At 38.9% G+C, this 144,179-nt stretch overlaps 5 protein-coding genes across 8 annotated transcripts; all 5 read left to right on the top strand.

Annotated features, from left to right (window-relative positions):
• Positions 1-187: 187 nt before the first annotated feature.
• Positions 188-1,021, top strand: LOC121467325. Its single transcript, XM_041708714.1, has one exon. The coding sequence runs from the start codon at positions 188-190 to the stop codon at positions 1,019-1,021; it is 834 nt and encodes a 277-aa protein (XP_041564648.1).
• An 81,279-nt stretch (positions 1,022-82,300) lies between these two features.
• On the top strand, positions 82,301-128,547 carry LOC108146787 (monocarboxylate transporter 13). 4 transcript variants are annotated; one of them, XM_041708710.1, is made up of 7 exons: positions 82,301-82,539; positions 82,720-82,794; positions 101,119-101,221; positions 106,482-106,706; positions 106,775-106,901; positions 106,956-107,317; positions 115,803-117,365. In XM_041708710.1, exons 3-7 carry the CDS (start codon positions 101,122-101,124, stop codon positions 115,976-115,978), a joined length of 990 nt encoding a protein of 329 aa, XP_041564644.1. In that variant the 5' UTR covers positions 82,301-82,539; positions 82,720-82,794; positions 101,119-101,121; the 3' UTR covers positions 115,979-117,365. The 4 variants fall into 4 exon arrangements, with proteins under 4 accessions (XP_041564644.1, XP_041564642.1, XP_017128447.2 ...); XM_041708708.1 differs by lacking the exons at positions 106,482-106,706; positions 106,775-106,901; positions 106,956-107,317; positions 115,803-117,365 and adding exons at positions 126,269-126,493; positions 126,562-126,688; positions 126,743-128,547; XM_041708707.1 differs by lacking the exon at positions 115,803-117,365 and having other exon boundaries at positions 82,303-82,539; positions 106,956-108,760.
• Positions 116,353-117,365, top strand: LOC121467320 (monocarboxylate transporter 14-like). The gene has a single exon (XM_041708712.1). The coding sequence runs from the start codon at positions 116,353-116,355 to the stop codon at positions 116,803-116,805; it is 453 nt and encodes a 150-aa protein (XP_041564646.1). The 3' UTR covers positions 116,806-117,365.
• A 1,921-nt stretch (positions 128,548-130,468) lies between the features above and the next one.
• Positions 130,469-143,649, top strand: LOC121467319 (monocarboxylate transporter 13-like; the record flags this gene model as incomplete). The annotated part of the gene is made up of 4 exons (XM_041708711.1): positions 130,469-130,670; positions 130,739-130,865; positions 130,920-132,414; positions 143,361-143,649. Coding segments are annotated over 4 exons (1,833 nt in total), but the record flags the coding sequence as incomplete, so codon positions are not given.
• Positions 135,337-143,649, top strand: LOC108136774 (monocarboxylate transporter 14-like). The gene is given in 8 exon segments (XM_041708713.1): positions 135,337-135,660; positions 135,993-136,357; positions 140,024-140,064; positions 141,717-141,941; positions 142,010-142,136; positions 142,191-142,403; positions 142,405-143,067; positions 143,069-143,649. Coding segments are annotated over 8 exon segments (2,106 nt in total). The 3' UTR covers positions 143,217-143,649.
• Positions 143,650-144,179: the final 530 nt, after the last annotated feature.

Here is a 144,179-nt window from a genome sequence, read left to right as displayed (position 1 = left end):
AAGAGGTGAAGACCACCGCACTGACTACTCATGAGGTCATCTTATTGTCACCGATCGAAGCACTGTCTCAGCGGGTCTCATCCTGGACAAAAATGGTTCGCATTGTAGCTTACTCCCTACGCTTCATCCAAAGGATCAAGGCTATTAAGTCAGGCACGCTGACAAATTGCAAATCACCTTTGAGGAGATGCAGGCTGCTCGCATTCTTTGTCTTCAAGAGGCTCAGAAATGCTTCAAGAATGACTACAATCTACTGATGGAGAACAAGCCACTTCAGGGCCGCTCCCAGCTCATCAAGCTTTCACCGATCATTAGCAAGGATGGCCTTCTTCGAGTTGGTGGACGACTGGACAATTCACAATTACCAGCTGATGTCAAACACCCAATTTTGCTTCCCAAGTCGCACAGTATTACAAGGATGATTTTGGAACATGCGTCAGATCTGCACCCTGGAGTTTCAGCACTTTTTGTCATTATCCGCCAAAAATATTGGGTCTTTGGCGCACGCAACCTCATAAGGAATCTGGTGCACAATTGCATCAAATGTTTTCGCCAACGAAGTCAAACAGCACAACAATTCATGGCCGATCTACCGGGGATTCGCATTGCAGAAGCACTTCCCTTCCAGCACTCATGGTGCGATTACGCTGCACTATTTATTTTCAAGGAAAGAAGAGGGAGAAATCCACGGAAAACTAAGGGCTACATAAGTCTGTTTGTCTGCCTCGTTACATCAGCCATTCCCTTGGAACTGGCCACCGATCTCAGCACAGACACCTTCATAGCATGTCTTCGTCGTTTCATGTCCCTGCGTGGGAAATGTTCTCAAATCTTTAGCGACAACGGGACGAATTTTGTTGGTGCCAAGCGGGCTTTAGATGAAATGCAGCAACTTTTATCTTCACAGGAGCATCGTAATACAGTAGCGCAAACTTTGGCCACCGATGGCATAAAATGGAATTTCATACCTCCACACTCGCCACACTGGGCGGAAAATGGGAGTCAGCGGTACGTTCTGTGAAATTGCACCTTCGACGCGTCGTGGGAAAGACGATCTTGACTTTTGAGCAAATGCAAACTCTAATCGCCCAGATAGCGCGGTTGTATACTCAAGACCGTTGTGCTATACACCTGATGTTCAAACATGAACACGCAGATATACAAATGTATGTTTAGGTATCGGAATTGTAGCCACACCAAAGGTATCACATGTGTGCATACCTAAAACAACTAGGTAAAAAGGTTGTAAAATGACCTCCTGCGAGTGGTCACCACATGTTCAGTGATAAGTGCGATCGGAGTAATTGCTATCTCCTCTATCGTCCTTAGCATGTTTCCCGGAATCGGGGATATACCGATTCCTAAGTCTAAAGATAAGAATAGTTTAAAGTCTCATGTTAGCTATTTAAGTCGAAGATATTCTTAAATAAAACTAGTTTGAAATATCAACTCAACAAAAGAAGGCGTGTTTATTGGACGCTCTTTCATTTTGGTCAATCGAGCCGATCATTGTGATCCTTCGAGACTCAGTAACTTTCCCCCCTGTGGTAAGAGGTTCAGAGTGATCAAGAGATATAACAAAAAAAAAGCACCTCTTAGTAGTAAATAACTAAAGGTAGCTTAGAGATTGACAGTGTCGTGTAGGGCGTGCTTGAGGCCCTTAACATCAGCGATATTGTACGGGAAAATAAATGCAATTAAGCATTTAACGAAAAGTGCCAAAATAAAAACAAAAAACCAGCGACGCAGCACCTTCAGCAGCAACGACAGAGCGGCGACAGGACAAGCGGCGGCGAATTTAGCAGCAACAACAACAACTAAAAATACAGCTGCAACGACCATAGCGGCGATAGGACAAGCGGCGGCGACTTCAGCAGCAACTACAACAACTAAAACGACTACTCTGGCGACGGCAACGGAAGCAGCTAAGTCAATATAAAACAAGAAAGCAAACAAACTTCGGCAAGCCGAAGTTCATATACCCTTGCATCTATTTCAAAAACTAAATATTCTTGAAAACGTTAAAATTATGATTTACTTGCGTGTATGTTTAAAAACATTGAAGCTATAATGATTTGCAGCTTAATTATTCGATAGTTCCTATGGTGGCTATACGATTGTTCCTATCGGAGCTATATGCTATAGTCGTCCGATTTTGAAGAAATTTAAACCGTAATTCTGAAATATTTAACCATTACTATATCTTGAAGAACAAAAAAAAAAATTACAAAACACCAAAGTTATAATTTTTTTATTTATTTTTATGATTGTTCCTATGGGAGCTATATGCTTTAGTCGTCCGATCCGGCTCGTTCCGACTTATATACTACCTGCAATAGAAAGACAACTTTTGGGAAAGTTTCATGCAGATAGCTTTAAAACTGAGAGATTAGTTTGCGTAGAAACGGACGGACAGACGGACAGACGGAATAAAAAATATATGTACTTTATAGGGTCGGAGATGTTTCCTTCACTGCGTTGCAAACTTCTGAATAAAATTATAAAAGGGTATAAAAAAATTTTTTTTATTAACATACATATACATATATCCCTAAAAAAATAATAATTTCAAAATGATGTCGGAAAAAACTATAGATTTGCTAAAGAAGCAGTCCGGAATTATTTTGGAAATAAGACAGTTAGAAACAAAGATAGGGCTAACAGAGCTAGACATAGGACGATCAGAAGAGCTTAAAAACTCCTTATTACAAATCATACTGTTCTTTTAAAGATCGGCGTTGTCGATCATGAATATTTTAATACCAAGCAGTATGACATTATTATGATGGTGTTGGCTCAGATCAAGTTAAGGTTTGAAAAAGAGTCTCAGAATACGTTTCTAAGATAAACAACATGGAAAAAGAGATTAAGTTGCCAGGCACTTCAAGCGCATCCAGGATAGAGCAAACATTTCGAAGTCAGGTAGGCAATTTAAAAGCATATTTAGATAAGACGTCTACTCTCATAGACAATAGTCCAAATTTTCTTACTGTATGGAAAAAAAAAATTGAGTTTTTATGGAATAAAATACAGAACCTAATTGAACAGGTTAATACCTATTTCGAGGGTTCTGTGTTTGATGAAATGATAAGCGATATCGAGTTTGATACGCAAAACATATTAACGGCCATTAAAAATCGACCCAGCGTAGTTAATAGGCATGCTGACGTGTCGATGGTGGTTAAGGCAGAGGAATTACCAACCCTGCCTAAAATACAGATTCCCACATTTTTTGGTGATTCCAAAGAGTGGGATCTGTTTTACGAACTCTTCACAGAGCTAATCCACTCAAGAGAGGATTTAAGTCCATCTCTTAAATTTAACTATCTAAAGTCAGCATTAAAAGGAGAAGCCAGAAGTGTTGTCCCTAATTTATTGCTAGGCGCGGGCGAAAATTACGAAGTCACTTGAGAATTTTAAACCAAACGTTTCGAGAATAAAAGAAAGATATTCTCGGTACATATGAATAGGCTTTTGGATATGTCCAATTTAAATTAAGATTCAGATAGGCAAATTAAAAAGTTCATTGACTCAATAAATGAGTCAATATATATCATAAAATTGAAGGCACAATTGTCCGAAGAGGTGGATGCCATTTTTGCCCACATAATCACATAATAATTTAATAAAGACTCGTTGAATTTATATGAAAGTCATGTCAAAAATACAAAAGACATGCAAGCTCTTTCGGATGTTATGGAATTTTTAGAGCAAAGGCTCAATTCCATATCATCATTGTCACAAGGAGAGAAACCTGTAAAGAAAGTCGTAAATACAACGCATAGTAATAATAGCGAAAATTGTGCGTATTGTAAATTACCGGGACATTATTTAGTCCAGTGCTACAAATTTAAAAGAATGAATCCAGCAGAGAGAAATGACTGGGCAAGAAAAACATAAGAATTTTAAGAGATGCACAAGCGAGCAGCTTTGCTTGACTTGCAACAAACCTCACCATACGTTACTTCATTTTAAAGTTCCAGAAAAAGTGAACACATGTAGAACAAAAGAGTACGTATTATTAGCCAAGCCATAATTGAGGTCAAATCAAGAAATGGAGGCTATGAAAAATTAAGGGCTTTGATTGACAGTGGGTCTCAAAGTACGATAATTTCAGAGAAAGCTTCACAAATTCTCCAATTACCTAAAATTAAAAATTATATGGAGATTAGTGGAGTTTCCTCAGTTAAAACATGCTTTTCAAGGCACAAAGTTAGCTTACAAATGAAAACAAACCAAGAAAATAAAAATAATTTGACAGTAGATGCGATTATTCTTCCAGTACAAGCGGTTAATATTGATACGACAAAGTGGGACAAATACTGACATGCTGATCCCGAATTTTATAAGCCAAGTAGAGACCTAATCATAGGTGCAGATCTAAACGCGCACATTTTTAAAAGAGGAGTTAAAAAAATAGACGGACTCCTAGGTCAGAATACTGAGTTCGGGTGGATAGTGTCGGGCTGCACAAAGTCAAAAGGCAATAACACAATAGTTGCAACTGTAAACGAGTGTACGGATTTGGAAAGGTTTTGGGAATTAGAAGAAGATAGTAAAGATGATTTAGAATTTCAGATATGCGAAGAAAATTTCATAAAAAAAACTAAAAAAGATTCATCAGGTCGATATGTGGTCTCAATGCCTTTTAAAGATGATCAGGTTTTAGGGTATTTAAAAAACCAAGCAATGGCACGGTTTTTAAATTTAGAGAAAAAATAAGTACAGATGAAAATCTAAAACAACAATATTGTTAGTTTATAACTGAATATATAGACTTAGGTCATACGATTGAATATAAGTCTAAAGTTAAATATTACTTGCCGCATCAAGCCGTAATTAGGGATGGGAGCTTAACAACAAAGTTAGGAGTTGTTTTTAATGCGTCTGCAAAAACAACTAATAATAAAAGCCTTAACGACATTATGTGGATTGGACCTCGAGTGCAAAAAGATATTTTCGATATTATTCTAAAATGGCGTAAATGGCAGTATGTAGTTTCAGCAGACATTGAAAAAATGTACCGACAAATTAATATTTCGGAAAAAGATCAAGAATATTTGCATATACTTTGGAGAAATTCCCCCAAAAGCAAAATAAAAGATTTTAAGCTAACCACAGTTACATATGCTACGGCATCAGCTCCGTATTTAGCAACCAGGGTGTTAGCTGAGATAGGAAATCGATGTCAGGGTATGTCAATTAAAGATGTGATTATAAACGATTTCTATATGGATGATTTAATGACTGGATCAGACAGCATTAAAGAGTCCAAGAAATTAGTATGCTTGATTTCAATGGAGCTGGAGAAAGTAGTAATGAATTTAAGAAAATGGATCTCCAATGAGAAAGAAATTATTGATAAAATTGAAAATGCGAGTGAAAATAAAATACTGAGCATAGAGGAAACGGAATCAGTTAAAACTTTGGGTCTTCAATGGGAACCTTTTAAAGATGAGTTTAAATTTGCAGTTAAGTTGAAAAACAATAAAAAAATAAATAAGAGGCTAGTGCTATCAAACCTCGCAAGAATATATGATCCATTAGGATGGTTGTCGCCAGTGACTATAGTGGGAAAATTATTTATGCAAAGGCTTTGGCTAGAAGAAAACGATTGGAATAAAGAATTATCTACTAACGATTTAGCTGAGTGGAATCTGTACGAGAAAAATTTAAAATCAATTAAGCCCAGGTGGTTAAAAACGCAGACTAGCATGGCGGTTCAGCTACACGGGTTCGCTGATGCCTCCGAAAAAGCGTGTGCAGCAGTCGTATATGCAAAAGTAGGAGAATCCGTTACGTTAATAGCAAGCAAAAGTAAAATAAACCCTAAGAATAATAGGAAGACTATCCCTAAGTTAGAACTTTGCGCAGCCCATCTTTTGAGCCTATTGATGAGTAGAACGAAGGAAGCTATTCCTGGCATAACAAGGAGTTTTGCATGGAGTGATTCTACCATTACATTAGCGTGGATACAAAATAAGAACTGCAAAGATAAATTTATTAGACGTAAAACTGACGAAATTTTAAAAGTAAAGGATACAGCATGGAATCATGTAAGATCTGAGGATAACCCAGCAGATATTGCCTCAAGAGGCGTCTGTGCTACGAAATTATAAGATTGTTCGCAGTGGTGGAATGGGCCCAAATGGCTCTCAACACCGGAGGACAACTGGCCAAAGTTACAAATAGATGATGAAGTAAGAGTAAATACGGTGATAGTAAAATCCGAAGACACCATTTCTAAGATGCTGGATAAATATTCAAGTTTTCAAAAGTTGGAACGAGTCGTATCTTGGATATTACGATTTATCGTCATGAAAGTCAAGAAGATGTCATACCCACATTGGCTGATAGTAAATGAATTAAAAAGGGCCCGATTATTAATTATTAAAAAACAGCAGGAACGACATTTTATTGCAGAGATATTATGCCTAGAGCAGAAAAGTAAGGTTATAGGGCTGAATCCGTTCTTAGACAAAGATGGTATTCTAAGGGTAGGTGGTAGGTTGCAAAATAGCAAGTTACGATTTGATGTGAAGCACCCGATAATATTAGATAAATGCCACGTATCACGACTTTTAATTGAAAAAGCTCATAAGGAGACAATGCGTGGTGGAATCAATTTAATTAAAAACCAAATCCAAAGGAAGTATTGGATATTTAGGTTAAGGGATTCTCTGAAGAAAGTATTGAGAGAGTGTGTCACTTGTGCGAGATATAGGCAATGTACAGGTAAACAAATAATGGGTAACCTGCCAAAGTGCAGAGTGAATTAAATTCAGGTATAGACTATGCAGGGCCGTATCACCTAAAATGTTCGAAAAATCGGGGTCAAAAAACGTTTAAAGGTTATATCTCAGTGTTTGTATGCATGGCAACTAAGGCAATTCATTTAGAAGTTGTGAGTGATTTAACTTCTGATGCATTTGTAGCAGCATTACTGGGTAAAATTCAGAAAGAAAAGTAGTTGGTTGTTTAAAGTTTCGATAGGTACTAAAATAAGAGTACAATGTACTGGGTCTCAAATGGAGTTGTCTGAACTGCCTGAGCAAGGAATTTTAAGTATTGTGCCGTATTGTACTGCAAGAACGGATGACAAAATGTTAATAGCCCTTCATAATATTCAATCGGGAAATGAAGAGACACTGTCAATACCATACATAGGAGAGGTTAGTGAAGTTAAATGGATAAATTAAAAAAAGAGATTAAAGAGCTTAAAGAAAATCATCCACAATTAAAGGATTTGCATTTCCATCATATTTCCGGACATGCTGGTCATATATTGTCATTAATAGTTATGGGAATTTTGATAATATACCTTGGAAAAAAATTTTAGGCAAAGATTAGAAGCCATAACTTTCGCAGGCCCGTTGCAAGGAATTTAAAGTTAAATAGTTGTTTGCACAATTGTCAAAAATAAAATATATTGTTAAACTAAACGTAAAGCTTGCCGGTCCTTTGGCCGAAGTATTATAAATTTTATTAATTAAGAAAGAATAAATTAAGCCAATGTTAGAGTTAAGCTATACGAGAATTACATGTCTAAGCTGAAATATATATACACAAAAAGAGCAAGATGAGTTTAAATGAGTTTACAGTCCACTAAATCGTTAACTATTCAACATTAAAAATATATAATTCTTGCCGGCCTTTGGCAGTATGTTCAAACATGAACAGGCAGATATACAAATGTATATTTAGGTAGCGGAATTGTAGCCGCACCAAAGGTATCACATGTGTGCATACCTAAAACAACTAGGTAAAAAGGTTGTAAAATGACCTCCTGCGAGTGGTCACCACATGTTCAGTGATAAGTGCGATCGGAGTAATTGCTATCTCCTCTATCGCCCTTAGCATGTTTCCCGGAATCGGGGATATACCGATTCTTAGGTCTAAGATAAGAATAGTTGTAAGTCTCATGTTAGCTATTTAAGTCGAAGATATTCTTAAATAAAACCAGTTTGAAATATCAACTCAACAAAGGAAGACGTGTTTTATTGGACGCTCTTTCACCTGACACTGACCTCACATACTTGTCGCCAGCCCACTTTCTTATTGGACGCCCATTTACAACTTTTCCAGAGGGTGATCTAACTCTTTTGCCAATCAATCGCATGGACTATTGGCAACATTTGCAATCCATGTATCAAGGATTTAGGAAACGCTGGCACCAGGAATACTTAACATCGCTACAGCAACGTCACAAGTGGAACAGCAAGGAACGCAACATTTCAGTAGACAACGTCGTGCTTGTAAAGGACTCAAATCTTCCACCAGCAGCTTGGCAACTAGCCCGTGTATTAGAATCTCATCCTGGACCAGATGGATTTGTACGCGCCGTGAAACTTAAGACATTCACCGAAGAGATGACTAGACCTATCACCAAGCTAGCAGTATTGCCTAATTCTGAAACCGTGTTTCAGGGCGGCCCGGGATGTTGATGAACGCTTTGCAGCCGTTATTTTGAATTCACAAATTTGTATTCAACTTAAGTTTTGGTATTTTTTAGTGTCATATACCATTTGTGCTGCGCTACACTCTTGAGATTTTTTAGTGATAAGACTACAGCCAAACATGCCGGACACGCAGAAACCGTCTGGTTAAAATAAAAATAATACAGTCCACTCAAACTCGGGAATTAAACGTTTTAATTCATCACCAATGGTGCAGCAACAAAATTAGCAGAACTTTAAAGGCGTTTCCTGAGCAAGGACGCTGTTTACTTTAAATGTTATTACACGACAAATACGAACAGGCAATCTTTCTTATGCCTGATTATTTTTTCTACCACATTGTAAGCTGTTTACTATATGAAATTTGAATTTGTGAATCGATACATCGATAACCTGTAAGGCACGCGATCTGGCAATACTCGCCCCTTCCGCTCTCCTTTATACTGTCATTGTAGATTCCTGATGAGTGAGCCAATGCGACGGACGCAAACAAGCGCAGAAAACCAAGAGCAGCTTATAACATGTTTTTATTTTATCGAAGATATAAGGCCACGGAAAGCAAACGGCTACAAATAATTTGGACTTCCGGAGCTCCAAAAGGCAGCAATTTATCTGACCAAGAAATTTGCCAACATTTTGGCGACCGTGACAGGACGAACACTTGCCATCAGATCATTGACAACCTTCACATCGTTTTTGCAAGGGACCTAACCTCTAATCACAAGACACGCATGCCACCAAATTCCCCTTCACATACAGTTTTGCAGTCATAGTGAAACCCGCAAGTATATGCTGATACGCTGAACTGCAAATCTTTGAGTCGAATTATCGCCAGCTGACTCAAATTCAAACACAAATTAAGTATCTGCACAGCTTAGACGACGAGGAGGTCGGTTGGAAGAAGACTGTATTGCAGCTAAGGTACAAATCATGTTTCTCATTCAGAAAAATCGTTTACCTTTTTCAGCAAACGTCCCAGAGGCAAGTTATTTAAACTCAACATTCGCTCCAGCTCCAGGTCACAGACAACGACTTCCGAAACTACAACTTCCTAGCTTCAACGGGAATTATTCAGGCATTCAAACGATTCTACTCGTCCTACATGATCCTTATCACAAAGATCAGAAAATTGCAACGATCGATAAATTCAATTATCTCTTTAATTGTTTATCAGGTCCTGCTCTAAAAGTTCTGCAATTATTTCAGCTCACTGAGGAGAACTACAAACAAACTTTGTCAAAACTAGAGGCACGCTACGTTAACGATGTGTTGATCTTCCTAGATTGCATTTCCAATCCTTTTAACTTGCTATTGGTTACGCAACCAGATGCAATGACTATACAAAGACTCATCGACAACGCAACTGCTATACGTGGGTCACTCTGCTCTTTAGGATTAGCTGAGGAGATCTTGAATTGCATCATAATTCACATCATTCTTACGATGGTTAACTCCGATACCAAGAGCAAGTACGATAAAAGGCAGAGTTTCGATATACTCTCAACATGAGAAAATTTCTTGTAACATCCTTACTCGGCACTGCCAGTTCCTCGAAAGCCAAGCAACAGGTCAACTGGCCCAGCCCAAGGCGCTCCATCCTGGGAAGCGCTCTTTATCCAAAACCTTCATAATTACAAACTCCGAATATTTACACTGCCATTAAGCTGCACACTACGTCGGCAGCTGCAAGTCCTTTGTGGAGTTTCCGTTGCCACAACGTTTTAAAATTGACAAACGATCAAATGCACGCCTTAATTGTCGGCGAAAGACACACAGGGTTAAGAATTGTGCATCTCGATCACGATGCAAGGTGTAACGCTCGACGAAGTCGAAGCCCCTACAGACACATTAATACCTTTTGATCAGCCAACTACATTCGGTTCGAGTAATTCACATACAACATCGCTCCGAGCCAGCACGGCCAAGACAGGGATACTTTCAACGGCACTTGTTCACGTATACGACAAAACGGTTTAAGTCCACGTCCGACGTGCGCTTTTGAACTCTTGCTCGGAGGTTAACTCCATCACTGAGGAGACAGCAAAGCGGCTCAACCTTGGTAAACAACGGGTCAGCCAAGAAGTTAGCGGTATTTCTGGATCCAGTTAAGGTTCAAAGTTCAACGCCCAATACGAAAAGGAAAGTGAAGCCTCGGCGACAACCTGCCATATCTTATTAATACTGCATCCGGTTGGATAGTCGGTGGCAACCTAAGACCCACGAACCTGTATCCTAAGCAGAGATGTTTCTTTTCCCAATCGGATCCGTAACCCGACACCATGCTTAAGACATTCTGGCAGATGGAAGGCTATTCCCAAAAAAACATCGGAGGAAAGACCTTGCGAAGGGCATTTCTGTAAAAATACTACTTTGCAACACGAGGGAAGAATATAAGTTCGGCTTCCTTTTAGGGGCTCTCCGGATTGCTTGGGAGACTCCTACGAAAACGCCCTAAGGCGATTCAGATCATTAGAACGCAAACTTGATCGCGATATAAGGTAAAACAGGCATATGTGGAATTCATGAACGAGTACATCAATCTCGGGCTCATGTCGCCAATAGAGAACGCGAATAGCAAGAATCCTCATTTTTACATTCCGCAGCACTGCGTCAAAAAAACCCGAGAGCCTTACAACGATGCTCAGGGCCGTATTCGAGGTTAAGACGAGCTTTGGGAAATCATTCAAGATCTTATATTAACCTTCTTATCATTCCGTCTTCACATCGCGAAGATGTATCGCCAGTTCCTTATCGTCAAAAAAGACCGATGCTACCAACGGATTCTCTGGAGATCAGAATCTTTAAAGAATTACAAACGTTCGAGCTGAGAACCTTAACCTATGGCATGTCAGCAACGCCTTATTTGGCAATAAGTGGGCTAATACACATCGCTCATCCTCACGAGAGGTTGTATATGTGGATGATTTGTGATCAGGAACAGACCAGATCACCGATGTAACGACCTGATTTCTATGTATTCTCGCTCGCTACGTTAACGGGCGGCTAGCTCAGAGAGGTTATGGGTTCGTTCCACCAAATTTATATTGGGTGATTGCCTTTGACCAATGAATAACGCAAGAGTTCTGTTGGGATCGTAACTGTCTTTATTCGTCTCCTTGTACAAGCCTCGCGGCTCTTCAGCTGCTGCTGCTCCTCGTCGTCGTCCTCTGCGGCGTCGCTCCTCGTCGCTGTCCTTCGCGGCGTCGCTCCTAAAATTAAAAATTATACGGAGATTAGTGGAGTTTCCTCAGTTAAAACATGCTTTTCAAGGCACAAATTTAGCTTACAAATGAAAACAAACCAAAAAAATAAAAATAATTTGACAGTAGATGCAATTATTCTTCCAAAATTAATGAAGGCACTACCAGTACAAGCGGTTAATATTGATACGACAAAGTGGGACAAATACCGACATGCTGATCCCGAATTTTATAAGCCAAGTAGAGACCTAATCATAGGTGCAGATCTAAACGCGCACATTTTTAAAAGAGGAGTTAAAAAATAGACGGACTCCTAGGTCAGAATACTGAGTTCGGGTGGATAGTGTCGGGCTGCACAAAGTCAAAAGGCAATAACACAATAGTTGCAACTGCAAACGAGTGTACGGATTTGGAAAGGTTTTGGGAATTAGAAGAAGATAGTAAAGATGATTTAGAATTTCAGATATGCGAAGAAAATTTCATAAAAAAAACGAAAAAAGATTCATCAGGTCGATATGTGGTCTCAATGCCTTTTAAAGATGATCAGGTTTTAGGGTATTTAAAAAACCAAGCAATGGAACGGTTTTTAAATTTAGAGAAAAAAATAAGTAAAGATGAAAATCTAAAACAACAATATTGTTAGTTTATAACTGAATATATAGACTTAGGTCATACGATTGATTATAAGTCTAAAGGAAAATATTACTTGCCGCATCAAGCCGTAATTAGGGATGGGAGCTTAACAACAAAGTTAAGAGTTGTTTTTAATGCGTCTGCAAAAACAACTAATAATAAAAGCCTTAAGACATTATGTGGATTGGACCTCGAGTGCAAAAAGATATTTTCGATATTATTCTAAAATGGCGTAAATGGCAGTATGTAGTTTCAGCAGACATTGAAAAAATGTACCGACAAATCAAGATCAAGAATATTTGCATATACTTTGGAGAAATTCCCCCAAAAGCAAAATAAAAGATTTTAAGCTAACCACAGTTACATATGCTACGGCATCAGCTCCGTATTTAGCAACCAGGGTGTTAGCTGAGATAGGAAATCGATGTCAGGATATGTCAATTAAAGATGTGATTATAAACGATTTCTATATGGATGATTTAATGACTGGATCAGACAGCATTAAAGAGTCCAAGAAATTAGTATGCTTGATTTCAATGGAGCTGGAGAAAGTAGTAATGAATTTAAGAAAATGGATCTCCAATGAGAAAGAAATTATTGATAAAATTGAAAATGCGAGTGAAAATAAAGCACTGAGCATAGAGGAAACGGAATCAGTTAAAACTTTGGGTCTTCAATGGGAACCTTTTAAAGATGAGTTTAAATTTGCAGTTAAGTTGAAAAACAATAAAAAAATAAATAAGAGGCTAGTGCTATCAAACCTCGCAAGAATATATGATCCATTAGGATGGTTGTCGCCAGTGACTATAGTGGGAAAATTATTTATGCAAAGGCTTTGGCTAGAAGAAAACGATTGGAATAAAGAATTATCTACTAACGATTAAGCTGAGTGGAATCTGTACGAGAAAAATTTAAAATCATTAGAAGACATTAGGGTTCCCAGGTGGTTAAAAACGCAGACTAGCATGGCGGTTCAGCTACACGGGTTCGCTGATGCTTCCGAAAAAGCGTATGCAGCAGTCGTATATGCAAAAGTAGGAGAATCCGTTACGTTAATAGCAAGCAAAAGTAAAATAAACCCTAAGAATAATAGGAAGACTATCCCTAAGTTAGAACTTTGCGCAGCCCATCTTTTGAGCCTATTGATGAGTAGAACGAAGGAAGCTATTCCTGGCATAACAAGGAGTTTTGCATGGAGTGATTCTACCATTACATTAGCGTGGATACAAAATAAGAACTGCAAAGATAAATTTATTAGACGTAGAACTGACGAAATTTTAAAAGTAAAGGATACAGCATGGAATCATGTAAGATCTGAAGATAACCCAGCAGATATTGCCTCAAGAGGCGTCTGTGCTACGAAATTATAAGATTGTTCGCGGTGGTGGAATGGGCCCAAATGGCTCTCAACACCGGAGGACAACTGGCCAAAGTTACAAATAGATGATGAAGTAAGAGTAAATACGGTGATAGTAAAATCCGAAGACACCATTTCTAAGTTGCTGGATAAATATTCAAGTTTTCAAAAGTTGGAACGAGTCGTAGCTTGGATATTACGATTTATCGTCATGAAAGTCAAGAAGATGTCATACCCACATTGGCTGACAGTAAATGAATTAAAAAGGGCCCGATTATTAATTATTAAAAAATAGCAGGAACGACATTTTATTGCAGAGATATTATGCCTAGAGCAGAAAAGTAAGGTTTCGGGCTGAATCCGTTCTTAGACAAAGATGGTATTCTAAGGGTAGGTGGTAGGTTGCAAAATAGCAAGTTACGATTTGATGTGAAGCGCCCGATAATATTAGATAAATGCCACGTATTACGACTTTTAATTGAAAAGGCTCATAAGGAGACAATGCATGGTGGAATCAATTTAATGAAAAACCAAATCCAAAGGAAGTATTGGATATTTAGGTTAAGGGATTCTCTGAAGAAAGTATTGAGAGAGTTTGTCACTTGTGCGAGATATAGGCAATGTACAGGTAAACAAATAATGGGTAACCTGCCAAAGTGCAGAGTGAATGTAGCATACCCATTTTTAAATTCAGGTATAGACTATGCAGGGCCGTATCACCTAAAATGTTCGAAAAATCGGGGTCAAAAAAAGTTTAAAGGTTATATCTCAGTGTTTGTATGCATGGCAACTAAGGCAATTCATTTAGAAGTTGTGAGTGATTTAACTTCTGATGCATTTGTAGCAGCATTACTGGGTAAAATTGAAAAAGAAAAGTAGTTGGTTGTTTAAAGTTTCGATAGGTACTAAAATAAGAGTACAATGTACTGGGTCTCAAATGGAGTTGTCTGAACTGCCTGAGCAAGGGATTTTAAGTATTGTGCCGTATTGTTCTGCAAGAACGGATGACAAAATGTTAATAGCCCATCATAATATTCAATCGGGAAATGAAGAGACACTGTCAATACCATAAATAGGAGAGGTTAGTGAAGTTCCGAGAATAACGTGGGATCCGTTGAAGCTAAAGTCATTAAATAATACAATTGAAATGGATAAATTAAATAAAGAGATTAAAGAGCTTAAAGAAAATCATCCACAATTAAAGGATTTGCATTTCCATCATATTTCCGGACATGCTGGTCATATATTGTCATTAATAGTTATGGGAATTTTGATAATATACCTTTAGGCAAAGATTAGAAGCCATAACTTTCGCAGGCCCGTTGCAAGGAATTTAAAGTTAAATAGTTGTTTGCACAATTGTCAAAAATAAAATATATTGTTAAACTAAACGTAAAGCTTGCCGGGCCTTTGGCAGAATGTTCATCAGAACACGAAGTATTATAAATTTTATTAATTAAGAAAGAATAAATTAAGCCAATGTTAGAGTTAAGCTATACGAGAATTACATGTCTAAGCTGAAATATATATACACAAAAAGAGCAAGATGAGTTTAAATGAGTTTACAGTCCACTAAATCGTTAACTATTCAACATTAAAAATATATAATTCTTGCCGGCCTTTGGCAGTATGTTCAAACATGAACACGCAGATATACAAATGTATATTTAGGTAGCGGAATTGTAGCCGCACCAAAGGTATCACATGTGTGCATACCTAAAACAACTAGGTAAAAAGGTTGTAAAATGACCTCCTGCGAGTGGTCACCACATGTTCAGTGATAAGTGCGATCGGAGTAATTGCTATCTCCTCTATCGCCCTTAGCATTTTTCCCGGAATCGGGGATATACCGATTCTTAGGTCTAAGATAAGAATAGTTGTAAGTCTCATGTTAGCTATTTAAGTCGAAGATATTCTTAAATAAAGCCAGTTTGAAATATCAACTCAACAAAGGAAGACGTGTTTTATTGGACGCTCTTTCACCTGACACTGACCTCACATACTTGTCGCCAGCCCACTTTCTTATTGGACGCCCATTTACAACTTTTCCAGAGGGTGATCTAACTCTTTTGCCAATCAATCGCATGGACTATTGGCAACATTTGCAATCCATGTATCAAGGATTTTGGAAACGCTGGCACCAGGAATACTTAACATCGCTACAGCAACGTCACAAGTGGAACAGCAAGGAACCTAACATTTCAGTGGACAACGTCGTGCTTGTAAAGGACTCAAATCTTCCACCAGCAGCTTGGCAACTAGCCCGTGTGTTAGAATCTCATCCTGGACCAGATGGATTTGTACGCGCCGTGAAACTTAAGACATTCACCGGAGAGATGACTAGACCTATCACCAAGCTAGCAGTATTGCCTAATTCTGAAACCGTGTTTCAGGGCGGCCCGGGATGTTGATGAACGCTTAGCAGCCGTTATTTTGAATTCACAAATTTGTATTCAACTTAAGTTTTGGTATTTTTTAGTGTCATATACCATTTGTGCTGCGCTACACTCTTGAGATTTTTTAGTGATAAGACTACAGCCAAACATGCCGGACACGCAGAAACCGTCTGGTTAAAATAAAAATAATACAGTCCACTCAAACTCGGGAATTAAACGTTTTAATTCATCACCAATGGTGCAGCAACAAAATTAGCAGAACTTTAAAGGCGTTTCCTGAGCAAGGACGCTGTTTACTTTAAATGTGATTACACGACAAATAAAGGTTTTGATTTAATTGGAGGAGAACAGGCAATCTTTCTTATGCCTGATTATTATTTCTACCACATTGTAAGCTGTTTACTATATGAAATTTGAATTTGTGAATCGATACATCGATAACCTGTAAGGCACGCGATCTGGCAATACTCGCCCCTTCCGCTCTCCTTTACACTGTCATTGTAGATTCCTGATGAGTGAGCGAATGCGACGGACGCAATTAAGCGCAGAAAACCAAGAGCAGCTTATAACATGTTTTTATTTTATCGAAGATATAAGGCCACGGAAAGCATACGGCTACAAATCATTTGGACTTCCGGAGCTCCAAAAGGCAGCAATTAATCTGACCAAGAAATTTGCCAACATTTTGGCGACCGTGACAGGACGAACACTTGCCATCAGATCATTGACAACCTTCACATCGTTTTTGCAAGGGACCTAACCTCTAATCACAAGACACGCATGCCACCAAATTCCCCTCCACATACAGTTTTGCAGTCATAGTGAAACCCGCAAGTATATGCTGATACGCTGAACTGCAGACTGCAAATCTTTGAGTCGAATTATCGCCAGCTGACTCAAATTCAAACACAAATTAAGTATCTGCACAGCTTAGACGACGAGGAGGTCGGTTGGAAGAAGACTGTATTGCAGCTAAGGTACAAATCATGTTTCTCATTCAGAAAAATCGTTTACCTTTTTCAGCAAACGTCCCAGAGGCAAGTTATTTAAACTCAACATTCGCTCCAGCTCCAGGTCACAGACAACGACTTCCGAAACTACAACTTCCTAGCTTCAACGGGAATTATTCAGGCATTCAAACGATTCTACTCGTCCTACATGATCCTTATCACAAAGATCAGAAAATTGCAACAATCGATAAATTCAATTATCTCTTAAATTGTTTATCAGGTCCTGCTCTAAAAGTTCTGCAATTATTTCAGCTCACTGAGGAGAACTACAAACAAACTTTGTCAAAACTAGAGGCACGCTACGTTAACGATGTGTTGATCTTCCTAGTTTGCATTTCCAATCTTTTTAACTTGCTATTGGTTACGCAACCAGATGCAATGACTATACAAAGACTCATCGACAACGCAACTGCCATACGTGGGTCACTCTACTCTTTAGGATTAGCTGAGGAGATCTTGAATTGCATCATAATTCACATTATTCTTACGGTGGTTAACTCCGATACCAAGAGCAAGTACGATAAAAGGCAGAGTTTCGATATACTCTCAACATGAGAAAATTTCTTGTAACATCCTTACTCGGCGCTGCCAGTTCCTCGAAAGCCAAGCAACAGGTCAACTGGCCCAGCCCAAGGCGCTCCATCCTGGGAAGCGCTCTTTATCCAAAACCTTCATAATTACAAACTCCGAATATTTACACTGCCATTAAGCTGCACACTACGTCGGCAGCTGCAAGTCCTTTGTGGAGCTTCCGTTGCCACAACGTTTTAAAATTGACAAACGATCAAATGCACTCCTTAATTGTCGGCGAAAGACACACAGGGTTAAGAATTGTGCATCTCGATCACGATGCAAGGTGTAACGCTCGACGAAGTCGAAGCCCCTACAGACACATCAATACCTTTTGATCAGCCAACTACATCCGGTTCGAGTAATTCACATACAACATCGCTCCGAGCCAGCACGGCCAAGACAGGGATACTTTCAACGGCACTTGTTCACGTATACGACAAAACGGTTTAAGTCCACGTCCGACGTGCGCTTTTGAACTCTTGCTCGGAGGTTAACTCCATCACTGAGGAGACAGCAAAGCGGCTCAACCTTGGTAAACAACGGGTCACCCAAGAAGTTAGCGGTATTTCTGGATCCAGTTAAGGTTCAAAGTTCAACGCCCAATACGAAAAGGAAAGCGAAGCCTCGGCGACAACATGCCATATCTTATTAATACTGCATACGGTTGGATAGTCGGTGGCAACCTAAGACCCACGAACCTGTATCCTAAGCAGAGATGTTTCTTTTCCCAATCGGATCCGTAACCCGACACCATGCTTAAGACATTCTGGCAGATTGAAGGCTATTCCCAAAAAAAAATCGGAGGAAAGACCTTGCGAAGCGCATTTCTGTAAAAATACTACTTTGCAACACGAGGGAAGAATAAAAGTTCGGCTTCCTTTTAGGGGCTCTCCGGATTGCTTGGGAGACTCCTACGAAAACGCCCTAAGGCGATTCAGATCATTAGAACGCAAACTTGATCGCGATATAAGGTAAAACAGGCATATGTGGAATTCATGAACGAGTACATCAATCTCGGGCTCATGTCGCCAATAGAGAACGCGAATAGCAAGAATCCTCATTTTTACATTCCGCAGCACTGCGTCATAAAAACCCGAGAGCCTTACAACGATGCTCAGGGCCGTATTCGAGGTTAAGACGAGCTTTGGGAAATCATTCAACGATCTTTTTATGATTGGCCCAATAACTCAGCAAGATCTTATATTAACCTTCTTATCATTCCGTCTTCACATCGCGAAGATGTATCGCCAGTTCCTTATCGTCAAAAAAGACCGATGCTACCAACGGATTCTCTGGAGATCAGAATCTTTAAAGAATTACAAACGTTCGAGCTGAGAACCTTAACCTATGGCATGTCAGCAACGCCTTATTTGGCAATAAGTGGTCTAATACACATCGCTCATCCTCACGAGAGGTTGTATATGTGGATGATTTGTGATCAGGAACAGACCAGATCACCGATGTAACGACCTGATTTCTATGTATTTTCGCTCGCTACGTTAACGGGCGGCTAGCTCAGAGAGGTTATGGGTTCGTTCCACCAAATTTATATTGGGTGATTGCCTTTGACCAATGAATAACGCAAGAGTTCTGTTGGGATCGTAACTGTCTTTATTCGTCTCCTTGTACAAGCCTCGCGGCTCTTCAGCTGCTGCTGCTCCTCGTCGTCGTCCTCTGCGGCGTCGCTCCTTGTCGCTGTCCTTCGCGGCGTCGCTCCTAAAATTAAAAATTATACGGAGATTAGTGGAGTTTCCTCAGTTAAAACATGCTTTTCAAGGCACAAAGTTAGCTTACAAATGAAAACAAACCAAGAAAATAAAAATAATTTGACAGTAGATGCGATTATTCTTCCAAAATTAATGAAGGCACTACCAGTACAAGCGGTTAATATTGATACGACAAAGTGGGACAAATACCGACATGCTGATCCCGAATTTTATAAGCCAAGTAGAGACCTAATCATAGGTACAGATCTAAACGCGCACATTTTTAAAAGAGGAGTTAAAAAAATAGACGGACTCCTAGGTCAGAATACTGAGTTTGGGTGGATAGTGTCGGGCTGCACAAAGTCAAAAGGCAATAACGCAATAGTTGCAACTGCAAACGAGTGTAGTTGGTTGTTTAAAGTTTCGATAGGTACTAAAATAAGAGTACAATGTACTGGGTCTCAAATGGAGTTGTCTGAACTGCCTGAGCAAGGAATTTTAAGTATTGTGCCGTATTGTACTGCAAGAACGGATGACAAAATGTTAATAGCCCTTCATAATATTCAATCGGGAAATGAAGAGACACTGTCAATACCATACATAGGAGAGGTTAGTGAAGTTAAATGGATAAATTAAAAAAAGAGATTAAAGAGCTTAAAGAAAATCATCCACAATTAAAGGATTTGCATTTCCATCATATTTCCGGACATGCTGGTCATATATTGTCATTAATAGTTATGGGAATTTTGATAATATACCTTGGAAAAAAATTTTAGGCAAAGATTAGAAGCCATAACTTTCGCAGGCCCGTTGCAAGGAATTTAAAGTTAAATAGTTGTTTGCACAATTGTCAAAAATAAAATATATTGTTAAACTAAACGTAAAGCTTGCCGGGCCTTTGGCAGAATATTCATCAGAACACGAAGTATTATAAATTTTATTAATTAAGAAAGAATAAATTAAGCCAATGTTAGAGTTAAGCTATACGAGAATTACATGTCTAAGTTGAAATATATATACACAAAAAGAGCAAGATGAGTTTAAATGAGTTTACAGTCCACTAAATCGTTAACTATTCAACATTAAAAATATATAATTCTTGCCGGCCTTTGGCAGTATGTTCAAACATGAACAGGCAGATATACAAATGTATATTTAGGTAGCGGAATTGTAGCCGCACCAAAGGTATCACATGTGTGCATACCTAAAACAACTAGGTAAAAAGGTTGTAAAATGACCTCCTGCGAGTGGTCACCACATGTTCAGTGATAAGTGCGATCGGAGTAATTGCTATCTCCTCTATCGCCCTTAGCATGTTTCCCGGAATCGGGGATATACCGATTCTTAGGTCTAAGATAAGAATAGTTGTAAGTCTCATGTTAGCTATTTAAGTCGAAGATATTCTTAAATAAAACCAGTTTGAAATATCAACTCAACAAAGGAAGACGTGTTTTATTGGACGCTCTTTCACCTGACACTGACCTCACATACTTGTCGCCAGCCCACTTTCTTATTGGACGCCCATTTACAACTTTTCCAGAGGGTGATCTAACTCTTTTGCCAATCAATCGCATGGACTATTGGCAACATTTGCAATCCATGTATCAAGGATTTAGGAAACGCTGGCACCAGGAATACTTAACATCGCTACAGCAACGTCACAAGTGGAACAGCAAGGAACGCAACATTTCAGTAGACAACGTCGTGCTTGTAAAGGACTCAAATCTTCCACCAGCAGCTTGGCAACTAGCCCGTGTATTAGAATCTCATCCTGGACCAGATGGATTTGTACGCGCCGTGAAACTTAAGACATTCACCGGAGAGATGACTAGACCTATCACCAAGCTAGCAGTATTGCCTAATTCTGAAACCGTGTTTCAGGGCGGCCCGGGATGTTGATGAACGCTTTGCAGCCGTTATTTTGAATTCACAAATTTGTATTCAACTTAAGTTTTGGTATTTTTTAGTGTCATATACCATTTGTGCTGCGCTACACTCTTGAGATTTTTTAGTGATAAGACTACAGCCAAACATGCCGGACACGCAGAAACCGTCTGGTTAAAATAAAAATAATACAGTCCACTCAAACTCGGGAATTAAACGTTTTAATTCATCACCAATGGTGCAGCAACAAAATTAGCAGAACTTTAAAGGCGTTTCCTGAGCAAGGACGCTGTTTACTTTAAATGTTATTACACGACAAATACGAACAGGCAATCTTTCTTATGCCTGATTATTTTTTCTACCACATTGTAAGCTGTTTACTATATGAAATTTGAATTTGTGAATCGATACATCGATAACCTGTAAGGCACGCGATCTGGCAATACTCGCCCCTTCCGCTCTCCTTTATACTGTCATTGTAGATTCCTGATGAGTGAGCCAATGCGACGGACGCAAACAAGCGCAGAAAACCAAGAGCAGCTTATAACATGTTTTTATTTTATCGAAGATATAAGGCCACGGAAAGCAAACGGCTACAAATAATTTGGACTTCCGGAGCTCCAAAAGGCAGCAATTTATCTGACCAAGAAATTTGCCAACATTTTGGCGACCGTGACAGGACGAACACTTGCCATCAGATCATTGACAACCTTCACATCGTTTTTGCAAGGGACCTAACCTCTAATCACAAGACACGCATGCCACCAAATTCCCCTCCACATACAGTTTTGCAGTCATAGTGAAACCCGCAAGTATATGCTGATACGCTGAACTGCAAATCTTTGAGTCGAATTATCGCCAGCTGACTCAAATTCAAACACAAATTAAGTATCTGCACAGCTTAGACGACGAGGAGGTCGGTTGGAAGAAGACTGTATTGCAGCTAAGGTACAAATCATGTTTCTCATTCAGAAAAATCGTTTACCTTTTTCAGCAAACGTCCCAGAGGCAAGTTATTTAAACTCAACATTCGCTCCAGCTCCAGGTCACAGACAACGACTTCCGAAACTACAACTTCCTAGCTTCAACGGGAATTATTCAGGCATTCAAACGATTCTACTCGTCCTACATGATCCTTATCACAAAGATCAGAAAATTGCAACGATCGATAAATTCAATTATCTCTTTAATTGTTTATCAGGTCCTGCTCTAAAAGTTCTGCAATTATTTCAGCTCACTGAGGAGAACTACAAACAAACTTTGTCAAAACTAGAGGCACGCTACGTTAACGATGTGTTGATCTTCCTAGATTGCATTTCCAATCCTTTTAACTTGCTATTGGTTACGCAACCAGATGCAATGACTATACAAAGACTCATCGACAACGCAACTGCTATACGTGGGTCACTCTGCTCTTTAGGATTAGCTGAGGAGATCTTGAATTGCATCATAATTCACATCATTCTTACGATGGTTAACTCCGATACCAAGAGCAAGTACGATAAAAGGCAGAGTTTCGATATACTCTCAACATGAGAAAATTTCTTGTAACATCCTTACTCGGCACTGCCAGTTCCTCGAAAGCCAAGCAACAGGTCAACTGGCCCAGCCCAAGGCGCTCCATCCTGGGAAGCGCTCTTTATCCAAAACCTTCATAATTACAAACTCCGAATATTTACACTGCCATTAAGCTGCACACTACGTCGGCAGCTGCAAGTCCTTTGTGGAGTTTCCGTTGCCACAACGTTTTAAAATTGACAAACGATCAAATGCACGCCTTAATTGTCGGCGAAAGACACACAGGGTTAAGAATTGTGCATCTCGATCACGATGCAAGGTGTAACGCTCGACGAAGTCGAAGCCCCTACAGACACATTAATACCTTTTGATCAGCCAACTACATTCGGTTCGAGTAATTCACATACAACATCGCTCCGAGCCAGCACGGCCAAGACAGGGATACTTTCAACGGCACTTGTTCACGTATACGACAAATCGGTTTAAGTCCACGTCCGACGTGCGCTTTTGAACTCTTGCTCGGAGGTTAACTCCATCACTGAGGAGACAGCAAAGCGGCTCAACCTTGGTAAACAACGGGTCACCCAAGAAGTTAGCGGTATTTCTGGATCCAGTTAAGGTTCAAAGTTCAACGCCCAATACGAGAAGGAAAGCGAAGCCTCGGCGACAACATGCCATATCTTATTATACTGCATACGGTTGGATAGTCGGTGGCAACCTAAGACCCACGAACCTGTATCCTAAGCAGAGATGTTTCTTTTCCCAATCGGATCCGTAACCCGACACCATGCTTAAGACATTCTGGCAGATTGAAGGCTATTCCCAAAAAAACATCGGAGGAAAGACCTTGCGAAGCGCATTTCTGTAAAAATACTACTTTGCAACACGAGGGAAGAATAAAAGTTCGGCTTCCTTTTAGGGGCTCTCCGGATTGCTTGGGAGACTCTTACGAAAGCGCCCTAAGGCGATTCAGATCATTAGAACGCAAACTTGATCGCGATATAAGGTAAATCAGGCATATGTGGAATTCATGAACGAGTACATCAATCTCGGGCTCATGTCGCCAATAGAGAACGCGATTAGCAAGAATCCTCATTTTTACATTCCGCAGCACTGCGTCATAAAAACCCGAGAGCCTTACAACGATGCTCAGGGCCGTATTCGAGGTTAAGACGAGCTTTGGGAAATCATTCAACGATCTTTTAATGATTGGCCCAATAACTCAGCAAGATCTTATATTAACCTTCATATCATTCTGTCTTCACATCGCGAAGATGTATCGCCAGTTCCTTATCGTCAAAAAAGACCGATGCTACCAACGGATTCTCTGGAGATCAGAATCTTAAAGAATTACAAACGTTCGAGCTGAGAACCTTAACCTATGGCATGTCAGCAACGCCTTATTTGGCAATAAGTGGGCTAATACACATCGCTCATCCTCACGAGAGGTTGTATATGCGGATGATTTGTGATCAGGAACAGACCAGATCACCGATGTAACGACCTTTCTATGTATTCTCGCTCGCTACGTTAACGGGCGGCTAGCTCAGAGAGGTTATGGGTTCGTTCCACCAAATTTATATTGGGTGATTGCCTTTGACCAATGAATAACGCAAGAGTTCTGTTGGGATCGTAACTGTCTTTATTCGTCTCCTTGTACAAGCCTCGCGGCTCTTCAGCTGCTGCTGCTCCTCGTCGTCGTCGTCTGCGGCGTCGCTCCTCGTCGCTGTCCTTCGTGGCGTCGCTCCTAAAATTAAAAATTCTACGGAGATTAGTGGAGTTTCCTCAGTTAAAACATGCTTTTCAAGGCACAAAGTTAGCTTACAAATGAAAACAAACCAAGAAAATAAAAATAATTTGACAGTAGATGCGATTATTCTTCCAAAATTAATGAAGGCACTACCAGTACAAGCGGTTAATATTGATACGACAAAGTGCGACAAATACCGACATGCTGATCCCGAATTTTAAAAGCCAAGTAGAGACCTAATCATAGGTGCAGATCTAAACCCGCACATTTTTAAAAGAGGAGTTAAAAAAATAGACGGACTCGTAGGTGGATAATGTCGGGCTGCACAAAGTCAAAACGTAAACGAGTGTACGGATTTGGAAAGGTTTTGGGAATTAGAAGAAGATAGTAAAGATGATTTAGAATTTCAGATATGCGAAGAAAATTTCATAAAAAAAATCTAAAAAGATTCATCAGGTCGATATGTGGTCTCAATGCCTTTAAAAGATGATCAGGTTTTAGGGTATTTAAAAAACCAAGCAATGGCACGGTTTTTAAATTTAGAGAAAAAAATAAGTAAAGATGAAAATCTAAAACAACAATATTGTTAGTTTATATCTGAATATATAGACTTAGGTCATACGATTGAATATAAGTCTAAAGGAAAATATTACTTGCCGCCGTAATTAGGGATGGGAGCTTAACAACAAAGTTAAGAGTTGTTTTTAATGCGTCTGCAAAAACAACTAATAATAAAAGCCTGAAGACATTATGTGGATTGGACCTCGAGTGCAAAAAGATATTTTCGATATTATTCTAAAATGGCGTATATGGCAGTATGTAGTTTCAGCAGACATTGAAAAAATGTACCGACAAATCAAGATCAAGAATATTTGCATATACTTTGGAGAAATTCCCCCAAAAGCAAAATAAAAGATTTTAAGCTAACCACAGTTACATATGCTACGGCATCAGCTCCGTATTTAGCAACCAGGGTGTTAGCTGGATAGGAAATCGATGTCAGGATATGTCAATTAAAGATGTGATTATAAACGATTTCTATATGGATGATTTAATGACTGGATCAGACAGCATTAAAGAGTCCAAGAAATTAGTATGCTTGATTTCTATGAAGCTGGAGAAAGTAGTAATGAATTTAAGAAAATGGATCTCCAATGAGAAAGAAATTATTGATAAAATTGAAAATGCGAGTGAAAATAAAGTACTGAGCATAGAGGAACGGAATCAGTTAAAACTTTGGGTCTTCAATGGGAACCTTTTAAAGATGAGTTTAAATTTGCAGTTAAGTTGAAAAACAATAAAAAAATAAATAAGAGGCTAGTGCTATCAAACCTCGCAAGAATATATGATCCATTAGGATGGTTGTCGCCAGTGACTATAGTGGGAAAATTATTTATGCAAAGGCTTTGGCTAGAAGAAAACGATTGGAATAAAGAATTATCTACTAACGATTTAGCTGAGTGGAATCTGTACGAGAAAAATTTAAAATCAATTAATCCCAGGTGGTTAAAAACGCAGACTAGCATGGCGGTTCAGCTACACGGGTTCGCTGATGCTTCCGAAAAAGCGTATGCAGCAGTCGTATATGCAAAAGTAGGAGAATCCGTTACGTTAATAGCAAGCAAAAGTAAAATAAACCCTAAGAATAATAGGAAGACTATCCCTAAGTTAGAACTTTGCGCAGCCCATCTTTTGAGCCTATTGATGAGTAGAACGAAGGAGTTTTGGCATAACAAGGAGTTTTGCATGGAGTGATTCTACCATTACATTAGCGTGGATACAAAATAAGAACTGCAAAGATAAATTTATTAGACGTAGAACTAACGAAATTTTAAAAGTAAAGGATACAGCATGGAATCATGTAAGATCTGAGGATAACCCAGCAGATATTGCTTCAAGAGGCGTCTGTGCTACGAAATTATAAGATTGTTCGCAGTGGTGGAATGGGCCCAAATGGCTCTCAACACCGGAGGACAACTGGCCAAAGTTACAAATAGATGATGAAGTAAGAGTAAATACGGTGATAGTAAAATCCGAAGACACCATTTCTAAGTTGCTGGATAAATATTCAAGTTTTCAAAAGTTGGAACGAGTCGTAGCTTGGATATTACGATTTATCGTCATGAAAGTCAAGAAGATGTCATACCCACATTGGCTGACAGTAAATGAATTAAAAAGGGCCCGATTATTAATTATTAAAAAACAGCAGGAACGACATTTTATTGCAGAGATATTATGCCTAGAGCAGAAAAGTAAGGTTTAGGGCTGAATCCGTTCTTAGACAAAGATGGTATTCTAAGGGTAGGTGGTAGGTTGCAAAATAGCAAGTTACGATTTGATGTGAAGCACCCGATAATATTAGATAAATGCCACGTATCACGACTTTTAATTGAAAAGGCTCATAAGGAGACAATGCATGGTGGAATCAATTTAATGAAAAACCAAATCCAAAGGAAGTATTGGATATTTAGGTTAAGGGATTCTCTGAAGAAAGTATTGAGAGAGTGTGCCACTTGTGCGAGATATAGGCAATGTACAGGTAAACAAATAATGGGTAACCTGCCAGAGTGAATGTAGCATACCCATTTTTAAATTCAGGTATAGACTATGCAGGGCCGTATCACATAAAATGTTCGAAAAATCGGGGTGAAAACGTTTAAAGGTTATATCTCAGTGTTTGTATGCATGGCAACTAAGGCAATTCATTTAGAAGTTGTGAGTGATTTAACTTCTGATGCATTTGTAGCAGCATTACTGGGTAAAATTGAAAAAGAAAAGTAGTTGGTTGTTTAAAGTTTCGATAGGTACTAAAATAAGAGTACAATGTACTGGGTCTCAAATGGAGTTGTCTGAACTGCCTGAGCAAGGGATTTTAAGTATTGTGCCGTATTGTTCTGCAAGAACGGATGACAAAATGTTAATAGCCCTTCATAATATTCAATCGGGAAATGAAGAGACACTGTCAATACCATACATAGGAGAGGTTAGTGAAGTTCCGAGAATAACGTGGGATCCGTTGAAGCTAACGCCATTAAATAATACAATTGAAATGGATAAATTAAAAAAATAAATTAAAGAGCTTAAAGAAAACCATCCACAATTAAAGGATTTGCATTTCCATCATATTTCCGGACATGCTGGTCATATATTGTCATTAATAGTTATGGGAATTTTGATAATATACCTTGGAAAAAAATGTTTTTTTATGCAAAGATTAGAAGCCATAACTTTCGCAGGCCCGTTGCAAGGAATTTAAAGTTAAATAGTTGTTTGCACAATTGTCAAAAATAAAATATATTGTTAAACTAAACGTAAAGCTTGCCGGGCCTTTGGCAGAATGTTCATCAGAACACGAAGTATTATAAATTTTATTAATTAAGAAAGAATAAATTAAGCCAATGTTAGAGTTAAGCTATACGAGAATTACATGTCTAAGCTGAAATATATATACACAAAAAGAGCAAGATGAGTTTAAATGAGTTTACAGTCCACTAAATCGTTAACTATTCAAAATTAAAAATATATAATTCTTGCCGTCCTTTGGCAGTATGTTCAAACATGAACACGCAGATATACAAATGTATATTTAGGTAGCGGAATTGTAGCCGCACCAAAGGTATCACATGTGTGCATACCTAAACCAACTAGGTAAAAAGGTTGTAAAATTACCTCCTGCGAGTGGTCACCACATGTTCAGTGATAAGTGCGATCGGAGTAATTGCTATCTCCTCTATCGCCCTTAGAATTTTTCCCGGAATCGGGGTTATACCGATTCTTAGGTCTAAAGACAAGAATAGTTGTAAGTCTCATGTTAGCTATTTAAGTCGAAGATATTCTTAAATAAAGCCAGTTTGAAATATCAACTCAACAAAGGAAGACGTGTTTTATTGGACGCTCTTTCACCTGACACTGACCTCACATACTTGTCGCCAGCCCACTTTCTTATTGGACGCCCATTTACAACTTTTCCAGAGGGTGATCTAACTCTTTTGCCAATCAATCGCATGGACTATTGGCAACATTTGCAATCCATGTATCAAGGATTTTGGAAACGCTGGCACCAGGAATACTTAATATCGCTACAGCAACGTCACAAGTGGAACAGCAAGGAACCTAACATTTCAGTGGACAACGTCGTGCTTGTAAAGGACTCAAATCTTCCACCAGCAGCTTGGCAACTAGCCCGTGTGTTAGAATCTCATCCTGGACCAGATGGATTTGTACGCGCCGTGAAACTTAAGACATTCACCGGAGAGATGACTAGACATATCACCAAGCTAGCAGTATTGCCTAATTCTGAAACCGTGTTTCAGGGCGGCCCGGGATGTTGATGAACACTTTGCAGCCGTTATTTTGAATTCACAAATTTGTATTCAACTTAAGTTTTGGTATTTTTTAGTGTCATATACCATTTGTGCTGCGCTACACTCTTGAGATTTTTTAGTGATAAGACTACAGCCAAACATGCCGGACACGCAGAAACCGTCTGGTTAAAATAAAAATAATACAGTCCACTCAAACTCGGGAATTAAACGTTTTAATTCATCACCAATGGTGCAGCAACAAAATTAGCAGAACTTTAAAGGCGTTTCCTGAGCAAGGACGCTGTTTGTGACTACACGACAAAAAAAGGTTTTGATTTAATTGGAGGAGAACAGGCAATCTTTCTTATGCCTGATTATTATTTCTACCACATTGTAAGCTGTTTACTATATGAAATTTGAATTTGTGAATCGATACATCGATAACCTGTAAGGCACGGAAAGCATACGGCTACAAATCATTTGGACTTCCGGAGCTCCAAAAGGCAGCAATTTATCTGACCAAGAAATTTGCCAACATTTTGGCGACCGTGACAGGACGAACACTTGCCATCAGATCATTGACAACCTTCACATCGTTTTTGCAAGGGACCTAACCTCTAATCACAAGACACGCATGCCACCAAATTCCCCTCCACATACAGTTTTGCAGTCATAGTGAAACCCGCAAGTATATGCTGATACGCTGAACTGCAGACTGCAAATCTTTGAGTCGAATTATCGCCAGCTGACTCAAATTCAAACACAAATTTAGTATCTGCACAGCTTAGACGACGAGGAGGTCGGTTGGAAGAAGACTTTATTGCATCTAAGGTACAAATCATGTTTCTCATTCAGAAAAATCGATAACCTTTTTCAGCAAACGTCCCAGAGGCAAGTTGTTTAAACTCAACATTCGCTCCAGCTCCAGGTCACAGACAACAACTTCTGAAACTACAACTTCCTAGCTTCAACGGGAATTATTCAGGCATTCAAACGATTCTACTCGTCCTACATGATCCTTATCACAAAGATCAGAAAATTGCAACGATCGATAAATTTAATTATCTCTTAAATTGTTTATCAGGTCCTGCTCTAAAAGTTCTGCAATTATTCAGTTCAGCTCACTGAGGAGAACTACAAACAAACTTTGTCAAAACTAGAGGCACGCTACGATGTGTTGATCTTCCTAGATTGCATTTCCAATCTTTTTAACTTGCTATTGGTTACGCAACCAGATGCAATGACTATACAAAGACTCATCGACAACGCAACTGCCATACGTGGGTCACTCTACTCTTTAGGATTAGCTGAGGAGATCTTGAATTGCATCATAATTCACATTATTCTTACGATGGTTAACTCCGATACCAAGAGCAAGTACGATAAAAGGCAGAGTTTCGATGTATATCGAAATGAGAGAGTATTCTCATCATGAGAAAATTTCTTGTAACATCCTTACTCGGCGCTGCCAGTTCCTCGAAAGCTAAGCAACAGGTCAACTGGTCCAGCCCAAGGCGCTCCATCCTGGGAAGCGCTCTTTATCCAAAACCATCATAATTACAAACTCCGAATGTTTACACTGCCATTAAGTTGCACACTACGTATGCAGCTGCAAGTCCTTTGTGGAGCTTCCGTTGCCACAACGTTTTAAAATTGACAAACGATCAAATGCACGCCTTAATTGTCGGCGAAAGACACACAGGGTTAAGAATTGTGCATCTCGATCACGATGCAAGGTGTAACGCTCGACGAAGTCGAAGCCCCTACAGATACTTCAATACCTTTTGATCAGCCAACTACATCCGGTTCGAGTAATTCACATACAACATCGCTCCGAGCCAGCACGGCCAAGACAGGGATACTTTCAACGGCACTTGTTCACGTATACGACAAAACGGTTTAAGTCCACGTCCGACGTGCGCTTAAACAACGGGTCACCCAAGTAGTTAGCGGTATTTCTGGATCCAGTTAAGGTTCAAAGTTCAACGCCCAATACGAGAAGGAAAGCGAAGCCTCGGCGACAACATGCCATATCTTATTAATACTGCATACGGTTGGATAGTCGGTGGCAACCTAAGACCCACGAACCTGTATCCTAAGCAGAGATGTTTCTTTTCCCAATCGGATTTGTAACCCGACACCATGCTTAAGACATTCTGGCAGATTGAAGGCTATTCCCAAAAAAACATCGGAGGAAAGACCTTGCGAAGCGCATTTCTGTAAAAATACTACTTTGCAACACGAGGGAAGAATAAAAGTTCGGCTTCCTTTTAGGGGCTCTCCGGATTGCTTGGGAGACTCCTACGAAAACTCCCTAAGGCGATTCAGATCATTAGAACGCAAACTTGATCGCGAAATAAGGTAAAACAGGCATATGTGGAATTCATGAACGAGTACATCAATCTCGGGCTCATGTCGCCAATAGAGAACGCGAATAGCAAGAATCCTCATTTTTACATTCCGCAGCACTGCGTCATAAAAACCCGAGAGCCTTACAACGATGCTCAGGGCCGTATTCGAGGTTAAGACGAGCTTTGGGAAATCATTCAACGATCTTTTTATGATTGGCCCAATAACTCAGAAAGATCTTATATTAACCTTCTTATCATTCCGTCTTCACATCGCGAAGATGTATCGCCAGTTCCTTATCGTCAAAAAAGACCGATGCTACCAACGGATTCTCTGGAGATCAGAATCTTTAAAGAATTACAAACGTTCGAGCTGAGAACCTTAACCTATGGCATGTCAGCAACGCCTTATTTGGCAATAAGTGGGCTAATACACATCGCTCATCCTCACGAGAGGTTGTATATGTGGATGATTTGTGATCAGGAACAGACCAGATCACCGATGTAACGACCTGATTTCTATGTATTCTCGCTCGCTACGTTAACGGGCGGCTAGCTCAGAGAGGTTATGGGTTCGTTCCACCAAATTTATATTGGGTGATTGCCTTTGACCAATGAATAACGCAAGAGTTCTGTTGGTATCGTAACTGTCTTTATTCGTCTCCTTGTACAAGCCTCGCGGCTCTTCAGCTACTGCTGCTCCTCGTCGTCGTCCTCTGCGGCGTTGCTCCTCGTCGCTGTCCTTCGCGGCGTCGCTCCTAAAATTAAAAATTATTCGGAGATTAGTGGAGTTTCCTCAGTTAAAACATGCTTTTCAAGGCACAAAGTTAGCTTACAAATGAAAACAAACCAAGAAAATATAAATAATTTGACAGTAGATGCGATTATTCTTCCAAAATTAATGAAGGCACTACCAGTACAAGCGCTTAATATTGATACGACAAAGTGCGACAAATACCGACATGCTGATCCCGAATTTTATAAGCCAAGTAGAGACCTAATCATAGGTGCAGATCTAAACGCGCACATTTTTAAAAGAGGAGTTGATTTAGAATTTCAGATATGCGAAGAAAATTTCATAAAAAAAAATAAAAAAGATTCATCAGGTCGATATGTGGTCTCAATGCCTTTTAAAGATGATCAGGTTTTAGGGTATTTAAAAAACCAAGCAATGAAACGGTTTTTAAATTTAGAGAAAAAATAAGTAAAGATGAAAATCTAAAACAACAATATTGTTAGTTTATAACTGAATATATAGACTTAGGTCATACGATTGAATATAAGTCTAAAGGAAAATATTACTTGCCGCCGTAATTAGGGATGGGAGCTTAACAACAAAGTTAAGAGTTGTTTTTAATGCGTCTGCAAAAACAACTAATAATAAAAGCCTTAAGACATTATGTGGATTGGACCTCGAGTGCAAAAAGATATTTTCGATATTATTCTAAAATGGCGTATATGGCAGTATGTAGTTTCAGCAGACATTGAAAAAATGTACCGACAAATCAAGATCAAGAATATTTGCATATACTTTGGAGAAATTCCCCCAAAAGCAAAATAAAAGATTTTAAGCTAACCACAGTTACATATGCTACGGCAACAGCTCCGTATTTAGCAACCAGGGTGTTAGCTGGATAGGAAATCGATGTCAGGATATGTCAATTAAAGATGTGATTATAAACGATTTCTATATGGATGATTTAATGACTGGATCAGACAGCATTAAAGAGTCCAAGAAATTAGTATGCTTGATTTCTATGGAGCTGGAGAAAGTAGTAATGAATTTAAGAAAATGGATCTCCAATGAGAAAGAAATTATTGATAAAATTGAAAATGCGAGTGAAAATAAAGTACTGAGCATAGAGGAAAGGGAATCAGTTAAAACTTTGGGTCTTCAATGGGAACCTTTTAAAGATGAGTTTAAATTTGCAGTTAAGTTGAAAAACAATAAAAAAATAAATAAGAGGCTAGTGCTATCAAACCTCGCAAGAATATATGATCCATTAGGATGGTTGTCGCCAGTGACTATAGTGGGAAAATTATTTATGCAAAGGCTTTGGCTAGAAGAAAACGATTGGAATAAAGAATTATCTACTAACGATTTAGCTGAGTGGAATCTGTACGAGAAAAATTTAAAATCAATTAATCCCAGGTGGTTAAAAACGCAGACTAGCATGGCGGTTCAGCTACACGGGTTCGCTGATGCTTCCGAAAAAGCGTATGCAGCAGTCGTATATGCAAAAGTAGGAGAATCCGTTACGTTAATAGCAAGCAAAAGTAAAATAAACCCTAAGAATAATAGGAAGACTATCCCTAAGTTAGAACTTTGCGCAGCCCATCTTTTGAGCCTATTGATGAGTAGAACGAAGGAGTTTTGGCATAACAAGGAGTTTTGCATGGAGTGATTCTACCATTACATTAGCGTGGATACAAAATAAGAACTGCAAAGATAAATTTATTAGACGTAGAACTGACGAAATTTTAAAAGTAAAGGATACAGCATGGAATCATGTAAGATCTGAGGATAACCCAGCAGATATTGCCTCAAGAGGCGTCTGTGCTACGAAATTATAAGATTGTTCACAGTGGTGAAATGGGCCCAAATGGCTCTCAACACCGGAGGACAACTGGCCAAAGTTACAAATAGATGATGAAGTAAGAGTAAATACGGTGATAGTAAAATCCGAAGACACCATTTCTAAGTTGCTGGATAAATATTCAAGTTTTCAAAAGTTGGAACGAGTCGTAGCTTGGATATTACGATTTATCGTCATGAAAGTCAAGAAGATGTCATACCCACATTGGCTGACAGTAAATGAATTAAAAAGGGCCCGATTATTAATTATTAAAAAACAGCAGGAACGACATTTTATTGCAGAGATATTATGCCTAGAGCAGATATTTAGGTTAAGGGATTCTCTGAAGAAAGTATTGAAAGAGTAAGTCACTTGTGCGAGATATAGGCAATGTACAGGTAAACAAATAATGGGTAACCTGCCAAAGTGCAGAGTGAATATAGCATACCCATTTTTAAATTCAGGTATAGACTATGCAGGGCCGTATCACATAAAATGTTCGAAAAATCGGGGTGAAAACGTTTAAAGGTTATATCTCAGTGTTTGTATGCATGGCAACTAAGGCAATTCATTTAGAAGTTGTGAGTGATTTAACTTCTGATGCATTTGTAGCAGCATTACTGGGTAAAATTGAAAAAGAAAAGTAGTTGGTTGTTTAAAGTTTCGATAGGTACTAAAATAAGAGTACAATGTACTGGGTCTCAAATGGAGTTGTCTGAACTGCCTGAGCAAGGGATTTTAAGTATTGTGCCGTATTGTACTGCGAGAACGGATGACAAAATGTTAATAGCCCTTCATAATATTCAATCGGGAAATGAAGAGACACTGTCAATACCATACATAGGAGAGGTTAGTGAAGTTCCGAGAATAACGTGGGATCCGTTGAAGCTAACGCCATTAAATCATACAATTGAAATGGATAAATTAAAAAAAGAAATTAAAGAGCTTAAAGAAAACCATCCACAATTAAAGGATTTGCATTTCCATCATATTTCCGGACATGCTGGTCATATATTGTCATTAATAGTAATGGGAATTTTGATAATATACCTTGGAAAAAAATGTATTTTTAGGCAAAGATTAGAAGCAAGGAATTTAAAGTTAAATAGTTGTTTGCACAATTGTCAAAAATAAAATATATTGTTAAACTAAACGTAAAGCTTGCCGGGCCTTTGGCAGAATATTCATCAGAACACGAAGTATTATAAATTGTATTATTTAAGAAAGAATAAAGTAAGCCAATGTTAGAGTTAAGCTATACGAGAATCACATGTCTAAGCTGAAATATATATACACAAAAAGAGCAAGATGAGTTTAAATGAGTTTACAGTCCACTAAATCGTTAACTATCTAAATTAAAAATATATAATTCTTGCCGGCCTTTGGCAGTATGTTCAAACATGAACATGATCACCAATGGTGCAGAAACAAAATTAGCAGAACTTTAAAGGCGTTTCCTGAGCAAGGACGCTGTTTACTTTAAATGTGATTACACGACAAATAAAGGTTTTGATTTTATAGGAGGAGAACAGGCAATCTTTCTTATGCCTGATTATTATTTCTACCACATTGTAAGCTGTTTACTATATGAAATTTGAATTTGTGAATCGATACATCGATAACCTGTAAGGCACGCGATCTGGCAATACTCGCCCCTTCCGCTTTCCTTTATACTGTCATTGTAGATTCCTGATGAGTGAGCGAATGCGACGGACGCAAATAAACGCAGAAAACCAAGAGCAGCTTATAACATGTTTTTATTTTATCGAAGATATAAGGCCACGGAAAGCATACGGCTACAAATCATTTGGACTTCCGCAGCTCCAAAAGGCAGCAATTTATCTGACCAAGAAATTTGCCAACATTTTGGCGACCGTGACAGGACGAACACTTGCCATCAGATCATTAACAACCTTCACATCGTTTTTGCAAGGGACCAAACCTCTAATCACAAGACACGCATGCCACCAAATTCCCCTCCACATACAGTTTTTCAGTCATAGTGAAACCCGCAAGTATATGCTGATACGCTGAACTGCAGACTGCAAATCTTTGAGTCGAATTATCGCCAGCTGACTCAAATTCAAACACAAATTTAGTATCTGCACAGCTTAGACGACGAGCGCGGTCGGTTAGAAGAGGACTTTATTGCAGCTAAGGTACAAATCATGTTTCTCATTCAGAAAAATCGTTTACCTTTTTCAGCAAACGTCCCAGAGGCAAGTTGTTTAAACCAACATTCGCTCCAGCTCCAGGTCACAGACAACGACTTCCGAAACTACAACTTCCTAGCTTCAACGGGAATTATTCAGGCATTCAAACGATTCTACTCGTCCTACATGATCCTTATCACAAAGATCAGAAAATTGCAACGATCGATAAATTCAATTATCTCTTAAATTGTTTATCAGGTCCTGCTCTAAAAGTTCTGCAATTATTTCAGCTCACTGAGGAGAACTACAAACAAACTTTGTCAAAACTAGAGGCACGCTACGTTAACGATGTGTTGATCTTCCTAGATTGCATTTCCAATCTTTTTAACTTGCTATTGGTTACGCAACCAGATGCAATGACTATACAAAGACTCATCGACAACGCAACTGCTATACGTGGGTCACTCTGCTCTTTAGGATTAGCTGAGGAGATCTTGAATTGCATCATAATTCACATCATTCTTACGATGGTTAACTCCGATACCAAGAGCAAGTACGATAAAAGGCAGAGTTCCGATATACTCTCAACATGAGAAAATTTCTTGTAACATCCTTACTCGGCGCTGCCAGTTCCTCGAAAGCCAAGCAACAGGTCAACTGGCCCAGCCCAAGGCGCTCCATCCTGGGAAGCGCTCTTTATCCAAAACCTTCATAATTACAAACTCCGTATATTTACACTGCCATTAAGCTGCACACTACGTCGGCAGCTGCAAGTCCTTTGTGGAGCTTCCGTTGCCACAACGTTTTAAAATTGACAAACGATCAAATGCACGCCTTAATTGTCGGCGAAAGACACACAGGGTTAAGAATTGTGCATCTCCATCACGATGCAAGGTGTAACGCTCGACGAAGTCGAAGCCCCTACAGACACATCAATACCTTTTGATCAGCCAACTACATCCGGTTCGAGTAATTCACATACAACATCGCTCCGAGCCAGCACGGCCAAGACAGGGATACTTGCAACGGCACTTGTTCACGTATACGACAAAACGGTTTAAGTCCACGTCCGACGTGCGCTTTTGAACTCTTGCTCGGAGGTTAACTCCATCACTGAGGAGACAGCAAAGCGGCTCAACCTTGATAAACAACGGGTCACCCAAGAAGTTAGCGGTATTTCTGGATCCAGTTAAGGTTCAAAGTTCAACGCCCAATACGAGAAGGAAAGCGAAGCCTCGGCGACAACATGCCATATCTTATTATACTGCATACGGTTGGATAGTCGGTGGCAACCTAAGACCCACGAACCTGTATCCTAAGCAGAGATGTTTCTTTTCCCAATCGGATCCGTAACCCGACACCATGCTTAAGACATTCTGGCAGATTGAAGGCTATTCCCAAAAAAACATCGGAGGAAAGACCTTGCGAAGCGCATTTCTGTAAAAATACTACTTTGCAACACGAGGGAAGAATAAAAGTTCGGCTTCCTTTTAGGGGCTCTCCGGATTGCTTGGGAGACTCTTACGAAAGCGCCCTAAGGCGATTCAGATCATTAGAACGCAAACTTGATCGCGATATAAGGTAAATCAGGCATATGTGGAATTCATGAACGAGTACATCAATCTCGGGCTCATGTCGCCAATAGAGAACGCGATTAGCAAGAATCCTCATTTTTACATTCCGCAGCACTGCGTCATAAAAACCCGAGAGCCTTACAACGATGCTCAGGGCCGTATTCGAGGTTAAGACGAGCTTTGGGAAATCATTCAACGATCTTTTAATGATTGGCCCAATAACTCAGCAGGATCTTATATTAACCTTCATATCATTCTGTCTTCACATCGCGAAGATGTATCGCCAGTTCCTTATCGTCAAAAAAGACCGATGCTACCAACGGATTCTCTGGAGATCAGAATCTTAAAGAATTACAAACGTTCGAGCTGAGAACCTTAACCTATGGCATGTCAGCAACGCCTTATTTGGCAATAAGTGGGCTAATACACATCGCTCATCCTCACGAGAGGTTGTATATGCGGATGATTTGTGATCAGGAACAGACCAGATCACCGATGTAACGACCTTTCTATGTATTCTCGCTCGCTACGTTAACGGGCGGCTAGCTCAGAGAGGTTATGGGTTCGTTCCACCAAATTTATATTGGGTGATTGCCTTTGACCAATGAATAACGCAAGAGTTCTGTTGGGATCGTAACTGTCTTTATTCGTCTCCTTGTACAAGCCTCGCGGCTCTTCAGCTGCTGCTGCTCCTCGTCGTCGTCGTCTGCGGCGTCGCTCCTCGTCGCTGTCCTTCGTGGCGTCGCTCCTAAAATTAAAAATTCTACGGAGATTAGTGGAGTTTCCTCAGTTAAAACATGCTTTTCAAGGCACAAAGTTAGCTTACAAATGAAAACAAACCAAGAAAATAAAAATAATTTGACAGTAGATGCGATTATTCTTCCAAAATTAATGAAGGCACTACCAGTACAAGCGGTTAATATTGATACGACAAAGTGCGACAAATACCGACATGCTGATCCCGAATTTTAAAAGCCAAGTAGAGACCTAATCATAGGTGCAGATCTAAACCCGCACATTTTTAAAAGAGGAGTTAAAAAAATAGACGGACTCCTAGGTGGATAATGTCGGGCTGCACAAAGTCAAAACGTAAACGAGTGTACGGATTTGGAAAGGTTTTGGGAATTAGAAGAAGATAGTAAAGATGATTTAGAATTTCAGATATGCGAAGAAAATTTCATAAAAAAAACTAAAAAAGATTCATCAGGTCGATATGTGGTCTCAATGCCTTTAAAAGATGATCAGGTTTTAGGGTATTTAAAAAACCAAGCAATGGCACGGTTTTTAAATTTAGAGAAAAAAATAAGTAAAGATGAAAATCTAAAACAACAATATTGTTAGTTTATATCTGAATATATAGACTTAGGTCATACGATTGAATATAAGTCTAAAGGAAAATATTACTTGCCGCCGTAATTAGGGATGGGAGCTTAACAACAAAGTTAAGAGTTGTTTTTAATGCGTCTGCAAAAACAACTAATAATAAAAGCCTTAAGACATTATGTGGATTGGACCTCGAGTGCAAAAAGATATTTTCGATATTATTCTAAAATGGCGTATATGGCAGTATGTAGTTTCAGCAGACATTGAAAAAATGTACCGACAAATCAAGATCAAGAATATTTGCATATACTTTGGAGAAATTCCCCCAAAAGCAAAATAAAAGATTTTAAGCTAACCACAGTTACATATGCTACGGCATCAGCTCCGTATTTAGCAACCAGGGTGTTAGCTGGATAGGAAATCGATGTCAGGATATGTCAATTAAAGATGTGATTATAAACGATTTCTATATGGATGATTTAATGACTGGATCAGACAGCATTAAAGAGTCCAAGAAATTAGTATGCTTGATTTCTATGAAGCTGGAGAAAGTAGTAATGAATTTAAGAAAATGGATCTCCAATGAGAAAGAAATTATTGATAAAATTGAAAATGCGAGTGAAAATAAAGTACTGAGCATAGAGGAACGGAATCAGTTAAAACTTTGGGTCTTCAATGGGAACCTTTTAAAGATGAGTTTAAATTTGCAGTTAAGTTGAAAAACAATAAAAAAATAAATAAGAGGCTAGTGCTATCAAACCTCGCAAGAATATATGATCCATTAGGATGGTTGTCGCCAGTGACTATAGTGGGAAAATTATTTATGCAAAGGCTTTGGCTAGAAGAAAACGATTGGAATAAAGAATTATCTACTAACGATTAAGCTGAGTGGAATCTGTACGAGAAAAATTTAAAATCATTAGAAGACATTAGGGTTCCCAGGTGGTTAAAAACGCAGACTAGCATGGCAGTTCAGCTGCACGGGTTCGCTGATGCTTCCGAAAAATCGTATGCAGTAGTCGTATATGCAAAAGTAGGAGAATCCGTTACGTTAATAGCAAGCAAAAGTAAAATAAACCCTAAGAAAAATAGGAAGACTATCCCTAAGTTAGAACTTTGCGCAGCCCATCTTTTGAGCCTATTGATGAGTAGAACGAAGGAAGCTATTCCTGGCATAACAAGGAGTTTTGCATGGAGTGATTCTACCATTACATTAGCGTGGATACAAAATAAGAACTGCAAAGATAAATTTATTATAAATTTATTATAAATTATTAGACAGCATGGAATCATGTAAGATCTGAGGATAACCCAGCAGATATTGCCTCAAGAGGCGTCTGTGCTACGAAATTATAAGATTGTTCGCAGTGGTGGAATGGGCCCAAATGGCTCTCAAAACCGGAGGACAACTGGCCAAAGTTACAAATAGATGATGAAGTAAGAGTAAATACGGTGATAGTAAAATCCGAAGACACCATTTCTAAGTTGCTGGATAAATATTCAAGTTTTCAAAAGTTGGAACGAGTCGTAGCTTGGATATTACGATTTATCGTCATGAAAGTCAAGAAGATGTCATACCTACATTGGCTGACAGTAAATGAATTAAAAAGGACCCGATTATTAATTATTAAAAAACAGCAGGAACGACATTTTATTGCAGAGATATTATGCCTAGAGCAGAAAAGGTTATAGGGCTGAATCCGTTCTTAGACAAAGATGGAATTCTAAGGGTAGGCGGTAGGTTGCAAAATAGCAAGTTACGATTTGATGTGAAGCACCCGTAAATATTAGATAAATGCCACGTATCACGACTTTTAATTGAAAAGGCTCATAAGGAGACAATGCATGGTGGAATCAATTTAATGAAAAACCAAATCCAAAGGCAGTATTGGATATTTAGGTTAAGGGATTCTCTGAAGAAAGTATTGAAAGAGTATGTCACTTGTGCGAGATATAGGCAATGTACAGGTAAGCAAATAATGGGTAACCTGCCAGAGTGAATGTAGCATACCCATTTTTAAATACAGGTATAGACTATGCAGGGCCGTATCACCTAAAATGTTCGAAAAATCGGGGTCAAAAAACGTTTAAAGGTTATATCCCAGTGTTTGTATGCATGGCAACTAAGGCAATTCATTTAGAAGTTGTGAGTGATTTAACTTCTGATGCATTTGTAGCAGCATTACTGGGTAAAATTGAAAAAGAAAAGTAGTTGGTTGTTTAAAGTTTCGATAGGTACTAAAATAAGAGAACAATGTACTGGGTCTCAAATGGAGTTGTCTGAACTGCCTGAGCAAAGGATTTTAAGTATTGTGCCGTATTGTACTGCAAGAACGGATGACAAAATGTTAATAGCCCTTCATAATATTCAATCGGGAAATGAAGAGACACTGTCAATACCATACATAGGAGAGGTTAGTGAAGTTCCGAGAATAACGTGGGATCCGTTGAAGCTAACGCCATTAAATCATACAATTGAAATGGATAAATTAAAAAAAGAAATTAAAGAGCTTAAAGAAAACTATCCACAATTAAAGGATTTGCATTTCCATCATATTTCCGGACATGCTGGTCATATATTGTCATTAATAGTTATGGGAATTTTGATAATATACCTTCGAAAAAAATGTTTTTTTAGGCAAAGATTAGAAGCAAGGAACTTAAAGTTAAATAGTTGTTTGCAGAATTGTCAAAAATAAAATATATTGTTAAACTAAACGTAAAGTTTGCCGGGCCTTTGGCAGAATGTTCGTCAGAACACGAAGTATTATAAATTGTATTAATTAAGAAAGAATAAATAAAGCCAATGTTAGAGTTAAGCTATACGAGAATTACATGTCTTAGCTGAAATATATAAACACAAAAAGAGCAAGATGAGTTTAAATGAGTTAACTGTCCACTAAATCGTTAACTATTCAAAATTAAAAATATATAATTCTTGGCGGCCTTTGGCAGTATGTTCAAACATGAACACGCAGATATACAAATGTATATTTAGGTAGCGGAATTGTAGCCGCACCAAAGGTATCACATGTGTGCATACCTAAAACAACTAGGTAAAAAGGTTGTAAAATTACCTCCTGCGAGTGGTCACCACATGTTCAGTGATAAGTGCGATCGGAGTAATTGCTATCTCCTCCATCGCCCTTAGCATGTTTCCCAGAATCGGGTATATACCGATTCTTAGGTCTAAAGATAAGAATAGTTGTAAGTCTCATGTTAGCTATTTAAGTCGAAGATATTCAAATTTGTATTCAACTTAAGTTTTGGTATTTTTTAGTGTCATATACCATTTGTGCTGCGCTACACTCTTGAGATTTTTTGGTGATAAGACTACAGCCAAACATGCCGGACACGCAGAAACCGTCTGGTTAAAATAAAAATAATACAGTCCACTCAAACTCGGGAACTAAACGTTTTAATTCATCACCAATGGTGCAGCAACAAAATTAGCAGAACTTTAAAGGCGTTTCCTGAGCAAGGACGCTGTTTACTTTAAATGTGATTACACGACAAATAAAGGTTTTGATTTTATTGGAGGAGAACAGGCAATCTTTCTTATGCCTGATTATTATTTCTACCACATTGTAAGCTGTTTACTATATGAAATTTGAATTTGTGAATCGATACATCGATAACCTGTAAGGCACGCGATCTGGCAATATTCGCCCCTTCCGCTCTCCTTTATACTGTCATTGTAGATTCCTGATGAGTGAGCGAATGCGACGGACGCAAATAAACGCAGAAAACCAAGAGCAGCTTATAACATGTTTTTATTTTATCGAAGATATAAGGCCACGGAAAGCATACGGCTACAAATCATTTGGACTTCCGGAGCTCCAAAAGGCAGCAATTTATCTGACCAAGAAATTTGCCAACATTTTGGCGACCGTGACAGGACGAACACTTGCCATCAGATCATAGACAACCTTCACATCGTTTTTGCAAGGGACCTAACCTCTAATCACAAGACACGCATGCCACCAAATTTCCGTCCACATACAGTTTTGCAGCCATAGTGAAACCCGCAAGTATATGCTGATACGCTGAACTGCAGACTGCAAATCTTTGAGTCGAATTATCGCCAGCTGACTCAAATTCAAACACAAATTTAGTATCTGAACAGCTTAGACGACGAGCGCGGTCGGTTGGAAGAAGACTTTATTGCATCTAAGGTACAAATCATGTTTCTCATTCAGAAAAATCGATAACCTTTTTCAGCAAACGTCCCAGAGGCAAGTTGTTTAAACTCAACATTCGCTCCAGCTCCAGGTCACAGACAACAACTTCCGAAACTACAACTTCCTAGCTTCAACGGGAATTATTCAGGCATTCAAACGATTCTACTCGTCCTACATGATCCTTATCACAAAGATCAGAAAATTGCAACGATCGATAAATTCAATTATCTCTTAAATTGTTTATCAGGTCCTGCTCTAAAAGTTCTGCAATTATTTCAGCTCACTGAGGAGAACTACAAACAAACTTTGTCAAAACCAGAGGCACGCTACGTTAACGATGTGTTGATCTTCCTAGATTGCATTTCCAATCTTTTTAACTTGCTATTGGTTACGCAACCGGATGCAATGACTATACAAAGACTCATCGACAACGCAACTGCTATACGTGGGTCACTCTGCTCTTTAGGATTAGCAGAGGAGATCTTGAATTGCATCATAATTCACATCATTCTTACGATGGTTAACTCCGATACCAAGAGCAAGTACGATAAAAGGCAGAGTTTCGATATACTCTCAACATGAGAAAATTTCTTGTAACATCCTTACTCGACGCTGCCAGTTCCTCGAAAGCCAAGCAACAGGTCAACTGGTCCAGCCCAAGGCGCTACATCCTGGGAAGCGCTCTTTATCCAAAACCTTCATAATTACAAACTCCGAATATTTACACTGCCATTAAGCTGCACACTACGTCGGCAGCTGCAAGTCCTTTGTGGAGCTTCCGTTGCCACAACGTTTTAAAATTGACAAACGATCAAATGCACGCCTTAATTGTCGGCGAAAGACACACAGGGTTAAGAATTGTGCATCTCGATCACGATGCAAGGTGTAACGCTCGACGAAGTCCAAGCCCCTACAGATACTTCAATACCTTTTGATCAGCCAACTACATCCGGTTCGAGTAATTCACATACAACATCGCTCCGAGCCAGCACGGCCAAGACAGGGATACTTTCAACGGCACTTGTTCACGTATACGACAAAACGGTTTAAGTCCACGTCCGACGTGCGCTTTTGAACTTGATATACAACGGGTCACCCAAGAAGTTAGCGGTATTTCTGGATCCAGTTAAGGTTCAAAGTTCAAGGCCCAATACGAGAAGGAAAGCGAAGCCTCGGCGGCAGCATGCCATATCTTATTAATACTGCATACGGTTGGATAGTCGGTGGCAACCTAAGACCCACGAACCTGTATCCTAAGCAGAGATGTTTCTTTTCCCAATCGGATCCGTAACCCGACACCATGCTTAAGACATTCTGGCAGTTTGAAAGCTATTCCCAAAAAAACATCGGAGGAAAGACCTTGCGAAGCGCATTTCTGTAAAAATACTACTTTGCAACACGAGGGAAGAATAAAAGTTCGGCTTCCTTTTAGGGGCTCTTCGGATTGCTTGGGAGACTCCTACGAAAACGCCCTAAGGCGATTCAGATCATTAGAACGCAAACTTGATCGCGATATAAGGTAAAACAGGCATATGTGGAATTCATGAACGAGTACATCAATCTCGGGCTCATGTCGCCAATAGAGAACGCGAATAGCAAGAATCCTCATTTTTACATTCCGCAGCACTGCGTCATAAAAACCCGAGAGCCTTACAACGATGCTCAGGGCCGTATTCGAGGTTAAGACGAGCTTTGGGAAATCATTCAACGATCTTTTTATGATTGGCCCAATAACTCAGCAAGATCTTATATTAACCTTCTTATAATTCCGTCTTCACATCGCGAAGATGTATCGCCAGTTCCTTATCGTCAAAAAAGACCGATGCTACCAACGGATTCTCTGGAGATCAGAATCTTTAAAAAATTACAAACGTTCGAGCTGAGAACCTTAACTGCCATAGGTTAAGCAACGCTTTATTTGGCAATAAGTGGGCTAATACACATCGCTCATCCTCACGAGAGGTTGTATATGTGGATGATTTGTGATCAGGAACAGTCCAGATCACCGATGTAACGACCTGATTTCTATGTATTCTCGCTCGCTACGTTAACGGGCGGCTAGCTCAGAGAGGTTATGGGTTCGTTCCACCAAATTTATATTGGGTGATTGCCTTTGACCAATGAATAACGCAAGAGTTCTGTTGGGATCGTAACTGTCTTTATTCGTCTCCTTGTACAAGCCTCGCGGCTCTTCAGCTGCTGCTGCTCCTCGTCGTCGTCCTCTGCGGCGTCGCTCCTCGTCGCTGTCCTTCGTGGCGTCGCTCGTAAAATTAAAAATTCTACGGAGATTAGTGGAGTTTCCTCAGTTAAAACATGCTTTTCAAGGCACAAAGTTAGCTTACAAATGAAAACAAACCAAGAAAATAAAAATAATTTGACAGTAGATGCGATTATTCTTCCAAAATTAATGAAGGCACTACCAGTACAAGCGGTTAATATCGATACGACAAAGTGCGACAAATACCGACATGCTGATCCCGAATTTTATAAGCCAAGTAGAGACCTAATCATAGGTGCAGATCTAAACGCGCACATTTTGAAAAGAGGAGTTAAAAAAATAGACGGACTCCTAGGTCAGAATACTGAGTTCCGGTGGATAGTGTCGGGCTGCACAAAGTCAAAACGTAAACGAGTGTACGGATTTGGAAAGGTTTTGGGAATTAGAAGAAGATAGTAAAGATGATTTAGAATTTCAGATATGCGAAGAAAATTTCATAAAAAAAACGAAAAAAGATTCATCAGGTCGATATGTGGTCTCAATGCCTTTTAAAGATGATCAGGTTTTAGGGTATTTAAAAAACCAATCAATGGCACGGTTTTTAAATTTAGAGAAAAAAATAAGTAAAGATGAAAATCTAAAACAACAATATTGTTAGTTTATAACTGAATATATAGACTTAGGTCATACGATTGAATATAAGTCTAAAGGAAAATATTACTTGCCGCCGTAATTAGGGATGGGAGCTTAACAACAAAGTTAGGAGTTGTTTTTAATGCGTCTGCAAAAACAACTAATAATAAAAGCCTTAACGACATTATGTGGATTGGACCTCGAATGCAAAAAGATATTTTCGATATTATTCTAAAATGGCGTAAATGGCAGTATGTAGTTTCAGCAGACATTGAAAAAATGTACCGACAAATTAATATTTCGGAAAAAGATCAATAATATTTGCATATACTTTGGAGAAATTCCCCCAAAAGCAAAATAAAAGATTTTAAGCTAACCACAGTTACATATGCTACGGCGTCAGCTCCGTATTTAGCAACCAGGGTGTTAGCTGAGATAGGAAATCGATGTCAGGATAAGTCAATTAAAGATGTGATTATAAACGATTTCTATATGGATGATTTAATGACTGGATCAGACAGCATTAAAGAGTCCAAGAAATTAGTATGCTTGATTTCAATGGAGCTGGAGAAAGTAGTAATGAATTTAAGAAAATGGATCTCCAATGAGAAAGAAATTATTGATAAAATTGAAAATGCGAGTGAAAATAAAATACTGAGCATAGAGGAAACGGAATCAGTTAAAACTTTGGGTCTTCAATGGGAACCTTTTAAAGATGAGTTTAAATTTGCAGTTAAGTTGAAAAACAATAAAAAAATAAATAAGTGGCTAGTGCTATCAAACCTCGCAAGAATATATGATCCATTAGGATGGTTGTCGCCAGTGACTATAGTGGGAAAATTATTTATGCAAAGGCTTTGGCTAGAAGAAAACGATTGGAATAAAGAATTATCTACTAACGATTTAGCTGAGTGGAATCTGTACGAGAAAAATTTAAAATCATTAGAAGACATTAGGGTTCCCAGGTGGTTAAAAACGCAGACTAGCATGGCAGTTCAGCTACACGGGTTCGCTGATGCCTCCGAAAAATCGTATGCAGCAGTCGTATATGCAAAAGTAGGAGAAGCAAGCAAAAGTAAAATAAACCCTAAGAAAAATAGGAAGACTATCCCTAAGTTAGAACTTTGCGCAGCCCATCTTTTGAGCCTATTGATGAGTAGAACGAAGGAAGCTATTCCTGGCATAACAAGGAGTTTTGCATGGAGTGATTCTACCATTACATTAGCGTGGATACAAAATAAGAACTGCAAAGATAAATTTATTATAAATTTATTATAAATTATTAGACAGCATGGAATCATGTAAGATCTGAGGATAACCCAGCAGATATTGCCTCAAGAGGCGTCTGTGCTACGAAATTATAAGATTGTTCGCAGTGGTGGAATGGGCCCAAATGGCTCTCAACACCGGAGGACAACTAGCCAAAGTTACAAATAGATGATGAAGTAAGAGTAAATACGGTTATAGCAAAATCCGAAGACACCATTTCTAAGTTGCTGGATAAATATTCAAGTTTTCAAAAGTTGGAACGAGTCGTAGCTTGGATATTACGATTTATCGTCATGAAAGTCAAGAAGATGTCATACCTACATTGGCTGACAGTAAATGAATTAAAAAGGGCCCGATTATTAATTATTAAAAAATAGCAGGAACGACATTTCATTGCAGAGATATTATGCTTAGAGGAGAAAAGGTTATAGGGCTGAATCCGTTCTTAGACAAAGATGGTATTCTAAGGGTAGGTGGTAGGTTGCAAAATAGCAAGTTACGATTTGATGTGAAGCACCCGTAAATATTAGATAAATGCCACGTATCACGACTTTTAATTGAAAAGGCTCATAAGGAGACAATGCATGGTGGAATCAATTTAATGAAAAACCAAATCCAAAGGAAGTATTGGATATTTAGGTTAAGGGATTCTCTGAAGAAAGTATTGAAAGAGTATGCCACTTGTGCGAGATATAGGCAATGTACAGGTAAGCAAATAATGGGTAACCTGCCAAAGTGAATGTAGCATACCCATTTTTAAATACAGGTATAGACTATGCAGGGCCGTATCACCTAAAATGTTCGAAAAATCGCTGTCAAAAAACGTTTAAAGGTTATATCCCAGTGTTTGTATGCATGGCAACTAAGACAATTCATTTAGAAGTTGTGAGTGATTTAACTTCTGATGCATTTGTAGCAGCATTACTGGGTAAAATTGAAAAAGAAAAGTAGTTGGTTGTTTAAAGTTTCGATAGGTACTAAAATAAGAGAACAATGTACTGGGTCTCAAATGGAGTTGTCTGAACTGCCTGAGCAAAGGATTTTAAGTATTGTGCCGTATTGTACTGCAAGAACGGATGACAAAATGTTAATAGCCCTTCATAATATTCAATCGGGAAATGAAGAGACACTGTCAATACCATACATAGGAGAGGTTAGTGAAGTTCCGAGAATAACGTGGGATCCGTTGAAGCTAACGCCATTAAATAATACAATTGAAATGGATAAATTAAAAAAATAAATTAAAGAGCTTAAAGAAAACCATCCACAATTAAAGGATTTGCATTTCCATCATATTTCCGGACATGCTGGTCATATATTGTCATTAATAGTTATGGGAATTTTGATAATATACCTTCGAAAAAAATGTTTTTTTAGGCAAAGATTAGAAGCAAGGAATTAAAAGTTAAATAGTTGTTTGCAGAATTGTCAAAAATAAAATATATTGTTAAACTAAACGTAAAGTTTGCCGGGCCTTTGGCAGAATGTTCGTCAGAACACGAAGTATTATAAATTGTATTAATTAAGAAAGAATAAATAAAGCCAATGTTAGAGTTAAGCTATACGAGAATTACATGTCTTAGCTGAAATATATAAACACAAAAAGAGCAAGATGAGTTTAAATGAGTTTACAGTCCACTAAATCGTTAACTATTCAAAATTAAAAATATATAATTCTTGGCGGCCTTTGGCAGTATGTTCAAACATGAACACGCAGATATACAAATGTATATTTAGGTAGCGGAATTGTAGCCGCACCAAAGGTATCACATGTGTGCATACCTAAAACAACTAGGTAAAAAGGTTGTAAAATTACCTCCTGCGAGTGGTCACCACATGTTCAGTGATAAGTGCGATCGGAGTAATTGCTATCTCCTCCATCGCCCTTAGCATGTTTCCCAGAATCGGGTATATACCGATTCTTAGGTCTAAAGATAAGAATAGTTGTAAGTCTCATGTTAGCTATTTAAGTCGAAGATATTCAAATTTGTATTCAACTTAAGTTTTGGTATTTTTTAGTGTCATATACCATTTGTGCTGCGCTACACTCTTGAGATTTTTTAGTGATAAGACTACAGCCAAACATGCCGGACACGCACAAACCGTCTGGTTAAAATAAAAATAATACAGTCCACTCAAACTCGGGAACTAAACGTTTTAATTCATCACCAATGGTGCAGCACCAAAATTAGCAGAACTTTAAAGGCGTTTCCTGAGCAAGGACGCTGTTTACTTAAATGTGATTACACGACAAATAAAGGTTTTGATTTTATTGGAGGAGAACAGGCAATCTTTCTTATGCCTGGTTATTATTTCTACCACATTGTAAGCTGTTTACTATATGAAATTTGAATTTGTGAATCGATACATCGATAACCTGTAAGGCACGCGATCTGGCAATATTCGCCCCTTCCGCTCTCCTTTATACTGTCATTGTAGATTCCTGATGAGTGAGCGAATGCGACGGACGCAAATAAACGCAGAAAACCAAGAGCAGCTTATAACATGTTTTTATTTTATCGAAGATATAAGGCCACGGAAAGCATACGGCTACAAATCATTTGGACTTCCGGAGCTCCAAAAGGCAGCAATTTATCTGACCAAGAAATTTGCCAACATTTTGGCGACCGTGACAGGACGAACACTTGCCATCAGATCATAGACAACCTTCACATCGTTTTTGCAAGGGACCTAACCTCTAATCACAAGACACGCATGCCACCAAATTTCCGTCCACATACAGTTTTGCAGCCATAGTGAAACCCGCAAGTATATGCTGATACGCTGAACTGCAGACTGCAAATCTTTTAGTCGAATTATCGCCAGCTGACTCAAATTCAAACACAAATTTAGTATCTGAACAGCTTAGACGACGAGCGCGGTCGGTTGGAAGAGGACTTTATTGCAGCTAAGGTACAAATCATGTTTCTCATTCAGAAAAATCGTTTACCTTTTTCAGCAAACGTCCCAGAGGCAAGTTGTTTAAGCTCAACATTCGCTCCAGCTCCAGGTCACAGACAACGACTTCCGAAACTACAACTTCCTAGCTTCAACGGGAATTATTCAGGCATTCAAACGATTCTATTCGTCCTACATGATCCTTATCACAAAGATCAGAAAATTGCAACGATCGATAAATTCAATTATCTCTTAAATTGTTTATCAGGTCCTGCTCTAAAAGTTCTGCAATTATTTCAGCTCACTGAGGAGAACTACAAACAAACTTTGTCAAAACTAGAGGCACGCTACGTTAACGATGTGTTGATCTTCCTAGATTGCATTTCCAATCTTTTTAACTTGCTATTGGTTACGCAACCAGATGCAATGACTATACAAAGACTCATCGACAACGAAACTGCTATACGTGGGTCACTCTGCTCTTTAGGATTAGCAGAGGAGATCTTGAATTGCATCATAATTCACATCATTCTTACGATGGTTAACTCCGATACCAAGAGCAAGTACGATAAAAGGCAGAGTTTCGATATACTCTCAACATGAGAAAATTTCTTGTAACATCCTTACTCGGCGCTGCCAGTTCCTCGAAAGCCAAGCAACGGGTCAACTGGTCCAGCCCAAGGCGCTACATCCTGGGAAGCGCTCTTTATCCAAAACCTTCATAATTACAAACTCCGAATATTTACACTGCCATTAAGCTGCACACTACGTCGGCAGCTGCAAGTCCTTTGTGCAGCTTCCGTTGCCACAACGTTTTAAAATTGACAAACGATCAAATGCACGCCTTAATTGTCGGCGACAGACACACAGGGTTAAGAATTGTGCATCTCGATCACGATGCAAGGTGTAACGCTCGACGAAGTCGAAGCCCCTACAGATACTTCAATACCTTTTGATCAGCCAACTACATCCGGTTCGAGTAATTCACATACAACATCGCTCCGAGCCAGCACGGCCAAATCAGGGATACTTTCAACGGCACTTGTTCACGTATACGACAAAACGGTTTAAGTCCACGCTAACTCCATCACTGAGAAGACAGCAAAGCGGCTCAACCTTGATAAACAACGGGTCACCCAAGAAGTTAGCGGTATTTCTGGATCTAGTTAAGGTTCAAAGTTCAACGCCCAATACGAGAAGGAAAGCGAAGCCTCGGCGGCAACATGCCATATCTTATTAATACTGCATACGGTTGGATAGTCGGTGGCAACCTAAGACCCACGAACCTGTATCCTAAGCAGAGATGTTTCTTTTCCCAATCGGATCCGTAACCCGACACCATGCTTAAGACATTGTGGCAGTTTGAAGGCTATTCCCAAAAAAACATCGGAGGAAAGACCTTGCGAAGCGCATTTCTGTAAAAATACTACTTTGCAACACGAGGGAAGAATAAAAGTTCGGCTTCCTTTTAGGGGCTCTCCGGATTGCTTGGGAGATTCCTACGAAAACGCCCTAAGGCGATTCAGATCATTAGAACGCAAACTTGATCGCGATATAAGGTAAATCAGGCATATGTGGAATTCATGAGCGAGTACATCAATCTCGGGCTCATGTCGCCAATAGAGAACGCGAATAGCAAGAATCCTCATTTTTACATTCCGCTCACTGCGTCATAAAAACCGGAGAGCCTTACAACGATGTTCAAGGCCGTATTCGAGGTTAAGACGAGCTTTGGGAAATCATTCAACGATCTTTTAATGATTGGCCCAATAACTCAGCAAGATCTTATATTAACCTTCTTATCATTCCGTCTTCACATCGCGAAGATGTATCGCCAGTTCCTTATCGTCAAAAAAGACCGATGCTACCAACGGATTCTCTGGAGATCAGAATCTTTAAAGAATTACAAACGTTCGAGCTGAGAACCTTAACCTATGGCATGTCAGCAACGCCTTATTTGGCAATAAGTGGGCTAATACACATCGCTCATCCTCACGAGAGGTTGTATATGTGGATGATTTGTGATCAGGAACAGACCAGATCACCGATGTAACGACCTGATTTCTATGTATTCTCGCTCGCTACGTTAACGGGCGGCTAGCTCAGAGAGGTTATGGGTTCGCTCCACCAAATTTATATTGGGTGATTGCCTTTGACCAATGAATAACGCAAGAGTTCTGTTGGTATCGTAACTGTCTTTATTCGTCTCCTTGTACAAGCCTCGCGGCTCTTCAGCTGCTGCTGCTCCTCGTCGTCGTCCTTGCGGCGTCGCTCCTCGTCGCTGTCCTTCGCGGCGTCGCTCCTCGTCGCAGTCCTTCGCGGCGTCGCTCCTCGTTGTCGACTGTGTGCTGGTGTCGGACTCGTGACGGCTCCTTCGAGACTCTGGATGTTATGCGAACCTCACTGTCGGGACCGGCAAGCTGTTTCGCCTAGCAGGTAGAACGCCGTTCTGCCTTTTCGCCTAGCCAACTTTATCGCAGGCTCCCTAAGTTGGTCCGGATTGTGTCGGCAAGGTGTATCGCCTAGCCGGTTGAACTCGGTTCGACCTCTTCGCCCAGCCACCTTTATCGCAGACTCCACGCAAGGACTCCCTGAGCTCGATTTAACCACGACTTAGCACCCGTTGGATCTCAGCGTTGAAGCCTCAGCCTTGTAGACTCTCAGTCGTTCGGCGACTCGACTTTGCGATCTTGATCCCGGTACTCGGCACTTGATTAACTTGCTACTGGTCTCGCGTACACGCACTCGCTTTGATTCTCGCACTATTATAGCCTGCGCTTGCGCCGCCTTTTATAGCCTGTGATGGTCCCGTTATTTCCCTTTTCCAGCTCGCGTGATCGGGTCCAAGGTCCACTGCCGCACCGTTAGTTCACGGTGCGTCCTCGTTGTGCGGGTCCGAAGTCCACCAATTTACCGTTCGACCCTGTTGCCCTTCCCGTGTGAGGGTCCAATGACTCCAAAAATGGTCCTACAGTGGCTGAAAATGCATGCATTCGTGGTCATTCGCATATATCAAACTGGTCAGGCGACTTGGATGCACGTTCCATCTGCAAATAATTCTGCGGACATCGTGTCGCGCGGCTGCCGTGCAGTGGCTAACAGGGCCACCGTTTTTACGTTGTCCAGAGACTAAGTGGCAACAATTAGCTGAGCCATTTCCACCATCGATAGAGCTATGAACCACGGCGTCATTGTGTAGCAAAACAGACAGCGAAAACTCAGAATCTACTTTGAACTTCATCATAAATAATTCGGTATTCCATCTGCGTGTGATTCACATGGCTCCGTTTCCACATAAATTCTCCATAGGAAAAACTGTTATATGTGTTTAAAAAACGCCGAAGTTCCATTCAACTCAAAGGGGAGGAGACCGGGCGCTGAAGCTGCTTCAAAGGCATACCCCGGAAATTCCAAAGGCAGGAGGCACATCGCGAGCCCAAGACCCAACGAGGATGGCCAGAATTTGGTTCTCCAAATAAGCAAGGAGTCGGAGGACTTTCGGGGACAAGGTCGCCCAAACACTGCAGGCAAGCGATGTGGAGAGGACCTGGGCCTCAACAGTGTGATGGAGGCTACCCAGTACCTGAAGCTGGTAGACCCGGATAAGGATGATGCTCAACCTACATAAATATAAGATCGCGTCGTCGGAGCTCCTCGTTGCCCTGGAACAGGGAGCCGTCCACATAGCTCTGGGTCAGGAGCCGGGACTTAAATCCTCAAATTACTACCCACTCTACTCACCACCGGTAAGCAGGAAGAGATCCATCCTAGTGCGGAAAGGTATCCACGCTAATTTGATGTTGATGACCTAATTGTCGTAATGCTAAAGAGCAAGGAGATATGCCTTCTGGTAGCTTCCTGCTATATGGCGCACGACAGACATGCACCACCCGAGGAACTCATAAGCTTGTTAGAAGTTTGGTAAAGGCTAGCCCAAAAGACCAGCAAATTCTCGTGGGCACAGACGCTGTAGAGGAGCTTTGAAATCAACAAAAGAGGTTAGTCACTCTTAGTATTTATACTATCAACTAACCTAGAGATAGCAACCGTAGGTGTGCACTGCACACCTATGTGGCCCTATCTTGTCAAACTTACTAGACCTAACACTCGTAGCGGGACAAAATACTCTGGTATCTGGATGGCGAGTCCTCGATTCTTCTTCTTAAATCATAAGTATATTCTGTTCAACTTTGACTTCAAACACTCTTCAAGGCTAGCAATCTACAGGGAATACAATGAAGAACACAAGAACCTGCTCAAGGAGTACAAGAAAAAAGTACGAAGGGCACAAAGAAAATCGTGGAGAAACTTCTGCACCAGTATCGAGAAAGTCCCAGAAATGGCTAGACTGCGGAAGTTGCTATCGAAGCAACTAACCGTACAGAGTCAGCTTAAAATTGACGAAGAACTGAGGGCAATATAGAAGCCCTAACAGCACTATTGCATGCTCACTTTCAATGATGTTCAGAAGTTCCGGATGCTAATGCACAGCAAGACCTGACAACCTACGAAATAATCCCCCAACTAGTCTCGGGGAGAAATCCAATGGGCTATAGACTTCTTCGCGGGGTTTAAAGCATCTGGACTAGACAGAAAATTTCCAGCTATGCTACAGATGACCAAGGAAGCTAACGCCCCATGTCTTTACACAATCTACTCAGCATGCCTGAGAACGGGCTATATCCCAATCGAATGAAGGACCTAAAGTATCAAGATATGTCTGTAGAAAGGAAAGATTGGACTCAGTAACAACGTGGACAAGACGGACCTTATTCTCTTCACCAAGAGATACAACGTGCCAAAATCAATGGGGTCTGTCACCTGCTCTAATGCCCTGGATGAACATCTCGGTAGTACGTCCTACTTTGCTGTATGGAGTACTTGTATGGTGGCAAGTTACAGAAAAGAAGACATACGACAAGCTTATGGAAAAAACTCAGTGGCAAGCAATGCTCTGCATCACGGAGCGCTGAGGTCAACCCCCACAAAAGCACTCGAAACTATACTCGGAATTGACCCTCTAGATATCCAAGCCAAACTAATCGCAGGTAGGACAGCTCAGCGCCTCAAATTATTGTATACATTAATACCAACAACCTTGCTGAAGCTCTCTAGCAGCTAAAAGACATCATGCCATTTAAGGGTGATCCAGAAACCCTCTACACCTTCATCAGCAGAATGGATTCTGTAATTTCACTATACCCAACTACTGATGTGCGACAACAGAGAATTCTACTTGAAGCCATCGAACGAAACTTGGACGGACATGTAACACGATCACTGGGCCTTTCAAACATCGAAGATTGACCTACCCTTAGATCGGGACTAAATATAGGATATAAACCCCAATCACCGAAATACTGTCGGAAAGTCGACGTCAACTGCTGATTACGAAATTGTATCTGGAAGGTAACCAACCAGATTTTTATTATTGATATACAGGCGACTAAAGATTCCATACTAATCAGGAAATTACCATACAATTATTCACTATTTTGGTTCATCATGATATTACTGATTAATTAGTATTGCACAAAATGAGGGGATTTATGAAGATTTATGAATTTATTTATGATTTATGAATTAAATAAAAATCCAGAAAACCGTAATAAAAATAATAAGAATTATAAATAACAGAAATGCAGTACCCCAATATTAACCAAGTTAACCACAATATTCTCAACCATTCCAACCTAATTTTAATTAACACATGCAATCATTTAGACCCACCTATACACAGCAGATGACCTACAACCAAGCTATGTGGCACATACCAATCGGATCAACCCAACACACGAACACACAACCAATTACTTACGAAAATCCTTTTCCACAACAATCCAGTAAAATTCAAAATCCTCAAAAAGCATATTTTTAAGTAGATACAAACCCGGTAACCCAACGACTAAGACCATCGGACAGTGAGCAAACCAAAATGTCTATTGACGAATTGAGATTTCAAGACGGGCACTATTCCCGATAGATATCCAATACCAAACATGGACGAAATCCTTGGTAAACTAGGAAGATGCCAATATCGACTATCGATTTGGCAAAAGGGATTTCATCAAATGGAAATGAACCCAGAATCAATAACCAAAAGCGGTCATTACGAATACCTCCGAATGCCATTTAGCCTTAGAAATGCACCCGCTACTTTTCAAAGGTGTATGAATAATATCCTTCCACCGTTGCTCAACAAACACTGCTTAGTGATATTATAGTTTTTACTGAACATTTAAATTCATTATAACTAAAATTGGAGAGAACCATCACAGTAAAGTTACTCAACATAGTGCAAAAGAAGATAATAACAACTTTAATTATTTAACCAAAAAACCAATAAACTATTTCAAGAAACCAATAATTTTCATTAAATCCGATAAAAATAACGTAGAGCATTCAACAATATTCGGCAACTGCATTATCACAACTCAATATAGTATAATGACATTCGAAAATGCCAAACAAGTTTTACTTGATCATTTTATTCATAGAAACATTACTATTTATATTGAGGGCGATGAAGACTTTGAAATTATTCAAAGAGCATACGGAGAAATTATTAATACCACCTTCACTAAAGTAATTCTCAGACTCTACCTATTAAAGAATGTTTGTTTGTTAACGCCGAACTCAAAGATATTATACTTCAATCACATGAATAACTTTTACACAAAACACAAAAATGGCTTTTGAAATCACACCCAACCCTGAACTTAACCCTGTCGAGACAAATTTGTTGTAAATTATTTATTCATCTGAGGGAACACAATACATTAGCATATATCCTAAATTCGCTAAACTTGAACAAATTAAAACAACGGATTGGATAGAATGCAGAAACGCTGATGCGCATTTTTAATCAATTAGGAAACCCAAATTACTAAAGCCAGACAGAGATGGAGCTTTTTCCAGTTCGGGCCTAAAACGATGGCTTAAAGCAGAAAGAATTGAATTACAACTCAATACGACAAAAAACGGTGTAGCAGACATCGAAACATTACATGGAAATGAAATGAAAAAATCCGTATAATCAATTCATCCGATAAGCAAGATAGAACCAAGGAATTGCACATACAACCACAAAATTATACTTGGCTCCACTAGACAAACACCTGCCCAAATATTCTTAATGTTAAAGAAAGGAAAATAGATAAATTAAATGAAGATTGACAGGAATTGAACATTGACACTAGATACAGAAAAGTTCCAGTTCAAAAGGGAAAATTTGAAAATCCATTTAAAGCAAATGTAGAAAAAATATTCGAAGACAATTACGAAATGAACAATCGAAATAGGGAAACCCAAACTAAAGATAACTAATGCCGTTAAACTTCCACAGGAACCTTCTGTACCTTGATATTGCTTCTATTATTCATCATGGGCCACACTCAACAACCAACCCAGATTCCGACCTCGGCTATTAATTCTTCTCAAGTATTTCAATGAACATCACTGTCTAACAATTTATTTAACGGAACTCAAAATCTTTACTAATTTCATTTCATACAACGAAAATGGACACCAAATTTTTCGAGCGGCAGGCCCAACGTGCTCTCAGCAGCACCAAAAAGTGCAAATTGTGGAAAGTGTTGTTCTCAAAAATTAGCGGCAAAAAACCTCCTCGCACTCTGTCTGAAAATGTATCCTCGCTTTTCATAAAATTCCCGCGCCTTTCGGCATCAGGCTTATATATTCGTTGCCCTTAGTTATCGGTCAGTGTATCATTCTCCGTTAGCATTTGCCTAGGAAGAGCCGCTGCCGCTATTTCGAGTTATCTATGGTCGTTTTCGTTCTCGATCGCTGCAGCAGTGCAATTTTCGGTCTGCTTAAGCTTGAGCGTTAGCTCCCCTACACTGTCTGCGTGCCGCACATTACTTTCGCAGGGCTTGCATAAAAAATATAAAAACCCTATTTAAATATTTTTTGCTGTACATCTCTCGGTACTTAGCTCACCCACACTGATTTTTTTTAGATTATTTAACAAATAAATTATTTTAATAATAATAAATATTTAACAACTCTTCGATACCAACAAAATAAAAACAAATAAACGCAATGGCAACTAAGGATATAGAAGAGCTTAAACACCAACGAGATGTTTGCATTAAAAGTATTAACCGAACGTATCTCCATTTAAAAGAATTTTGAGTGTCGATTAGAGATTATAAATACGAACATTGAAAATGCTTCACTTTTGCAAAACCGAATAGAAGTGAAAGATACAAAAGATTTATACCGTGGAGAGAGTTGGAGAGTTGGAAGAGGGGGCCGTAATGACAAAGACATTGCTGATTTCGATTTAAAATAAGTGCAAACAAAATAATATCGAGAAATCCGCTCCGCCAGCAAATCGCCCGCCTCAATGCCCCCAACTGTTCCAACTTTTAGCGGAAATTACTCCGAATTTAAAAATTTTATAAGCCTTTTCGAAACTTTCGTATACAAAGACGACACCTTACACAATATTGAAAAATTCAATCATTTAATTTCGTGATTAGGTGGAGACGCATTAGGAACAGTTATTTTTTTTTTTGACAACATATCGACACTGTTTAATTTACAAAAAATTTCCCAGCCTTCAACTACAGCCTTGAGAATCCTCATCGACACGGTCACAGCCTTATATGACTCCTTGCTGGCTATTGGAGATGATAGACGCATTACTGATGCTATTTTAATACGTCTGGTAGTGAGCAAAACAGGAAGTAAAAGAAAATAGGAAGAACAGTTAGATTATACTTCGCTTCCACTTTGGAGCGAATGTGAGGCTGCCCTCAACAGGCGATGGTAGCGGAAGAGGCTTCCAAGCCCAAAACTGTTCAGCAGACCTAATCGAACCTTAAGAAGAATGGAAATAGGAGATTTTCGTTTGTCGCTGCCAGGAACGACTCTGTTGAATGCGTGTATTGCAACTCAGCTGAACATAAGATTGGAAACTGCGCTTCCTTCGCAGCCCTACCAGTTCGATTTCGCTAAAAGAGCACCCTTATGCATTAACTGCTTAAGAAAGGGTCACACGGTCAAAAAATGCAAATCGAACAGATGTAGAGTGTGCAATTCCTCAATTCCTCTTGACGCAAATTATGGGGAATTTGCCAGCAGATAGACTTCGAGCTCTCCGCCCGTTCAATATTTGTGGCGTTGATTTTTGTGGTCCCTTCAGCACAACGTAGCGTATCCGAGGTATGCCGAGGTGTGGTGCGACAACGCCACCAACTTCGTCGGCGCAGATTGCCACATGAGAGAGTTCCGAGCCCGTCTGGAGGAGCAGGGGGGTGGTATCGAAACATGTGCAATTCCTCACATCAGAATCTCGCGATGCCACCCCTTTCTCAGCCCATGCTCATGCAGGAGACTCCATCCACTTCGCATGTTTTGCACGCATCGGATCGAATCTTTCTTGCAACTGCTGTTGTGAGCGTTCAAACCAAAAGTGGCGAGTTTGTATTAGCTAGAGCGTTGCTTGACTCAGGTTCACAAATTGTCGTCCGATTTTTGGATCCTGAAAAATATTTCTAGTTATCATCCGGAGCAAGCGGTGAGCACCAGCGGGTGGAGGGTGCCTTAAAATATTTAGTTGGCAGATCCATTTGTCTTCAAGCCCCAAAAAATAGATATGCTTATCGGCGCTGATACGTTCTTTGAACTTTTATCTATTGGCCAGATAAAGCAGGGGCCTTACAAAAGACACTTCTCGGCTGGATAGTGTCAGGGAGATGTGTCTCTGAAAATAAAGTAAAGTCAGAAAAAATGGTACATCTCAGCTGCCAGGAGGAAGCGTTTTGGCCTGTGGGGGACTTGCTGCCCAAGGCTTAAGTCCATACTCCTGAGTAACAACTCTGTCAACAAAACTTTGAGAAAAATACTCAAAGATTGTCGTCCGGTAGACTTTCGGTTCGTTTGCCGTTCAAATCTGACCCAAATACTCTTGGTTCATCATACGAAGTTGCGAAACGTAGATTTTTGTCGCTAAAAAAGAAAATTGTCAACGGACCCTTCGCTGAAAAAGATGTATCTTGAATGGAATATGTTTCAATGGGCCATATGTCCTCCACCAATGTCAAAATTCCGAATACTTCGCACTATTTCATTCCGCACCAATGCGTTCTACGACCACAAAGTACTTCAACTAAGTTAAGAGTAGATTTCTTTGCACCGAGGCGTACTTCCACACAGGTAGCGTTGAATGATATCTTGCAGATGCATAAGTTCGCCCTTGCGGCCGACGTCAAAAAGATGTATCGCCAAGTCATGGTGGACGAAGCTGACCGAAACTTCCAGCTCATAATATGGAGACGAGATCCTTCCGAGTCCCTGAAAATCTTTAAGTTAAACACCGTTACATGGAACTTCTCCAGCACCTTATTCGGCGATTCGGTGTTTAGTGCGGCTAGGAGAGATGGCGCAAGCAACTCATCCAAAAGCCGCAAAGGTTATTCAGAATGATTTTTATGTTGACGATTTGTTGACTGGCGCCGGATGCGTTGAGGACCTGCAAAGTCTTCGAGACGAAGTTTCTCAGGTCTTGCAAGAGGCAGGCTTTAAATTGGCAAAGTGGTTTTCAAACTGCCCAGAGTTATCCACATCTGATAGCGCTGTAATGCCATTTAGGGCAGACTCAGATGTAACTAAGACCCTTGGCGTGGTTTGGTTACCGGTTAAAGATTACTTTCAACTTCGGTTGGATGACTCTTTCCTGGATCTTCGCGCGACAAAGCGAAATATTTTGTCGGTGACTGTTCGACTTTTCGACCCTCTTGGCCTCTTGTGGCCTTTGGTCACAAAGGCAAAGATGTTGTTGCAGGAACTGTGGCTTCGAAAATTAGATTGGGAAGAGTCGCTACCGATGCAGTTGCTTACTTCGTGGGAGACGTTTTAAGCGACGCTTCTGCAGCTGCCGAAAATTAAGGTATCGCAATTGGTCAACACAGATCCACAAGTCCTGATTCAAATACATGGCTTCGCTGACGCTTTCATGAGAGCGTATGGAGCGTGCATCTACGTTCATACTCAAACTGCTGAAGGTTTGAAAGTGTCTTTATTGACCGCCAAATCGAGCTCTGTGCAGCTCACCTTTTACCAGATCTCTATTATTGTGTCAGACCATTGCTAAATCGTCCTATTGGAATGTTTTCCTGTGGACAGACTCCGAGATCACATTACACTGGATCAAAACCCATCCTCGTCGTTTTTGGTTTTTGTTTCGAACCGGGTTGCAGAAATTCAGGAGTGGTCGTAGAAAGTAATTTGGAGACACGTTCCCACGAAAGTCAACCCAGCAGATATAGTGTCCCGAGGATGTGACGTAGAGGAGCTTACAACGTCCATTTGGTTCGGTGAGCCTTCGTTCTTGCTAGACTCAGAAAATAATTTCGAACTGCCGGATGATGTAATGTCGATTGAGCTACGCAAATCGGCAATAGCTCTTGTAGTCAGCCCAGAGCCAAAATATTTGCTTCAGAGAATAGAGTCCTTTTCGCCGCACCTGAAGCTTCTGAGAGTGTTCGTGTGGGTTTTTTCGTTTTATTCAAAGGTGCAGAAAGGTGTCGAAGCCCTTTGAAAAAAGTATTTCGCTAAGAGAACTGGATTTCGCTTTTAAGAAAATTGTCGAAGTTATCCAATTTCACGAATTCTGGGTCGACATAAGTAAAATTCGGAAAAATAAACCGGTAACAACGAATATTTAAAAGTTAAACCCTTTTCTTCAGGAAAATAAATTAGATTGGTCCTCGAAATTGCTACGAGTTGGGGGTCAGTTATTGAATTCTCCTATCCCGTACGAAGCCAAATTCCCGTTGTTGCTGCCTAAAAGTTCACAGTTCGTCAGATCCTATGTGCCATACCTGCACTTTACGAACTGTCACGCTGGCCCACGAGCTCTCGTAAGTCGTCTGGCTAGTTAATGCTCAAGAAGTCTGCCGACGAACAGTTCGGTCGTGCATGCGCTGCTTTCGCTGCAAGCCGCAACTCTTGACGCAAATTATGGGGAACTTGCCAGCAGATAGACTTCGAGCTCTCCGCCCGTTCAATATTTGGTTCGTTGATTTTTGTGGTCCCTTCAGCACAACGTAGCGTATCCGAGGTATGCCACCGTACAAGTCGTACGTGGCCTTGTTCGTCTGTTTTGCGTCCAAAGACCTAACCACTGATGCGTTCTTCTTGGCATTTCAAAGGTTCGTGAAACGTCGCGGGATTCCGGAGAAGGTGTGGTGCGACAACGCCACCAACTTCGTCGGCACAGATTGCCACTTGAGAGAGTTCCGAGCCCTTCTGGAGGAGCAGGGGGGTGGTATCGAAACATTCGCATCAAAAAAAGGATGCGAGCTTGCGTTCATACGGCTGACTATGGGAGGCAGGCGTAAAGTCAGCAAATCACCTGTTCCTTCGGACGGTAGGCCAAGACCTCTTGTCCGCGGAGGAGCTCGGAACTCTCCTCACCAGCGTGGAGGCCGTGCTCAATTCCAGGCCCCTCGGAGCTCTAAGCAGCGACCCGAACGACGACGAAGCCCTGACCCCCGGTCATCTGCTCATCGGCGGCCCTCTTCTGGCCCCACCATCAGCGGCGCTCCCGGACCAGATCAGCTAGACCTGCTTGCGACGATGGCGAGGTGTCTCGTCTCTCAGGCACAAGTTTTGGCAGCGATGGTCCCGGGATTACATCTCCAGCATCCAGCAGCGGTCCAAGTGGCACCAGGGGGAGCCCAACATCGTAGTGGGAGCGCTCGTCGTCGTCGCCGAAGACAACTTTCCACCACAGCAGTGGAGGATAAGCCGTGTGGTATCGGTGCACGCCGGCGCCGATAACAAGGTTTGCGTGGCGGACGTCAGGACGCAGTAGGGGGTGAGTATCGGCGAGCAGCGCTTTTATTTGAAGCCACTAGTTGTAGGGCAAAAGCGGGAGCCAATAAAGCTTTCGTCTGTTCGCTCTTTGCAAATTCGCCCCGTCTCCCGCCACCTTAGCATAAGTTGGGTTCTAAGAGAAATTATTGCAATATTAAATTTAGTGATCATTTGAACTTCACACAAGTTTCGCGTTTGTTAATACAAATTAGTATTAAATTTTCGATGTTATAATATATTTTTTTATTTCCAGCAAACATTTTATTTTTGTTCACAAATTCAAATCAGTGGTAGCAGTAAAATGCTATACATATTTGCGACTGAAAGATCGAACTCGTGCAATGAGTCCGCGAGCATAAAAATGAGAATAAGAATGAGAGATCAAAAATCCCGAACGCAAACGAAGCGCCGGGGCCTGCTCCTGAGAGCCCGTGGGGCCTGCCGCTTGAGAAATTTAGTGTCCATTTTCGTTGTATGTAATGACCAGTCAATATGTTGTATGGTTAGTGGTGATACCGACGCTGCGCAAGGGCCGAGTATATCACTGCTTGCTGAGTGTTACACTGCTTTGAGTGCGGGATTGGAGCTACGGAGGGACCGAATCTTGTGATATCAGAATGTTTCACTACTTGGTGCGTGGTGCTGGCGCTCTGGAGAGGCCGAGAGTTACACTGCTTGTTGCGAGGTGCTGGCGCCTCTGAATGACCGAGTGTTACACTTCTTTCTGTGTGGGATTGGCGCTGCGGAAGGGTCGAGCGTTACACTGCTTGCTGGTCGTGTATACGCTGTCCGTTTGCGCACTGCTTGCTCCGTCCTGTCTCGTCGTTCGAGCACGTCAGGTTCGTACTGTTCTGGTCTTTGGGAGGAACGATCTACTTGGTTATTCTAGTGAGATGTTGGAATGTAGGGCATCGTTACTTTCGACCTCGCGGGCATCTTAAGTTTCGACCTGCCGTCTATTTCGTATCGTTCCCGAATCGGGAGCCGGAAACGTGACTTCTGGGAGAAACTCACTGAGATGGGCCGAAATTACGGAAACCCCGCCGGGCTCAGTGGTCACGACGGGGCCTGTGTGCGTATTTGCAAATCACACCGGGCGTAAGTCCTCACTATGTCGTAGATCCGACTTACGGATCCACCACCAAGACTATCTACCAGAATACTTACCCGAATATTCCTCCTTGGTGATGTTTCCTCGAAGCTCGTCGGAAAGCGAGTGACTGCCCTAACGCCGGGCCTCTGCTTATATAGGCGCTAATCCCGTTTTCAATATCCTGGTCATTGGACCATGATTGTCGGCGATCGATAGCTCCGTCGAATAATTGTCACCAGGTGTTGATGGCTTTGGCCTCGCGTTTAAATAATGTCAATGTTTGGGTATGAGTTTTACTTAGTGTTAAGAGTTGTTGTGGCGGTGGGCCGTCACACTATTCATCAGCAAAGTAGTCAAAAACGTGCACTCTTTGACATAATACTTATACTTTGACACACTTGATGAAAATGATAGGGTAAAAATTAACGAAAAATATATCTAATTGCAGAAAATTCAATTCAACTTCATAAATTAATTGATTTCGTAAAGTTTGTGAATGAAGGAATGCAGAAACTTATTAACTACGCAAAATAACCGCAATGGTATTGTCACACTTGGTTATGAACTCATGCAATTTATTGCAACTTTCACGTCTTGGACTTTTTAGCCCAAAGTTACTCAATTACGACAAACTAGAATGCATTAACAGCCAAAATATACTTTTAATCAAAACATCAACGTCGATTGACCACAAAAACAACGAATTACTATTTATATCACATATCCCTATTAACCACAAAATCATTAACACCATTAAAATAACTCCTTATCCCGACCGTAATGGGTATTAAGCTATTCAGATCAGCAATCATTTTTTTAAGATGAACATAAAATTTATTATCAAGACAATAAAAAGTTATTAATGAATGCATTAAAAATATAATTGGCGCAAGAGCCCAACTTGTTATTTTATAGCAACTCTCTCAAAAGAAATCATTCAATACGTTGAACCAAATATTATACTTACATGAAATCTAACTAAAAACTACAGCCGTACAAAATTGTTAATAATTAAATGACGATATAAAAATAAATGGAAGACAAAATATGAGAACAGAACAATGTAGAGTTAAAATTGGTAATGTTATTCAAAGCGAAAATTCGTTAAATCCAGTATTTGATTTAATACCATTGTATTCGCCGATTTATGTAACTAGGAAAAAGATTGGAGAACATAATTACGTTTTAAAACTAATTTCATAAAATAATACGACACACACTATTGTAGGACGAGAGCAGACGCTAATTAAGCTTTCGTTCGTTCGCTCTTGCGAATTCGCACCGTCTCTCGCTACCTAAGCATTAGTTAGGTTCTAAGAAAAATTATTGGAACATTAAATTTAGTGATCATTTCAATTCCATCGAAACCACTCCCTTTCGTCGTCGCATTTTCGCTAACTTTTACAAAGTTATAAATCCGCAGTCACACAAGTTTCGCGTTTTGTTAATACAGACTAGTATTCAATTTTCATGGTGATCCGGGCGTGATCGCAGTAGAGTTCCCGATTTTTTACCAATTTTTTCGGTGAAAAACTAGAACAGTTACCAACAAACACACACAATCAAATTATTCGTGTCGGTTCGACTAAAAAATTAACAAGTTTAATCTTCCGAAATAAATTTCGTCGTTGGGTCTTTTCTAGCGTTCCTATTGTTGTTGCCCAAGCCATTTCTTCGTCGCCGGTGTTGCTTTAATTGTTTGATTTGCCTGCTGCCGCTGAAATATGGATTTAAAAAGGAAATTGCAATTGTCGAGTCGGCCAACTAGGTATAGAGTTCTATAACTTGAAATTTAATCTGTTATTAATTGTGTTTTGATCCACCTTTCAACTATTGCATTCGTTTCAACCAAGAAATAAAATTTACTATATATATTTTATATGTATATATTTTTTTTTTTTATTCAGTATTAGCTATTATAAATAAAATTAAATTTAAAATATAATAACTAATTTAGGGAAAGGAGTAACTAGCTACTGTGGCCATCGACTCGACAATTGATAAAACTTTTGTTTGTATTTGAGAATTAACATTTAAAGCTGGTGTATAATTTTACATATGCGTAGGAAAGATAATATTCGATTGGAGTTAGAAGCTGTAAGATCTGATAATAGTTTTGAGGGCGGGGTAAGACCGAATAGGTTTATTCTGATGTTTTGGTAGTGCCCACAGGTATCAAGTAGATGTTTGACTGATAGTTCAGCTCCGCAGTTAGGGCAGTTTAGCCGCCTTTCGCCGTTGAGGATGTGTTTATGCGTGAGATTTGTGTGTCCAGTTTTTAACCGAGTGAGAATGGCGCATTCCCTTCTGTTGATCAAAGTAGGAAACTTGATGTCCTTTTTGCCAGGATTAAACTGTTTGTACCAGTGGTTAAACGACGACCAGTCTTCCAGTTCGATGTTCAGCAATATGTTTTTGATATTTTTCCAGATGTCCTTTTGTACTCCAGGGATGATTGTGTGGCACGGAGCTCGTCCAGCTAGTTTTGCAGCTTTGTCAGCTAACTCGTTCCCATCTATTCCTATATGAGCCGAGACCCATAATAGTTTTATTTTGCTGTTGTTTTTGATACAGAGGTGACGAATTTCTGATAACAGGTTGTTGTTATTGCAAAAGTTTTGGACTCCTTGTAGGGTGGACAGACTATCACTGCAGATGACATATCTTCCCTTAAGTTCGAGAGCATGTTTAATTGCCTGAATAATAGCTACTGCTTCCGCAGTAAAAACGGAGAAGTGGTGAGGTAGCTGACCCCATGAAACAATTAATCCGTGTTGGTCTACCACTGCAAAGCTGGTTGTGGCGTCGGACTTTGAACCATCGGTGTAAACCCATTTCCTATCGGAGTATTTGTGGGTAACTTCTTTAAATAGCTGCTTACTCGTTGTGGTTGATGTCCTTGATTTTTGGAAATCGTGCAGTGTAGTGTCTGTGGCGGTGGCGCGTAATTTCCACGGAGGGGACGGAATGACCTTATTCCAGCGATAAGGCGTTTCTATGTTGTGTCTCTTGATAAAGGTTATACATCTTCGTATCGTGGATTGGATTTTAAATTTCCTTCGATGCTTCGAGGCTACTTCAAAGTCCTTCAGCAGAATAGAGTTGGATGAGCACATGAGTTTTGGTATTAATTTGAAAGTAGTTTGCGTGACTCTGGTTTTAATGTCCCGTAATCCTGCTTCGGCTAGGATGCATTTGGTTGGGGTCGTTGGAAATGCGCCAATGCTACGTCTGACGGCAGCATGATAAGGAGGTAAGAACTTTTTTAAGTTCGATGGCGCGCACCACCCATAAATGACGAGGCCATAATCAATTTTGGACAGCAACAAAGCTCTAGTCGCTTGTATAAGTGTTGTCCGATGAATGAAAGAACGCTTAGATGTTAGGAATTTAATAATGTTTAGTCTATTGATAAGATTGATCCTAAGTTCGTTACAGTGTTGTTTAAATGTGAGTCGTTTATCAATTGTCAGGCCAAGAATTTTAAGAAAATGAACTCGCTCTATATCTATGTTATTGTACGATAATGGTGGGTATGTACAGCGTTGTTTTTTACAAATTTGAAAAAGTTTACATTTATTTACAGCAAGAGTCGCACCGGAGGTGTTTCCCCAGATTTGGATATCTTCAAGGATTTCTTTAATTTTATTATTTAGTGTAGTGGTATCTAACATTTGCTAAAAATTATGGCATCGTCTGCATAAATTGACAGTTTAATTTGCTTATGTCTTAATATTATGTTATTCAAGGATTGGAAGGCGATCATGAACAATACCACAGAGAGTGGCGATCCTTGTGGGATGCCATTGTGGAGAGTATAGAATTTGGATAGAGTGTTGTTAACTCTTACTCGGATAGTACGGTTGATCATGAAAGCCTGCGCTAAGTTGAAGGTCTTTTGACCTACCCCCCACCGGGAAAGTTGATCCAATACTGTATGCACCCCTACGCGATCGAAGGCCCTTTCAAAATCAGTTGCCAAAATGGTAACATGATTTTTGGTAGAAAGGGCGTTCGATGCGTAATGGTGGAGATGCAGAAGAGAATCAAGAGTGCTATGCTGTTGTTTAAAAGCTGTTTGGTGGGGGCTGATAAGTTTCTGTTTCGTAATGAACCACATTAACCTTTTGGCTAACATTTTTTCTAGCGTTTTGCTTAAGCAAGGGAGTAAAGAAATGGGTCTAAAGGATGTTAATTCGTGTGTTGGTTTGTTAGGTTTTAAAATAGGGATAATGATGGCAGATTTCCACACATAAGGGTAGGTACCTCTAGCTAGCATTGCGTTAAACATTTCTAATAGTCGGTATTTAGCTTCGGAGGGTAACTGTTTAAGCATTGGATATGAAATTCGGTCTATACCGGGTGTTTTTCCTTTCGCATACTTCAGGGCATATTCGAGCTCACTAAGAGTGAAATTGGAGTCAAGGTTTGTGGAGGCGGTGGACAGTTTGGTGGGTGTGTATTCCTGAGAAAGAATTTCTTCTTTACGAGTCTTGTATTGGTGTGAGAAGTTGTCGTCCTTGGAGTAGTCCGACCAAAAGTTCGCAAAGGCATCGCTAATATCTTTAGAGTGCTGGAGAACTACGTTGTTATATTTTATCGCTCTGAGGTTATTTGGGAAATTTCCTATTAAGCGATTTAGGTCAGACCAAGTTTTTTTGGTAGAAGATTGAGGACTTATATTAGATGGAAATCTTTCGAAGGATTCCCGCTTTGCTTTTTTGGAATTGTATTTGAATAGAGTATTAGATTTTCTGTAGGAAATCAGGGCAGCGGTGCTCTGAGTTTGTTTGTAGGCATGCCAGAGGAATTGCTTGTGTTGCCTTAGATCTTGCAGAGTTTTGCTCCACCAAGAAACATTTCGTGGATGTAGAGAGGGTTTGGTTTGTGGTATTGCTACATTAGCTGAGGCTTTGATTCCTTTAATTATTTTGGCAGCAAACAGGTTTAAGTCGTTTGTGGCAGGGAAATTAAAGTGAACTTTGCATTTGCTGCGATACAGATCCCAATTGGCTTTATCTATTTTATATTTTGGAGATGGTGGTAAGTTTTTGGGATTAGTTTGAAACTGAATATGTGTCTTTACAGGATAATGATCGCTTCCATATAGAGAGTCTTTTAAGGACCACATACAAAAGGGGAACAGTGATGCGGATGCTAAAGTTAGATGAATAGCCGTGAAAGAGTTGTGAGTGGAATGATGGGTAGCGGAGCCGTCATTGAGGATAGTTAAAGTTGATTTGTAAATGACTTCTTCTATTTGGAGACCTCTAGAGTTCTGCGAGGATGACCCCCACAATGGACTCCAAGCATTAAAATCTCCCACATATAGGATTGGTTTGGAAGTAAGATCTACTCTTTTAAGAATTTCGTTGGCTACTACTAACTGAGAAGGAGGTATATATGTATTAAAAATACAGATATTGGGGTGGGCTAGGATTTCAATACCTAAAGAGCATGTATTGCTGTTGATTGGTATGGGCTTGTGGGGAATACATTTACGAACAAGTATGCCAACACCTTATTTGGCATAGGTATTAGAGCTAATATTATAGAAATATCCAGTAAATTGCTTGGGATAAGCAATATTCGTTAAGTTTACATTTATATGGGTTTCCTGAAGGCAAATAACATCAGGGTTTGTATCGTTTATCAATAGTTGTAGTTCATGATAATTGTTAAAGTAACCATTCATGTTCCATTGTACTATTGTAACGGATAAATAGTGGGAAGAGACGATTGGTGGTATTTGGTTTGGAGCTTTAGGTGGTTTTGGATTGACGAAACTATGAATCACTCATAGTGTCGTCAGAATCATGGGTATTTAGATTATTATTGTGGGAAGTTGATTTTTTATGATTTGAAGATGTTGCTTGGCTGCTACTTTCGTGTTCAGCATGGATCTCTTATAAATATTCGTATGATGCAGGTTATACTTGTTATGTGCAAGTAGAGCGGATCGCTTTGGCTGATTAAGAGTTACGGGGAGAGGGGACTGTTGAATGTGGGAAGAGGGCTGGGGAATGGGGGGAGGGGAATGGAGAATGGGGGAAGGGGAATGGGTTTTTTCGGGGCTTCTTCGGTGGAAGCGTTTTTAATTTTGTCATTTTTATTTTGGTTTGCGTATTCGCTATAATGATGTGATGTTTTGGCTACTGAAGAGTAAGAGGCGGTGTTAACTGTATTATGTGACGTTGTTTTGTATATTGTTTTGGCTTCACGCATTGTGCATTTTCTGACTGTTTTTATTCTGAGTATTTCTCTTTGTTCTTGGTACTTGGGGCATTGTCGAGAAGAGGCCGAATGCTCACCAGCGCAATTGGCACAGCAGATTTTTGTGCATTTGTTTGGGGAATGGGAGGGTTGGGCACATTCGGAGCAGAGCGGGGTGTTTCCGCATTTTTTGGTTGTGTGACCGAGGAGTTGGCAAGACTTGCATCTCATGGGGTTTGGTATGTACTCGCGAAGTTTTACCGAGTGCCAGGAAATTTCGATTTTAGATGGGAGGTTATAGAGTTCGAATGATATTAGGATGACTCCGCTGGGTTTAGACACACCATCGTATGATTTCATAAATTTGTAAACTTCCGTAACTTTTTGTGATTTAAGTTCATCGACGATTTCTTTCTCGGGAATGTCACATAGGTACGGGGCATAAACTGTCCCTTTCACAAAATTGAGGGCCTCGTGGAGTTTACACTGTACTTTGCATATACCGGTTAGCTCGGTAGTGTTTAGAAACTTTTCAGCATCGGCCTGAGATTTTACAGGCATAAGTAAATTGCCGTCTCTGAGGTTCGAAATCGTCACAATGTTTTTGGAGATAATTTTTAAGGCACGGTGGACGGCGAAGCATGAGAATTGAGAAATTGTCTTTTCGGTATTGATGGAGGCGATTGTAATATATCTTGGATTGTCAATTGAGGTAGGTGGAAGTTCGGGGAATGCTATGTCTAGTTTTTGGGGTTGTCTTTTTTTTTTTATGGTGGGCTTATGGCAAGCGGCGCAAACCGATTCTCGGACAGGTTTGGAGGCCCTGGGCCCATGCAGGGGCTTCTTGACTTTATACGTTAATTGATTTTTTATAAACGGTGGTTAGAAGATTATTGCAAAATACGCGATGAAAAGGTGTGAAATATAAGAACCACGTGGGTCCAATAAAAACAGTGACCGTACGGGAACCTCTGTTTGGAAATAAGAGACGTCCGCTCGCGACGAGAGATAGTCGATGACTGATATTATATATATATGTCGGAGAACTAAATTCATCCCCTTGTAAGTCGTCATTGCTGGTGAATTGATCGTTTGGTTCTTGATTGCCTGAACTTAATTCTGGCAAATGCAGCGAGTCTTCGATGCCTTTGTTGCTCATAATTCTCTCTTAAGGACCAAAACACGTGTCGATCTCACGTCACACTACAAACCATAAGAAGAAGAGAGACCAGACCTAGCAACGCATACGAGGCCACACTCGGCCTCAGCTCGCAAACTGAGTCCCCATTCTACCAAAACTAATATCTAGTATATCTAGTATACCAGCACAACCCATGGTCATACCTGTCGAAATGCTGCACTACATACTCTCCGACATATATATAAATTAGTTTGATTCCGTAGCCGGGTGGCTGTCGTCTTCGCAGTCCCGATGCCCTGATGAACGGGTGTCGCTGAATGGCCGTGTATTTTCCGTAGGTGTGGTGCCACCACCTAGGCAGCCAAGAATGGGGTGCCGCCTGCGATCCACGTAGTCTCCGGAAGGGGATGCTGTAAAGGTACTGTGGAGTACCAGAGTGTTGCCAATGAAGGTTAACGTTGAGAGGATGACTGTCCTCCTATGCTTCTGGCCTTAAGCGCAGTAAATCATTACTAAATGATAACGACGAAGGCCGGAGTAAAGTTTTGGAGCAGCAGTTCTTTATTTCAGTAAATTTAAAACGGAACTGAACTTAAGGCTCACAAAGAAAGAGGCTAGTAGCGTCCACTCCAATGGGCAGTGCTTGCCGGCTATGCAGACGCTGTGTCAGCAGTTTGGCCGGAGCGAGGCTTCGGACGATCGGTCATTGCCGTCGCCCGGTTAACTTAGTTAACTACTCCCCCCTCAGGAATGAGGCCGCCCTCGGCCGACCCTATTTGGGCGATCACCTCTCTTAGTTGGACCGCAGTTTTTCTGGCCTGGGATACTCGCCAATAAGTAAGGCCAATACAAATCAATGCGCAGCATATTGCTTCAGCAACTAAAACTATCTGGTGTGATCGATAGTCGTTGATCCTCTTCCCGAAGTTTTCGATGCGTTCCAGATTACGCTCACCCAAACGATGAAGGTAAGGAAGGCTGAGCACGTTGCGCTCCATGGTGATATTCAAGGAAGGAGAGCTGGATACTCCTGGAGCCCTTTTCTGGGCTACGTCATAATTAACGTATCGGGTTTCGTTGATCGTGGTACAATAGTTAAAGGTGATGAGGAAGGTGCCTCTTAAGTGGACGTGAGTGTCATTGTCCACACTCACACGCGCCGGGCGATCTTAGGTGACGGGATGCAAGTTACTTTGCTGGATTTCGCAGTGCGCAGTGCCTCCAGCATGGAGCTCCTGGGTGCACGTTCTTCTTAGCGCCAGCTGACAGAAGGTAACTCCTGGTGTGTGGTGCAATTCTTCACCGCATGGATCTCCCCGTTACATTTCGCTATTACGTTATCCTCTAGTATGGGTACGGTGTCGTGATGCGACACGGGAAAAATAGTTATTTTATTGCAGGCTGATTTGATCATAGGAAATTTAATAATGAAGTGTAAAATGTTAGCGGATTGTAAGATTTTTACGGACGCTACGGGCAAAACATCTTTATTCGCAGTCTTGGTGGGCTCTTCCAACCACACATTCTCCAGGTCTGCATGATCTAATATGCTAGGGCTTACTATGTTGACCTTGGCAAGAGCTACAGCAAGCATAAGATTCTGCAACTCCATTGTCATCATTCCATTTCGAGTTATTGTTTACGTTATTTAGTTGGAATTCGTAAAAATTAATCTTTTCAAAATCTCCTGCATCTGGCGTTCCCGCCACTACCTTCAATGCTGCCCCTAAAAAGTCTAGGCTTCGGGCTACTCTATGGTGAATGCTCAGAGATTCGAGCAGGTCGCTTAGGTGAGCGATGTCAACGCTCAAAAGTTTTTGCATATGCGACTGGGGAAACATGTTGATCATCCCCTCCGTTTCTACTGTAACGCGCCTATATTCAGAGAGGTTTGCCGAATGTTTTACATACGCGAATTCCTCCCAGACTAAGATTCGACCAGCGACAATGGGAATGTACTTAGCTTTAGAGTAGTCCGTGACACGTGCCGATGTTGCGGCAAGAAGGAAAAGCAGGGGAATGAACCTGTAATTTGAATACATTGTAATTGTTTAAACTAATGGGGTAGCCCACCACCAAAGCATACCAGAGCATTTTCAAAAAAGTTTTTCTGACTAAAGCTGGTGCATCTGAGCAGTCAATTTCGGTGAAATTGACATCGGGGCACGATTGGAAATCAATTTTCTCTTCTTTGTTGCCCCCTTTGAGATGGCCGGAGGCCAGACACAGTGATGCTCCCGCCTGTTAAGTAGGTCAAGGCCAATGATAGCATCGAAGGAAGACAAGTCGGGTAAGATGAAGAACGTGGCCTTCAAATTGAAAAGTGATACGAAGCATTTCTTCGTGATTGTGGTGACGCCGTGAATGGAATGAAATCTGAAGGGGGACTCGACCGGGACGCTTTTCAGTCCTTCGTAGGGACGGATGAAATTTTTTGATGCGCCTGTATCTATTAAAAGACTCATGTTTACCCCCGTTACTCTTCGTCTGATGACGGCTAGCAGGGATTTTCCCTAAAAAATTAATAACGTCCGAATCATATTCATGAATGGCGTCGTCATTAATTTCCTGAGCCGCGCTCGAGGCTGTAGCTGTGTACTTATCTTTTGTTTCGCCTGCGCTCTGCGCGACGTGGTTAACCCTTTGTCTTTTAGCGGGGCCTAAACGGCCGGACATAGCTGGCTTCCCATTTTGGTTAGCCTGTGTTTGGGTCGGTTGTCTACATCGAGAAAGGGATGGGTCAACCTCCATTGGTTCCGGCGTGATTTCCCAACGTCCCTCGTTATTTGGAGCGGAGTGCACCTGAGCCTTGTGTTGCTTAGTGAAGTGTGGGTTTTTGCCCGCTCTTCCTTGGGGGTGCGCTTGATAGGAAGCTTGTTGGCGTTCTGACGGCTTTGGAAATTGCTTCTTATCCCTATCCTCCACGCTTTTTGCAAACGATGTTGCGAAAATGTATCTTTCATGATTTGATTCCACTTCTTGAGCCAATGCCAACGCAGTCGGCATGTCTTTCGGCTTTGCCGAGAAGAGGACATCGGAGAGAGTGCGCTTGAGGCCCGAAACAAATACACGGAGCGCGTCATCCCGGAATTTTCCGCATAAGATTCTTGCCGTCGACGCTTCGTACGACATGGTTGCTTTGTTTGTAAGCAAGGTGAGCTTTTTCTCAACCTCGTCATAGTATTGTAGAAGTGTGAGACTTCCCTGTCTAAGGGTACCCATCTCCTGCTCGATGACGTGAATCTGGCGGTTGTCACTGTACGTGAAATCGAGACGGTCTATGATCGCATCGAAATTTAGCACAGTGTCAAATGAGGACAGCACTGCATCGGCAGGGCCTCTTATTTAACTCCTTATTATAACAACCGCCTGGTAGTGGCGTGAGCTGTTTACATAATTTTTAAATATAAAATATGCGGCTACTGCCGCTTGCTGCCAAGAGACGTATGTCTCTTGTGCCCCCGTAAATTCGGGCAGGCATTTAACGGCATCTAGGGGCTCGTTGCATTGAACATCGCCTGTGATGTCGATGGGTGTATAAATTTTGATTGTAGGAACTGCCGTCTGTGCGGGCGCAATTTGCACCGCTGCAACTTGAGCGGCCAACTACCGTATGGTTTGACGCATTTCCTCCTCCCTGCGCCTGGATTCGCCGGTCGCTTCTGCTAGGGCATGGTTAACGGCGGCCTGGATTTCGGCTCTAAGCTGTTCTGGGTCCATAATTCCTACCGAAGGGGTGTGCGGGTGTCCGTATCGGGGTGGAAGTACGCTCTTCACTATCAGACTCTGAGTCGCTAGCGTAACGTTTATTTTCCCTATACTGTAGGAACGGAGAGCTCATATGTGGTAAGGTCACAATGTACTGGTAAGGAAGTGCCTGCTCAAGCTACTTTGCCCATGGTGGCAGTTGGCATGGCAAGGAGTATGCGGGAAGGGAGCCGCCGCCTTAGCAACGATGTATGTGAGCTCGTCGAACTGAGCTGCCGCCTTGTGGGGACTGAGCCTCTGCTACGATAAACAAAGAAGTGAAGAATAACAAAGTGCCAAATAAATGCATACGCCGCTGTATCGGGTTCGCTGCGGTGGAGTGGGGTCAATAAAAAAGAAACTGGACTGCGAGGTTAATACCAAGAATTTTTATTTGAGCAAAGCGATATATAAAAACTGAATTAGATGTCCACAAAAAAAACAAAGAACAATCAGACTGGGTTTATTAATATTCAACTAATTTATGCCCGGTAAGAATTTGAATTGTATGTATTAAATTATAGGAGCCTCGGCTCAGATATTAAAACCTCACAATAAAATAATAATCACCAAAATTTTTATTTTCACAGAAAAAAATAATATGCAAACAACACGCAAATATATAGTAACCATTAATTATATATTCAAATAATATATAAATTATTCGTAATATAATGTCAATCAATTTATGAGAGATTTAATTCTGATATTAATAAGTAGTATTAATAATGGAGCTGCAGATGCTCTCTTGCAGTATAAATGAATTAAATGATACAAATGCAGAGTGGATGTGTGTCTGGTTTAGCTCACTTACATGGTCCCTATATTTTCCGCGATGGGTTTTACAACGTTGAGCGCCAATTAGTTTGATTCCGTAGCCGGGTGGCTGTCGTCTTCGTAGTCCCGATGCCCTGGTGAATGGGTGTCGCTGAATGGCCGTGTATTTTCCGTAGGGGTGGTAGGTGGTGGCAGCCAAGAATGGGGTGCCGCCTACGATCCACGTAGTCTCCGGAAGGGGATGCTATAAAGGTACTGTGGAGTACCAGAGTGTTGCCAATGAAGGTTTACGTTGAGAGGATGACTGTCCTCCTATGCTTCTGGCCTTAAGCGCAGTAAGCGTATTCCTAAATGAAAACGACGAAGGAGTAAAGTTTGGGAGCAGCAGCTCTTTATTTCAGTAAACTCAAAACTGTGAATCGCCTTGACCCATAAACAAGCAAATAAAATACAATTAGTGCAAACTTAATTCCCCCAATTTTCGTCGTAGTGAGCACCAATTTAGGGTATAAATAAAAAGGCTGCAAAAAAGTGCAAATTGTGAAAAGTGTAGTTCTCAAACATTAGCGACAAAAAACCTCCTCCGCACTCTGTCTGAAAATTTATCCTCGCTTTTCATAAAATTCCCGCGCCTTTCGGCATACATAATCGTTGCCCTTAGTTATCGGTCTGTGTTTCATTCTCCGTTAGCATTTCCCTAGGATTAGAGCCGCTAGCCGCGTACACATACACACGCACACCGTATTTCGAGTTATCTTTGGTCGTTTTCGTTCTCGATCGCTGCAGCAGTGCAATTTTCGTTCAGCTTAAACGTTTGTTTCGTTTTTTCGGTACTCTTGAGCTTTAGCGTAAGCCACCCTACAGGGAGTGCTTACGCTCCTGTCGCCGGATTTGTATAAAAAATATAAAAACCCTATTTACATTTTTTTGATGTACTTCTCTCGGCACTTAGCTCCCCTACACTGCGTGCGTTCGGTATATTACTCGTTGGTTTTTTTTTTTTTTAGATTATTTAACAAATAAATAATATTAATAAAAATAAATATTTAACACCACTTCGATACCAACAAAAATAAATACAAATAAACGCAATGGAAACCAAGGATATCGAAGAGTTTAAACACCAACGAGATGTTTGCATGAAAAGTATTAACCGAACGTATCGCCATTAAAAGGATGCTAAGTTTTCTGTGAATCCGGTTGAGCTTGAGAGTCGATAAGAGATTCTAAATACGCACATTGGAAATGCTTTACTTTTTCAAAACCAAATAGAAGTGAAAGATACAAAAGATTTATACCGCGAAGAGTTGAAAGAGAAGGCCGTATTAACAAAGTCATTGTTGATTTCGATTTTAAATAAATGCAAACAAAATAATATCGAGAAATCCGGTCCACCAGAAAATCGCCCGCCTCAATACCGCCTGCCGAGCGTTGCTCTCCCAACTATTAGCGAAAAACACTCCGAATTTAAAAATTTTATCAGCCTTTTCGAAACTTTCGTTGCCATAGACGACACTTTACACGTTATTGAAAAATTCAATCATTTAATTTCGTGTTTAGCTTGAGACGCTTTAGGAATATTAAGACCTTTCAAGTCACTGCGGAAAGTTATTACAAAGCCCTTGCTAGCTTAAGCGGGTGTACGATAATGATTGTCTTATTTTTTTTGACAACATATCGACACTTTTTAAATTGCAAAAAATTTCCCTACCTTCAGCTACAGCCTTGAGATGACAGCCTTGTATGACTCCTTGCTGTCAATTGGGGATGATAGACGCATTACTGATGCTATTTGATGCTTCCACATTGGAGCGAATGTGAGGCGGCCCTGAACAGGTGATACCAACATATGGTAGCGAAAGAGGCTTTCAAGCCCATAATTGTTCAGCAGACCCAATCTAACCATAATTAGAATGGAAATAGGAGTTTTTCGTTTTTCACTGCCAGGAACGACACAGTTCAACGCGTGTGACTCAGCTGAACATCAGATTGGAAACTGCTCTTCCTTCGCAGCCCTTACAGTTCAGCAAATTTTCGAGTTCACTAAAAGAGCACCGTTATGCATTAACTGCTTAAGAAAGGGTCACACGGTCAAAAAATACAAATCGAACAGAGTAGAGTGTGCAGTTCCTCACATCACATGTTGCTACACATATATTCCCCAAACACAAATCTCGCGTTGCGAGAGTGCAGCTTACGCTCATGCAGGAGACTCCATCCAATTCGCCTGTTTTGCATGCGAATGCATCGGATCGAGTCATTCTTGCAACTGCTGTTGTGAGCGTTCAAACCAAAAGTGGCGAGTTTGTATTAGCTAGAGGGTTGCTTGACTCTGGTTCACAAATAAATTTTTTGACCGATGAGCTCGCTCAGATTGCAACATAGTTAAGTCCAAATGGGTGGAAGTATGTGACCGCCCAGTCAGCGTACCATTTCTAGGGTAGCTCTGGGTGGTTTGGCCGGGGGCCCGTTACCTACCGACTGGTCGGTATCTCGTGCTTTAGTTTTGTGCCTCAACTATTCTAAAACTGTTTTAATTATCTAGCTCAACATCTGTCTGGAAGGATTTTATTAGGGAGGAAAATCGGATGTGCAAAATTATAGAGCTATTTCTAAATTGTCTGCAATACCGCATTATTACTTTTTCATTTGCAACACTTGTGTTCCTCGCTAACCTTAAGCTATCACCTTATCAACATGGTTTTGTCAAGCGAAGGTCAACTACCACGAACCCACTTAAAAGATTAAATAATAAAATGCAGACTTATATATAAAGATTTTGGTAAAACTTTTGACTTAAGACGTACAGTGGCTCACAGTTTATTTCAACCAGCACAATTCTTATAATTTTTACAATTTTGTAAATATTTTTAATTTAATTAAGAACAAAACATCAACAAAAAGTAAGGCCACAGCTTATTTCAAACAAGTACTTTGCTGCTGTCTAAATCACCGTTCCTTTTTAATATAACGGCTCTTTTTTTTCTATGCTTTGGTGTTTATATTCGAAGTTCGTGAAATTAGTGGAAGATCACTCACTCATAATTAGTTTGCCATAATGAGGCCGCGTACGACTTTGGATCAGCGAGAACTTGTTCTAAAACATTTAAAAATGGACATTCGCGCAGGAATATTGTTGAGATGGTTGGGCTGAGCGATGGGACAATCCAGAGCATTATCTACCGCTTTGTACTCGAGAATAGAACGCACGATAAGCCAAGAAATGCTCCACATAAAATTTTCAATATGACGGTCGAACGCTTTATTGTCCGGAAAATTCGGGAAAATCAAAAAATATCGTCTCCGAAAATTGCCACTGAAGTAGAAGCAGAAATAGGAAAGACTTGCCACCCAGAAACAATTAGTCGAGTGGTCCGAAACCATGGAAATAATGGCAGAATACCTCGGAAGAAGCCGTTCATCAGCGCTAAGAACATCAATGTCCGATTAAAATTTGCTAAGGAGCACTTGGGAAAGGATTCTGCTTTTTGGAACACCGATATATTTGCTGACGAGTCGAAGTTCAACATTTTTGGCTTAGATGGAGCCACTTATGTGTGGCTTAAGCTTAATATAGAGCTGCAAACAAAAAATTTGAAAGCCACAGTAAAGCACGGCGGAGGAAGTGTTATGCTATGGCGGCGCCAGGAGTTGGAAACTTGGCGTTCATATATACTACAATGGATAAAAATCTTTAACTCGATATTTTGAGGTCCAATTTGCACGATAGCGCGGACAATCTGGCCATTCGTGAAGATTTTCGGTTTTACCAAGATAATGACCCGAAACACAAGTCGGAAATTGTACAAACCTGGCTGGTTTGGAATTGTCCGCATATTGAGCAACCGCCGGCACAGTCACCTGTGGGTGGGCTATTTAAAATGCAAACATCTGTAAACGGAAAATTTCGAACAAATCGGACCTAAAAACGGCATTGGTTGAGGAACGGTCCAAAAAACGGGCCAGAAGTCACCCAAAAGTTGGTCGATTCAATTCCAAAACGTTTAAAAATGGTCATTGACAACAAAAGAGGACGTACAAAATACTAACAAGTTATTAAGTAGCTAGAGTCAATTCATAAACATTAATCTAGCTAACTGGTTGAAATAATAGTTAAATTAAAAATATTTACAAAATTATGAAAATTATATGAAGTTACAAAATAATAAATATAAACATTACAAAAAGATCGTTTATTTAAATTTTGTTCATGTCTTGTTTGGCTTAGCATTTATAGGCTGTTGAAGTTTTTTTTTGGATGCTGGTTGAAATAAGCTGTGACAGTGGCGGATCGAGGGGGTGCGAAAGGGGCAAGCGCCCCGGCCGCCAAATCTAAGAGGCGCTTAATCGAGTCCGACTAGCAATTTATGTTTCGAGAATTCATATTTTCCCGCGGCGCTGCGCATGTAACGCTCCCTATAGAATACAAGTATAAGTGTTTTATGATGTGATCAAAAGGAAAAGGAACGCTCGAAACGTCATAATAAACTTTCTTGCTTAGAGATAGAGAGAGAGAGAGCGAGCAGTATACGTGTTAGGTTATGAGCGCGTTTGTTTACATACTGCACCTCTTATGGGCAGAGATCCTCCCTTCTATTGACAGAATGCAGAAAATGTTCCAAACCAAAGGGATCACCATCTACGAAGCGACAGAATTACTTGAGACATTGTCAGACCACATAAAAGAGTGGAGAGTTAGTCTTTGCGACACAGTCATATTGAAAGCTAAAAAACTGTGTGAAGAAATGGGCGTAACGATTTCGAAGAGGAGAATCAAGTAACGTAAGATGCCAGGTGAACTTGCTGATGACGCTGCTGACTCTACCATTGTCCGTGGCTTCGTGTGAGCGATCATTCAGTAAACTGAAATGTATAAAATCTTTTCTCCGCACAACCATGAATCAAGACAGTCTGTCAAATTTAGCTATACTATCTATCGAAAATGAAGTAGCAGCATCACTCGTCTACAAAGATATTATTGCTGAATTTGAGGCAATCAAGGCCAGAAAAGTTATATTCTAAAAGTAATATTTTTTTGTCTTGCAAAAACACAATTAATAATGTTTTTTCCATTGTAACTGACAAAAGAACCGATATGAAATACAATTCTTCAAACATATAAGCTTTTAATAATTAATAACCTATTTACACTTAAAATACTCCTAATGTTATTCGTACAGCAAATAGGGAGGGGCGGAATTTTTCGCTTTGTCCCGGGCGCCAGCAACCCTAGATCCGCCACTGAGCTGTGAGCCAGTGTACGTCAAATTTTGGCCTGCATGAACCCTTTCGTGTTCTTTGTAAAAATTATAATATATAATCAAATTTGTATTTCAGTCTCTATCCCTGTTTTGCAAACTAAAGTTTAAGCATATTTGTACCGTACCTAGTTGTAGTTTATTTTTTAATACATTTTTCTATATTACGTTATTTGTGTTTTCGAAGTTTCACATTTGTTAAAAATTCCAATCGTTTCCAACAGATGAACTGTGTGGAATGAGGGCATAGGCTGAATTTTTTAATGGGTCCTTCAACTTTTTCGAACTGTTTTATAGCCCAGTCCCACAGAGATCATCCAATAGACACGGCTGGGATATTTGATGGTCGGTGGACTGGTGTTCCCACAGAGCCACCTTCATCCGTCCGTCATCCACTATCCGTCATAAGTCACTGTACCGTGGGCGGAATTTTTGAAGGGAGTCTTTAACTCTATCAAACGGTTTTGGAAGTAATTTTTCCTGCTTCTATTTTATTATAGGATTAGTGGTAAAATGGTTATCTGAAGTTAAAAGTAATGGCTTGTATCTACTCTGCATTAAATTTGCTTCCTAGGGAAGTGTTAACCCCCCAAGCCCGCATTTCTCTTCCGACCATGCCTCTAGTTCACAGAAAAAAAGATGGCCGCCATGTCAATTAAAATCCTGTTGCGCCATTATTGTTGACCCATTCAGACAGAAACCAGCTGATCAAAAACAGCTAATCGACATACTAATACTAAAAAAATCCAAAACGAAGAAGAAGATAGCACAAAATTCATTGTTCCCGCCAATAAAATGGATATTGGGGCAAAACTTAATACAATATGAAAATTCGCCAGTGCAAAGTGTTTCTGAACAGCTGTGGCTCGTCAAAACATAAACAAAGTCAACAGGTCAACCCAAAAATAATAGTAGATTATACGATGGTTGAAGATGGTTGAACTGTTGACTTTGTTTACGTTTTGACGAGCCACAGCTGTTCAGATCAGCTGAAATCGGTACGTGGATATGGATATGCCCTGTGGAAAACGGAGTTACACATTTGTCAAAAATTCCACCCATTTTCCACGGATGGACTATGTGGAAAAATGGCATACCGCCATTATCCGCTGTTATCTTTTTACTGTATCCATCATGTTCCTTTGCCCACAGTTTCACTTTCGATGCTATGGCACCGACGCTAGTTTAACGGACATTACAATAACTAATGGGCAATAATATTGTAATGGTTCAGCTTAATTACAAAGCTTCGGTCACACTGGTTGATGTCTTTCGTTTTTCGCGTTTTGTTTTTGTATATACTTTGAACGGGACACAATTATTGAAAATAAGGCCATGTATATAGTATATTATTGTTAAAGTACGTACCCTATCGAAGCCGAATAAGGATTTTAATAAGATTGGGTGTAAATAACTGAACGCCGATTGTCATGTAACGTTAACAGCGAGCAAGTAAAATACAAATAGAGTAAAACGTTTTTCTTTGGAAATATCAGACACCAAGGTGAGTATACACTATATATATGTGAGATGAAATGAAGATGTCAGTTGGATGAGGCAGATCAGCTGACGCATATTGCCGATACGTGAAACAAACAACGACAAAAACTTTCTCCCGATGTGTCCCAAACCTTGCAAATCTTTGGGTCACCTTAACTCCGATAAGTTTGCTTGTTTTTTTTAGGCATACCCGGGGTTAAGTCATTCTTCACTCTCCCTGTTTTGTTACTACCAAGCCCGGTTCTGTTAAAATAATTAGGTAAGTTTATTTAGCAGGATGCAGATGTTGGTAAACCCAATAATAACTTTTTAATAACGCGGAAAGCAAGCGGAAATCAAATGTTCATATTATAAAGTTTTATTATTATACCTTTGCGGTTTATTTGTGAAAGACGGCTGCTTCGAGAGGCCTCTCAGTAGTTCATCCGATTAACGAAATTATTCACAAATTTCCGATAGTACAGTCCTCAATGTCGACTTCAATCTCGTGCCTTACGACGTCAATCGCCTCAGGATGGTTGGTATAATACTTATTCTTGACGGCACCCGACAAAAAAAAGTCTAGCGACGTCGAATCGCAGTTGAGAGGCCGCAAGTTGATATCGTCTTTTTGGCTGATTATTCGTTCAACTGTAACGTTTGCTGTAAGACACGTATTGCCGTTCTGCTGGAACCACATGTCATCGATATCTTCATCTTTCATTCGGTGGTCACCATTAAAGGTTACAGCGGCTCCCGATTCGTTTTTGAACAAAAACAGGCCAATAATGTCGCCTGACCACATACCGCTTCAAACAGTCACTCGTCTGACGGCAATTGTGCTTTGATGCTCGTCCCCACCAAATGGACTTCAGTTCATTACGCGAACTGAAAACGCATCGGTTGGTTGTAAGCCTTTAGCTGCTGAACCAATAGATTTTGTACGGCTTCAGACCAAGGTCTGTAGTCAAAATTTGTTGCAGGGACGGGAGAGAAATGTCCAACTCCTTCTCACGGTGTCACTCACGCTTTTTCAACCTGCAGCTATTTAATTAAATATATAAATAACTTAAAACAAGAAAAGAAGCAACCCGAAGTATGTATATATACCCTTGCAGCTATTGTAAATAAATATACAACTACATTCCTATATGTACTGATTCCTTAATAAACCTAAAATTTATTAGGCTCTGAAAATCAGATTTCGCACAGCAAGCATTATTTCGGTTTTCCATACCACGAAATGTTTGTATTATAACATGATTATTACCAGCCTTAACCTTCGCAACCTTTTCATTTGATACGGATGGCTCAATAACAGCTGTTGTCTGACATTTGTTACCAATATCCACAACTCCGGGTGTTTATTGTTAGCTCTTGAGTTTTATGAATGGGTTTGGTATACGCCAAACATGTTGGAAATTGTTTTCAAATTTTAAAAATATTTAGCTGAAATTTTGATTCAATGTGTTCAATTTCATGTTCATTTCCTTTAAATTGGACAGACAACTTTTCGATCGTTTTAAAAGTGAGTGCTTTAACAATTTTTACTTTTCCATGTAGTTTTTTTTTATCCCTATAACGTCTAGATTTCGAAGTATCATTATTTTTTCACCTATTTTACTTCTACTGTATCGGCCAAATTAGCAGTTTCCGGAAATTTATTTTATTGTTTAGTTTCTCCAGAGACTTGCTGCTTTATCTTTTTGAATCATGAGCAGTACTTTTATTTATTTCTTTAAATTAGGTAATAGTTTAATTGTTCCAACTTATGCTTTTAAATTTATTCAAATCGGAAAAAATAGTATATAGTTGTCATAGGAACGATCAAATAACTTAGCTGAAAATCATCATACCTTCAATGTTTTTAGATATATACGCATATAAAGTAAATCGAAATTTAATTCCTTTCACGAATATCTAATTTTTGGAATAGCTGCAAAAGTATATAAACTTCGGCTTCGCGAAGCTTGCTTTCTTTCTTGTTTTAATGTAGTTCCTCGAAATAAAGTAATTATTTAATATTTCTGAATTACGATTTTAATGTTATTAAGATCGACTCCTATAAGAACAACAGAAATCAAAATTAACAAAAATTATAACTTTGTGGCCTTAAAATTAAATTAAAATATTTTTATTTATTTGGTGAAGGTTTTTTTATTTCTGAATTAGGTTAAAATTGTATGCAAATCGGACAACGATAGCATATAGCTGCCCTAAGAACGATTGAATAGTTCATCGAAAATTATTATTTTTACTGTTTTTGAACAAGTACGCATAAAATCGAAATGAAGTTGTTTTAAAGAATATTTAATTTCTGCATTAACTGGAATTGTTTATATGCTTGGCATGCCGAAACTAGCTCCCTCTTTTGTTTTCTGTCATTTTCCCCGCCAAACAGGTGATTCATACTTTTCACCGAAATGTCATACTTAGGCATCGTCAGTTGCTTTGAACTGAGAAAGGTCGCCGTTTTTGTTGCTTAATAACTTTCGAAAGCATTTACGCAGAAATTTATATACCAAAAGTTGAGGAATCTCAGGGGCTATTAACGTGAAAAGTTAAACAAAAATCGACTCTTACAAATTTTAAAAATTTACAAATATGTAAAACAAAAATAAAAATTTAATAATTTTTAAACTAATTTATTTTTTTTAATTCTAGAGGTACTGCCCCCTTAACTTTTAAATAACCACAAAATGATTTATAGATGAATTATGCAAAAATAAAAGCAATTGGCAATATGGTTTACTGTAAGTTAGTTTTGCAAACTCTGGGTATAAATATAATAACTACTTTGACCTCGAGATCGTTGAAAAGAAACACAGCGCGATTGTTTCCAAGACGCTTCAATCAAAATTGTCAATTGAAATAAATTTGTTACAATAAAAAACATCAGAGTTTTCAGAATAAGTCTTTGTTGCCTTATTACATCAGATTGTTAGGCTCATTCAATAAAGGGTGAGCAAGACGGACAAGTGCCTAGGGAAGGTTAAAAATACACAATTTGTCAATTATCTAGATAAAGAAAAAAGGTACAAACAAGGTTAAAAAAAAATTACATTTACACAAATGTTTTCCATTTTGTGGTCAATTTGTTCATCACAAAGTTGAGGATGAATTATGATATTTTTTATACGCTCTGGCAATCAAGTCTGGTTGTAGAAAAGCTTGTAAAAATAAACATTTTATATTACCTAAATATCTAACATACCTAATATACATAGCATATTTTTAAGGAAGGTGCGGAAAAATTGTTTTCTAATATTGGAGCTGTTGGGGCCAGTGCAGCAAAAAGCCTGTGTTTATTTCAATCGATTTAAGACGTACACCATCATACTCCGAGGAGTTCAAAAACATCCAATGTTGATATCAAAGGCGTCGCCTTACTTTCTAAGCGCTCGGACGTGCTTAACATTTCGCTATGTTACTTCGCGGCTCAGACGCTATCCGCTGATTCTCTTTGTGCCGTCGCGTTTTTCATACATCTTGCGTAGACCTATCGTCTGAGGTGGCCAAACTTTTATTAAATCCAAACATATTGTGGCAACGTGACATCTTTGGGTAGCGAATGATTTGCATTCTAAAATCGATAATCTGAATGCTAAATTAAATAAAAACAAGAAAGAAAGCAAACTTCGGCAAGCCGAAGTTCATATACCCTTGCAGCTATCGCAAGAATTAAATATTTTTGAAAACATTAAAATTTATGATTTAACATATACGCAATGTTTAAAAACATTGAAGCTATGACGATTTGCAGCTTAATTATTTGATTGTTCTTTTATATATTTTTATTATTTGTATGGGAGCTATATGATATAGTCGTCCGATTTTGATGAAATTTAAACCATAATTCTGAAATATTTAACCATTGCTATATGTCGAAGAACTAAAAAAAAATTAAAAAACAGCAAAGTTATAATTTTTTTTCAATTATTTTTCCGATTGTTCCTATGGGAGCTATATGCTATAGTCGTCCGATTTTGATGAAATTTTAACCATAATTCTGAAATATTTAACCATTGCTTTATGTCGAAAAACAAAACAAAAAATTGAAAAACAGCAAACTTATAATTTTTTTCAATTATTTTTCCGATTGTTCCTATGGGAGCTATATGCTATAGTCGTCCGATTTTGATGAAATTTAAACCATAATTCTGAAATATTTAACCATTGCTATATGTCGAAGAACTAAACAAAAAATTAATAAACAGCAAAGTTATAATTTTTTTTCAATTATTTTTCCGATTGTTCCTATGGGAGCTATATGCTATAGTCGTCCGATCCGGCTCGTTCCGACTTATATACTACCTGCAATAGAAAGACAACTTTTGGGAAAGTTTCATGCAGATAGCTTTAAAACTGAGAGACTAGTTTGCATATAAACGGACGGACAGACGGACGGACAGACGGACATGGCTAGATCGACTCTACTCAAGAATATATATACTTTATAGGGTCGGAAACGTCTCCTTCACCGCGTTGCAAACTTCTGGCTGAAATTATAATACCCTCTGCAAGGGTATAATAAAGCTTATTTTGTTTGGTCAAATAAATAATAGTCGTCACAAAATTTGATATCAGAAATTATTGAAGTTGAATGTGCGAGTATCACTTTCTTCATTTCTCAAGAGGTGGTTTTGTTTGATATAGTTTTTAATATATATGCACATAATTCTAAATTTAAATGTTTTAAATAATATTTAATTTTGGTGTTTAAACTTCGGCTAGCCGAAGTTTTCATGTTTTAAACTTTTTTTAATAAATTGAAATATAACATAATTATTAATTTTTTTACGCTTTTGCTTTTTTACCGCGACAAATGTTTATATTTTATTATACAATAAATAAATAAATAAGAAGCTTTCAAAGATATTACTGAAAAAAAAACGGTAAAAAACGGTTTTAAAAATTTTTTAAACTTTTGGAATAGTTGCAGAGGTATATAAACAAACTAGGACTTGCGGAAGTATGTTTCCTTTCTTTTTAGTAAAGCTTTAAAGTCATGCCAAACGTAGTTGGTTTAATCAAAATTAATACTGAAGAATAGGTTAAAGTTAAAACCACAGTCATTAATACTTTGACTATATTTCAAAACAAAAATTTCTGATATCAAACAAAAACACCTCTTGACGAGGTAAAAAAGTCGTGACGATCGCACCTCCAACATATAAAATAAATGATATCAAATTTGACTAGGTAAATACACTTTTTAAATGTTTCCATTCGTCACGCTCAGATAAAAAATGCCTGTGTAGGCAAAATACCTGGATGAAGCGAATGAAACTTCTTCATTTTCATAATTTTAACTTTTAAATCGGCAGAAATTATTTAAACGTAAAGATCAGCTGGATTGTTTTATTTTAACAATTACATTTGAAGTTGAAATTTTTCCTTATCTGCGTTGCAAATTCTTGAAATTTTTAACCCTCTGCTATAATAAAATAGTTTAAAATGTATCCGTATTTTTATTCTTCGTACTCTTTATCGCCAATATGAAAAACAATAATTAAACAAATTTTTTTATTTATTTATTTTGCCAACGATGAATATCCTTAACTGGCTACTTATATATTTAACATTATTCTTACGAACTTTTATTAAAAAAATAATCAATAAATTTAAATTTAAGATCAGGTTTGTTTGAAAAATAATTGCACTCACACAAGGCTCTATAAAGTGGGTCGTTTTGGGAGTAATTGGTCCAGCGTAAATCCATAATTAAGGAAGCAAAGTCTCGGAGGTGCCTAGCAGGAGCATTAAAAACTACTTTTGAAGGAAGCCATGGACAGTCAATGATTCCAGCCAACAGGTCACGGATGGAACAGAGCGAATTTTAAAAAGTTTTTTTGTATTTATAGTATTTTTTTTATTTATAGTATTTTTTTTATTTATAGTATTTTTTTTATTTATATATAGAACCACTAACCATACAACATATAGACTGGTCATTTCATACGACGCATTTGGACACAAAAATTCGGACCGCGGAAGGTCCACCGCTCTCACAGCAGCAGGTCCATGCACTTCGTGTGCGTTCGGGTTTTTTACTCTCTCATTCTTATTCTCATTTTTATGCTCGCGCACTCATTGCACGAGTTAAGTCGTTCAGTCGCAGAGGCGCTTTTTGAAGAAGGCTGTCCTGCGCTTGAATTCGTCTTTGTATGTATGCGTGATCATGCATTCTCATACACGGGAGCATGTGTGCGTTTATTTCATTTCGGCGCATCAAGAATATTTTGTCTTTTGCCACTTTTCAAACTTGGTACCCTAAGAATATGGGCGTATTTACTATTGGGTTATAATATAAATATTAATATTATATGTTATAATATATTTTTTTAATATTTCAGCATACATTCTATTTTTGTTTACAAATTCAAATCAGTGGTAGCAGTAAAATGTTTTACATATATGTATGTATTCGAATTTATAGAAATCAGTCCACTGAGATGGGAACAGGGCATATCGCAGTCGTGTCACTTGAAACACCGACTGCTCTTCAGTGGTTGAGAAAACTTCAAACTAAATAAATTCTTGTCGATGTTTTGCGAGCGGTTGGTGCCTGCATACCCTACCGACGATTGCTTTTCAGGGGAGCGGGCTTTTAGGACACTTGTTTTAAATGTTATGTTTAGTGATCTTTGATTGATTTATTTTTTAATGATTTGCAGTTTTATTTTAATTGTCTTTAAACAAGTAATAAATAATAAAATACTTTTTATATTTTTGAAAATGTAAATGGAACAAATATAAAAATCCACATTTTTTTAATGATAATAATTTATTTTAATGATTATAATTTTAGATTTTAATTGTACCAATATCTTGAATTTTAACGAATTCTTTAAAGACAATTAAAATAACACTGCGAATCATTAAAAAATAAATCAATCAAAGATCGCTAAACATAACATTTAAAACAAGTGTCCTAAAAGCCCGCTCCCCTGAAAAGCAATCGTCGGTAGGGTATGCAGGCACCAACCGCTCGCAAAACATCGACAAGAATTTATTTAGTTTGAAGTTTTCTCAACCACTGAAGAGCAGTCGGTGTTTCAAGTGACACGACTGCGATATGCCCTGTTCCCATCTCAGTGGACTGATTTCTATAAATTCGAATACATACATATATGTAAAACATTTTACTGCTACCACTGATTTGAATTTGTAAACAAAAATAGAATGTATGCTGAAATATTAAAAAATATATTATAACATATAATATTAATATTTATATTATAACCCAATAGTAAATACGCCCATATTCTTAGGGTACCAAGTTTGAAAAGTGGCAAAAGACAAAATATTCTTGATGCGCCGAAATGAAATAAACGCACACATGCTCCCGTGTATGAGAATGCATGATCACGCATACATACAAAGACGAATTCAAGCGCAGGACAGCCTTCTTCAAAAAGCGCCTCTCTGCGACTGAACGACTGAACTCGTGCAATGAGTGCGCGAGCATAAAAATGAGAATAAGAATGAGAGAGTAAAAAACCCGAACGCACACGAAGTGCATGGACCTGCTGCTGTGAGAGCGGTGGACCTTCCGCGGTCCGAATTTTTGTGTCCAAATGCGTCGTATGAAATGACCAGTCTATATGTTGTATGGTTAGTGATAGAACGTACAAATTTTGAGTAGAGCGCAAGCGTCGTATAGGGATCAGTAAAAAGCGCTGAGTTATTCCTTACAAACATTAAACAAACATTATTCCTAAACATTAAATTTGGAATCAAACATTGTACAAACAGATCTAGGGATTTTTGTTTATCATCTAAGGGCTGATCAGCATTACTGTATGTGGCTATTCGATTTTATACGCAATTAAAGTAGCTAACATAAAAGCATTTATTAGTATTTAGCGGAAGTAAATTTTGGGGGCACCATGAACTCAAGGAATCTAACTGTTTACTTTGTAGCTAGGATGGTTTAGGTAAGATCTTATCCACTTTAAAATTGCTGAGTGTATGCCCAAATGAGAAAGTTTTGCCAACAAGGCACATTGGGGAAGAAGCAAACAGATTTAAAGTTTCAACATCAGAATAAGAAGTTAAATTTCCAAGGTTTTCAAGGGATCTGAAGAAACGTATTTATAATACAAAGAAATGTATTTATAAACTTAAATTCTCGTTTGTGTTGCTAGTTCCTATTCCTATTTAGGTTTTTGGTATCCCAAGGCAGTTTGAATGAATTTTACATACTTCCTTGAGCATTATTTTTAGTTATGTAAACATCTGCAAATAGCACTTAACATATGCTTTACAACCGCTAACAGAGCACAAATCACCGTTTACACTTAAAGACAAGAAAGGAAGCAAACTTCGGCAAGCCGAAGTTCATATACCCTTGCAGCTATTGCAAAAATTAAATATTCTTGAAAACATTAAAGTTATCATTTACTTGCGTATATGCTTAAAAACTTTGAAGCTATGATGATTTGCAGCTCAATTATTCGATTTTATGGCAGCTATATGATATCGTATTCCGATTTTAATAAAATTAAAAGCGTTGTTCTGAACTGTCAATTTATTAATAAGTCCAAAAGAATTAAAAAAAAAATTGGAAAATAAAAAAGTTACATTTAAATTTTTTTTTTTTATATTTTTATTTTTTCCTTGGAAGCTTTATATTATAGTCGTCCGATTTTGATGAAATTTAAACCGTAATTCTTAAACCATTACTTAATGTCGAAGAACTAAAATAAAAAATTAAAAAACAGCAAAGTTATAATTTAAAGACAACTTTTGGGAAAGTTTCATTCAGATAGCTTTAAAACTAAGAGACTAAATTGCGTAGAAACGGACGGACAGACGGACATGGATAGATCGATTCTCCGAGTTATGCTGATCAAGAATATATATACTTTATAGGGTCAGAAATGTCTCCTTCACTGTGTTGCAAACTTCTGACTGAGATTATAATACCCTGCAAGGGTATAAAAAATGGTACCACACAAAACAATTTGAGTATCATTTTTCTAATCAGGGGGAGCACCGAAAATTTGAAAATTAGTTTAATATGATAAATAATCACCCTTTTTAACCGGCAAATCATTACAACTTTATCAGCAAATCATCGCGTTGTCATCAGTAAATAACCACCCATTTTAATAAGCAAATAATATCGCTTCATCAACAAATATTCACCCATTTGAATAACCAAATCAATTATTGGGTGGTTATTACTGATGACAACGAAATGAAAAAAATTCATTGCAAATCATCGCGTTTTTATCGGGAAGAATTACGCAAACTTTTTAATGATTTCATTCATATGCATTCAATATTTTTTAAAACTTAATTTATTTACTTACGTACGCGAGGGTGGACAATTAATTCCACGACACTTACGGGTATCGTGGCAACCTAAATCACAAAAAAACCAAATTAATTAACTAAAATTAAAGCACTTTAAATTTTTGGTAACACTTTTTTGGATTATTAAATACAATTGCATGTGACTGGGGCCTTCCGATCGTTTAAGGTGGCTTTATTTAATTAGTTTAAGAGAACAATTTGAGCAAATATATTTTATATCTGAGATTTGTTTTTGTAAGGAAAGTAGTAATTTTATTTATGTTGTTGTTGGTAGGGTTTGCTAACATGGTAACAGGGTTGTCGTTAAGAAAAATTGCTGATTTGTGTTGGGAAAAGGTAGGGCAAGAGCAAGAGATTATTTCTATATTTATGGGTGCGCTGTTGCAAAACTGGCAGTTACTAGAAAGGAATCTGTCCACCATTTTTCTGTTGTAAATTGTGTGGTTATATTAAATTTAATTTAATATATTTGTTTTGGTATCCCGACGAAATAATACTAATAGCCTGCTTCCATTGGCGCATTAAAACGCATTTAGCCTAATGCGCATTTATTTACACAGGGAATCCCATAAGGCTAAATGGCGCATTTAAAATAAATGCGATTATTAAATGCGATTAAAAACCACACCTTTTTAGAAAAAAACCGGAAAATATCGATGTTTAATGATATTTTGTTCGTGCCACCACTACAACAGCTGTTTTCTATATGCCAGGATGGCGCAATTTTTGATGTCTTTTTAATATAAAATCTATTTTGTAAAAAAATGGCTGAACCCAAGAGTGCACGCTGCAAATTCTGCTCGCAGTACCACAATGCATTACTGCTGGATCTCTGGCATAAAATAACTCCCACATATACTGGGATCCTTGCCTTTTTAGAAACTGTGGTGTTCTCAAACCCGTCATAACAACGCAAATAGCTTCTCTTCCTTGTCGTCCAAGTTGGCAAATGCCTCGGTCGCTTTGTGGATGTCCTGTTGAGCACTACAGAGTTTAATAAACTCACCCAAGTTCATTAATTTTAATTAATTTCTTTTGGATTTGCCAAAATTCAAAATAAACAAACCCAGATCAGCTGTTCGTGCCACTCACATGTCGGAGTAGCATTAGCTAAATGCTAATACGCCAATCAGGCACATTTTAAAAGTCCACTAATGTGGCAATGGAATCAGGCTTTAAGTCTTTTTAGATTCATAAGTCACTTTGTGATTCGTACAATAAAACTTAAATACTAGAAGTACAATTACATTTCATTACGTTACAATAACAATACTAATTTTAACATTTACAGATTAATACATTTAATAGGATTTGGTGACATGAGTGACATAAAAAAAATGAATTGAATTTAAAACAAAATGAGATTAACATTAAAAATAATAAATTCAAATTAAAATAAGAATTATCTTGTGCGATTTAAATAGTTTACTTTTACTTTTAATATTATTTGGGGGGTTATTCCAATAGCGAACAGCCTGTATGAAAAAGTGTTTTTCCGTCATTGCCAATTTTAATCTTTTGCAGACAATGTTGCTTGTTCTAGCTGACGAAGCCAGTTGCACATGTTCAATTAAGTACTGCGGCTTTTTTTTAGTCAGGAGTTTATGCAGAAATAAGAGGGTTTTTAACTTAATCCATGACTCAAAACTTAATTCAAAAATATTATTATTTGCCATATGTATTTCCTGTGGCCATGTGAACGGTCATCCCACGTTAAGGTGGAATTAAGTTCTATTCCCAGATATGTGGCTCGTTTAACAAATTCTATTTCAACATTTTCTACCTCAATCTTTAGAAGACAGCTAAAGTCAATTGATTTTTTATGAATTAGTATGCATTTCGATTTGGATGTATTGTTGTTTAATTTCATTGTTGCTAATTCTAATACACTCACTAATTTGACTTAGGGGACGGGTAACATATAACTGGACATCATCTACATATAGGTGCACATCACAAACAGAAATGCATTTAGGGAGATCATTTACATATAACGAGAAAAGCAGTGAACCTAAAACTGAGCCTTGTGGGACTCCTTGTGTGAGAGGCAGAAACGAAGATTTTAGCGACCCGGAGACGACGGCCTGCACCCTTTTTGTGAGATATGTTCGGATGAGGTTTATTGCACTTGAGGAGAAATTGTACTGTGTGCGAATCTTTGTGCAGAGTATTTCGTTGTTTATCGAGTCAAATGCTTTGCTAAAGTCAAGAAGTGTTAGGAGGGTTACTTTACTGTCATCAATTTTTTAACGAATGTCTTCAGATATCTTTAAAATGGCAGCTGTACAAATTCTGTGCTTTTTGAAACCTGATTTCTTGCAATTTAGAAGATTATTGTTCTCCAGGTGAGTTTGCATTTGCAGGGTAACTAATTGCTTAAAGGACTTTGCAAGGAAAGGCACGATGGAATTTAATCCAAAATTTGATTTTTTCGTTTCGGAACGGCCAAATTTGAGCAATTTTCCAGCAATCAGAAAAAATTGACATTGTAAAAACTGTATTATAAATATGGGTAATATAACAAATTAGTTTTAGAAGCAACATTTTTATAAATTTGGGGCTAACATTATCTAGACCTTATGCATTTGATTTTACTTTAAGTTTACATTCAAGGACATCATAATATCACAGGTTGTTGTTGAGTTCAGGTACAAATTATGTGTAGGAACCTCTGCAAATCTCTTGTTAAGGGCGTCTACATCAAGGTCCGATTTAGCCACTGCAATTTGTTTTCCTATGCCCAGGCTTCTCAAATCCTTTCAAACTTGACCAGGAGTCTTTGCATTGGCGAATTTATTTTTATAAAATCTACGTTTGGAGGAAGAAATCGAGCTTGTGACTAAGTTTCTCAGTTGTTTAAAAATTATGTGCATACTTTTAGTTTTATACCTCTTCCAGCGTTTGTAGGCATTATCCCGCTGGCGAATTTGTCTTTAAAATTCAAAATTAAACCATGGCAGTACGGCAGGATTTTGTTCTTAATGAAACACAGTGTTCAAATAACCTTCGAATGTTGGAGTTAAACAAGAAGTCAAATTTTTGTCCAGTCATAATTGTCAAATTCAGTTAGTAGCTTGCTAATATTATTTGATATATAGTCTCTATAGCTAAAAAATCGTCTTGAATTGTCAGAAATAAAATCAAATGTCATAAATATCAAGTCATGTTTAGAGAACGCTGGCACACACAACTGGTCATAGAGAAGGATTTTTGACGGTTCACTAACAAAGAACAAATCTAACAAAGAGCTACAAGTACTTGTGAAATGCGTAGGTAGTTGGCAGTTTACCAAGCTTAGGTCAAGAGAGTTAAAGTCATTTTGTACACTTTGTTCTCGGATCATGTTGCTGTTAAGATCTCCAGGCAGGATAACGTTTTCGTACGCCACAGATATGTCTGATACGAACTCTAAGAGATCAGTATATTCGGTCATTCGATGGAGTCTATAGATACAACAGATTATGATTTTTGAAACTAGGATCTACGACTTCTTTAAACAAATATTCAACTCTACCTTCGATCGAATTAGATTTAATAAGCTTCGAAGTGTATTTGTTGCTTACAAAAATCGCTACACCACCTGCGTGTTTTAATCTGTCGAACCTATGCAACACATAGCCATCACATTCAAAAGGGACGTCACTGTAACCAAACCATGTTTAAAAAAAAACACACACTGCATCAACATTTGATCCTACAAATAGTTCCCTAAACTCATCCATTTTTCTGACCAAGCTTTGAGCATTTATGTGGACAATCTTCAGACCCACTTTCTGTTTATAGTGAATTCTCAGCAGACTGCTCGCTGTTGAATTATTTGTATTGACCTGGGTATAAGGTAAATTGGGAAACGCACTTATGAATTGAGAAGGCACAAGCTAGATTTGAACGAAGAGATTACCAATAAAAAAAACCTAAATTACTCTTAAAAACTATAAAAATAAAGATGTCAGCTGCATAAGAGATTTTATTGACGAAAGCTATTTTGGGATAATAATATAAAAGTCCTCTCTCGCACTGCACTTCATGTGCCCAATCCCACGGCGCGTTAAAACGGCAGCAAGAGATTTCTGCTTCTTCAAACGCATGGCTTATTTAAATATAAGGAAATTATCTCTCGTGAGCTGCTCATTAACGTAGAGAGCGGCCGGCAATTCAAAGCCCAACAGGTGTTTGCTCAGGTGCTGTTTTGTTGTTGTCGGAAATCAGCCAGTGCGCGAAGAAGTGAAACTTTTCCCTCGAAGTTTCCGACTTTAAGAGCCACTGGGCATTTTCTGTTGGTACATGTTTGTGGTCTTGTACATTTCTCTTGTATGTTTACGTCTGTGTGGTGTTCTTTGCCACAATTGTGGCAATTTTTTTTTTTTTTTTAAGATTTAAGTAAGTGGCTAAATTTAAAACAATTGTTGAATCTTATAGGAAGTGGTATGTATTCTCTAACTGTCGTTCTTTAATAGCCGATTTTGATGTGATCAGGGGGAACGTGGCAATTGAATGTAATTATTACAAGTCCTGTCTCCCTTCTCTTTCTTTAATATTTTCTTAACGTCGCTTACTTGTTACTAGCTCTTTTTGGATTGTGTCTTCATCTATACCTCTTAGGTCGAAAGAATATATGACACCTTTAGTTTAGTTTAGTGAGTAATGAGGAGTTAGTTTCAAGTTTTAATATCGGGTGAAAAGGCTTTTAGCTGCGTTAGTCTGTTGGCTTGTTGGCTATTGAAGTACAATTAAGTAAGATTACTAAGTAAGCCTCTTATATTTTCCATTAATTTATTTTAATCGGACTACTTCTTAGTACCATTGGATCGGTGCCTAAGATCGGTAGCTGTGGTGTAAATAGCAAATCGCAGGCGGTAGCGAACTACGATTCGAGCGCCAAAAGCAGGTTCGCATATTTACGGCAGTTGCGTATTAACCCAGCGTTTCGTAACCCAGCTTTTTGTGAGTCGTTCAAATGATGTTGTCTGGTTTTATAATACAATGCAGTAGTAGGATTTTTATGATAATTAGGATCAAACAGAGATAGCACTGTTTTTAATTTTGTCTTGCCAACAATTCTTCAACGATGTTCAACTCCTCAGAGACAATTTCAGAGAGGTTAATGTTAATGTTAATAACACAAAAAAAGCGTTTTAATTATTAAAAAATTTTGTATGTAACTCTGTTGCTTTGCGAAAGCAATCAGAGCGGTAAACAAAAACACGACCGTTCACTGTGAGAGCGAAATGTTTTCAACAATCTGTAAATGATTTCGTTTACAAAATTTTGGATTGTGTATGAAATCAATACTGCGTGATTCCATTGGCGCAATAAAACTCATTAAGCATAATTTACAGTTACATAGTTTTTAGTTCTTCGACATAAGACAAAATTCCGCATTTAAAATAAATCCAATAAATAAATGCGATTAAAAATCATTCGCCCCGAATGTTTTAATAAAAAATACCGGAAAATACCTATATTTAACGATTTTTCTCAAGTGCCACCACTATAACAGCTGGTTTTTATATGCAAGGATAGCGCAATTTGGTTTTTTGGTTTTTTCGAATATAAAATATATTTTTTAAAAATAACAAAAGAATAGCAAGCGCAGCAAATCCTGGTCGCAGTACTACAATGCAATACTGCTGGATCTCTGACAGGAAAACTCCCACATATACGAAGATCTGTGCTCTTTTGTTGAAATTGTGGTAGTCTTCTTAGCAAACCCGTCAAGCAACATATCACCTTCCCTTCCTTGTCGTCCAAGTTGGCAAATGCCCCGATAGCATTGTGGATGCTTCTGCTGAGCATTAAAGAGCGAAGATATAAAATTTCATTAAAAGGGTATTATATAAAAAGTGAGGTATTTTTCAAAATTTCGTAATATTTAAACTAAAAAAATATTTAACCCTGATACTTTTGTTTACTTATTTGCCACAAAGTATCCGTAAAAAAATTGGCGACAAATAAAAAATGTGACTATTAAATGGTGTTCGGTTTGTAAAATAATGACATTTTATCGGGTCAATCCACAGTACGCCACGTAGACGTTGGTGGTCGTGAGTTGATTAGAATTAGACATATTGATGGCCTATGTTACCTTTTGGAAACTTAAGTTTTCTGACCAAATTACTTCCATGGTAATTAAAGCTAGGGAATTGCTTGGATTTATAAAAAGAGGTCACAAAGAGGTGTAACCATATATATTAGTAAAAATTAAAAGTGCAAGTTTATATGTAAGCATCCCGCTAACAGCCCGATAAAATATTTGTTCCTGGGATGCATATACCACGATATTACTTATAGCGGCATGATGAATTGTTATCAGATATATTGTTTAACTATGTGGACATAGAATTGGCAGGTGACCCCAATAAGACATGAAATCATTAGATTTGAAATTAGTTGTCTTTGTTGGGAGTATTTTATTGCGGTGACATCAATAATATATTTATAACTTTTAAAGTATATCATAAAAATGTTTCAAAGAGAAAACGAGAAAGAACGCTAACTTCGGCAAGCCGAAGTTCATATACCCTTGCAGCTATTGCAATAATTAAATACTTTTAAAAACATTAAAATTATTATTAATTTGCGTATATGTTAAAAAACATTGAAGCTATGATGATTTGCAGCTCAATTATTAGATGGTTATATTATATATTTTTATTATTTCTATGGGAGCTATGGGTTATAGTCGTCCGATTTTGATGAAATTTAAACCGTAATTCTGAAATAATTACCCAATACTATATGTCGAAGAATTAAGAAAAAATTAAAAAACAGCTAAGTTATAAATTTTTTTTTTCATTTTTTTTTCATTTTTTTTTCCGATTGTTCCTATGGGAGCTATATGATATAGTGGTCCGATTTTGATGAAATTTAAACCGTAATTCTGAAATAATTAACCATTAACATTTCAGAGAATTAAAAAAAAAAAAAATGAAAAACAGCAAAGTTAAAATTTTTTTTTTCCGATTGTTCCTATGGGTGCTATATGATATAGTCGTCCGATTTTGATGTAATTCTAAAATATTTAACCATTACTATATGTCGAAAAACTAAAAAAAAATTAGAAAACGCAAAGCTATAATTTTATTTTATTTATTTTTTCGATTGTTCCTTTGGGAGCTATATGCTATAGTCGTCCGATCCGGCTCGTTCCGGCTTATATACTACCTGCAATAGAAAAACAACTTTTGAGAAAGTTTCATGCAGATAGCTTTAAAACTGAGAGACTAGTTTGCGTAGAAACGGACGGACAGACGGACGGACGGACAGACGGACATGGCTAGATCAACTCTGCTAGTGCTATATATACTTTATAGGGTCGGAAATGTCTCCTTCACTGCGTTGCAAACTTCTGACTGAAATTATAATACCCTCCGCAAGGGTATAATAATCATAAATAAGCCGGTGACCGTGAATCTTTATAGGTGCCCTGAAAAAAGTGGTTTTGCAGTGTACATCATAACTCGTGACAGGATTATTTGTTTTTCGAGTTAATCAAAAACATTTTTTTATTGTTATTATTTGTTGAATAATGTGAAGAAGTAGTGTTCAAAATTTCAAAAGGATCGGTAAGTGTAGATTTTGAGTTCTGAAGTTCACGAACTCCAAAAAAAAAGAAGTTTTCGGATAAAACGACTTTTCGTACGTGAAAATAGGAAATAAACTATCAATAAAAGAACATTAATTTTTATACTTACATAGAGTCGTTAGTGCCAGCTCCACAGTGAAACAGAATATCCAATGCATCTTTTTTAAAAGAAATAGCAGCTGCTTTCTAATAGGGACTCCGCGCAGGTACACACAAAAAAAAAGTTAAAAATCAACCCAGACGCAGTTGGACTTGACAATATTCACCCTTTAGAAATTTCTAATATTTATTACTCACATTTTTAACACTCCCTTTACAATGTCTTTCCCGGACTGTTGTAATGTCGCCCAAATTGTTTCCATTCCATAGGCAAGGAAGAATATAGGTCCACTCTATCCTTCCTTTTTATCAAAGGCCTTGGAATACATAATAGCAGCCCAAATTAATTCGTTTATGCACGAAAATGCACTGCTAATGCACTACTAAACTGCCACACGGTACTTAGTCTAAGTGGCATGTAGTTTTCGATGCATCGTGCCGTACAACGACGCAGGTATCGTTGAGCTGTATTCGACACTGCTTCGGCTTAGATTGCATAAGTTTTCCCTGCGGCAGACCTAAAAAATGTATCGTCAAGTAATGGTGGTCGAAGCTGACCGAAACTTTAGAACTTCTCCTTTTTGGCGATTAGGTGTTTAAGGCGGCTAAGAGAGATGGCGCATGCCACAAAGGTTATTCAGAAAGATTTTTATGTTGACGGTTTGTCGACTGGCGCCGGACGCTATTAGGACCTGCAAGGTCATTGAGACGAAGTTTCTCAGGATTTGCAAGAGGCTGGATTTACACTGGCAAAATGGTTTTAAAAGAGCCAAGAGTTATCCGCATCTGAAAGCGCTGTCAGCCACTTACGGCAGGCTCAGACCCTTGGCGTGGTTTGGTTTCCAGTTAAAAATTACTTTCAATTTCGGTTGGATGACAAAATGTTTTGTCGGTGATTGCAGGGCCTGTGGCAGTGCGTGTATTCCAATACGTGGGAGACTTTTAAAGCAACGCTTCTGCAGCTTCCGAATGATGATGTCCTTTGCATTGCTTACATTTGTACTTTGACTTGCACTTGCTTCTAGGTCTCAGGAAGCTTTAACATAATAATTATTTACAGATAATTCATAAGGCATCCATACAATAAGATTTCTTGACATATTTTTTGCCTTAAAATGTCATGAAGGGTTACCTTGCTTATTTGATGCGTTGCTTTTAATGGTCACGTAAAGATCTCGATCCACCATTTCCATGTTTTTATCCGTATCGTGGGTCACTGGTGGTCCGGGTGGTGTGTTTCGGTGACAAAATTACCATTTCGGAATCGTCACTGTTCAGCTGTTTGAATCGATAGATTATGGTTACCTAAGAAAAAAAATCTGTCTAAGAGGTTCTGCAGCGACTTTTCCTTGCGTGAAATAATATTTAAAAATTGCTCGAATTTGCTGTCAAGATCTATTGAACGGTATATAGCATTATATCATATTGAATTCAATTTGGCTTCACAAGCGAAAAAACCGGTATGTTATTACCAAACATTATGTTCTGTAAAATAATGTATTCAAGTGCTAACTAACATTTATATCTATAAATAGTTTAATATTTTCCATGCACAGTACTACCAAACAATGTTTCTTTCTTTCTGTCTTCTTGCAGATCATGCGTAAGGAAAATGATGTAGGCACACAAAATGCTAAAAAAGTTAACAACAAAGATCATAAATTAAATGGAACTGCAAATGAAACTAGAAATAAATCAGGTCAGTAAACTACAATAATTCCACGGCATTACAAATTTAAATGGGGAAAATCCTTCAGAGTTGAAACCGTGATTTTCCGGTGCAATTGGTCTTCCTAATTCAGAAAATGACGCTTAACAATTTTGTATGGTACCATTTATTTTAAAGCGTAAAAAACGTTTTTACCCGTTTTATGTATAACTTATTATACCCTCCGACCCTCTTGATCAGGACCAATAACCGAGTTGACCTAGCCATGTCACTTTGTGTCCCTCTAAAAATAGGAACAACTCACGCAGAGCCGAGAATCGAAAACATTAAGCAGGCCATGGAACAGATACAGATGCTTGCATCTCAGCAGTCCAAATAAGCCATATCTTGCCTACGATTATCTCTGTGGAATGCCAACGGCGTTTTCCAGCATAAATCCAAAATTGTTCAGCTCCTGAACGAAAATCACATGGACGTTATGTTGCTAGTATCTTACAAGCAAATATAACTTTCAAAGAGAAGCTTACAAGTTCTACGCCATATTCTAGATGGCGAAGCCCACGGCGGAACCAGCATCTTAATAAGAGACCTCATCAAGCACCACTTTCACCAAAGGTTTGCACAAAATTATTTGCAAGCTACATTGATAAAGTTACAACTGGGCAACTGCAATCTTGCCATTGGTGCTGTCTATTGCCCACAATTCACTAGGAGTTCGCCTCATAGCAGCAGGAGAATATGCCAAACATACGCACAACTGTATAACGCAATGATCAAAACATGCAACAAACTGGATAACGTTTCTTCGGCTAGCTCTTCGTATTGTCCAAGCGATCCCAAAAGCATCCAAATTTATGTGATTTTTCTGTGACAAAAACATATCTCGCAATCTAATAATCTCACCTTTTATAGGGCCACTCACTAGTGCTATTACCTTTTCTTCAAAGCCCGGCAACAATTGAGCACCCCACCGGCTGTCGTTGCACAGAACCATCTGGCTTAAATACAAAAGGAATTTTAAACTAACCCTGCAGTTTAACATTAAGAAGGACATCTCCTAACCACAAGGAAAATATGCGCAGACCAACAAATACAAATCTATTCTTCAAATTGTACAGCTTGTTTTGGAAACACCAACAGAAAACTATCCTCAAAATAAAGTCTTGAGGAGGCTACTCGCAGACTTACTAGGGCTCTAAAGCATTGAGAAGATAAAGCACAAGGTCGGTTCATTGAGAAACTATCGCCAAATATTACGAAGTATCCCATGTGGAAAGCTTACTCTTATTCTAAGTCCACCGGCTGAAACAGTCGTATAAGAACTCTTCAGGCAACTGGGCCCGTATCAACAAAGACAGAGCTTGTACATATGCTTTACATCTTTGAAATGTATTCCAGCCAAAAGAGCAAAGATCTACGGATATGTGAGAGTTTTTTCCTGCCGGAGACCCAGCAGTAATGCATTGTGGTACTGCGACCAGGATTTGCTGCGCTCTTTTCAGTAATTTTTGTGCAAAATACATTTTATATTTAAAGGAAATTAAAAATTACGCCTTCTTTGCATACAGAAAACCAGCTGTTGAAGTGGTGGAAATAACATAATATCGAAAAAAGGCTACTTCCCAAAAAAGTGAAAAAGTGGATCTCATACCTTTCAAAACTGCTCCAAAAATGTCTTCTGACGAGCATAATACCATATCTGAGAGCGCACAATTTTATACCGGTCATAGAACCAAAGAGCAAGTCAACAGAATAACATCAGAAAGACTACATTCGTATAAACGCTCGTTTTCGTGTTTCGCCTGTTTTCTTACATTATTTTGGGTTATAAAGGGTTAATTTGATTAGTAATAATAGAGCATTTTAAAATTTGAACAAACTCATTTTGAAATTTCGTTCATTGATAAAGAAATAAATTGGTCAAATTGGTTTAAAAATACACGCTTAAATACGCTTAAATTTATGTCATTGCTTCTAATAAGAAAAAATAAGCTATCAGTCCCAGCAATACGTCGCTAAATCGAATTTGTAGGGCTAGGGAAAATAATTGGTGTAAACGGCTGTTAAGCATATTTCAAGTGCCATTTGAAGATTTTAAAAAGGAACAACATGAGTCGAAAAACACCCGTTTCCTCATCTTGGAAAACATAACATATATGGGCATTTCCAGAAAACGGTTTTATATTTATTTGTTTTTATTTTTGGGCGCTGTGCAAACAAGTGGCCACACGACACCAAGCAAAGCTTGTTACGCGCGAAACCCTCTTCCCCTGGGCGTAAAAACAAGATCGCGAGAGGTGATAGAAAATGGATAGTAAAGAACGGACAGAACGAACAGATAATGATGGTAAATTAATTAGGAGAAGTATTGGTATGATGGTAAGATAAGGTTTGCATCCCGGCAAGGCCCCGTAGACCAAATATTGAAAAGTTTTTCTGCACAGACTCTATTCGGCCATATGCACACCATATTGGGGACTGCAAACTGGTGAGCAGTACTGCAGGATTAGACGAACTAATGAATTAAATAAGGTCTTTGCGACATACGGATCATTGAATTCCTTTGACCCTGTGGCACGCCTGAAGTAACTTGGATCACCTTAGAGACCGAGCTTTTAAAAAGGACTCGTTGTGTCCTACTACTCAGAAATCCATGTAAGAAGACTGTTTGAAAACTGTAATAAGTCTAACTTCCGTACAGGAAGCGAATGATTTACAGAATCAAGTGCTTTGCTTAATCCGTGAAAACTACGTCAGTCTGAAGGTTATTTCTAAACCCATTTATAACGAAGGAAGTTAGCTCGGTCGCAGTAGACCTGCGTGTTGTAAATTCATGCTGCCCTGGCGATATAATCGATCTACAAAGATATAGCAAATGGGGGGTAATAACGTTTTCGAAAAGTTTTGGGATAATGGACAACTTGGAGTTACCTATATAAATGCTAGTATTTGATTTATTTCCCTTTTTATGAAGGGAAATAACAAATAATTTCTTCCAAATAGATGAAAACTCATTAGTTTTTAAGGAAAGGGTAATAAATTTGTGAAGTGGTCTGCACAGGGTATCTTCGCAGTATCTAAGCATCGACAGGTGAGAGGGGAGATGGGCTCCAAAACTGAGCTGCGGCAGCGCTGCATGGGCATAGAAGTCGGGGCGATAGAGAGCGGACTTCTTCGGGCGCGGTCAACGACGTTGCGTTAATTTTTGTTTCCGGTGAAAAGTACGAAAAATAAGCGTTATTTCGATCAACGAAGAGTCTGCACTCGTCTTGCTGGTTTTTTTTTTCGCGACTTTGACAATAGCTTTACCGAGTGTACTTTTTATTGGTTTCATTGTCGGCATAAGGTCAAATTTTGGTTTATTAGTTCTTTTCGGTTATAAGATTTTCGGTTATAAGAATAATGCCAGTATCTTTTTGCTTTTTAGTTTTATTTTTGTTTTATTTTTACTTAAGTTTTAGAATTTCGCTTAAAAACACACTGGCAGAGCGATCGAAAACACGACTGCACGTGTTTTTGTTTATAAACGAGTTTTCAATTTTAATTTTTAACCACTTTGATTAGCTAATTGAATCCCATTCCTCATTTAGTTTGTAAACAAAAAAAACCCCACTTTAGTTAAACATCTCTTGTTTCGCCGCTCGAAGACAATAAACAAAGCCCGTCAAACTGTAATCAACAATATCCGACAAAAACATAACATCCCATAAAAAAGTATAAGTTCTAAGTTAAGTCTCTTAAGTCAAGTATATATAGGTTTAACATTAAAAAAATTAAACAAAAAAATTATTTTTTGTTTTAAACAGCAAAAAACAACAGAATTAATTTGCAGACTCTAGTAATTCCTACGCAGTGCAAGTTTATTTCAAAACGGAGCCACGCCCACCCTTGCAGAGGGTATTATAATTTCAGTCAGAAGTTTGCAACGCAGTGAAGGAGACATCTCCGACCCTATAAAGTATATATATTCTTGATCAGCATCACTAGTCGATCTAGCCATGTCCGTCTGTCAGTCTGTCCGTCCGTTTCTACGCAAACTAGTCTCTCAGTTTTGAAGCTATCTGCATGAAACATTCCCAAAAGTTGTCTTCCTATTGCAGGTAGTATATAAGTCGGAACGAGTCGGATCGGACGACTATAGCATATAGCTCCCATTGGAAGAATCGGAAAAAAATACAAAAAAATTATAACTTTGCTGTTTTTTAATGTTTTTTATTAGTTCTTCGACATATAGTAATCGTTAAATATTTCAGAATTACGGTTGAAATTTCATCAAAATCGGACGACTATATCATATAGCTCCCATAGAAATAATATAAATATATAAAATAATTATCTAATAATTGAGCTGCAAATCATGATAGCTTCAATGTTTTTAAACATATACGCAAGTAAATCTTAATTTTAATGTTTTCAAAAATATTTAATTCTTGCAATAGCTGCAAGGGTATATGAACTTCGGCTTGGCGAAGTTTGTTTCTTTTCTTGTTTTAGAATATTTTTTGCAGTTATGTTCTGTTATGATGACACTGCATATTAGAAAAACGGAGTTCCTGCGTAACAAGCAGCGGAGAGCAACGGAGAGCACACATACTAATAAATGCACTTAATTTCTGTGAGTAATTTGCTCGGGGAAACTTGTCAATGTGGATTTATACTGTTCATGTGTGTTCTGCCGCTGATCCGCCTAGGATAGGGTCGCTGTAGCGGGGGGTGGGCTGCTACTCGTTCCTTGCTTGTAGTGTTGTCAATGCAGTTCGGCAAATAACGCCAGATATAACCCACATTTTTTGGAGGAATATTTATTTTGAAAGAAACTTTCCCTTCTTTTTTTATTTTTGATTGTTCCAATGGAAGATATATGATATAGTCGTCCTATTTTAATACTATACTTTTTCTTGAAGAAAACGGAAGGACAAACGATCATTGCTAGATCAACTCTCCTAGTGATGCTGATCAAGAACATATAATATATACTTTATAGGGTCTGCAAGGGTATAAAAATAAGGGAAAAATTATTAACTATTAAGATCATAGTTAGTTTTAAAAAACAACTTACGTTTTTTTTGTTAAAAAAAGATGAAAATATGGTTATTTTTTTCTTATTTATATCTTGAAAAATAAATTATTAATTTTATTATTGAATAAACTTTTTTAATTTGCGTATAAGATAGTTGCAAGGGTATAAGTTCTATTGTTTTATTCCTATTTCTTTACAATAAACAACCATATTTGTAGTTTTTGTTTTTTTAGTCGCGTACTTTAAAATACAAATCAATTTTTTTCACAGTATGTTTACTCAACAAAAAAGATGACAGAGAATATGACCTTGTTCCGCCTGATGGCGGTTGGGGCTGGCTTGTGCTGTTAGGTTCGTGCTTGACAAACATTCTTATCCCTGGTACCATTAAAAGTTTTGGAGTATTATTTTCGGAGTTTACCGAAGCTTTCAACTCTTCGCCCACAAAGGCCTCCTGGATACCGGCGCTGTGCTATTTTCTTTATAGTTCGTTGGGTAAGTTTCATCAGCATTAGTCAAGTGCGCACTAGCCCATCTTTATAGTTATGTAATGCAAATTTCAGGTCCCGTTTCCAGCATATTGTCTGTGAAGTACTCGTATCGTACAGTCACCCTTCTTGGTGGGGCCTCTGCTTCGTTGGGAATGATACTCTCCTTCTGGGCATCATCAATTGAGTACTTGTATGTCAGGTAAATATGGCGTCATAGATATGTGCTCCAAATTGTTTCATGTTTTTTTTCCAGCTATGGCGTTTTGGTAGGAATTGGTGCTGGGCTCTCTTTTCCACCCACAGTCTACATCGTAACGTCGTACTTTGCAAAGCTTCGCGGCTTGGCTAACGGCCTGTGCATCTCTGGCAGCGCGTTGGGCAGCATTATTCTACCGCCCCTCCTACGCTGGCTACTTGAGACCTACGGCTATCACGGCTCCTGTCTTATCATGGGCGGCATTACCCTGAACGTATTTGTAGCTGCTCTTTTCTATGAGCCTGTTGAGCAGCACATGGTACGAGTGCGACGTACACGGCAGGCTTTAGAGGACATTCCCGAAGAGGAAGACATTGGCATTGTGATGAAGTTCGAAAATGTAGACGTGTCTACAACAAATATCGAGCAAGCGGATAAGCAGTTGTTACCTTACAACTCCCCTCCATCGCCACTGTATCTACCCGATGATGAAAAGCTACAGTTTGTACGGAGTGCTTCCGCAGCGGTTGTCCAAAGCTACTCAAAACCTGGAGAAGAGTTTCAGTCTCGATCTCGAAAGATTAGTACACCGGTGAGGTTACCCCAACGCAATCAGACATTTACACCTGGACAACTAAATTCGCAATCTTCTTTGTACGCTGTACCCGAGGACCACTCAAGCTCGAATAAGCTTACTTTAAGGAATTTGTCAAAGTCGCGGCTATCTAAACGCTCGCCTTCAACCAGCAGTTTTTTATACGTCAGCACACCATATCACGGCAGCACATTGTCCTTCCAGCCGAAGGAATTCTCCTCGCACTTGTCCCTTCGGTCAGTCACAAGTAATGGAACTGGCGTTGCAGGCGGTTCGACCGGGCCAGATAAATCACAGACTGATGTCGAAACCAGGGGCAAAGCGCTAACCTCAGCACGGTCGAAGTTTTTCGATTTAAGCCTCTTAAAAGACCCGATGTACTTGGTCATATTAATGTCGAATTCGACGAATGCCATCAGTTACACTAACTTTATTATTTTGCTTCCCAGTTTTGGAGAAGCCAGGGGCTTTAACAAATCATTATCTGCGTATCTGCTTTCAATTGTCTCTGCCACTGATCTAATTGGACGTATTGGAGGATCAGCACTTTCGGACATGGGATACATACCTAAGACCTGGTACTTCGTTGGCGGCTTGTCAATATCAGGTCTTTCCCTTGCGCTTCTACCCTTTGCATGGTCTTACAGTTCGGTATGCTTCTGGTGCGCAGTTTTTGGCCTCGCTTCTGGAATCTACGTGGGAATTACTGCCGTTATCATGGCAGACATGCTAGGCACAGAACGATTAACGTCATCCTATGGCATAAGTCTGTTCGTTAATGGCTTGCTTCAGTTGGTTGGGCCTCCACTATGTAACTACTGGTTCGAGGCGGTCAATGATTATAATCCTCTCTTCCACGCTCTTGGCTTAACGCTGTTGGCCGGAGCCAGTCTTTGGAGCTTTATGCCTTGGATTAATCGACGCAAAGCCAAAACGGAGGAGAAATTAGAAGCACAAATTGATGAAGAGGCTGTCCAAAGCCACTAATCGGCGAAAAACTATCGTATCACACGACGTACAATAACAATTACATTTTAGGCTATAAAATGCGTACAAACACAGTTAGGTAAGTGTGCATACGGTAAACGGCCAAAACTATGGCAGCGCAATACAATTTTAGAAACTGTTAATTTGTTTCTTTCATCTGCTTTTTTTGTTACTGTTTAATCGTAACTATTACATTGTATAGTACTACAATTAATGTTTACCAGTACTAGAATAGCCTAAGTCGCATACATTAAAATGAATGAGAGTTAATTAAAAGTAACGATTTTATAACTATTTTTTCTAAAAACATGCCAAAACAAAATAAACAAAAAAAAATTTGCAAAAAATTAAATAAATAAAACGAAAAAAAAAAAACTAATTCGATATCGCTATCTTACCATACATAATTCTCCTAACAAAAGTAAATTGACAAATGCCATTAGTGTTTTTGGTTTCTGGCATTGGGAATTTCGATCTTAAGCGTCTATACCAGTTTAACCCACGAAAAAATGTACATTTAATTAAAAAAAAAATACTTAATTGAATGTTTTGAAATTTTCAGCACATAATTGGGTAAGTTTTTAACTTTATTTTAAGATTTTTGTTTTACATTAATATTGAGATGTAACGGTACTATGGAGTGTCGGTCGAGGCTACAAAAAAAAAACTCGAACTAAATGGCTGAAATCGGAAAATTCAAAAGGTTTTTGTAAGCAAAATATGTTTGCAGTCTCCGAGACTGCAAAATGCAATGGCTAAAAGTGCAGCGGATAGTAATTTAGCCCTGAGGAAAGGGAATAACACCTTCACCTCCACGGATCGGGAGAAATTAGAATTGCTATTTGACACGCATTTCCCGGGGAATACTCCCACTGCACAGTGGATCCGCTTGTATGGAAGAGCGGCCAAAAATACTAATAATGGTCATAACGTGCTGAAATTTATAACAATAATTTAGCAAATTTGTCTAAACATATAGCAACAAAAATCGGACTTATCGATCGGCTATATCCTATAGCTCCCATAGGAACAATCGATACCGAATTATAAAAACATATTTGTTTAATCTAATTTATTACGATTTTGGCATGGAAGATATTTTTCGTAGTTATACATATTCTTAAAAAACTAAAATAAAAATCAACAAACAAAATATAAATGAAACAAAAATTATAAAGCATCGTCAAGTAATTCGTAGACAGATGTAAGCAAACTCGACCTATCTTTTTTAGGAAGTTGTCTCTGTCCTGTTAAAAATGGATCTGAACGCAATAATAAATAGTTCATGACATCTGTGTTTGTTAAAGTACGAGATACTTTCCGACTGTGTTGAAGTCTACATTTTTTTAGTTCCTTGTTATTGGACTCTGCTGCTTCCTCTGAAAGCTCTCCTATCGACACTAATGCATACTCTATTACAGCTGAACCATGAATTAAGACCTTATGGACGGTAGCCGGTAAATAGTACCATGGATATGCAGCTATAAGATATTTGGCTGTATCCAGCGCGTAATTTTCAAATTTCTCCACATTAATTTTGAATCCCGATGCCATGGCTTGCAATAATGTTGCACATCTGTGAATCAAAGATGCATCGATTCCTGTTATTTCGGAGCTCAAATCTGCATTACAAAAGAATTTCCTTGCGATATTTCCGTCGTTTGAAGATCCTCTACCTCCATCTCTAGGTTTGTCCACTAGTATTCCCATTTTTTCGCGAAATTCCTCCTGAATGTGTTTCTTCCTGTTCAATACTTGCATCTTCTTTTCTTCATCGCGTACTTGCCACATTTTGACCTCTAGCTTATATGAAATATGTAAAAAATATTCAAAGAAGCGTATATAAGAATGTAGTGGAGATAAGCCAAATTCGTAAAATCTTGGGCGAACTTCTTTACTCAAACATTTTTGTATATTGTTCATTTCTGTTGGCTTTGCTCCACATATATAACACGTTGCCGAGGATGATTCGCTGATTGCGTTGCACACCTTTCCATCAACCATTGTAAGATGCAAGCTATGGGTAATAACAACTTTTTTATTAAAGACGCTTAATTCTTTTGGCTTTAATTGTTTAATTTTTGCGTCAAAATATTCTGCTTCGTCTTTCGACACTTTCGCGGTCTCTTTCTTAAATTGAAATCTTATTGGTCGACAGTAACGAGTCGATGATGGCCGGGGGTTTTTCCAAATTATTGTGTTATCTATTTGAGTAACCAGTTGGAGAGGTACATAGGATGTTACAAATAAGCTTCTGTCGTCCAAATCACCGTTTGAAAACTTTTGCTTATACTCGCTATGGCCTGTACTTCCATCGAAGCCCCATTTTCCAATTAAAGTTGAATTCGTAACTATATTTTCAGGCATAGTTTCAATGATGTTGTTTTGAAGCTCTATTATACTAGATGCCGTATTGTCTAGTAAGCTTTGTAGTTCGACTTCCGCACGAGATTCGTCTATATAAATACCATCAGGGTATCTTATTTTTTTGAGACTTAATAATCTTTGGTAACTGGGAAAAAATTCAAAGGATATTTTGGTATTTACAAAGTTTCTTATCAGCAAATATTGGTGCTTCGTCATGGAGGTCTCCATTAAAAGCGAAATAACTTCCATGGGATCTGCCGGCAGGAAATTTTGATTTCGATCATCATTACGTAGAGAAGAAACAGCGGATTCATCTATTTTAATGAGCTGACCTACACGTCGTCGCTTTGTTCTCTCTGAAGCCTCCTCAAATTCAAGTTTAGGACGGCCCCGATGAGCACTTTCCTCTATTTGATTTGATTTGCAATAGGGGCGTTTTATTGAAATTGATTCTTTTGTATTAAGCCATCCAGATTGATATTTAATAACTGCAGATTTTGTCCGTTTGTAATTTTTCCAAAAAGTTACAATTGTTTTGCAGAGGTTCTCAATTTTATTGGATATTTCGCTCAACTCTGGAATAATGTAGCCGTTGTTTTCAATATCCGCTTGCACATCGGAAATCAATTTCCTCATTTTTTCGGCGTTGGTTCCATTACCTGTGCACCACATATTAAAAATATGCAGACGTGGAAAAACACATTTTTGCGATGCACCTATCAAAATCCAAAATCAAAATTTAAATAATAATTTACAAATTAATATTTTTGCAAAAACACAAACCACTAAAGACGAAGACAAAGCAACAGCGCAAAAGCGCAACAGCACAATAAGCAAAGACTCACCTTTAACTGCTTTAGTAAATTTAGTAGAAAACACACATCGGCAAATTTCGGCAGCTAATTTTAAAATATTTAGTAACCTAAAATAAGACGATCACAAAAACATACAAACCAAGTTCTGGGTTTTCTTGGAACATAACTAAAAGTCTAACTAAACATAAAATATTTTTTAAAAAAATATACAAAAAAGGGTTATTCGATGAAATTAGTTTTACGAAAAAACTTTTTCAGGAAAGTTAATTATTAATATCTCAATTTAAAGTAAATACCTTCAATTTCATAATTCATGTTAAATTATTCAAATCGGAGCACTGCAGCGTACGTCTGATCACTTTAAAGGGCGAATTGAAAGAGAGAAATAACTTCCAAAGCGCAGCTGCGTTGCCAAAATGAACACGTGTTCACGATTGCAAATCTATTTTTAGAAAGTACCGTTAGATTTCTAGTAAAATCCGGTATGCCAAAGAGAAGTTTGGACTTTTAAGAGACAATTTTGATACATTTTGCTTAAAAAATATGTCATAAAATTTTTTGATTTTTGGCCTCTGACGGAACCACTGTGCACTGTGGGAAACGCAAGGCGTGATCAACATAGAACCCCTAGGACAGTAGCCAGTGACTGGGCAACAGCCAAATCTATAGTTACGCCCGAGAAACTCAAATGGGCTATTGGAACCTTCCAACCATTTAAATCACCGGGGTTAGACATGATCTCTCCAGCTTTCTTACAGCAGGGGCAGGAACTACTCCTAACCCGCCTAAGAAGACTAATGGTGAACAGCCTAGCCCTTGGGTATATCCCAAGTGCATGGTGCAGCGCTAGGGTGGTCTTCATCCCCAAGATCGGGAAGAAAGACATCACCAGCCCAAAGTCCTTCAGACCTATCAGCTTAACTTCGTTTTGTCTTAAAACGCTGGAAAAAACTGGTAGACTACAACATCAGAAGAACAGCTCTCAGAGACTGTCCGCTGCAAAACACACAGCATGCATATAGAGCAGGCCGTTCAACAGACACTGCACTTTATCAACTATGTCGCACCCTAGAAGGGGCAATTGACAGCAAAGAAATAGCTATCTGTGCCTTTCTAGACATAGAGGGAGCCTTCGACAACACATCACATGATGCAGTTCGAGCTGCCCTGTCCAGAAGGAACATAGACATTACTACGAGCAAATGGATTGGCAGCCTACTTGAATCCAGGCAAGCAACATGTACACTGGGTTCGGATAGAGTGACAATTGCAACCAGCAAAGGCTGCCTGCAAGGAGGAGTACTGTCCCCTTTGCTTTGGAGTCTGCTAGTAGATGACCTTCTCAGCAAACTTGCTGGAAAAGGAATCCAATGTCAGGGATACGCCGATGACATCGTGATAATCGCCAGAGGCAAATTTGAAGCGACACTCTGCGACATCGTCCAACTCGGACTAAGTACAACGCTAGACTGGTGCAGGGAGGTTGGACTCAACTTAAATCCTGCTAAAACAGTCATCGTTCCTTTCACAAGGAAGTACAAACTACAGAGAATGAGAAAAATCTCACTGCTAGGAACTCCTATAGAAACTAGCCGAGAGGTTAAATATCTAGGAATCACGTTAGATAGTAAACTGACTTTCGCTTCCCATGTCCAAAAGACATTGGAAAAGTGTTACAGAGCACTCTATACCTTTTGGAAAATTGCTGGGAAATCCTGGGGAACCAGGCCTCAGATAATACGATGGCTATACTTAATGATCGTGAGACCAATCCTCACTTACGGAGCACTTGCATGGGGCAAACGAGCTAAGCTCATCAGCATGCAAAACCAGCTAGGAAAACTACAAAGACTTGCCTGTGTATGCATGACAGGGGCAATGAGAACCTGTCCTACAGCTGCCTTAGAAGTTTTGATGGAGCTAACACCACTCCACTATGTGATTGATATCCAACGCAAAGCTACACTCCTGAGAATAAGCACTGAGGGCACAGGTAGTGGTTGCATTCTAAATAACAGGGATGCGACTAATTTGTTAGGTGAGGTGCCCCTAATACTCCACCCTAGGGATGAAATGACAGCCGAACTAATCTTCGAGCAGAACTTCACAGCACACCTAGGCAATAAGAAAGATTGGACCACACTGTCTGAAGTGCATCCGATGGCTAAACACACCATTGCATGGTACACAGATGGATCCCTGACACAACAAGGCACGGGCCTTGGAGTGGTAGGCCCTCGCATAAAATACCACGAATCCCTTGGCCAATACACCAGCATATTCCAGGCTGAGGTATGCGCCATTGGACGTTGTGCAGAGCTCAACATACAGCGTGGATACAAGGAAAAGGACATATCGATCCTTTCGGACAGCCGAGCAGAAATTACTGCTTTACATAGCAACAAAATCACCTCGAAGCTAGTCCTAGAGGTGAAGAGTAAGCTAAATATACTGGCCAGCCGAAACAGGCTGGCCCTCAGATGGATTCCGGGACATAAGGATATATCCGGAAATGAACTTGCCGATAAAATTGCAAAACTAGGAGCCGAACAGCCCCTGGTAGGCCCAGAGCCCTACTGTGGCATAGGGAGGCACACTATAAAAGAATACCTTAGGAAAGCGGAAGGCGCCATGAGACAAGAACACTGGAGAAATACCCCAGGTCTAAGGCAAGCCAAAACTCAAATAAAGAACTATAACAAGAAGAGGTTCAAGAAACTTATTCAACTGGGGAAAAACTCACTTAGGATCGTTACCGGATTACTAACCGGGCACTGTAGACTGAAAAGTCACCTAGGTAAGATGGGAATAACCAGCAGTGGAACTTGCAGATTCTGCGACATAGAGGACGAAACCTCTAGACACATCATTGCAGACTGTCCGGCGTTAGCGAGCATAGAATGTAAAATCTTAGGAACCAGAACTCTTACACCTGAGCTCCTAGTAAGAATCAACCCACTAAAACTCCTCGACTTTATTCGAGGAAGTGGGTTGATATCTGAGCTGTAGGCTCTGAATGGGGGTACAATAGATCTTACAGGTCGCGGTACACTGGACACCCCGATATTAATAATAATAATAATGTTTCTCCTACAATGACCGACGATCTTTAAAAAATATCAAATACTAACAAAATGGTAGGTTTGAAAAAAGTCGTTTTTAGGAGTGAAAAAACGACTTTAAATTCCGCAAAATGGAAAATTTTCAACCAATCCAAAAGTTCGTAAGTCAATGAGGTAAGTTTCGAGACAAACGCGTTTTTAAGTTTTAGGTGCAGCAGTATATGTCTGTGAGCGGTCGCTCATCACAACGCTGCCATTCAAAAACTATTTTAGATACGACCTTGCCGCTTTCAAAAGATATTTTTGACATTGTAAACTATCGATAAGCATGAGTCGAAACACACCCGTTTCCTCATCTTGGAAAACATAACATATATGGACATTTCCAGAAAACGGTTTTATTTTTATTTGTTTTTTTTTTTTGGCGCTGTGCAAACACGTGGCCATTACGACACCAAGCAAAGCTTGTTACGCGCGAAACACTCTTCCCCTGGGCGTAAAAACAAGATTGCGAGAGTTGATAGAAAATGGAAAGTAAAGAACGGACAGAAGAGTCGATATTGCTCTGAGGCTATCCCAAATCCTGCTGGACGTTTTCGATTCTCGGCTCTCTTTGAGTTGTTCCTGTTCGTAGAGAACTGGCATAGGAGATACCGTTGGTGGTGATTGAAGGACCAAACGAGGATCTGGTTACTCTGCCGAAGAAAACCTCAATTTCCTTTAAAGCCTCTTTAATTTCGGAGGGGTCCACATCGGGTTCTATTCCTTTTACAAACACTAGCAATCCTTTGCTACTTTTAAGCTGGTACGTATAGTAATTCTTTTATTTATCGTATAGGTATAGGTATTTTGTAACGGCAGGTAAATCTTGTTCTGTTTTAGTTTGAAGTTTAGTTTCACTAATACGGAAAAATAACATGAAAGCTCAACTATTTTGTTGACCAGGGCATTCGAATTCTTCTCCTAAATAAATATAGGTGGGGCTTTGATTTTCTTGAAGCTAATTCTACAGGCTCGGATTGGTTTGTTTCAGACTCCGCCAAGACCGAAAATTTGTTATTAGACGTGTCTACAACAAATATCGAGCAAGCGGATAAGCAGTTGTTACCTTACAACTCCCCTCCATCGCCACTGTATCTACCCGATGATGAAAAGCTACAGTTTGTACGGAGTGCTTCCGCAGCGGTTGTCCAAAGCTACTCAAAACCTGGAGAAGAGTTTCAGTCTCGATCTCGAAAGATTAGTACACTGTGAGGTTACCCCAACGCAATCAGACATTTACACCTGGACAATTAAATTCGCAGTCTTCTTTGTACGCTGTACCCGAGGACCACTCAAGCTCGAATAAGCTTACTTTAAGGAATTTGTCAAAGTCGCGGCTATCTAAACGCTCGCCTTCAACCAGCAGTTTTTTATACGTCAGCACACCATATCACGGCAGCACATTGTCCTTCCAGCCGAAGGAATTCTCCTCGAACTTGTCCCTTCGGTGAGTCACAAGTTGTGGAACTGGCGTTGCAGGCGGTTCGACCGGGCCAGATAAATCACAGACTGATGTCGAAACCAGGGGCAAAGCGCTAGCCTCAGCACGGTCGAAGTTTTTCGATTTAAGCCTCTTAACAGACCCGATGTACTTGGTCATATTAATGTCGAATTCGACGAATGCCATCAGTTACACTAACTTTATTATTTTGCTTCCCAGTTTTGGAGAAGCCAGGGGCTTTAACAAATCATTATCTGCGTATCTGCTTTCAATTGTCTCTGCCACTGATCTAATTGGACGTATTGGAGGATCAGCACTTTCGGACATGGGATACATACCTAAGACCTGGTACTTCGTTGGCGGCTTGTCAATATCAGGTCTTTCCCTTGCGCTTCTACCCTTTGCATGGTCTTACAGTTCGGTATGCTTCTGGTGCGCAGTTTTTGGCCTCGCTTCTGGAATCTACGTGGGAATTACTGCCGTTATCATGGCAGACATGCTAGGAACAGAACGATTAACGTCATCCTATGGCATAAGTCTGTTCGTTAATGGCTTGCTTCAGTTGGTTGGGCCTCCACTGGTTCGAGGCGGTCAATGATTATAATCCTCTCTTCCACGCTCTTGGCTTCACGCCTTTGGCCGGAGCCAGTCTTTGGAGCTTTATGCCTTGGATTAATCGACGCAAAGCCAAAACGGAGGAGAAATTAGAAGCACAAAGCCACTAATCGGCGAAAAACTATCGTATCACACGACGTACAATAACAATTAGATTTTAGGCTATAAAATGCGTACAAACACAGTTAGATAAGTGTGCATACGGTAAACGGCCAAAACTATGGCAGCGCAATACAATTTTAGAAACTGTCCAAAGCCACTAATCGGCGAAAAACTATCGTATCACACGACGTACAATAACAATTACATTTTAGGCTATAAAATGCGTACAAACACAGTTAGATAAGTGTGCATACGGTAAACGGCCAAAACTATGGCAGCGCAATACAATTTTAGAAACTGTTAATTTGTTTCTTTCATCTGCTTTTTTTGTTACTGTTTAATCGTAACTATTACATTGTATAGTACTACAATTAATGTTTACCAGTACTAGAATAGCCTAAGTCGCATACATTAAAATGAATGAGAGTTAATTAAAAGTAACGATTTTATAACTATTTTTTCTAAAAACATGCCAAAACAAAATAAACAAAAAAAAATTTGCAAAAAATTAAATAAATAAAACGAAAAAAAAAAAACTAATTCGATATCGCTATCTTACCATACATAATTCTCGTAACAAAAGTAAATTGACAAATGCCATTAGTGTTTTTGGTTTCTGGCATTGGGAATTTCGATCTTAAGCGTCTATACCAGTTTAACCCACGAAAAAATGTACATTTAATTAAAAAAAAAATACTTAATTGAATGTTTTGAAATTTTCAGCACATAATTGGGTAAGTTTTTAACTTTATTTTAAGATTTTTGTTTTACATTAATATTGAGATGTAACGGTACTATGGAGTGTCGGTCGAGGCTACAAAAAAAAAACTCGAACTAAATGGCTGAAATCGGAAAATTCAAAAGGTTTTTGTAAGCAAAATATGTTTGCAGTCTCCGAGACTGCAAAATGCAATGGCTAAAAGTGCAGCGGATAGTAATTTAGCCCTGAGGAAAGGGAATAACACCTTCACCTCCACGGATCGGGAGAAATTAGAATTGCTATTTGACACGCATTTCCCGGGGAATACTCCCACTGCACAGTGGATCCGCTTGTATGGAAGAGCGGCCAAAAATACTAATAATGGTCATAACGTGCTGAAATTTATAACAATAATTTAGCAAATTTGTCTAAACATATAGCAACAAAAATCGGACTTATCGATCGGCTATATCCTATAGCTCCCATAGGAACAATCGATACCGAATTATAAAAACATATTTGTTTAATCTAATTTATTACGATTTTGGCATGGAAGATATTTTTCGTAGTTATACATATTCTTAAAAAACTAAAATAAAAATCAACAAACAAAATATAAATGAAACAAAAATTATAAAGCATCGTCAAGTAATTCGTAGACAGATGTAAGCAAACTCGACCTATCTTTTTTAGGAAGTTGTCTCTGTCCTGTTAAAAATGGATCTGAACGCAATAATAAATAGTTCATGACATCTGTGTTTGTTAAAGTACGAGATACTTTCCGACTGTGTTGAAGTCTACATTTTTTTAGTTCCTTGTTATTGGACTCTGCTGCTTCCTCTGAAAGCTCTCCTATCGACACTAATGCATACTCTATTACAGCTGAACCATGAATTAAGACCTTATGGACGGTAGCCGGTAAATAGTACCATGGATATGCAGCTATAAGATATTTGGCTGTATCCAGCGCGTAATTTTCAAATTTCTCCACATTAATTTTGAATCCCGATGCCATGGCTTGCAATAATGTTGCACATCTGTGAATCAAAGATGCATCGATTCCTGTTATTTCGGAGCTCAAATCTGCATTACAAAAGAATTTCCTTGCGATATTTCCGTCGTTTGAAGATCCTCTACCTCCATCTCTAGGTTTGTCCACTAGTATTCCCATTTTTTCGCGAAATTCCTCCTGAATGTGTTTCTTCCTGTTCAATACTTGCATCTTCTTTTCTTCATCGCGTACTTGCCACATTTTGACCTCTAGCTTATATGAAATATGTAAAAAATATTCAAAGAAGCGTATATAAGAATGTAGTGGAGATAAGCCAAATTCGTAAAATCTTGGGCGAACTTCTTTACTCAAACATTTTTGTATATTGTTCATTTCTGTTGGCTTTGCTCCACATATATAACACGTTGCCGAGGATGATTCGCTGATTGCGTTGCACACCTTTCCATCAACCATTGTAAGATGCAAGCTATGGGTAATAACAACTTTTTTATTAAAGACGCTTAATTCTTTTGGCTTTAATTGTTTAATTTTTGCGTCAAAATATTCTGCTTCGTCTTTCGACACTTTCGCGGTCTCTTTCTTAAATTGAAATCTTATTGGTCGACAGTAACGAGTCGATGATGGCCGGGGGTTTTTCCAAATTATTGTGTTATCTATTTGAGTAACCAGTTGGAGAGGTACATAGGATGTTACAAATAAGCTTCTGTCGTCCAAATCACCGTTTGAAAACTTTTGCTTATACTCGCTATGGCCTGTACTTCCATCGAAGCCCCATTTTCCAATTAAAGTTAAATTCGTAACTATATTTTCAGGCATAGTTTCAATGATGTTGTTTTGAAGCTCTATTATACTAGATGCCGTATTGTCTAGTAAGCTTTGTAGTTCGACTTCCGCACGAGATTCGTCTATATAAATACCATCAGGGTATCTTATTTTTTTGAGACTTAATAATCTTTGGTAACTGGGAAAAAATTCAAAGGATATTTTGGTATTTACAAAGTTTCTTATCAGCAAATATTGGTGCTTCGTCATGGAGGTCTCCATTAAAAGCGAAATAACTTCCATGGGATCTGCCGGCAGGAAATTTTGATTTCGATCATCATTACGTAGAGAAGAAACAGCGGATTCATCTATTTTAATGAGCTGACCTACACGTCGTCGCTTTGTTCTCTCTGAAGCCTCCTCAAATTCAAGTTTAGGACGGCCCCGATGAGCACTTTCCTCTATTTGATTTGATTTGCAATAGGGGCGTTTTATTGAAATTGATTCTTTTGTATTAAGCCATCCAGATTGATATTTAATAACTGCAGATTTTGTCCGTTTGTAATTTTTCCAAAAAGTTACAATTGTTTTGCAGAGGTTCTCAATTTTATTGGATATTTCGCTCAACTCTGGAATAATGTAGCCGTTGTTTTCAATATCCGCTTGCACATCGGAAATCAATTTCCTCATTTTTTCGGCGTTGGTTCCATTACCTGTGCACCACATATTAAAAATATGCAGACGTGGAAAAACACATTTTTGCGATGCACCTATCAAAATCCAAAATCAAAATTTAAATAATAATTTACAAATTAATATTTTTGCAAAAACACAAACCACTAAAGACGAAGACAAAGCAACAGCGCAAAAGCGCAACAGCACAATAAGCAAAGACTCACCTTTAACTGCTTTAGTAAATTTAGTAGAAAACACACATCGGCAAATTTCGGCAGCTAATTTTAAAATATTTAGTAACCTAAAATAAGACGATCACAAAAACATACAAACCAAGTTCTGGGTTTTCTTGGAACATAACTAAAAGTCTAACTAAACATAAAATATTTTTTAAAAAAATATACAAAAAGGGTTATTCGATGAAATTAGTTTTACGAAAAAACTTTTTCAGGAAAGTTAATTATTAATATCTCAATTTAAAGTAAATACCTTCAATTTCATAATTCATGTTAAATTATTCAAATCGGAGCACTGCAGCGTACGTCTGATCACTTTAAAGGGCGAATTGAAAGAGAGAAATAACTTCCAAAGCGCAGCTGCGTTGCCAAAATGAACACGTGTTCACGATTGCAAATCTATTTTTAGAAAGTACCGTTAGATTTCTAGTAAAATCCGGTATGCCAAAGAGAAGTTTGGACTTTTAAGAGACAATTTTGATACATTTTGCTTAAAAAATATGTCATAAAATTTTTTGATTTTTGGCCTCTGACGGAACCACTGTGCACTGTGGGAAACGCAAGGCGTGATCAACATAGAACCCCTAGGACAGTAGCCAGTGACTGGGCAACAGCCAAATCTATAGTTACGCCCGAGAAACTCAAATGGGCTATTGGAACCTTCCAACCATTTAAATCACCGGGGTTAGACATGATCTCTCCAGCTTTCTTACAGCAGGGGCAGGAACTACTCCTAACCCGCCTAAGAAGACTAATGGTGAACAGCCTAGCCCTTGGGTATATCCCAAGTGCATGGTGCAGCGCTAGGGTGGTCTTCATCCCCAAGATCGGGAAGAAAGACATCACCAGCCCAAAGTCCTTCAGACCTATCAGCTTAACTTCGTTTTGTCTTAAAACGCTGGAAAAAACTGGTAGACTACAACATCAGAAGAACAGCTCTCAGAGACTGTCCGCTGCAAAACACACAGCATGCATATAGAGCAGGCCGTTCAACAGACACTGCACTTTATCAACTATGTCGCACCCTAGAAGGGGCAATTGACAGCAAAGAAATAGCTATCTGTGCCTTTCTAGACATAGAGGGAGCCTTCGACAACACATCACATGATGCAGTTCGAGCTGCCCTGTCCAGAAGGAACATAGACATTACTACGAGCAAATGGATTGGCAGCCTACTTGAATCCAGGCAAGCAACATGTACACTGGGTTCGGATAGAGTGACAATTGCAACCAGCAAAGGCTGCCTGCAAGGAGGAGTACTGTCCCCTTTGCTTTGGAGTCTGCTAGTAGATGACCTTCTCAGCAAAATTGCTGGAAAAGGAATCCAATGTCAGGGATACGCCGATGACATCGTGATAATCGCCAGAGGCAAATTTGAAGCGACACTCTGCGACATCGTCCAACTCGGACTAAGTACAACGCTAGACTGGTGCAGGGAGGTTGGACTTAACTTAAATCCTGCTAAAACAGTCATCGTTCCTTTCACAAGGAAGTACAAACTACAGAGAATGAGAAAAATCTCACTGCTAGGAACTCCTATAGAAACTAGCCGAGAGGTTAAATATCTAGGAATCACGTTAGATAGTAAACTGACTTTCGCTTCCCATGTCCAAAAGACATTGGAAAAGTGTTACAGAGCACTCTATACCTTTTGGAAAATTGCTGGGAAATCCTGGGGAACCAGGCCTCAGATAATACGATGGCTATACTTAATGATCGTGAGACCAATCCTCACTTACGGAGCACTTGCATGGGGCAAACGAGCTAAGCTCATCAGCATGCAAAACCAGCTAGGAAAACTACAAAGACTTGCCTGTGTATGCATGACAGGGGCAATGAGAACCTGTCCTACAGCTGCCTTAGAAGTTTTGATGGAGCTAACACCACTCCACTATGTGATTGATATCCAACGCAAAGCTACACTCCTGAGAATAAGCACTGAGGGCACAGGTAGTGGTTGCATTCTAAATAACAGGGATGCGACTAATTTGTTAGGTGAGGTGCCCCTAATACTCCACCCTAGGGATGAAATGACAGCCGAACTAATCTTCGAGCAGAACTTCACAGCACACCTAGGCAATAAGAAAGATTGGACCACACTGTCTGAAGTGCATCCGATGGCTAAACACACCATTGCATGGTACACAGATGGATCCCTGACACAACAAGGCACGGGCCTTGGAGTGGTAGGCCCTCGCATAAAATACCACGAATCCCTTGGCCAATACACCAGCATATTCCAGGCTGAGGTATGTGCCATTGGACGTTGTGCAGAGCTCAACATACAGCGTGGATACAAGGAAAAGGACATATCGATCCTTTCGGACAGCCGAGCAGAAATTACTGCTTTACATAGCAACAAAATCACCTCGAAGCTAGTCCTAGAGGTGAAGAGTAAGCTAAATATACTGGCCAGCCGAAACAGGCTGGCCCTCAGATGGATTCCGGGACATAAGGATATATCCGGAAATGAACTTGCCGATAAAATTGCAAAACTAGGAGCCGAACAGCCCCTGGTAGGCCCAGAGCCCTACTGTGGCATAGGGAGGCACACTATAAAAGAATACCTTAGGAAAGCGGAAGGCGCCATGAGACAAGAACACTGGAGAAATACCCCAGGTCTAAGGCAAGCCAAAACTCAAATAAAGAACTATAACAAGAAGAGGTTCAAGAAACTTATTCAACTGGGGAAAAACTCACTTAGGATCGTTACCGGATTACTAACCGGGCACTGTAGACTGAAAAGTCACCTAGGTAAGATGGGAATAACCAGCAGTGGAACTTGCAGATTCTGCGACATAGAGGACGAAACCTCTAGACACATCATTGCAGACTGTCCGGCGTTAGCAAGTATAAGATGTAAAATCTTAGGAACCAGAAGTCTTACACCTGAGCTCCTAGTAAGAATCAACCCACTAAAACTCCTCGACTTTATTCGAGGAAGTGGGTTGATATCTGAGCTGTAGGCTCTGAATAGGGGTACAATAGATCTTACAGGTCGCGGTACACTGGACACCCCGATATTAATAATAATAATAATGTTTCTCCTACAATGACCGACGATCTTTAAAAAATATCAAATACTAACAAAATGGTAGGTTTGAAAAAAGTCGTTTTTAGGAGTGAAAAAACGACTTTAAATTCCGCAAAATGGAAAATTTTCAACCAATCCAAAAGTTCGTAAGTCAATGAGGTAAGTTTCGAGACAAACGCGTTTTTAAGTTTTAGGTGCAGCAGTATATGTCTGTGAGCGGTCGCTCATCACAACGCTGCCATTCAAAAACTATTTTAGATACGACCTTGCCGCTTTCAAAAGATATTTTTGACATTGTAAACTATCGATAAGCATGAGTCGAAACACACCCGTTTCCTCATCTTGGAAAACATAACATATATGGACATTTCCAGAAAACGGTTTTATTTTTATTTGTTTTTTTTTTTTTGGCGCTGTGCAAACACGTGGCCATTACGACACCAAGCAAAGCTTGTTACGCGCGAAACACTCTTCCCCTGGGCGTAAAAACAAGATTGCGAGAGTTGATAGAAAATGGAAAGTAAAGAACGGACAGAAGAGTCGATATTGCTCTGAGGCTATCCCAAATCCTGCTGGACGTTTTCGATTCTCGGCTCTCTTTGAGTTGTTCCTGTTCGTAGAGAACTGGCATAGGAGATACCGTTGGTGGTGATTGAAGGACCAAACGAGGATCTGGTTACTCTGCCGAAGAAAACCTCAATTTCCTTTAAAGCCTCTTTAATTTCGGAGGGGTCCACATCGGGTTCTATTCCTTTTACAACCACTAGCAATCCTTTGCTACTTTTAAGCTGGTACGTATAGTAATTCTTTTATTTATCGTATAGGTATAGGTATTTTGTAACGGCAGGTAAATCTTTTTCTGTTTTAGTTTGAAGTTTAGTTTCACTAATACGGGAAAATAACATGAAAGCTCAACTATTTTGTTGACCAGGGCATTCGAATTCTTCTCCTAAATAAATATAGGTGGGGCTTTGATTTTCTTGAAGCTAATTCTACAGGTTCGGATTGGTTTGTTTCAGACTCCGCCAAGACCGAAAATCTGTTATTAAATACCTCGGGTAATTGCCCTTGGATTTGGCAATTTTTATTTAGCGATCCATACCAGTATGCATAGTCGGTCCCGCTTTTGAAATTTTGTCTTCGTCTGAAGCTTTGTTTTTGGCAGCGACGTCAATTATTGGTGGTGTTGTGAACATTTGCCCGTAGTGTTTTCCGAATCTGACGTAGTCGGTGCATCGACAGGTGAGAGGGGAGATGGGCTCCAAAACTGAGCTGCGGCAGCGCTGCATCGGCTTAGAAGTCGCAACGACGTTGCGTTAATTTTTGTCCCCGGTGAAAAGTACGAAAAATAAGCGTTATTTCGATCAACGGAGAGTCTGCATTCGTCTTGCTGGTTTTTTTTTCGCGACTTTGACAATAACTTTACCGAGTGCACTTTTTATTGGTTTCATTGCCGGCATAAGGTCAAATTTTGGTTTATTAGTTCTTTCCGGTTATTAGATTTGCAAGAGAATAATGCCAGCATATTTTTGCTTTTTAGTTTTATTTTTGTTTTATTTTTACTTAAGTTTTAGAATTTCGCTTAAAAACACACTGGCAGAGCGATCGAAAACACGACTGCAAGTGTTTTTGTTTATAAACGAGCTTTCACCCACTTTGTTTAGCTAATTGAATCCCATTCTTCATTTGGTTTGTAAAGAAAAAAAAAACCGCACTTTAGTTAAACATCTCTTGTTTCGCCGATCGAAGACAATAAACAAAGCCCGTCAAACTGTAATCAATAATATCTGACAAAAACATAACATCCCATAAAAAAGTACAAGTTTTAAGTTAAGTCTCTTAAGTCAAGTATAAAAAGGTTTAACAACAAAAAAATTAAAATATTATTTATTTTTAAACAGCAAAAAACAACAGAATTAATTTGCAAACTCTAGTAATTCCTACGCAGTGCAAGTTTATTTCAAAACGGAGTCAAATTGAAGTCACTTTGAGACATGTTAGACCTTAGTTATTAGTCATATCTATCGGTAGACACAAAATTCCAAATCGAGCTATTATTTTCGAATATTTTGTGCAGTTATGTTCTGTTATGACGACGCTGCATATTAGAAAAACGGAGTTCCTGCGTAACAAGCAGCGGAGAGCAATGGAGAGCACACATGCTAGTAAATGCTCGTACTTAATTTCTGTGAGTAATTTGCGCGGGGAAACTTGTCAATGTGGATTTATACTGTTCATGTGTGTTCTGCCGCTGATCCGCCTAAGATAGGGTCGCCGTAGCGGGGGGTGGGCTGCTACTCGTTCCTTGCCTGTAGTGTTGTCAATGCAGTTCGGCAAATAACGCCAGATATAACCCACATTTTTTGGAGGAATATTTATTTTGAAAGAAACTTTCCCTTCTTTTTTTTATTTTTGATTCTTCCAATGGAAGATATATGATATAGTCGTCCTATTTCAATAAAATTAAAACCGTAATCCCGAATAACTAACCAATACTATTTCTTGAAGAAGACGTAAGGACAACCGATCATTGCTAGATCAACTCTCCTAGTGATGCTGATCAAGAACATATAATATATACTTTATAGGGTCTGCAAGGGTATAAAAATAAGGGTAAAATTATTAACTATTAAGATCATAGTAAGTTTTAAAAAACAACTTACGTTTTTTTTGTTATAAAAAAATGAAAATATGGTTATTTTTTCATTTTTATATCTTGAAAAATAAATTATTATATAAAAATATTTCGAAATTTTGAGTTTAGTAATTTTATTATTGAATAAACTTTTTTAATTTGCGTATAAGATAGTTGCAAGGGTATAAGTTCTATTGTTTTATTCCTATTTCTTTACAATAAACAACCATATTTGTAGTTTTTGTTTTTTTAGTTGCGTACTTTAAAATACAAATCAATTTTTTTCACAGTAAGTTTACTCAACAAAAAAGATGACAGAGAATATGACCTTGTTCCGCCTGATGGCGGTTGGGGCTGGCTTGTGCTGTTATGTTCGTGCTTGCCAAACATTCTTATCCCTGGTACCATTAAAAGTTTTGGAGTATTATTTTCGGAGTTTACCGAAGCTTTCAACTCTTCGCCCACAAAGGCCTCCTGGTTACCGGCGCTGTGCTATTTTCTTTATAGTTCGTTGGGTAAGTTTCATCAGCATTAGTCAAGTGCGCACTAGCCCATCTTTATAGTTATGTAATGCAAATTTCAGGTCCCGTTTCCAGCATATTGTCTGTGAAGTACTCGTATCGTACAGTCACCCTTCTTGGTGGGGCCTCTGCTTCGTTGGGAATGATACTCTCCTTCTGGGCATCATCAATTGAGTACTTGTATGTCAGGTAAATACGGCGTCATAGATATGTGCTCCAAATTGTTTCATGTTTTTTTTCCAGCTATGGCGTTTTGGTAGGAATTGGTGCTGGGCTCTCTTTTCCACCCACAGTCTACATCGTAACGTCGTACTTTGCAAAGCTTCGCGGCTTGGCTAACGGCCTGTGCATCTCTGGCAGCGCGTTGGGCAGCATTATTCTACCGCCCCTCCTACGCTGGCTACTTGAGACCTACGGCTATCACGGCTCCTGTCTTATCATGGGCGGCATTACCCTGAACGTATTTGTAGCTGCTCTTTTCTATGAGCCTGTTGAGCAGCACATGGTACGAGTGCGACGTACACGGCAGGCTTTAGAGGACATTCCCGAAGAGGAAGACATTGGCATTGTGATGAAGTTCGAAAATGTAGACGTGTCTACAACAAATATCGAGCAAGCGGATAAGCAGTTGTTACCTTACAACTCCCCTCCATCGCCACTGTATCTACCCGATGATGAAAAGCTACAGTTTGTACGGAGTGCTTCCGCAGCGGTTGTCCAAAGCTACTCAAAACCTGGAGAAGAGTTTCAGTCTCGATCTCGAAAGATTAGTACACCGGTGAGGTTACCCCAACGCAATCAGACATTTACACCTGGACAATTAAATTCGCAGTCTTCTTTGTACGCTGTACCCGAGGACCACTCAAGCTCGAATAAGCTTACTTTAAGGAATTTGTCAAAGTCGCGGCTATCTAAACGCTCGCCTTCAACCAGCAGTTTTTTATACGTCAGCACACCATATCACGGCAGCACATTGTCCTTCCAGCCGAAGGAATTCTCCTCGCACTTGTCCCTTCGGTCAGTCACAAGTAATGGAACTGGCGTTGCAGGCGGTTCGACCGGGCCAGATAAATCACAGACTGATGTCGAAACCAGGGGCAAAGCGCTAACCTCAGCACGGTCGAAGTTTTTCGATTTAAGCCTCTTAAAAGACCCGATGTACTTGGTCATATTAATGTCGAATTCGACGAATGCCATCAGTTACACTAACTTTATTATTTTGCTTCCCAGTTTTGGAGAAGCCAGGGGCTTTAACAAATCATTATCTGCGTATCTGCTTTCAATTGTCTCTGCCACTGATCTAATTGGACGTATTGGAGGATCAGCACTTTCGGACATGGGATACATACCTAAGACCTGGTACTTCGTTGGCGGCTTGTCAATATCAGGTCTTTCCCTTGCGCTTCTACCCTTTGCATGGTCTTACAGTTCGGTATGCTTCTGGTGCGCAGTTTTTGGCCTCGCTTCTGGAATCTACGTGGGAATTACTGCCGTTATCATGGCAGACATGCTAGGCACAGAACGATTAACGTCATCCTATGGCATAAGTCTGTTCGTTAATGGCTTGCTTCAGTTGGTTGGGCCTCCACTATGTAACTACTGGTTCGAGGCGGTCAATGATTATAATCCTCTCTTCCACGCTCTTGGCTTAACGCTGTTGGCCGGAGCCAGTCTTTGGAGCTTTATGCCTTGGATTAATCGACGCAAAGCCAAAACGGAGGAGAAATTGGAAGCACAAATTGATGAAGAGGCTGTCCAAAGCCACTAATCGGCGAAAAACTATCGTATCACACGACGTACAATAACAATTACATTTTAGGCTATAAAATGCGTACAAACACAGTTAGATAAGTGTGCATACGGTAAACGGCCAAAACTATGGCAGCGCAATACAATTTTAGAAACTGTTAATTTGTTTCTTTCATCTGCTTTTTTTGTTACTGTTTAATCGTAACTATTACATTGTATAGTACTACAATTAATGTTTACCAGTACTAGAATAGCCTAAGTCGCATACATTAAAATGAATGAGAGTTAATTAAAAGTAACGATTTTATAACTATTTTTTCTAAAAACATGCCAAAACAAAATAAACAAAAAAAAATTTGCAAAAAATTAAATAAATAAAACGAAAAAAAAAAACTAATTCGATATCGCTATCTTACCATACATAATTCTCTTAACAAAAGTAAATTGACAAATGCCGTTAGTGTTTTTGGTTTCTGGCATTGGGAATTTCGATCTTAAGCGTCTATACCAGTTTAACCCACGAAAAAATGTACATTTATTTAAAAAAAAATACTTAATTGAATGTTTTGAAATTTTCAGCACATAATTGGGTAAGTTTTTAACTTTTTTTTAAGATTTTTGTTTTACATTAATATTGAAATTTAACGGTACTATGGAGTGTCGGTCGAGGCTACAAAAAAAAAAACTCGAACTAAATGGCTGAAATCGGAAAATTCAAAAGGTTTTTGTAAGCAAAATATGTTTCTCCTACAATGACCGACGATCTTTAAAAAATATCAAATACTAACAAAATGGTAGGTTTGAAAAAAGTCGTTTTTAGGAGTGAAAAAACGACTTTTTAAACTCCGCAAAATGGAAAATTTTCAACCAATCCAAAAGTTCGTAAGTCAATGTAGGTAAGTTTCGAGACAAACGCGTTTATTTTTGACATTGTAAACTATCGATAAGCATGAGTCGAAACACACCCGTTTCCTCATCTTGGAAAACATAACATATATGGACATTTCCAGAAAACGGTTTTATTTTTATTTGTTTTTTTTTTGGCGCTGTGCAAACACGTGGCCATTACGACACCAAGCAAAGCTTGTTACGCGAGAAACCCTCTTCCCCTGGGCGTAAAAAAAAGATTGCGAGAGTTGATAGAAAAGTAAAGAACGGACAGAAGAATCGATATTGCTCTGAGGCTATCCCAAATCCTGCTGGACGTTTTCGATTCTCGGCTCTCTTTGAGTTGTTCCTGTTCGTAGAGAACTGGCATAGGAGATACCGTTGGTGGTGATTGAAGGACCAAACGAGGATCTGGTAATTTTGGCGAAGAAAACCTCAACTTCCTTTAGAGCCTCTTTAATTTCGGAGGGGTCCACATCGGGTTCTATTCCTTTTGCAACCACTAGCAATCCTTTGCTACTTTTAAGCTGGTACGTATAGTAATTCTTTTATTTATCGTATAGGTATAGGTATTTTGTAACGGCAGGTAAATCTTGTTCTGTTTTAGTTTGAAGTTTAGTTTCACTAATACGGGAAAATAACATGAAAGCTCAACTATTTTGTTGACCAGGGCATTCGAATTCTTCTCCTAAATAAATATAGGTGGGGCTTTGATTTTCTTGAAGCTAATTATACAGGTTCGGATTGGTTTGTTTCAGACTCCGCCAAGACCGAAAATCTGTTATTAAATACCTCGGGTAATTGCCCTTGGGTTTGGCAATTTTTATTTAGCGATCCATACCAGTATGCATAGTCGGTCCCGCTTTTGAAATTTTGTCTTCGTCTGAAGCTTTGTTTTTGGCAGCGACGTCAATTATTGGTGGTGTTGTGAACATTTGTCCGTAGTGTTTTCCGAATCTGACGTAGTCGGTGCATCGACAGGTGAGAGGGGAGATGGGCTCCAAAACTGAGCTGCGGCAGCGCTGCATCGGCCTAGAAGTCGCAACGACGTTGCGTTAATTTTTGTCTCCGGTGAAAAGTACGAAAAATAAGCGTTATTTCGATCAACGGAGAGTCTGCATTCGTCTTGCTGGATTTTTTTTTCGCGACTTTGACAATAGCTTTACCGAGTGCACTTTTTATTGGTTTCATTGCCGGCATAAGGTCAAATTTTGGTTTATTAGTTCTTTCCGGTTATTAGATTTGCAAGGGAATAATGCCAGCATATTTTTGCTTTTTAGTTTTATTTTTGTTTTATTTTTACTTAAGTTTTAGAATTTCGCTTAAAAACACACTGGCAGAGCGATCGAAAACACGACTGCACGTGTTTTTGTTTGGCTTGTGCTGTTAGGTTCGTGCTTGACAAACATTCTTATCCCTGGTACCATTAAAAGATTTGGAATATTATTTTCGCAGTTTACCGAAGCTTTCAACTCTTCGCCCACAAAGGCCTCCTGGTTACCGGCGCTGTGCTATTTTCTTTATAGTTCGTTGGGTAAGTTTCATCAGCATTAGTCAAGTGCGCACTAAACCATCTTTATAGTTATGTAATGCAAATTTCAGGTCCCGTTTCCAGCATATTGTCTGTGAAGTACTCGTATCGTACAGTCACCCTTCTTGGTGGGGCCTCTGCTTCGTTGGGAATGATACTCTCCTTCTGGGCATCATCAATTGAGTACTTGTATGTCAGGTAAATATGGCGTCATAGATATGTGCTCCAAATTGTTTCATGTTTTTTTTCCAGCTATGGCGTTTTGGTAGGAATTGGTGCTGGGCTCTCTTTTCCACCCACAGTCTACATCGTAACGTCGTACTTTGCAAAGCTTCGCGGCTTGGCTAATGGCCTGTGCATCTCTGGCAGCGCGTTGGGCAGCATTATTTTACCGCCCCTCCTACGCTGGCTACTTGAGACCTACGGCTATCACGGCTCCTGTTTTATCATGGGCGGCATTACCCTGAACGTATTTGTAGCTGCTCTTTTCTATGAGCCTTTTGAGCAGCACATGGTACGAGTGCGACGTACACGGCAGGCTTTAGAGGACATTCCCGAAGAGCAAGACATTGGCATTGTGATGAAGTTCGAAAATGTAGACGTGTCTACAACAAATATCGAGCAAGCGGATAAGCAGTTGTTACCTTACAACTCCCCTCCATCGCCACTGTATCTACCCGATGATGAAAGGCTACAGTTTGTACCGAGTGCTTCCGCAGCGGTTGTCCAAAGCTACTCAAAACCTGGAGAAGAGTTTCAGTCTCGATCTCGAAAGATTTGTACACCGGTGAGGTTACCCCAACGCAATCAGACATTTACACCTGGACAATTTAATTCGCAGTCTTCTTTGTACGCTGTACCCGAGGACCACTCAAGCTCGAATAAGCTTACTTTAAGGAATTTGTCAAAGTCGCGGCTATCTAAACGCTCGCCTTCAACCAGCAGTTTTTTATACGTCAGCACACCATATCACGGCAGCACATTGTCCTTCCAGCCGAAGGAATTCTCCTCGCACTTGTCCTTTCGGTCAGTCACAAGTAGTGGAACTGGCGTTGCAGGCGGTTCGACCGGGACAGATAAATCACAGACTGATGTCGAAACCAGGGGCAAAGCGCTAACCTCAGCACGGTCGAAGTATTTCGATTTAAGCCTCTTAAAAGACCCGATGTACTTGGTCATATTAATGTCGAATTCGACGAATGCCATCAGTTACACTAACTTTATTATTTTGCTGCCCAGTTTTGGAGAAGCCAGGGGCTTTAACAAATCATTATCTGCGTATCTGCTTTCAATTGTCTCTGCCACTGATCTAATTGGACGTATTGGAGGATCAGCACTTTCGGACATGGGATACATACCTAAGACCTGGTACTTCGTTGGCGGCTTGTCAATATCAGGTCTTTCCCTTGCGCTTCTACCCTTTGCATGGTCTTACAGTTCGGTATGCTTCTGGTGCGCAGTTTTTGGCCTCGCTTCTGGAATCTACGTGGGAATTACTGCCGTTATCATGGCAGACATGCTAGGCACAGAACGATTAACGTCATCCTATGGCATAAGTCTGTTCGTTAATGGCTTGCTTCAGTTGGTTGGGCCTCCACTATGTAACTACTGGTTCGAGGCGGTCAATGATTATAATCCTCTCTTCCACGCTCTTGGCTTAACGCTGTTGGCCGGAGCCAGTCTTTGGAGCTTTATGCCTTGGATTAATCGACGCAAAGCCAAAACGGAGGAGAAATTAGAAGCACAAATTGATAAAGAGGCTGTCCAAAGCCACAAATCGGCGAAAAACTATCGTATCACACGACGTTCAATAACAATTAGATTTTAGGCTATAAAATGCGTACAAACACAGTTAGATAAGTGTGCATACGGTAAACGGCCAAAACTATGGGAGCGCAATACAATTTTAGAAACTGTTAATTTGTTTCTTTCATCTGCTTTTTTTGTTACTGTTTAATCGTAACTATTACATTGTATAGTACTACAATTAATGTTTACCAGTACTAGAATAGCCTAAGTCGCATACATTTAAATGAATGAGAGTTAATTAAAAGTAACGATTTTATAACTATTTTTTCTAAAAACATGCCAAAACAAAATAAACAAAAAAAAATTTGCAAAAAATAAAACGAAAAAAAAAAAACTAATTCGATATCGCTATCTTACCATACATAATTCTCTTAACAAAAGTAAATTGACAAATGCCGTTAGTGTTTTTGGTTTCTGGCATTGGGAATTTCGATCTTAAGCGTCTATACCAGTTTAACCCACGAAAAAATGTACATTTATTTAAAAAAAAATACTTAATTGAATGTTTTGAAATTTTCAGCACATAATTGGGTAAGTTTTTAACTTTATTTTAAGATTTTTGTTTTACATTAATATTGAGATGTAACGGTACTATGGAGTGTCGGTCGAGGCTACAAAAAAAAAACTCGAACTAAATGGCTGAAATCGGACAATTCAAAAGGTTTTTGTAAGCAAAATATTTTTCTCCTACAATGACCGACGATCTTTAAAAAATATCAAATACTAACAAAATGGTAGGTTTGAAAAAAGTCGTTTTTAGGACTGAAAAAACGACTTTTTAAACTCCGCAAAATGGAAAATTTTCAACCAATCCAAAAGTTCGTAAGTCAATGTAGGTATGTTTCGAGACAAACGCGTTTTTAAGTTTTAGGTGCAGCAGTATATGTCTGCGAGCGGTCGCTCTTCACAACGCTGCCATTCAAAAACTATTTTAGATACGACCTTGCCGCTTTCAAAAGATATTTTTGACATTGTAAACTATCGATAAGCATGAGTCGAAACACACCCGTTTCCCCATCTTGGAAAACATAACATATATGGACATTTCCAGAAAACGGTTTTATTTTTATTTGTTTTTTTTTGGCGCTGTGCAAACACGTGGCCATTACGACACCAAGCAAAGCTTGTTACGCGCGAAACACTCTTCCCCTGGGCGTAAAAACAAGATTGCGAGAGTTGGTAGAAAATGGAAAGTAAAGAACGGACAGAAGAGTCGATATTGCTCTGAGGCTATCCCAAATCCTGCTGGACGTTTTCGATTCTCGGCTCTCTTTGAGTTGTTCCTGTTCGTAGAGAACTGGCATAGGAGATACCGTTGGTGGTGATTGAAGGACCAAACGAGGATCTGGTTACTCTGCCGAAGAAAACCTCAATTTCCTTTAAAGCCTCTTTAATTTCGGAGGGGTCCACATCGGGTTCTATTCCTTTTACAACCACTAGCAATCCTTTGCTACTTTTAAGCTGGTACGTATAGTAATTCTTTTATTTATCGTATAGGTATAGGTATTTTGTAACGGCAGGTAAATCTTGTTCTGTTTTAGTTTGAAGTTTAGTTTCACTAATACGGGAAAATAACATGAAAGCTCAACTATTTTGTTGACCAGGGCATTCGTATTCTTCTCCTAAATAAATATAGGTGGGGCTTTGATTTTCTTGAAGCTAATTCTACAGGTTCGGATTGGTTTGTTTCAGACTCCGCCAAGACCGAAAATCTGTTATTAAATACCTCGGGTAATTGCCCTTGGATTTGGCAATTTTTATTTAGCGATCCATACCAGTATGCATAGTCGGTCCCGCTTTTGAAATTTTGTCTTCGTCTGAAGCTTTGTTTTTGGCAGCGACGTCAATTATTGGTGGTGTTGTGAACATTTGTCCGTAGTGTTTTCCGAATCTGACGTAGTCGGTGCATCGACAGGTGAGAGGGGAGATGGGCTCCAAAACTGAGCTGCGGGAGCGCTGCATCGGCCTAGAAGTCGCAACGACGTTGCGTTAATTTTTGTCTCCGGTGAAAAATACGAAAAATAAGCGTTATTTCGATCAACGGAGAGTCTGCATTCGTCTTGCTGGTTTTTTTTTCGCGACTTTGACAATAGCTTTAGCGAGTGCACTTTTTATTGGTTTCATTGCCGGCATAAGGTCAAATTTTGGTTTATTAGTTCTTTGCGGTTATTAGATTTGCAAGAGAATAATGCCAGCATATTTTTGCTTTTTAGTTTTATTTTTGTTTTATATTTACTTAAGTTTTAGAATTTCGCTTAAAAACACACTGGCAGAGCGATCGAAAACACGACTGCACGTGTTTTTGTTTATAAACGAGTTTTCAATTTTAATTTTTAACCACTTTGATTAGCTAATTGAATCCCATTCCTCATTTAGTTTGTAAACAAAAAAAAAAACCCACTTTAGTTAAACATCTCTTGTTTCGCCGCTCGAAGACAATAAACAAAGCCCGTCAAACTGTAATCAATAATATCCGACAAAAACATAACATCCCATAAAAAAGTATAAGTTTTGTTAGCAGTATATTGGAAGCTGTATAGATCAAGTGGATATAAGATGTGACTATTTAATAATTTAATAATAATAACACTTATGTTCCATTCCGATGTTCCAATAATGTAGAATAAGTAGTAAGGACTATGTGAAGATCAGAATAGGGTAACACTTGAATTAAGAGAGACAATTGGAAGCAGACGTGAAAAAGCTTAGCTGAACAGCAATTAAATAAAATAAAAACTCAAGAATTGAAATAAATAATATAAACCTGCGTGGGATAGTCCCATTAATACATTCGCCTACATAGCCATACCTGAGAGCACACATTTTTTTTCCGCTTTTATAATTACGACGCCATTCTGAAATGGACAAGACACAAATTGGTGAGTGGCTACAAGCCAACGAAATCGAGTTCCCTGCAAGTGCAACTTTAAGGCAATTGCGAAAGCTCGCTTTTGATGCTGGATACCAAGAAGTGGCTGAAATCCCAGAAAGCATATTAGAGGAGGAGAACTCCAAAATGGAAGTATTAAGCCAAGGAGCCGCTACCGAAGGCATCCAGACATTGGAAGAAGAAGAAGCACTGCTTGACGCCGCCATAAGGGTTGCTGAGAAGAAGAAAATATTGGCCGGATTGATGAAAAACGTCGACAAAACGACAGATGACCTCCAAATGGTGAAGCACCTCGTGAGCCCGTTTTCTGCCACTGAAAATGAGGAAGCCCTTAAGTGGATTTTGAATTTTGAGAGAGTCTGCAGAGATATCAACACATGTACAAATTTTCAACTGCGCTGCGTACGAATGTTGATGAAATCGGGTACAGATGCCGACTTGTTTGTGAGTGTTGATCGATCGAACACTTACGACGAATTTAAGACAAATTTCATAAAAACATTCGGTCGTGGAAGCTCAACTGCTGATATTGTATTGCTACTTAAGGAAACCATGTTCAACCCCGCGAAGAACACCGTTATGGGATACATACTTCTACAAATATTGACGAAAAATTGACAGTGCAGTTCGTCATTGATGGTTTTCGCGATCGTTCAGCCAATATCGCTATATTGTACACAGCAACAACAATCGCACAATTGAAGGAATTGGCTTGGAAGTATGCCAATCTAAGGAAGAAGTCACACAATTTTCCTCAGCGCATGGAAAATACTGGAGGAGATCGGAAAACAGTCCGGTGCTACAATTGCTCTGCTTATGGGTACTACGCTTCGTCGTGCACTGCACCGATACGCGAGAAGGGATCTTGTTTCCGTTGTGGATCCCTCCAACATATGCTAAAGGATTGTCAGCAGAAGCCAGCAAGTGATCCGAGAGTGGTGGGAGCAGCCAACAACCAGCCGATACGAGATGACGAAGAGGAGCCTAATATGTTTATTCCGATTTTTAACCAGGTAGGAGTATATTTTTACACTGATTGCCAACATAAGCCTAACGTAACTCTTCTGTCTGCCATGTTCGATACGGGAAGCGCCATTAATTTAATTCAGCACTCTGCGATTCCTTATAAAAACTTTAGCAATATACTGGTCCCGACGAATTACTATGGAGTTAATGGATTTAAAATTAAAACATTCGGAAAAATTTTTGTCAGTCTCGTTTTTCAAAACATAGAAGAAGAAATTTAATTTTTTGTTGTACCCAATAATTATGTTTCAACTAATGTTCTGTTAGGCCGTAAGTTTTTTGAGAAATTTGGAATAAAATTGATTTCTAAGGATAAGGTAAAAGAAATTGTAGAAGTGAATTTATTTAAGGATAGTGAACCATTGAAAATAGTGAGTATTGAACCAATAAATAGACTTCAGAATAGTGAAACATATAGAGACAGTGACCATTTAGAAAGCAGTAGAGATTTTGAAGAGTTGTATATAGAAAATGAAATAGTTAGTGACGACAGCATTCCGTATATATATAGTATTGATGTATTTCAGGATGATGAAAGTTTTGACATTGACCCGAAGTTAAGTGATGAAGATCGAAGCGAACTCAGTGAAATAATAAGATTGAATTACTTATGTTTATCTAACATCCCAGCGATCCAACATAGTTATGAAATGAGGCTAAGACTTAAGTCTGAAGAACCGGTACGCACTGTACCAAGAAGACTGTCGTATCAGGAGAAGAAAGAAGTAGATTCAAAAATTGATGAGTTATTGAAAAAAGGATTCATAAGAGAAAGCAATTCACCCTATAGTTCCGCTATCGTTCTTGTTAAGAAAAAATCTGGAGAAAAGCGTATGTGTGTAGATTATAGACAACTTAATAAGATAACCGTTCGAGACGGATACCCCCTTCCCCTCATAGATGACTGCTTAGAGATTAGAAGGAAATAAGTATTTTACATTGTTAGATTTGAAAAATGGATACCATCAAGTGAAAGTAGCAGAAACTTCCGTGCAGTATACAGCATTTGTAACACCTTCCGGTCAATATGAATATACAAGAATGTCTTTCGGACTCATGAATGCACCCGCAGTATTTATGAGATTTATTAACTTTATTCTACAACTTTTGATTCGCGAAGGAAATGTAGTAGTTTATATAGACGATATTGCTATAGGCTCGAAAACATTGAACGAACATTTTAAGATTGTAGGAAGAGTATTACGAATTTTAGCAGAGTACCGATTGGAAATTAAAATAAATAAGTGCCAGTTCGCTTACAAAAGCATTGAATTTTTAGGGTATACATTGAGTGAAAAAGGAATAAGTCCGAATTATGAGCACACATCAACTATTAAACATCTTCCGATACCAAAAGATCGCCATGGAATGCAGAAATGCTTAGGACTATTTTCTTACTTTAGGAGGTTTATTCCGGCATACTCAAAAATAGCAAAGCCATTGCGAGAGCTCACAAAATCAGGTGTTAAGTATGAACTTAGTGAGGATTGTATAAAAACTTTTGAATATCTTCGTGACAAATTAATTTCATCTCCCATATTATCCTTGTACAACCCAAATCGAGAGACTGAATTGCATTGCGACGCAAGTAGCGAGGGATTTGGAGGAATTTTGTTGCAAAAGCAGGATGATAATAAGTTTCACCCAATAGCTTATTTTTCACAAAGAGCAACAAAACTAGAAGCTAGATATGAAAGCTTTAAATTGGAAACATTAGCTGTAGTTTATTCATTACGAAAGTTCAGAATATATTTAGAAGGAATTCCGTTTAACATAGTAACAGATTGTAATGCAGTAGTTTTGTGCCTAGGGAAAGGACGCCTTAACTCGAGCATTGCCAGATGGGCTTTAGAATTGGCTAATTACAATTATACCCTTAAGCATCGTAGTGGAAAATATATGACTCATGTTGATTCATTAAGTAGATACCCTTCAGCCTTAAATGAGAGTTTTGAATATGAACCAGTAGTGAATATCCAAAATAGTGACAACAAAGATCAAATAGTTTCAGTAATTGACAGTGACGACATCAACCTTCAGCTTCAGATAACGCAAAATAGAGATAGTATTATAGTGAAATTGAAAGAACAATTAGAACAAGGAAGTGTGAAGAACTTTATATTAAGCGATGGAGTTGTTTATAGATTAGGTGAGAATGATATTGAATTGCTATATGTACCAGCTGAAATGGAATCCCATATAATTAGGAGGGTTCATGAAAATTTATGTCATTTAGGTTCCGAGAAGTGCTTAAAAGAAATAATGGGACACTATTGGTTTCCGAACATGAAAGCTAAAATAGATGCATTTATTGGAAATTGCTTAAAGTGTATCATGTTTACGGTACCCACACATGCAAATAATCGAACACTTCATAATATACCTAAGCGACCAATTCCGTTTGATACATTACACATAGACCATTTTGGACCTTTACCTTCAGTTATATCGAAAAAGAAACATTTGCTAGTAATTATTTGATGGAAATTTGTTAAGTTGTATCCAGTGAATTCAACGAGTACAAAAGAAGTCAACATGTGTTTTTCGAAATATTTTCAATACTATAGTCGACCACGTAGAGTTGTAAGTGATAGAGGTACATGTTTTACGTCATTAGAATTTGCCAAATTTTTATTAGAAAATAATATCGAACACGTTAAGGTAGCAACTGCGTCACCTCAAGCGTGTCCGTTCGGTGCAGAGAGTAAATAGGACAATAAAAGCGATGCTGGCCAAGATAACTGAACCAATTAAGCATGAAGACTGGAGCAAACTTTTAGATAGGGCCGAATATGCCATTAATAATTCAATGCATTCAACTACAAAGGAATTACCCTCAGTATTATTATTTGGAGTTCAGCAGAGAGGTTGCAATATTGACGCATTAACAGAATACTTAGATGATAGAAATGATATACCACAGAGTGATTTAGAAAATGTGCGTAAGAATTCTTCAGATAAAATAGAACAGTGCCAGAAAAGGAGCAAAGAATATTTTCAGAAAAATCATAAAGATCATATAGAATTTGAGGAAGGCGATTTTGTTGTAATGCGAAACATTGACACCACAATTGGTACAAACAAAAAGTTTGTACCAAAGTACAAAGGACCATATATCGTTAAAAAGATATTGCCAAACGATAGATATGTCATAAGTGATATTGAAAATTGTCAAATTAGTCAAATTCCCTATGAAGGAATTGTAGAAGCATGTCGGATACGAAAATGGGCAGATTGGCGTAATCAGTGTGAAATTAACTCCTAATATATGCTAAATTAATTTAATTATATATCATAACTAGTCAAAATTATTACTAACTAAAACATATAATATTAAGAAAAACTTTTATAATATTAAAAACCCACGATCGAGGACGATCTAATTGTCAGGATGGCAGAGCTGTTAGCAGTATATTGGAAGCTGTATAGATCAAGTGGATATAAGATGTGACTATTTAATAATTTAATAATAATAACACTTATGTTCCATTCCGATGTTCCAATAAAGTAGAATAAGTAGTAAGCACTATGTGAAGATCAGAATAGGGTAACACTTGAATTAAGAGAGACAATTGGAAGCAGACGTGAAAAAGCTAAGCTGAATAGCAATTAAATAAAATAAAAACTCAAGAATTGAAATAAATAATATAAACCTGCGTCAACAGTTTATAGGTTTAAAATTAAAAAAATTAAACAAAAAAATTATTTTTTTTTTTTAAACAGCAAAAAACAACAGAATTAATTTGCACACTCTAGTAATTCCTACGCAGTGCAAGTTTATATCAAAACGGAGCCACGCCCACTATAACACCCTCAAATTGAAGTCACAATGAGACATGTTAGACCTTAGTTATTAGTCATATCTATCGGTAGACACAAAATTCAAAATCGAGCTATTATTATACCCTTGCAGAGGGTATTATAATTTCAGTCAGAAGTTTGCAACGCAGTGAAGGAGACATCTCCGACCCTATAAAGTATATATATTCTTGATCAGCATCACTAGGAGAGTCGATCTAGCCATGTCCGTCTGTCAGTCTGTCCGTCCGTCTGTCCGTCCGTTTCTACGCAAACTAGTCTCTCAGTTTTAAAGCTATCTGCATGAAACTTTCCCAAAAGTTGTCTTCCTATTGCAGGTAGTATATAAGTCGGAACGAGCCGGATCGGACGACTATAGCATATAGCTCCCATTGGAAGAATCGGAAAAAAATACAAAAAAATTATAACTTTGCTGTTTTTTAATCTTTTTTATTAGTTCTTCGACATATAGTAATCGTTAAATATTTCAAAATTACGGTTGAAATTTCATCAAAATCGGACGACTATATTATATAGCTCCCATAGAAATAATATAAATATATAAAATAATTATCTAATAATTGAGCTGCAAATCATGATAGCTTCAATGTTTTTAAACATATACGCAAGTAAATCTTAATTTTAATGTTTTCAAAAAAATCGGCTTGGCGAATGATGATGACACTGCATATTAGAAAAACGGAGTTCCTGCGTAACAAGCAGCGGAGAGCAACGGAGAGCACACATACTAATAAATGCTCGCACTTAATTTCTGTGAGTAATTTGCTCGGGGAAACTTGTCAATGTGGATTTATACTGTTCATGTGTGTTCTGCCGCTGATCCGCCTAACATAGGGTCGCTGTAGCGGGGGGTGGGCTGCTACTCGTTCCTTGCTTGTAGTGTTGTCAATGCAGTTCGGCAAATAACGCCAGATATAACCCACATTTTTTGGAGGAATATTTATTTTGAAAGAAACTTTCCCTTCTTTTTTTTATTTTTGATTGTTCCAATGGAAGATATATGATATAGTCGTCCTATTTTAAAAAAAAATTAAAACCGTAATCCCGAATAACTAACCAATACTATTTCTTGAAGAAAACGGAAGGACAAACGATCATTGCTAAATCAACTCTCCTAGTGATGCTGATCAAGAACATATAATATATACTTTATAGGGTCTGCAAGGGTATAAAAATAAGGGTAAAATTATTAACTATTAAGATCTTAGTTAGTTTTAAAAAACAACTTACGTTTTTTTTGTTATAAAAAAATGAAAATATGGTTATTTTTTCATTTTTATATCTTGAAAAATAAATTATTATATAACCTGTATGCTTAAAAATATTTTGAAATTTTGAGTTTAGTAATTTTATTATTGAATAAACTTTTTTAATTTGCGTATAAGATAGTTGCAAGGGTATAAGTTCTATTGTTTTATTCCGATTTCTTTACAATAAACAATCATATTTGTAGTTTTTGTTTTTTTAGTCGCGTACTTTAAAATACAAATCAATTTTTTTCACAGTAAGTTTACTCAACAAAAAAGATGACAGAGAATATGACCTTGTTCCGCCTGATGGCGGTTGGGGCTGGCTTGTGCTGTTAGGTTCGTGCTTGACAAACATTCTTATCCCTGGTACCATTAAAAGTTTTGGAGTATTATTTTCGGAGTTTACCGAAGCTTTCAACTCTTCGCCCACAAAGGCCTCCTGGATACCGGCGCTGTGCTATTTTCTTTATAGTTCGTTGGATAAGTTTCATCAGCATTAGTCAAGTGCGCACTAGCCCATCTTTATAGTTATGTAATGCAAATTTCAGGTCCCGTTTCCAGCATATTGTCTGTGAAGTACTCGTATCGTACAGTCACCCTTCTTGGTGGGGCCTCTGCTTCGTTGGGAATGATACTCTCCTTCTGGGCATCATCAATTGAGTACTTGTATGTCAGGTAAATATGGCGTCATAGATATGTGCTGCAAATTATTTCATGTTTTTGTTCCAGCTATGGCGTTTTGGTAGGAATTGGTGCTGGGCTCTCTTTTCCACCCACAGTCTACATCGTAACGTCGTACTTTGCAAAGCTTCGCGGCTTGGCTAACGGCCTGTGCATCTCTGGCAGCGCGTTGGGCAACATTATTTTACCGCCCCTCCTACGATGGCTACTTGAGACCTACGGCTATTACGGCTCCTGTCTTATCATGGGCGGCATTACCCTATTTATTTGTAGCTGCTCTTTTCTATGAGCCTGTTGAGCAGCACATGGTACGAGTGCGACGTACACGGCAGGCTTTAGAGGACATTCCCGAAGAGGAAGACATTGGCATTGTGATGAAGTTCGAAAATGTAGACGTGTCTACAACAAATATCGAGCAAGCGGATAAGCAGTTGTTACCTTACAACTCCCCTCCATCGCCACTGTATCTACCCGATGATGAAAAGCTACAGTTTGTACGGAGTGCTTCCGCACTGTCGAATTCGACGAATGCCATCAGTTACACTAACTTTATTATTTTGCTTCCCAGTTTTGGAGAAGCCAGGGGCTTTAACAAATCATTATCTGCGTATCTGCTTTCAATTGTCTCTGCCACTGATCTAATTGGACGTATTGGAGGATCAGCACTTTCGGACATGGGATACATACCTAAGACCTGGTACTTCGTTGGCGGCTTGTCAATATCAGGTCTTTCCCTTGCGCTTCTACCCTTTGCATGGTCTTACAGTTCGGTATGCTTCTGGTGCGCAGTTTTTGGCCTCGCTTCTGGAATCTACGTGGGAATTACTGCCGTTATCATGGCAGACATGCTAGGAACAGAACGATTAACGTCATCCTATGGCATAAGTCTGTTCGTTAATGGCTTGCTTCAGTTGGTTGGGCCTCCACTGGTTCGAGGCGGTCAATGATTATAATCCTCTCTTCCACGCTCTTGGCTTAACGCCTTTGGCCGGAGCCAGTCTTTGGAGCTTTATGCCTTGGATTAATCGACGCAAAGCCAAAACGGAGGAGAAATTAGAAGCACAAAGCCACTAATCGGCGAAAAACTATCGTATCACACGACGTACAATAACAATTAGATTTTAGGCTATAAAATGCGTACAAACACAGTTAGATAAGTGTGCATACGGTAAACGGCCAAAACTATGGCAGCGCAATACAATTTTAGAAACTGTCCAAAGCCACTAATCGGCGAAAAACTATCGTATCACACGACGTACAATAACAATTACATTTTAGGCTATAAAATGCGTACAAACACAGTTAGATAAGTGTGCATACGGTAAACGGCCAAAACTATGGCAGCGCAATACAATTTTAGAAACTGTTAATTTGTTTCTTTCATCTGCTTTTTTTGTTACTGTTTAATCGTAACTATTACATTGTATAGTACTACAATTAATGTTTACCAGTACTAGAATAGCCTAAGTCGCATACATTAAAATGAATGAGAGTTAATTAAAAGTAACGATTTTATAACTATTTTTTCTAAAAACATGCCAAAACAAAATAAACAAAAAAAATTTGCAAAAAAATAAAACGAAAAAAAAAAAACTAATTCGATATCGCTATCTTACCATACATAATTCTCTTAACAAAAGTAAATTGACAAATGCCGTTAGTGTTTTTGGTTTCTGGCATTGGGAATTTCGATCTTAAGCGTCTATACCAGTTTAACCCACGAAAAAATGTACATTTAATTAAAAAAAAAATACTTAATTGAATGTTTTGAAATTTTCAGCACATAATTGGGTAAGTTTTTAACTTTATTTTAAGATTTTTGTTTTACATTAATATTGAGATGTAACGGTACTATGGAGTGTCGGTCGAGGATACAAAAAAAAAAAACTCGAACTAAATGGCTGAAATCGAAAAATTCAAAAGGTTTTTGTAAGCAAAATATGTTTCTCCTACATGACCTACGATCTTTAAAAAATATCAAATACTAACAAAATGGGGTAGGTTTGAAAAAAGTCGTTTTTAGGAGTGAAAAAATGA

Source organism: Drosophila elegans, unplaced genomic scaffold (assembly GCF_018152505.1).
Source record: "Drosophila elegans isolate 14027-0461.03 unplaced genomic scaffold, ASM1815250v1 contig_377, whole genome shotgun sequence".
NCBI classification, from domain to species: domain Eukaryota; kingdom Metazoa; phylum Arthropoda; class Insecta; order Diptera; family Drosophilidae; genus Drosophila; species Drosophila elegans.
Note: the sequence above shows the minus strand (reverse complement) of the source record. Positions and strands in the feature narration are given on the sequence as shown.

Excerpts from the sequence above, each read along its gene's own strand:
- LOC121467320 (XM_041708712.1), top strand. The coding sequence starts at position 116,353 with ATGTACTTGGTCATATTAATGTCGAATTCGACGAATGCCATCAGTTAC.
- LOC121467325 (XM_041708714.1), top strand. The coding sequence starts at position 188 with ATGCAGGCTGCTCGCATTCTTTGTCTTCAAGAGGCTCAGAAATGCTTC.
- LOC108146787 (XM_041708708.1), top strand. The coding sequence starts at position 101,122 with ATGCGTAAGGAAAATGATGTAGGCACACAAAATGCTAAAAAAGTTAAC. Across the intron at positions 101,222-126,268 it reads TGAAACTAGAAATAAATCAG|TAAGTTTACTCAACAAAAAA; the intron begins GTCAGTAAACTA and ends TTTTTTTCACAG. Across the intron at positions 126,494-126,561 it reads TTTTCTTTATAGTTCGTTGG|GTCCCGTTTCCAGCATATTG; the intron begins GTAAGTTTCATC and ends TGCAAATTTCAG.